The sequence below is a fragment of the Echeneis naucrates genome, chromosome 19 (assembly GCF_900963305.1).
Source record: "Echeneis naucrates chromosome 19, fEcheNa1.1, whole genome shotgun sequence".
In the NCBI taxonomy this organism is placed as follows: Eukaryota; Metazoa; Chordata; class Actinopteri; order Carangiformes; family Echeneidae; genus Echeneis; species Echeneis naucrates.
The window spans coordinates 6,764,280-6,908,458 of NC_042529.1; the positions used below are offsets into that span (position 1 = coordinate 6,764,280).

The 144,179-nt window shown below is 42.4% G+C and overlaps 2 protein-coding genes across 25 annotated transcripts in view; both read left to right on the forward strand.

Moving 5' to 3' along the window:
* Window positions 1–2,101, forward strand: part of vti1a (vesicle transport through interaction with t-SNAREs 1A) — a 105,080-nt gene extending 102,979 nt beyond the window's left edge. For all 3 annotated transcript variants that reach the window (XM_029527409.1, XM_029527410.1, XM_029527408.1), the window contains one exon: window positions 595–2,101. In XM_029527409.1, the coding sequence (XP_029383269.1) occupies window positions 595–688 (94 nt within the window). In that variant the 3' untranslated portion in view covers window positions 689–2,101. The remainder of the gene's footprint in view (window positions 1–594) is intronic.
* A 25,683-nt stretch (window positions 2,102–27,784) lies between these two features.
* On the forward strand, window positions 27,785–114,147 carry tcf7l2 (transcription factor 7 like 2). Of its 22 annotated transcripts, XM_029527429.1 has the most exons (16): window positions 27,785–28,446; window positions 28,690–28,756; window positions 28,980–29,104; window positions 38,777–38,802; window positions 50,994–51,020; window positions 58,063–58,174; window positions 98,274–98,406; window positions 100,944–101,046; window positions 102,017–102,103; window positions 106,271–106,396; window positions 106,505–106,667; window positions 106,952–107,059; window positions 107,731–107,779; window positions 108,591–108,641; window positions 109,802–109,874; window positions 113,025–114,147. In XM_029527429.1, exons 1-16 carry the CDS (start codon window positions 28,258–28,260, stop codon window positions 113,479–113,481), a joined length of 1,896 nt encoding a protein of 631 aa, XP_029383289.1. In that variant the 5' UTR covers window positions 27,785–28,257; the 3' UTR covers window positions 113,482–114,147. The 22 variants fall into 22 exon arrangements, with proteins under 22 accessions (XP_029383289.1, XP_029383282.1, XP_029383295.1 ...); XM_029527422.1 differs by lacking the exons at window positions 38,777–38,802; window positions 50,994–51,020; window positions 109,802–109,874 and adding exons at window positions 65,090–65,149; window positions 110,489–110,561 and having other exon boundaries at window positions 58,073–58,174; window positions 106,256–106,396; window positions 107,716–107,779; XM_029527423.1 differs by lacking the exons at window positions 38,777–38,802; window positions 50,994–51,020; window positions 109,802–109,874 and adding exons at window positions 65,090–65,149; window positions 110,489–110,561 and having other exon boundaries at window positions 27,786–28,446; window positions 58,073–58,174; window positions 106,256–106,396.
* The last annotated feature ends 30,032 nt before the right edge of the window (window positions 114,148–144,179 follow it).

Genomic DNA, 144,179 nt, shown 5'->3' on the forward strand with positions numbered 1-144,179 from the left:
GCCCCCTCTTGTCAAGTTTACTTAGGTCACAGTGGGAAAATTTAAATGTGCAAAAGAGTGAGTCGTTTTATGGTAAATTCCATCAGTAATTCAGAGATTTTATTACCTCCAGGAAACTACTGAGCCACTTTTTCCACTTTATTGTGCAAATAAAGTTTCAGAGCCTGTCTGCAGTGTGTGTCTATGTTTGCGTGTTATGCATGTTGTGTTTTGCTCCATTTTGTATGTTCATGTTTGCGCGTCGGTATGAAATTTTTTACAGATGCTACAATTGTCTGTGCAAGTCTGAAATCATTTGTGAAGCGCTTTAGACAAGAGCATTGTGGTGCTCTGCAATTTTGAAAATATTATGTGTGTATGTGTGTGTGTGTGTGTGTGTGTGTCTCATTCCCATGCCAGTGATTGTGTACTAGTAAATACCACGTATTCAGACCTCATGGTAGCTATTAAACATGATAAACCTCCAGTTGATGGCCGGTCATTTAGTTTGCACATAAACATGTGACTGTTTTATGTGTTTTACTTTTCACAATATGACGTCTGTGAACCCTGCCTGATCTCTCTCTCTTTCTCTTCCCCCTCTCCTCTCCGCAGGATCATCCAGAATCGTATCCTGGTCTTCATCCTTGGAGCCATCATCCTTCTCACCATCATCCTGGTCATCTATTTTAATCTGCGAGGCCACTGATCTCCCCTCGACACACACATACACACATACACTTGCCCCACCCACCCCACCCTGACACAAATACAAACACACACATGCAGACACACACACACACACGTGCGTGATTAATAGCGACAAAAGCGTTGTTCTGCTGTAATTAGGACAAATGGTCCTCATGAATCACTCTTTCCAAAGCCTGACAGGGAGCTTTTTTCCATCTCTTTCTCCTTTCCTGTTCAGTCTCCTCTCTTTCTTTTCCTTCTCTTACTTATTTTTCTTCACTTTGTGTTTCCCTTTCACTTTATTTCCTTTTCTTTTCTCCTCTCCACCTTTGTTCTCTCCCTTGTCAGGCTCACTCTAACATCTAGATGGGCAAAAATGGTGAGGCGACGTTTTTATGAAAACTAATATTTTTCATGGTGTCATCCCCAGTTCTGCTTTTGCAACTCATGCTGTCCCCAGTTGAAAAAGACCTGGGGATTTTTTTTGTAACTTAAAACTTCATTCATGTTCATTTCCTGTGACAAAGGTGGTTGAGGTGTTATTCAGGGTGCATGTATGTGTGAGAGATGGAGGGCCCTGAGTAAGAGCCATGGATTAGGGGACCCACACTGTATCTGTTACTAACACCAACAGCGAACACACATACTGTAGTTTGTATGAGCTTCTGTAAGTAAATGATTCAGCTGTTCTTCATGTAGCCCCAACGCAGCACAGAGGACAGTGCCTTCAGATAAGATACTGCTGTTCACACTCCGTCTTCAAAAAGCCCAGCAGAGCCCAAAATAGACAAGCTGAGAAGAGGATGCACATAAAAAGGTTGAGGTCAGTTCAGTCAATCAAAACAGAAATACTTTTCATTTTTAGCTATTAAATTCAGGTACCAAACTATGAAAGCTTGTTTGGCGTTTGAAAATTAAAGAACTAAATAAATAAAATTGACTTTTAACATGTTTTTAAAACAAAAGGGAACTGACCCCAATCTTCACACATACAATACAGAAAATGATTTCCTCATACATTAACAAGCTATATCCACATTTGGTACAATCGCCATGTGCTCCCCAAACACAGATCTCCAGAGTTCATCCCCACTGACCTCCCGCATTACTGTCATTGTGGAAAATTGCAGGAATGATACTTTATGTACTAATCTGCATCATGTATAGTGTTTGCTCTCAGTATAAGTGATTATTTATTTATAAATGCACAAATGAGTTTTCAATTAAAGTTTCTGTGCTAGAACTGTATATTTTATGAAGTCTGTAGGTAGAAAGTATGAACATTAACACAACAACTTTTCTTTATTTGGGTGTTCAGTGATTAGACAACTGCACACAAGGACCAACTGAAATGTTTGGATTTCTAGTTTGGCGTCTTAAAGGTTTTGTATTTCTTTTCCTGCTCTTATAAATGGATCTAACTTGTTTTAGAGCTGGTACTTTTTGTTCTATATTTTCCTTGTGAAGTTCTGAAGGCTGTGATGCGGCCCTGGTTTGTGTTCGTCTGAACGCTGAGTGATGATGTGATACATTTGCAGGTGTTTGAAAAACGTGTCTGCTGTTTAAGTGTTCAGGAGAAAGCCATTCTTTTGGAGGAGAGGAGGGGGTTGGGAAATCTAAATTTAAAAAGCATAGTAGGGGAATTTCTGTAGACATGAAGGAGTAATGCAGTCCACGCTGTATACACACACAGACACACACACACACACACACACGCGCGCGCACACACACACGGGACTGGAGTGTTTGAGCATGCATGTTTCTCCTGCGGTCGGTGTGGCTGTTCCCGACGAGGACATTTGCTATTCTCTTTTAGGGGCACGGTCATCATTTTCGAAGATTCTACCCCCCCCACACACACACACACGCACACACACACACGCACACGCACACGCACACACACACAAACCCTCCTACCAACCACCATTTCACAGGCCCTCACCAGCCACAGTGACACAGTCTGCTTCAAAGCCTCAAATTAATGGCCAACAAAATAGTGTGCCTCTGACCGTCCCACGCGGGGCCGACCCACCAAGAGTTATCATTAAAGTCGCGGAATAATGAAAAGAGGGAGAAGGAAGAGAACAAGGAATCATGGAGGTGGGGGTTGTAGGGGGTCAGATCCCTGGCAGTTTGACAAACCTCATCTGGTAATGACCCTCAGTGATTGTTTCTACACCCAGTGCTCAGTATGTGTGACCGTGCATGCGTGCAGCCTACCTATGTGCCGACGCGCTCTCCTCTCTCCCTCTCTCCGTCTTTCTCCTCCCCCTTGTCTCTTCCTCTTTTGCCACCTTTTCCTCCTCCTCCCTGTCCTCCCCTCCCTCCTCCCAGCCTGTCAGATGAGCGGAGCGGTAGGTAGCAGTGAGTGGTGGAAAGCAGCGTGGCGGCGGCTTCTATTTGAAGTTGTAATGGTGTCAAAAAGTCAGGGCTGACTGACAGACGTCAGTCCCACAGGGCCTCATTAAAAACAGACCCACTTGACAAGGAAATAATTGAGTGCCGGCGACAACTCGGGGGGCCCTCTGCGTTTTTAGATGTTTTTATTTTCTTTTCATTATTAGCGCTGAGCTATTATGTTCATTAAGAAATGGCATTAAAACAAGTTTTTAAAAGCGGGGAAAGGGGGGGAGGGGCCGAGGGAAGGCAGGATGCATGGAGGTGGAGAGATAACGATTTGTTTAGAGCCCCCATCCTGTTTCATTATTTAAACAGGAGCACTGTCATGTGATACCTTGGCAGACACCGGCTATCATCTGCCTCTCTTCCCTTTTTTCCTCTTTAACTTCTTTTTTCTCTTTCACACACCCCCCCCCCCTCCACCTACCTGCTTTTATCTTCCCATCTCTGTCCATCCCTTTCTTTCTCCAGCTCCCCTCTTTCTCCCTCACTTCATCCCTTTCTTTCTCTCCCCCTGAGCGGCAGGTGTCGTTGGAATATGAACTAGATTATTCATCAATGCCCCCATAATACACCCACCCACCCTTCTCCTCCCTCCCTCCTTCCCCTCACCCCCCCACCCCCCATTGGCTGATTTGGTTTTCGACAAGCGTCTCACCGCAGAAGGCTGAGGATGAAAACTTGTCAAAAATAGGTTATATCTTATTCCAAGGGGCAACAATAGCAGCAGGTACAGACACCTTTTAATATTTAATTTAGACGGGTGTTAACCCTCCTTAAGTGACTGGAGCTGTGTCTTCCATACAGACACCAGGAGAGGAACACTTGGGAGGGGGAAAGCAAAAGAGGAGAGCAATTAATTATTTGATGTCTGAAAAGTGATTTTGAAGCACTCCCTGCCTTCTCCTGTTTGCCAGAGAATGGATGGAGTCGTCGGGTGTCCCTATTCATTTTCTAAACCAGCCACGTTCTCAGCCTGCCTGTCCTGTGAGGACCGAAACATTTCCACTCCAATCACTTTTCGATGTTTCACGCCACTGCGCCTTACTTGATACAGTAATGATAAGGTGAGTCAGCGTATGGCGATGGGTTCGGTCTTATTTCATCAGAAATTATTTTCCACAGGAATTATCTTTTACACAGCCGACTTGCGTCAGTCTCCTCTTGCTAACATTCCCTGTGCCCGGTTCAGCAGCTATCTGTGTTCTCCCTGGTCCTTTGTCGAAAGGTTTGCATAAAAGTAAAATAAACAAAAGCAAACAAAACAAACAAGGTTCTTGAACAAGGAACCTCTGCGATGCACCACCATTACAAAGCCTGATGTTTGTCAGCCATTTAGGATGACAAGGGATTGTGACAAGCGTCGTTTGAGCTGTCTGTCCCCTGGTGGAGGACGGGCCTTTAACGGGATAAACAGCTCCAGTGGTGGGATCACTACAGGAGGGTGGGCACTTCATCTCCAGGAGTGTCCATGACACCCCCCCTACACACCCACCCGTTGTGCGCGCACACATGCACATGCACATCTGAAATGAGGCCCTGCAACGGCAGCTATGAGGAAAACCCACAATGGCACCGTTTGAAAAAAAAAGTACAATGAATCTTCTTCTGTTTGGTTCAGTGCACATGGGCGCTGTTGCACGTATGGCGGACAGCCCGCCGCCCCACCCCCTGAGAAAAGCACATACACATGCTGTAGTGTAAGGCCGTCAAAAGAGGAGCCATCTTCTCCCTTTGTACACGCAAGCAGTCTTTGCAGAATGATTTTCTTTCTCTCCTCTTTATCTGTCTTTTTTTCGCACCCATCAGTGCTGTCGGCCATTTTAATAGTTTGTGCTCACAAAGTAATGACAATGCCCCCCATTATTTCAGGAAGTCACAGGGTCTGCAGCTATACATACATGGTGGCTGTGTGCTTGTGTGCAGGATGTGTCCCCCTATCGCTGAGATGGAGCCAGGCTGCTCTGTGGAAGGTTTTGTTGGATTGTCTGTATGAGCTCATCTCTTTCTGTCTGTCTATAATGACCGCTATGACTAATTTTCCCTGTAGACCAGGATCTGTTATACTAATTGGACTCTGAGCTGCTTCTAAAAATATAAAAATGACTTTTGTGATCTCTTGTCGGTGTTGTTGAAACTCTGTCATTAAAGCAGTTCTGAGTCGCAGCATCCAAGACACTGTGTTACCTTCCTCTGGCCACCGTGTGCTGTCATTGAGCCCACACACACACACAAACAAACAATAAGAATAAAAAAAAAGGAACACACATTCAGGGGAGGTACCTGACTGCCTCATCTGGAACATGCAAAGAGATAAAACCGTGAGCTGACAGTTTCCGGATCTGTGGTAGTGTTGTCTGCTTCTTTTTCATTTATGTCTGGTCTTTTGCAGAAGAAATCCTGATATCACCACGAAAACAACAAAAACAGAAAATCTGGTTGAGAGCTAACTGACTTGAATCAGGGTAAGCCCCCCCCTCCCCCTTCTTCTCCTCCCTCTAGAGTCCTGCCACAGCCTTTGAACTGAAATTAACACCTCTACACTACAAAACATACAGTTATGCCCAACAGTATCATTTGCAGGATAATGGGGAGTTTTAGTGGCAGATGCTTATTTTCATTTATTTATTTTTCAATTCTTGTGTGACCTTTGCCCTTTCAATTACATCCCTCATTTTGTTATATAACTTAATGTAGACCTAAGATTTTTTCCTCCTTTGTTATAATCTGAATGGATGGACAAAAAGAGTGAGCAAATGTCATTGTGGATAAAGAATAGAAAGAGACAAACGGCGAGAAAAGAAAGAATGTGTGCAAAAGAGGTGAGGTTGCCTGCGAGGTACTCAGCGGCCTGGACGTTCAGAGGGAGGAGGGTTTAGTCGGGCTCGCCCCTGTACAGTGTTTTACTTTGCATATGGTGTCTTAGCAGACACGATTCTAAATTTCCAACTGGGAGGCATCAGTGGAGGAATCACTGTCTTCAAAAGACGGCCTGCCAGTCACGCTCCTCTCGTAGCCGGAGATCTGAGCGTGCGGTGATAACCCGCGACATCTTTCTGGAAAAATGGGGAGTCGATCAGCTTTGATGGAGCACATCCGCCATGACAGGCTACTGAAGAGCTCGTTAATGAACTTGCAGGGTTGGGGGGTGGGGAGTTTGGAGAGAGGGGTGGGGGTGGGGGGTTGGTGTAACAGTACAGACAGGTGAGGTGGTGCAGGATGGATGGACAGATAGATGGACGGATGGAAATGGGAAGCAACCTCGCTTTGATGAGAGGTGGATGGGTGGGGTTTGGGCTGGGGGGGTGGAGACAAGAATATGTATTCGCATTGTCTGGGACAAAGGGTGCCTGATCGAATACCCCACCAACCCTTTTTACTTTTTTTAACAAAACCTCTTCATCAGATGGTTGGTAGGAATTCATGCAGAGGTGTCCCCTCCTGGAACTCACCAGCCAGATTTCTCCGTGTGGCCAGGAAGTGGAATTACATCTTTATTAGAGGGGCCTAGAAGGTTGGAGCGTGTTGGGGCCAACGAGTCCGGAGTCCAAAAGTTATGAACCCTGAAGATGACATCCTACGCTGTAAGTCATAACTTCTCTGCTTTTTGAAGTTGGAATGAACTCGATATATTTAAGTCCCGTTTCCTCGTATGATTCACTCAACCGCCAAATTATGACCAACTTTACACCGGCATCTTGTACAGGCACTGCACATCTTGTAATCTCTTCACTGCAACCACAAAGCTGCATCTGCTAAAACAGCCAGGCCTACTGCACACACACACACACTAACTTATACTTACACAAAACACACACACCTCTCTATTGAGACATATGGATGTGGCAACAAAATACACAAGTTTTTGTTCGTCTCAAGGACTTGTGAGGGCCCCAGTGAACTGAGAGGCCATATTGATTTTCCCTCTTTTCATGCTGTGACTCTGGGATTACCCATTTTCTCATTCATTTTTAAAGACAACTCGTGAGAGTCATCCTTCCCCTTTTCTCTCTGTTTTTTCCTTTTTCTATCAACCCCCCATCAAACACACATACGCAGACGCACACAAACATACACACACCCCCACCAGCACAGCGGTTGTACCTACCCCTTTTACACTGCCAAGTCCCTCCTTGACCCTGAAAATTGTAATTCAGCCATAGATTACAGCTGCTGAATATTAGGCCTTACAAAAGCAGTTAAATAAAATATGTTGAAATGGTCCAGTCCCAGAAGCCACGTCAGAAATTCTAATCAGGTGAGAGAAAGGGGAAGGAGTCAGCAGGGGGATTATGGATCTACCAGGCAGGAATGGAAAGCTGACATAGAGGTGGGAATGAACCAAATTAACAGCAATCATAGCACAGTGTCATGAGAGAAGATGTAAGGTTTCGAGCTATTTCAGCTGTATCGTGATTTACTTAGAGAAAAAAAAGTTACAGCTCAACACAAACAAACAACAAAAATCTGACCCATAAATGTGTACACAACATGAATTCTATTTGTGACTGCTTTAATATGCACTTTGAATAAAACACATAATTTAAAGTTATTCATGCCATAGCGTTATCCATAATTAGTGCCAAAACCAGTCGTGTCTCCAGCCAAAGGTCAAAGGTCTGCAGTGGCAACAAAACCTTTTTGCTAAATAATTGAGTCTCTGGGTTTTAGTGTACTCCTTTTATGCTAAACAGGCCAACAATAGTTTTGGCCTATAGGCGATCCTTTGACCAGCGTGGTAGGGGGTCAAAATGTAATAATTATTCTGCTGGCATGCTTGTTAAAATGAAACAACTGAAGAAGAAGAAACATGGGACAGTTTATCTTCAGTTTATCAGAAAGATTTCAAACTTAAACTGCCGGTGAGGGCCGTGAGCTTCCAAAAGAAATGGAAGATGTATGCAGGTTTTCTTTTGTTGATGGAAGGCTTGCACTGAAATAAATATCTCTTTAAGTGGAGGCACAACGATGTGATCAGAAAATCATCAAGTAGCCCAGAACGTGAGCGTGTCATGAACGTTCTGAAAACTTTTCACACCCTCTTTCTTCGTCGTTCCCACCAGCGAGCAGCTCAGGCCCAGCCACATGTAAAAACGGCCGGACAGTCCGGAGAGGGGTGATTGATCGTGCTTCAATCCCTCAGTGCTTCACCAGACAAGGAGACGCTCGATTACACTCTGGGATCAAAATGCTGAATTCACACACTCCCCTCCAGAGAGAGAGAGAGAGTAGAAAAAAAAAATGTCCAGGGACATTCATCAGGCCAATTCTGCACACCACCCAGCAGTTTTGGTTCTCAGGACTTTGCATTTTCTGTCTGAGCTGAAACAAACGAACAACAAATCATGTTGGTCATGTTTATTGTAGCAAAAGTGGAAATTGGCTAAATTAACGTTTACCGCTCTCATAGTTGGGTGTGTTCACAGAGATCGAGAAAGAAAGCGAAGACTTCCTCACAAAACCAAACCTTTTCATCACAGAGAGCAGGACTTTCACTGTCAGTCTCTACCAGCTGCACGTTAACACGTAACATGAAGAAATAAAACAGAATAACTATGCTAACTGTTCTTATTATGGCCACAACGGAGTCCCAAATTGAATTTCTTCACCAATCCTCGTCACACTCTGCCCTTTCACTGCTTAACAAAACTGCGTCAGCCCCTACGGGTTAAAAGCTAACAAACAGCATAAATGATATGTATTCTAATCATAGACTTTGGTGCACAACAGTCTGGCTGAATCTTTCTGGAGTTTCTTCTGCCAGCCATCTGGATATGTTCTGCTTTTTCAATGGACAACACGGTGCAGGCAGCAGCGATGGGCAAGGCCTATTATTTTGGAGAATCGTGTTGAATTCTTACATAGTTTGAAACGTGATTGGGAAGGAAATTTAAGGTTGTTTTTCTGGATGCGTGATGGTAGAAAAGTCTGACAGCTCTCTTTAGTTACACCTACACATGGTGGTGTGAGTGTAATTAATCTTCATGTGATATGAACACTTAAATGCAAATACAAATACTCTGTGCTCAACACTGGAATAATTAATTAACTTCATCATTTTGTTTTGCTATTAGGAAGACAAGGCGGTAATAATGGGGTATACCTTATACCACGCTTCAGTGTCAGAACAGCCTCAGTTTTGTTTTTTGGATTTTCTGTGTCATGGATTCCTCAAGATGTTGGACACAGTCCTTTAAATATGTGATGGAATTACATCACAGGATTTCTGCTGATTTGTCAACTGCTCTGCAAATGGTGCTAATCCCTGACCTCAGCTCTGATGACCACGGGGGCCGTGGAAGCATACTTCGCTCATTTTCTCTGTCCGTCCAGAGAAGCGCCTTAGCTCCCTCTGAGTAAAAAATCCCACATTTGAACAAGAATGCTGTTGCTAACTCAGCTGATTAGTTATGGAAAATACTATGAGGGAGCCGATGAGGCAGAACTAACATGCAGTAACTTCTGTATAAAGACCTGAACAAGTCATCTGTCAGTGTGACTTAAAGAATGGAAGACAGACATTAGACTGTTCAGACAGATTTCAGATTTTATTGGAAAGTTTTCAAAGTTCAAACTTAGGAGGAGGTAGGAAGCCACCTGTGTTCAGCGTTTATTCTGAGTGTCGTCTTTTCATGGCAAAAAAAGTCTTCACTGACTCAAAACCTTAAACTCGTCCTCTTTTTGCTGTGTTGTGTAAAACTGCTCTGTGTTCAGTGCCAAGTTGTTTTTGTGTGAATGTGAATCAAAAACAGTTTATTATGTGAAAGAGAAAGTGGATCTACTAGAGTTCAGGGTGTGTTTTGTCTTTATTTAGAACAATTTGTTACTCAGATTTTAATGGCCAAATAACACAAACACAGTCTCCATCTCCGGTCCATATGGAAAGAAAATGTTTTCCATCTAATTGTTGTGAAGCATTTAGGTCACTGGAAGTAATAGTAATTGTTTTCATACTAGCTGATAAAATTAAAAATTTGGCTTAGTCAAAGAGTGAAGAAGGGTGTGAGGGGTTGTGAAGGGTAGCTGGAGTACTCGTGCCTGTGGGGAAATGATAGCAGCAGGGGTGCAGTGGTCAATGTAAAAGCACTCTAGTATTTTGTTGAATTGTACAGCCCATAGAAATGATGTCAATGGACAAAAGAAGTCTCTTTCACAACTGCGTATTCAACCCAGCTCCTGTTTGTGCCCATTGAAATCAAATGTAATCTTCTTGTATGCTGAGCTGATGCCAGTGGTTGAAGGACAGCCCATTTAGAAAAGGGAATGATCTTACATTTGCACACATCCAGTGCCTTTCAATGGATGCTCAGAATCATAGTGCTCATTCAGATTGAAAATGCTTTCTCAAGTGGTGGTCTTTCTTCAAAATGGGACAATTGGTTGGAAAAGTAAGTAAAAGCAAAGATGGTGTAACTAAGAACTTTTTTTCGTCAATAACTGCCATTTCATAAAGAACCCAGGGAGATCAGCAGCTGGAGCACTCATCTCTACTAGCATGTAGTGTAGTTTGATTGTACTGTGGCCTTGAGCTCCTGATACAGCAGATTGGACCTTTACACAACTGTGACCATCTTGGCCATACTGTCAGGTAGCATCTTTCAAATCAGTATTGCCCTTTGCTTTCAGTTCAGATTAAAAAAGTTAAACCTCTAACAATGTGGCTGTTGTCATTTAGGCAAGCTAAAGCATCGCCAAGCGGACCTCGTCACTTTTATTTGCACACAACAAAACGCCTGCAGTTGAGATTCAATCAGAAACCTTTTCGTTTCCTGTGAAGATGCAGTTTGCTAAAGCTGTTTTGGCGTCGTCAAAAAGTTAATTAGACTGGACTCAGACCATCTAAGACTGTGATCATGCTTTTAGCGTACAATACACATATTAACAGGTTGTAGATGTTTTTTTTATGCTGTAATATGAAACATTTTAACATTGGTGTTTATGGGCCACAGCCCCAAGTGGTTATTCAAAGAAGGTTTCCGGTCATTAGTGTTGGCCTCATTAATAAAAATATTACTGTAAATTTAAAATAAGTTAACATACATATTAAACTGTGTCGGAGGGTCTTTAATGTCCCTTGAAGCATCTCAGTCAGCACAGTTTTATGAGGAGGCAGAAACGAAAGGTCAAGGACCTGGGTTTATTTCAGCTGCCGGGAGTCTCAGTAGGTGTCTGTCAGAGGTTCTACTCTACAGGTTAAGATATACAGACTGATGGATGAAGGCTATCCACCAGAGGAGACACCATCTCAGCAAGGCCAGACGCACGAGCAAAGACAAGCTAGAGGCCACTGGTCCAAAAGATTTGCTTCAAGAGGCAAGTCAACATCGAAGGAGGAAATAAGCTGAACTTGGATGAGAGACAAGGTAAAGAAACGGATCATTTTTTATTTATTCTCTGGAGTGTAGTTGTATACACATTTTAAAAGATCTGCAGAACATCCAGTTACATTTTGCTATGAAGCCTGTGATTTTCTGCTTTATTTTGCTTTTCACTAAATGCATTCTACTCATCACTGTGTTGCTTGAAAATGAAATGCAACTGAAATATTTAAATTGTGACCTTGACATCATCTTCAGAAACACAATAATTAGCAAAATAAAGTTTTTTTTGTTTTTTTTATGAAATTAAAAAACTGAATGTGAAGAAGGAGGTTGTGAAATTTGACGTGATGCAAACTGACACGTACAAGGTTGATTCAGGAATTGGTTTTCTTTTCACACCATTCGATAATAGAGTGATAAACGTTTGGCTGTTTAGTGGTTTAGACTCTTTATATTTTAATATACCCCTGTTGTCAACCAATGCATGCTGGGAAATGTAACCCCATTTGATACTGGGTCATTTCAGCACCATGGACAGGTTCAGCATCATTCAGGGGCACAACTATTTATTTTCAGTTGATATGAACTTGTACGTTGTGTGATTTGGAAAAGAAACCTGTCACAACACATATTGAGGCCAGTGACGTCACTATCAAGTAAGCTATAAAAAGTAAAACCAGACCTACATGATCTCCATTATTGTTTGAAAACCAAAGAAAAGCAATATCTGCTGGCCAGAGATGAAATAGTTGTTTTACATGTGATGCACACTGATACGGAGCCAGACAAGGTGGTGATGAAGCAGAAGCCCTCCTGGTTGCACTACATCTCCTTAAAAACAAAATAAATAAATAAATAAATAAAAAATCCTCCAGCGCAGCTCCAGCTTGGAGCTGATGTGCAATAGGGAGCCGAGGTCACCGGTTCATCCGTCAGAGAGGCTCCTCGCTGATGGATGGCACTCAGAGCAACGTGCGCCCAATCCGCTGTAGTCCTAACCGCCGAGAAAGGGCCTTTGCAGGCAGAGAAATAAATAAATAAACAGCAACATCAAAGGGATGTTCAAAAGAAAAACAAAGCCTGCACACGTTCGTTTGCAAACACGCACACACAAGCAGGCATTGGCTCTCTTGCACACATCCGGCGAGAGAAAAAAGAGGCGGGGGGAAAAATACAAAGGACTGAAAGCATACACATAGTTTACTCTCCAATGACACTCAGCTTGAAGAAAATCTAGACAAAACAAGGCAGAGTGGTGAAAATTGGAGCTTTTGATGGCTCGATATTCGCACCGAACAGGCTTGAAAACAAAGATCAGGCCAAAACTGGGTGCAGTTTCAGGTTTTTCCTGAAATCCACAAACCCCACAATGATCTCTGTCCTCAGTCTTGAGTGTCTCATTGATGGGATAAACTGTGGCTGCAAATTACATTCATCTCGTGGACGTGCAGCTGTGTGTTCGTGGTCATCTGGTGATAGTCTATTTTCACACTATTGACAAAAGAGATGATGAAATGTGTTTCATGATCTTTCAGTGAATTAGCCTTTTAAATCTTCTTCACCTGTTTTTAAAGATCAGCATGAGAACCAATGGGCAGGAGAGGAGGCCAGACAAGAAGCATTGAGGACAATCAAACGCATTATATTGCAAAATTATATTGACAGCTTACCCTGCAATCAAACCGCTGATATTTTGCTATTTGGGGAGTCCAGTTGGCCAAATTCAGTCAAAGTCAGTTCCATCTTCTACCCAACAGCTCATCCAGGTTCAAACAGATGGAAAAGCAGCTTTTGTGTGAACATTTTAGAGATTTTTAATTCCTGCTGTAATTGTAGTCGAGCATCAGCAGGCCAAAATTAAGAAAAATAAAACTTAACTTCTTCAACTTTTTGAAAGTTTGCCTTGCATGAGGTAACTTCATGCAACCATCTGAAATGAAGTTTGAGCTCAGGAACTTTGGCCCCAGTGAGACCCAAAGGATGCTATAGTGTAATTGTGTGCAGGTTCAGTCTTCCAAATTGTGCAGAATTGTTTGGCATTTTATTGCAACTCACAAAGAATATGTTGTGATGCCAGTCAACACCTTGACCTGCTTCTGGAGTCATAGTCAAAAGGAAAATCTAAAATAATTTACATTCAAGGAAGTGATCTGAGATTAACTGTGTTCTTTGTCTCATTTATGTGATTCAGGGGAACTTCAGCTAAATGTTATTGTTGTCATGATCTTGGATGTTGGCAACCAGGATCCTCAGTAGACTGCTCGAGCTTTGGTTGGTTAGGGAGCCTTGCTTGCATGGCCTTGAGTTAGTCAGCACGGGCTCATCCCATGAAATATTGAGGAAGCTGGAAGGGCTTGGCTGGGGCCTCATGCAAGAGTGTGTGTGTGTGTGTGTGTGCATGATGGGGATTGCCTGATGGTGGAAGCAGTGAATGTTGTGTCAGCTCCCCCCCAAAGCAAAACAAACTCCTTAGCCCCCCAGTGTACCCCTAAAATCTGAAAAGTGGATTGCAATATACTTTCCATTGAAAATACACCCCCCCCCATGCGCACACACACACACACACACACCCCACACCCCGCCCCACCCCGCTTCCTCTGGTTTACACACAGACACGCACACTAGCTGGGCTCTCTTGATTTAATCTCATCCTTATTCCTGAACCCTTAATCTTTTTGTTACTTTACATCTCCATTTCCGCATGCAAATCAGCTCTTCTCATCTTTCTGCTTACTCTCCTTCACTTTCTGCTCTTTCTCCCTCTCTCTGTTTTCCAAGCAGGCGACAGAACTGCTGCGGTCTGTGTGAGTGTGGATAGTCAGTTAGCGAGTTGAGCTACAGTACAGACAGTTTAGTACAGTTGAAAGAGCACATCAGACTTCTGCCCTGCTCTCTCTGAGGGCTGATAATATGGCCCTTCTTACCTGTTAGGAGCTATTGAGCCGCTCTCCTCCCTTTAAATGAACTTCAGAGGGGGAGTCAGATTGACAGGAACATAGAGAGGGCCGCGCCGTTTGACTGGCGGTCCTGTCAAGGTGAACCCAAGGTGCTCTCTCAGGCCCGCACTGCTTTCCACAAGGCTGCCCTGCTGAGCTGATTGGTTCTTAATGGTACAGTAATGACCAAAACAAGCCGCTGCACACATGCGTGCACACACAGCTTGCTATTGTCTCAGCCAAGGGCACATTATCTCAAAGGATTCTAGAAACTTAAAAGTCTAAGCCAGCTAATTTAGCAAGTTAACATCAGTTGAGCCTTCCTATTAATCTCTGTTTCAAAGTGTGTGAGAGAAATATAAGGTTGCGTGTAGTAGCTGTTTGAGAAACCATTAAGAGTGCGTGGTCTCGTTTTCCTCCCCTGACAGATTCTGCATAGTAATAAAGGCGAGGGAAGACTCTCTTTAAGCCTCAGCACCTTAATAGCCTGTATGATGACACTTTATCTATAGTTTGTGCATATAATCACTAAACTAAAGGGGGTGACCCCAGGGCTTGGGTTCATCCACTGACATTTGACATCTTTATAATTAACTGGGAAGGTCTAATCTCTGCCTTCAAATGACGAATGGCCACATACCATTTAATATGCTTATAAGCACTATGTATTATTCAAATATGCAGATGAGGCTCCGTTAGAAAACAGACTTTTTGACACAGGTTTTTCCTTCCCGCCGTGGCGGGGTATGAGGCCACTAATGGACCTGCAGGGATCGGAGAGCAACAGCTCCTGTGAAATTTTCATTGCCTGAGAGGGATGATAAAGTTTTCTTCCATATCTTCTTTGTCTTAAAGCCACTGTTTGGGTTTAAGCTGCTCAGGAAAGGTGTGCTCTCCATGGCTTTGTTTTAAGTGCAAAGGCACATAAAAGTCTGTTAAAACCTGATTCTGTCTGCACTCATCAAACCCTCATTACTCTATATAAAACATTTTGAAGACAGGGACTGCTTGTGTGGATTTATCTGAACGACTTTTAATAGTTTTGGTCGGAGATGTTTGGAGAAGTCAGCCATCTTTAGACTGAATGAATCAGCAGAGCTTTTTATGGATGCCGGCTCTAACAGGGCTGGAAGAAAGAGCCTCTTATGTTCACTTTTGGCTTGAGTTACTTTTGAGAGGCTGGTGGTCGCTGGGTCAGAGGCTTCAGTGAGCCGGTAACCACTACACGAAGCCCTCAGTCCTCACCGGAGCCTTTCAGCTTCTGCAGCAGCACCGCGCCACATACACACCGTTATATCCTCTCATTTTAGGAAAAAGGTTGAAGTCAGACTCCAGTCTGGTCTAGAAAATCTTTTCATTTTATTACTCCTTTTCTTTCAATCCATATTCATGAACCACTTCTGGTTTACACAGTCAATATCACACTACAGTTACACTGCGGTGAGGTCATAAGGTCTTGATATTTTGAAATCATACATGCAACTACACATGTTCGCACTGAAAACAAACAAACCATTGTAAAATTTGAAATGAATGCATTAAGCTACAATGTCATAATAAACAGGAATATTCATCACATCTTCTCTGAATCCTTTGAAACTACAGTTGCGTATAATGTCGCTTTCGTATTAGGCACTGAATGAACTTTATTACGAGCTGCTTTATGAATATGATGTTTAAATTGACATGTTAACCATCTATAGTCTCTTCAAATGAAAGTAAACCCCACAGGATTGAACCTGCTACCCTGTTTTCAAACCCAACTTTGAAGGGTTTTTTTTCTCCAAAGAAAATCAAACTTTATATGTAAATAATTTGGATTGGTAACTGTATCTTGGTTTTATAATTTATTATCGAAAGCTAAAATTTGCAAATATCTTCAAGCAGCCGTTTAAAAGCAGCTGCTATATTTCTATAACTGGTAATATTTTTTTTGCTTACAGTTCTGGTTGTATGAAAGGCGTATTATTTAAAAATAAGCATGAGCGCTCACTTTGAAAGCTGAACTGAGCTTTTCTCTGTTGATTGATCTCATTTTCTCTAGCTGACATTTGAGAAAGGTGGAAAAAAAAAATTCATAATAACGACCCAAAAATAAACAGATATTTGCTGTATTTGCCCTCTGCTTCAGGTTTATCCCCAGTTTGCCGTTTGGCTGTTACGGGGGTGATATTGAGCTGCTTCAAATCACCTTTTTTTGTTCCTTAAAGGTTGAAAACATTTGTAAATGAGTGCTTGCATGTGTTGAAGGCATATTAGGTTTTCTCCCCATTGTCTGTGGGGGTTTATTGAGTGTGCTGTTGTTGATCCTGGACCGTGAATCCTTCCCTGCCCTCTCCTCTGCCTGGAGCCTGCCCCCAGCCACTCTGCAGCCTCCCACTGAGCTCCCTCTGTCTCTGGCTTCATCTGCAGCTCATTCTATCCAGCTCTCCATCGCAGCTCCCGCCTCCTGTCTCATGTCCCTTTTAACTAAACTGTGGGCTTCTTTTTAATATCAGCGCCGTATTCAAGCCTTTGTTATTCAACCATCTCTTTTTTCTCTCTCTTTTTTTGTGGTGCTTATTTGTTTCTTCTTTATCTTGATGGGCTTCGGTTTGTTCTTTCTTTGCATTCTCCAGTTTTAATCGCACACACACATATATATATACATATATGTAGTTCAGGCAGTTTCTACTGTTAACTTCACCTGTTGATCACATGCAGAACTAATCCCCTTCATGTTTTCCTCCGCCTCACTGCCCACATGTACACTTTACTGGCCAGGGTCTGTATCAAAGATGTAAATCTCAAGTCAAAGAAGCAAAATGCAGCTTTTGTTCATGGTATACATTACCAATAGATGTCATAGCAACTGGAGATAGGCACTGATGCAATTCAAGGATTTCAGACACTAGTGGATGATATGTCCTCTCTGCTGCTTTTTGAAATCTAGCCATCATTCATGAGGCTAAAAATAGTACAAATGAAGCTCTGAGGAATTGTTTGTCATTTTGGGAAATACACAAATTCTGCCATGAGAAGACCCATAACACTCTCATTTTGTGCAGTTAAAAGGGCTAATTGTGAGTTTTTTCTCTCCCTGGAGGATGATGAGACGATGAGACAGGACAGAGCTGGCTGGTTTACAGCTTTGATGCAGAAATCATTAATACTTTTCTAGACTGGTAAGAAAATGCTAATGTAAGCTATGTAGTAAAAGCCAAACTTACAAATAACTTTGTGTAATAATTTTGAATCAGCGGCTGGCTAACCTAACTTAGCATAAAGACTGGAAGCCGGGAGAAACAAGACGTTTGGCTTAGACAAAAAACAAAAAGCCTATCAGCACCTGTTAAGGTCACTTATTAAGTACATCCTGATTTTCAATGGTGCAAAAGTAACTGAACCAGGCCAAGCAGCAGCCAAACTAAATTTACAGACTGACTGAATTGCCATCACAGATTGAACAAATCAGATGTTGTGTTAATGAGTGAGCAGGTCAGCTTTATACAGAAGCAGACGGACTGTTTCCCTGTTTCCAGTTGTTGATGACAAACTAAACAAAACTAAAAATAAACTAAACCAAGCCGAGCTAAAATAAGCTGAACAATTTATGGCTCCAGCTACATATTTACAAGAATGCAAGTCAGAGTGTATTTCAAAAACGTCCTGTCGTTCTTTTAATGTGGATTGAACAACTTTTAAATGTAAGCGTATCCAACATTTTCTCCTCCTTGAAAGGTCAAATTTCATTTTATATTTATTTTATTTTTGGAGGAAGTCACGTAGTCATGTATCCCACCACATTTGAGCACAGGATTAGTTTTCTCATGCCAGGAGTCTGTGAACTTAGACACAAACAGCATCGTTGAGAATCTGATGACAACATACCAGACAGACAGATTATGTGCTGCACAAATATGAGTGGGACGTGAACAGCTTCTTGTGCATCTGCTCGGAGTGCCAACAATTGCTCTGTGGAAACAGGAAAAAAACAAAACAAAGCAAACAAGGCAGGCAAAAGGCCTTTTGGCAGCCATATTGGTCTAATGATTTATTGCTTTTCTCACATCCACCTGTTGTTTTTCATAGGGCCTAATTAGAAGCTTATTGTGTGTGTCATAGCATAACGTCACTCGCACGGAGGCGAGTGGTTAAAATCTGACTCTCCGAAGACAGACAAGGTAAGAAATGTTATCGCTTTGCAATATTTTGGTGTCTTGTGCCACACCGTACTTGCTGTGTTTTGGAGAGTGATGTTAAAGCCTTATCTTACTTTTTAAAACCCTAAATTTAACAAGCGCAATATATTTATCCTTTTCCTGCCCTCCCTTCCACTTGCCAACCCCTCTTTATCGCTTCAACACATCTCTCTTCCTCTCACCATCTCTAGGCCCTGCAGATTGTCACTGTTATTTACCAAATATAGTCTGACAAAGAAGAAGTGGGATTTTTTACTGATTGAAGATCAAAGTAGCAAAGTCTCCTCCTCGAAGCCCGCCCCTTCTATTAGCCGCCCTTAAGAACAGAGGAAAACATCAATTTCTCGCACATCAATGGCGGCTTCATAATCAATTGAAAAAGACACTTGTATGGGGATGCAAATCTTATCTTTGTCTTATTAGAGCTTTTAGAAGATGCATGTCGGGATTTAATGTTATGAAATAAAAGGGGGTCGCTTTTTTTAATCTAAAGATGCAGAGGCGTTAGTAATGGTCGAAATCAAAGCCCAGAGACTGAGGTAATTACTGGAGGAGTTTGCCTATCCTTATTAATATTGATCAAATATTACTGTGATCTGATCTCTGGGCTTATGATGAATTTGGAAGGTGGTTAACGAGCACAAAGAAGAACATGGCACTCGTTTCCCCCGCAACAACCATGAGCAAATGTCCGTTTTCTCCATGTTGAGAGTTTGACCATAAAAAATAAAAAGAATGCAGTTATGTATGAGGTGAAACCATTAAAATGCTTCAAGATTTTAGTGGTATGCCTTCCTCTTAGGGCCATTTTTCTCTGGTTTGCTTTTTCTTTTTTTTTCTTTTTTTTTTGCCTTAAGTCGAAAGACGGCGCAGAACACTCATGCTGTTTCATTGCTGGAAAACAACAGTGGCGTCAAAGGGAATTCAAGGTTGCTTTTTCATTGACCTGATGATGATGTGCCGAGCTTTAAAATGGCCCTAAATAAGCTGATGTCCTCTAGGCAAGAGGGATACTCAAAACACGCCAATTCATCCGCCAACAATGCCACGGATGATCACAGAATGCTAAAAGATCCTCATTTTGAAGTGTAAATAAGGCAGGCTCCAAAGTGTTGCCAGTAAGGGAACAATTTCTACACAGTGTATATGCTTAGAAAGCTTTTTTTTATTTTTTTTTGGCATCAAGTGTTGCTTAAGTGGTGACCAAAGACACCATTTCACGCCCTGAAATATACATTTGGCATCACGAGGGGGGGTCGAAAAAATGTGGAAAACTCATTAGTGTTTTTTTCATTGAAATTCATATATCGAAATCCTCCAGCTATGGACTCATAAACAAAAGAGTGAGGGGGCTCTGGAGCCACCCATGTGGAAAGCATTGATTGCTGCTTGCTTGAAGCCTTCAGGAGTCTATTGGACACAAAACTTGAGGCCAATTGATTTTTCTGCATTAATTTCTCAATTAGGATCCGCAAAGAAGACCACGAGGGCTGCAACTAAAAAAACTCCAGTTGAGGCTGAAGCATGAAGCTTTGGGGCCTCATTGCTGTCTGTGTGTGTGTTTGTGTGTGTGTGTACATTATGTATCCATGCATCTGATCTACCTAAAACAGAACCATCTGTAAGATTATGAATGATTTTGGGATCAATTTTCAGGAAAAAGGAATACCTGAGAGGTAATCAATATCTGAACCAAGTGTGCCCTTAAACTTCACACACTGACATCCCTCCATCACAGTGAACATTAAAACAAAAAGCTGACCGACCAGTTGAGAGCAGCTGTGAGCGTACAGTGTGTGTCATACTGACAACAAAGAGCATTTCAACAAAGAGAGGAATTACAACACTAAATGTGTAGTCGGGTGTATTTTGTCGTTCTCTGTCTCTGCTTCTACAAAATAACAAGTGTTGATTTATAATGTCTAGTGCTGCCTCCATTTACTTGACAGTGTACAAAAGTACATTCCTGACAAAGGTAGCATTACTGAGGTGAACACTGGTTGTTGACAGGTTTTAACTTTTGTGAAAAGTTTAATAGTATTTTTAGATCCTGGTATTTATGCTTTTACTCAAGCAAAGAATCTGAAATACTTCTGTTATCATCTGCGTTAAATTGAATGAACTCTATCCTCCATTTATTACTTTCTCTGCTGTGACTGACCTGCTGACCTACTCCTATGACTGCTAAAGCATGTATAAAATAATTATGTAAAATTTATAAGGACAAGGTGTGTAAACAGATCTGTGATTATATACTAATGAATCAAACAAATTATACCATTGAATACACATCATTTCCAGACTGCACTATATCTTATTATATAAGTGTCAAATACATGTGCTGATGTTGAATGAATGCATTTTCACTGCATGTTGATGCTGATGGAATATAAACAGCAGCCTATGGAGACTCCCAAATGTTTCCAGTCAGTTTCCAATAAAATTTAATCTGATTAGTTATCAAAGTGCAAATCTCTTGGACAATTAGAAAAAGTTTATATACATGTAGCAGCTTGATCAATAGATTTTAGTTTAGAGCTACAGTACTTGCCGTATGCCTCTTGTCTTTGTTAGGAGATAATGGGAGCAATATGTAAGTGCAGAGATATGAGCTTTTGCATCAACTATAACTTGCTCACAGCTTAACCTTGGAAGATGTTTAGCTTTCTTTTGACTCATTTTGTACAAAGAAGACACACTGATGTCTCATTAATAGGCTCGTCTTCCATTCTGTTAATGAAAACATAGCCAAATGAACACAACTTTGCTCGGATTTATACTGACAGGCGTCTCATTTGACTCAAGGTCATGTCTCCATTGTGCCGCTCGTTAAGTGTGTGTGCATGTGGAGCGTTAAAGATGAAATTGTTTCTCTGTACTAAAGCTTTTCGAAGATTTACGGCATTGAAAGAAAAACAGCCGCCACTTTAAAACTCAGCAAATGAGCAGAAGTGTCAAGTTCAAACTGAAAAAAAAGCAGAGCTCACTCTTTTGCTGCTACTTATTAGATTTCTCTCTGTGTTATGATTTAATTTTCACTTATGGTGATGAGAAAATGTGTGTTGAATGCAACCTAAACTTGACTGAAGTAGTCTCTTGAATATCATGAAAACAACCATTGAAACCAATGGATCACATTCAGTTGCAAGAACAAGGCAATATATGTGTCTTTTATCAAAACAGTATGATTTAATCTATCATAGAGAGCTGCATGAATGGCAATGAATAGGAAAAGTCTCAGGTAAAGCTCAAAATGCAGACACATGCCAAGTTAGACACAAAGCAGCCAAAGAATGTGCATAGAAAAAGTCACACAAATTCACACAAAGGCAGCCTGCCTCCATCGTGCACATAATGACTCTTCCTTCATGCCCCAAAAGGTCAACTTGCCCTTACTGTGCGTTTAATTAAGGCCTCATTGTAAGCGACACGAAGAAGACAGTGTCCGTTCCCACAGTAAGGCCTTCTGCTTCCTGTTTGAGGAAGCACCCTCTATGAGGTGCTCCCAGTCTCTTAACAAACAATCAGAAAGGGCTCTTTTCCATTAAAAGACTGAAGATGTGGAGGGTCCTGCATGGAAGACCGTCTGAGAAAGGACGAGTTTCAATGTGCTCCTCTGACACAAAGCAGGGGTCAACAGGAAGCCACTTTGTCTTTGCCCAGTTCATCTGCTTTGTCTTGGCATAGCTGATGGTACAAACACGCAGAGGTCAGACCCTAAATTTGCTGTCTGACTTTAGCTTCATTGGATCACTGGTTGAACACCAACTGAAAAAATGTGTAAGGAACTTGCAGTCATAACTGAAGCACTGAGATAAGCACTTGAGTTCATCTCTTCACCAGAAGCCGTGCTCTTATGAAGAACACCCGTGGGGTTTATCAGTCCTCAAATCCTTTTTTGGTGTAATTACGCAGTCTGTCAGTGATAACATCAACCCTGTGCTCAGTTGCCTGCCCATGCATCACGATAACTGGACTTTGCATTGCATTGCATACAAACAGCAGGCCCAGTGACAAGCAGACACTATCTTCTCTTCCAATCAGGACATGAATCAGTGTATAAATATCTCTTTTGGCTACCTGACACCTGATGCATTCACTGTAAAGCCAGTGTGAAAAATGACTCAAACCACCAACCCGCTGGCGTGTATACCATTGACCTTTAAGTAACATTTACCAGCCAGCAGCGGCTTGGCTCGCCTCTCCCTGTGAGATGCTGCCGTGACCGACAGGTGAACAGTGTTTGTGCCTGTCTGCAGATCAGCAGCAGTCGAGTACATAGGTTACCTTGTCTCTCAGGTGGATTCCATGTTTTCAGAGTTCAGAACCTGCCTCGGACCTTGATTAATGACTATCGCATCCATTTCTGAAAAACGCTTTGCTGTTTGCTCTGGAGGCGACGGGAGACAGCGCACGTAGCCGGCCTATTATGGTTCCCACGATGCTGTGTGGATGAGTTCTGGAGAAACTGCACTCCTGCCTAAGCCCAACACCTACAGTGATATGCAAAGCAGGATGCCTACATTAATCAAGAGTGTCCAAGCTGCTCACAAGAAAACTCCTGATCACACTCACATTTTTTCTGAGGAGAAAAATATGAAGTTGTACATTCAGATATGTGATATATTTTGATAACTTATTGATAAAGTTTTAACCCAGTGAAATACTTTGTGAGCTGTTTTTATTAGTTGGAACGTATCAACAAGGGGCCATATTGATTTTAATGATTTTTTATTTTTTTTTGCTATACTATATTTCCCCCACTATCTCTTTTATAATTTTGTAGTGGAATATAAATGCACACATGAAATATATTTGTTTGCCATATTTTCAGTGAGGTGTTTTTCAATAATGTGCTCTGTCAAAACGAGTCACCTAGACTTTATTGATTTTCAGTAAGCAGATATATTCAGTTTCTGTGCAGAGACTTCACTGATTCTGGTTTCTGTTTGTGAAAAATATATTACCCTCAACACTCTAGTCAACATAACACTCATTTTTTTTTTTTTTTTTTGCTTAAAAATAATTTCTAAAGGACTGCGAATGCAATTCCTCCACACAAAGCTTGTATTTTCAAATGAATTGTCCTATTGTGTCAAATGATTAGCACCGAGGAGCAAGAGAGCAGAGAAGCTCCTCTTCTAGCACAATAAGAGGGGAATACATGCACATACAGTATATTCAGTGATTCCATTTTTAAGAAAGAAACTCTTTCCTCAACAATTTCTAGGGTTTGATGTGTGATGAATGGAACACCCAAACAGGAGGTATGAGTAATTAAAATATATCCAAACAGAAATGTTGTGCATAAAGAACAGTTACATGCTGGATTTAACAAGCACAGTAATAAGTACACTATGCAAGAAAACATGTTAAAAAAAAAACAACAAAACTGACACACAAGTGCAAGCACAGCCTAGATATTTGTTTTCTGATTTGCTTTTATGCTAATGAATAATATAAAGCATGAAACAGTCTTTTCATAATCGGGTAAATCAGACATCTATTTCTCCATCCTGTCCATTCCAGAAAGTGATGAGGACCATTAATATACATGTAATTATGGCTAACCACGGTATTATCCTGGTGATAGAATTTGTATGAGCTGCACTGACAATAAATGCCAAAATGCTTAACAGCATCTCTCCCAACAATAGAGGAAATTGGCACTCATGTAAATGCAACTTAAGTCAAATGTTAAGTTTCTCATATTATCAGGTGAACAAACTTCATTACTGGAATAAATCAGCTAACAGGTACAATAAAACAAGTATATTTTTGTAAGGAAAAAAAAAGAGAAAATGCCAAGTAGCAATATGTTAATCAGCAATGAAAGACCTTTTAGCTGGTATGGTTGGCAACATGGATGCATGATGGGTAATTAATCGTTTTGGATGTGCACTGTGTGCTGCTGCTACTTTCTCAACTCAAGATGAAACAATGAAGGGTGTTCACAGAAAAGTAGGTTATTTCTTAAAGTAACATGGTAGTTTGCGTGAGATTTTTTTGTGTGTGTGTGTGTGTGTGTCTTTTTTCTTTTTGTACCGACAGGGGATATTTGGTCGAATCAAGAGATGTTAAATCTGAATTGGAAAACACTCAGTGACAAAAACGAAATTTATAGATAAAAAAAAAAAGAACTAATTATCGTAAAAACAATAGGCTAAAGATCTACTCATATTTTTTTCTGTGTAGCCTAGTGAAAAACTTTGTGGAGTAGATGATGCATATGTTCATATGATTGTACGGCCTGCATTTTTTTTTTTTTTTCACTTGCAACCCAAAACATATGTGCGCTGGGATTCAGAAGAATTATGAGATTACTGATATTAAACACTATCCCTTCTTCCTAAAAGCCGTACTCATTCTCCATATTCAAACTGTGTCTACTGACTATGGATCAACTGTTTATTTAATCAACTTATGTGCCCAGAATCCTTTTTAACTAAAAAAGGAATTCATCTTCAATATGTAAAAATCTTCCAAGACATCTACTAGAGTGTCATTCTAAATATTTACAGGACAGAAACAATTGGTACCTACTGTGAACATATTGTGTATATTTCTACAGTATAGGTGTTTGAAGAGAAAAATAAATCATTTTGGGCGGGCTGATACGTTAGCAACATGTACAGTGCAACAGCACAGATGCATATAATATCCAGGAGCCGCAAATGTGCTGAGCACCAGTAATTTGTTTTTAAAGTTGTGAGATGCATACAAAGCACAAGAATCACAGGAAATCAATCATCCAGGTGACACTATCATAAAATATGAACACAACCTTTGAATAATTTAAAGTATTTGTCTTTTGCCTTTTCTATAGCTTATGGAGACAGAATTGTGGTTCGATCTGGCCCACTTTGCGGTGGTACATGATTCAGATATGCCGAGGCCGGCGTGTGGACTAAGTGGATGGATCATCTACGTCCGTGACAGATATGGTGGTGAGCTGAGGTCTTGTGATCACACAGTGGTGACTTCCGCTGACTTCCTCCATACTCTCTGGCACGGGACCACATTGAGGAGACAATCCCCAGTTGACACAACTAAACCACAACTGCACATGGAGTGGTGTTGAACGTGCAAAACGCACAAGAAAACAAATAAGACCAACAGAAGCCCTTGAATGATCCTACTCCCTCATTCAGAGCAGCAGCAGCAGCACAGCCTATCATCATCTTATTAAAAGGTGCTGTAGATTAGAATCACCAGGGTGGCATCAGAGGCAGGTGTCCCCACGGCAGGCATGATAACGCGCTGCCAGCCCCCTCTAAACTCTCAGGTACCTGCTGTGGCAATCCGGGGAGAAGCCAGCTTGGAGCTTCTCTGCTTTGGTCTGGTCTGTATGGGCTCAGGTTTGGAGGGCCCCAAGCGGCGGGGTGCCTCTTCGCCCACCGGCTGCCTTCACACAGACACACTGGATGAGAACCAGAGACGGCGATCCCTCTCCCTTCCTCCCTGCTCCCTAACACTGCTGGCTGCAGCCCAGCCAGCTAACACAAACACTGCTTTCACTTCTCCCAGATAAAGCACATCAGTGATCATTGAGCGGAATAGTCTGCTTTCATGGTGTTGCCTGGTTTAGGTGCGTTGGTAGGCAGATTCACAACTCTTTGGTGCTGCACTGTGCACATATTTCTTCATCACTGCTGTTTGACAACACTGCTGAGAGCTGATACAGAGGAATTAGTGTCATAATGTTTGTTTTCATGCGTCTAACAGCATGATGACATGAAACAATATTTTTTAATCAGCAATTCTATGCCTTGTTTTTGATCTTCCAGTTATTTATTTAGCTTGAAAGGAGCCAGCCATGTTGCAACAGAGTGTAAGTGTCACCTGGATGTATGTTTCAACTCTGCTTCTCACCGCGACATTTCAAATTCATCGTTGATTTTGTTGTTGCTCCATCAAATATAGTAGAAACTGGATTTCCTGAGCAGATAAGGTTACTGAATCACTGGAAACACACAGACACACATAAAAATAAATAAATAAATAAATGAATAAATAAACATTTTTAAAACGCATGTGCAACCCCCTTGTCCAGCCGGAGTAGGTTACAGCCCCGTCCCCATTGCTTTTATATACATTCCACGTCGACAATAACAATTACTTTCATTTTTGATTATTTATTTCCAGTTTTTTTTTTGTTATTTTGTGAACATCCCCAATTAACCTATTTCTATATAGAAGATATTGTTAATTATTTTATACTTTGCTATTCTCCTTAATTTTTATTATTTTTTTTTACAATCAAATGACAGTTATTGTAAGAGGGTAAATCTAATATGTAAAAATATATTTGGTAGACAAGCATTGTAGGCAATACATTAATTTAATTTTTATTAAAAATGTTTTTTTATAACCTGCAATCGAATACAAACAGTGTGCCTGTGTTCTGTCTTTTAAAGGTTGAATAATAATGAAAATAATAATAATAAAAAAAGACAGAAGTGGAGCATCCAAATCTGCATCAGTTATTTGTGTCCAGTCTGTCTGATGCTGCTGCTGAGGGAGAGGAGGAAAAATAAAAACAGCCCAGTCTGTTCTGCCAGTGAGGAATTCAGGTTAGTCCCAGAGGACATCACACCTGTCAAGAAAGCAGGATGCAATAACGCCCTCCATCCCAAAAAATAGATCTGAGGAAACATTATCTAATAAAATGAAAAATAGATCTAAGGAACTGACAAAGAAGATAAAATAGGAAAACAAGCTTGGAGTAATGGCTTTTTATTCTTCTCTGATAGGCCTCTGGTATTTAGTAAGCAAAAAAAAAAAAAAAAGCAGACAAAAGCAGGTTATATAATGCATTGAGGATTGGTTATTAAATAAAAAATTATATATATAAAACTTAAATTGTCTCTAGTGTGACAGTGTGGAGTCAAACTGGTAGGAAACAGCCTGAGGAAGTACCCTCTTTCCTTTTTTTTTTTTTTTTTAACCCCCCCTCCTTTTTCACCAGGAGACCGCCCATATATGCGTTTAATCCACATTTGCAAGCAACTCCTATCTTCTTCCTATTTTACCATCACTGTCCTGCTCCCAAACTGCCTTTTTCCTCCTCACATGCTTTTCACTGCAGTCGTCCGCCGGCTTCCTCCTCCTGCCTCCCCTCCCTCCTCCCCCTCTCTCTCTCTCTCTCTCTCTACCTCCCTCTCTCTCTCTCCCCTTCCTCCTCCTCCTCCTCCTCCTCCTCTCTGGTCTCTCTCTCTCTCTCTCTCTCTTTTTTTTTACCTCCTATTTATGAAAACGTCACTTGAAGTCCCTCCCTGTTTGAATCTCATTAGTTTCTTGTGTGTTTCTCCCTGTCAATAATCCTGAATCCAGACTCTCTCTATTTCCATCCCTCTCTATCTGTCAATCAGCGCCGCCTTTGAACTGAAAACCACTCCGACCAACTTCAACTCACTCAATCCGAGCGGCTCGGCTCCTTCTCCGGCTTCCTTTTTCTGCCAAGATTCCCTTCTTTTTTAGTTTTTCTACCAACCCGCCAGAGCTTTTTTGGAAAACGCCAGTGCAAAGAGACCCCCCTCCCTTAAAAAAAAAAAAAAAAAAAAAAAAAAACCAAACAACAACAAAAAAAAAACCCTCCCAAAAAACAAAAACAAAACTTAAACTCGGACTTTCTAGATCACACGAGATCAAGGGGGTTTAAAACTTTGAATTTTTTTTTTTGGCCCCCCCACCCCCTCCCTCCTTTAGAGAGAGAGAAAAAAAAATTAAAACAATTTTTGCTCGGGAAAAATGCCGCAGCTCAACGGCGGTGGAGGGGACGATCTGGGCGCAAACGATGAAATGATCGCCTTCAAAGACGAAGGGGAGCAGGAAGAGAAAATTTCGGAGAACTCCTCGGCAGAAAGGGATTTAGCAGATGTCAAATCTTCTCTCGTAAACGAGTCGGAAACGAATCAAAACAGCTCGTCGGATTCAGAGGTAAGTTGCAAGACTGAGAGAGACAAAAAAAAAAAAAAAAAAACAACAACAACCCGACAACAACAACTAAAAAGAAAAGAGCAGCACGGATCGATCGGTGCCCGGTTTGTTTTAAGTAGTTTTAGAGGCCTAGGTGTGTTTCTCTGTAACGCTGATAGACTTTTAAAGAAAGTTAACTATCACCCCTATCGCCCCCGTTTGTGTTAACTTTAACGCAATCCCTGTGTTTCATTGCATTTCAAGGCGGAAAGACGGCCTCCGCCTAGATCTGAAACTTTCAGAGACAAAACAAGAGAAAGTTTAGAGGAGGGTGAGTTTCTGCTTTATTCTTCCACTCTTGCTTTTATTTATTTATTTATTTATTTATTTTGCACCATGACATTGTAAGTGCCTTACGGAGGGGATATCCCCCCCCTCCCCCCAGCTTTATTCCTCAAATGCATTTATATTTTTTTAAACTGGAGTTAAAAAGTCTCCGAGGCCACTTTATAAAAAAAGTTTTCTCCCTGTTTCCCCCCCCCCCGCCATGTTAGCTGCGAAAAGGCAAGATGGAGGGCTGTTCAAGAGCCCACCGTACCCGGGCTATCCATTTATAATGATCCCCGATCTCACAAGCCCCTACCTTCCCAATGGATCACTTTCTCCAACAGCACGCACAGTAAGTTCATTTATTTACAACCGTATGTACACACACACACACACACACACACACACACACACTGACGGACACGGGCAGCGTTGTCACCCAGAGGTGCAGCCGGTAAAGACGTGGAGCCAAGTTTTGCAACTCCTCATGAAGTGTACAGTACAATGGCATGCATGTCCGCCTGCAGCTCCCAGCCTGTGTGTGTGTGTGTCGGTGTGTTGTGTGTGTGTGTGTGTGTGTGTGTGTGTGTGTGTGTGTGTGTCATGGGCAGCTGCTAGCATGCTAACAGTGCTAAGCGCTAGGTCTAGTAGAAATGAAAAGGGTCATAATGTTTTTTATGGCAGGTTGTGTGCACATGACATTTCTACTGGTGTGCTCTTTGGATTCCTGCAATAGACACTTGAAATGAAATGCATGATCGAGGTGAAGTGTATTGTTGTTGTTATAATCAGAATAATAATAATAGTATTTATAATAAATAATAATAATAATAATGATTAGAATATTATTATTATTATTATTATTATTATGCAGGGCCTGCTGAATTCCTGGCTACAAGTGCTTTCTTTTAATCCACTGAATAATGCAGTGGGCTGGTGTTAGCACAGCCTCATCAAAAATGCCCTTTTTTCTAACACAAACTGCATGAGCACTCAGACCTTTCCACTGGCTCTCTGACACACTGTAAGCAGTGTAAAGCAATGTAAAACCACACAAATAAAATCAATATGCAAATGTGCGCCTCAAAGTGTTTTGCATGTGTCAAATCCTGTGAAGACATTGTGTGAAAGGTGCATGCATTAAAATTTGACGCCCCCCCCCCTTTCATCCCTTAAAAACATTAGACAATGTTTTATTTTTCTTTGATTGATATATATTTAGATATGTTAAAATTTGTTAAATAGAAACACTGTGTTCTGCTTTGCATTTGCACCACCCTTTCTTCTAATTTGGAATCTATTGCCTGGAAAAAAAAAAAAAGACAGAAAAGCAAAAAGAAAAAGCTTGTCCCATGCAAACCCATATTTATAAATAAATTCATGTTATTTATTTAGACACAATCAGCCATGCTATAATTATGCACACTTACTCATTTGCTCAGCACCTCACTAGTCCCACTGGGCAATGCAGTCCTTAAGCGGCATAATTTTTTCAACCATGGGTGTTTTTTTGCCCCCCTATTTTAAACGGTTGCAATTACAAGTCTGCGCTTTAGGACCTGTCATCTCATTTTACAAGGTTAAGGCAAAGACCAGGCATTAGGAAATATGACCTCCTCCACCCCCCCTGCCACACCACCTCAGCTCTTCATAACGAAACTGATATTTGTTTTCTCAATTTCTGTGTGCTCTGTGCACACCTTGAAAATAAATGCACATCTGACACATAATGCCTTCTTTTGTGTTTGTGCTCAAATTCAACATGATCACCCACAGTTTCACATGAAAAATATTTTTTTGCTGCTTGCACAGTTCCATGTATCTGTGTGTGTGTGTGTGTGTGTGTGTGTATGCGCGCGTGCGTGCAGGTGTGTGTTTTATAGTTAAAAAGATTTTATCGGTCTCGGCATATGCACATCTGAGAACATTCTGCCATTCTTTCCCCATTTACTCTGCCAGCTTCGTTAACGCTTCCAGCTGGTATGTGTGGAATTAGTCACTCATTATTCTCATCATTACTGACACAAGCAGACATTCACAACACAACAACACATGATTTGAACTGAAGCAAACCGTTGTTTCAGTGGTAGCTTTGTGGCTATCACAGCGCTCTATCCTGTATGAATCTGTGGAGCGCTCAGTTTACTGTGCTTATGCAGCAGTTAGGATAGCAGTAAATTGCGTAGTATGAACTGGAGGATGCTGCGGCTGGACAGCATTGACCTTTGCTCTCTTAATTCCAACCCTGAAATATTATTGTCAAATATATTTCAAGAATGGAAGGATCTCTTTTTGTTCTTTAAATGCATGTTTGTTACCTGTTGTTATGCTTGCTCTCGATGCCACTTCTGTCTGTTCGAGCATTGCCAATGTAATATATGTCAAAGCGACTGCTGGCTATTGAAAAGGTACTTCATTAGCAGTAAAGTAGGAAAGATTTGTTAGAGGTGAATCCACAGAACACCTGAACAGTGAGTAGGTTGTGTTGGGTTTGCAGCGGTCTTCTCACTGTACAGCCTCGGCCCCCACTGTCTGGAGCGCCCTGTGTGTCCAGCCATTAGAGCTTTGAAGTCAGCGGTTGCTGTAATATAAATGTATTAGACTTAAAGCTGGTATAAATAATTCACCTGGACATTGATTAGCTGTCTTGCTCCCTAACATGTCATGAGAGGCACTGAATATGACTGCGAGTATTATTGGAATGAGACTTTCTCTGTCTTGTCAAGAAAGGCTTTGATTTTCGCTTCATTTTTCTCCTCCTGCTCCTCTTGGTCTGGACGATGCTGTGATATTATTTTCATGATGTGGACTTCAATATCTGGACATTTTACAAGGATTTTTTTTTTTGTATTTAAAATAAATGATTTATTATTTTTATTTCTCTATTGCAAAATTATCATGCATTTTTCAGAGAAAATTTCTGAACAATTTTGATTTTATTTTAGTCCTTTGGTACTGATCCTGGTCTATTTGGACATATTACCTTGCTTCAGGGATTTCTGGTTTTGCATTACTTGAGGGGGAAAAGAATCCTGCGTGTGGCAGTTACCATAATTTGTCTAACCTCTGGGAGCCATAACCTGTGAGAATTTGTTTTTCCTACCACCTCAGTCCAAGGAGGCTCACAATTTAGTAGCATTTAACAATTTGACATGACACTGTGCCCGGGCTTTAAAAGCCCTCTTGCCCTTGTCTCCTCCTCTCCTCTCCCTGCTGTCTCCCTCCTCCCTAAACCTCTCACAAAGGCCTGCTGGATCACTGGGTGCAGGTTGAATTGGGGAAGTGGCCTGGCCAGTTCACCCTGGTTTTCTGTCTGCTTTTACTCACCCCCCCCCCCCAATCGTTCCCTTTGCTCTCTCTCTACTTGTCTTCCTCTCTCTGCCTACCTTTTGTTTCCTGCCGATGCTAACATGAGGCTTGTGGAAAAAAGGCGGCGGGTTAACTCCGGTGCTGTGGGCTAACATCACACCTCAACAGGTCTGGAGACGCAGAGGCTGAGGGAGGGAGTACGGGATCTGGGCGGCCAGCTCTCCTGCATCGGGGCTGCAGGGCCGTAAATCCACTGGCTTTATTTACTGCCTCTCGGACTTATGAATGTTAAGATATTTGACGCCACCCCTGGCCCCATAATTCTCCAGGCCTGGAGACTTTTGGCGAAGGTTTTGAGTTTCGATGTATAATTACAAGTAGTTTAAAAAAGAATAAGAAAGTGTGTGTGTGTGTGTGTGTATGGGTTGGGGGGGTGGGTAAAAAGGAGGGGAAGGCAGTGGTGGGGTGAAAATGCAACACCAAGCATCCACTGCTGTGTTTAGAGTAAATTAAGACTCTCTCAGAACCTGTGGCAATTCTACTACAAGACGGTGTAAAGGCTTTGTGCGGTTGAAACAATAGCTTTTCTTCCTTTTTTCCCTCTTTGTCTTTGTCGTGTTGTCATGCTTGGATTGCTCACGTTGCTTCAGAGTCACCTTTAAAAAAAAAAAAAAAAAATCCACTTTCACACCGACTGACTCCTTCCTTTATCATTTTTTTTAAGGAGGAAAATAATGGGGGGATTTTCTGGTCAGATTATTGTAATAAACATGCAAAAATGAATGCAACACTACTTCCTTTGTGCTCACGTGCACACATTGCTGGGGCCTTATCTGTTACAACTGACACAGATAAAGACAGTATCTTTGCAAACATGGCAGCAACATAAGCATGACAATGGTATATCATATGGATTATGTGTGTTTGGCTGGTGTAAATGGATTTCTGGCTGTGACAAGAGGAAAGATAGTTTAATACGGATTTAAGGGATCGGGCCTACACCTTATCAAATTGGCTTTACATGTTAATAGGGCCTAATTGGTGTCCGTGGGGGGTTTGGTGGCACGACGCGGCTGCATTTTGTGCCTCCAGCCGAAAAATGCACTCTGAATTTAGTTGGAAGGTTGTGCTCCTTTTGTCTTGCAAATCACTTTTGTTTACAAAGTATGGCGGAAGCGGCTCCTACTCTCTCTCTCCCTCTCCCTCCCACCACTACTTTTTGTGCTCCCTCTCTTCCTCTCTCCGCTGTTTCTCTCATCCCATGCTAGGAGAGGGGAAAGAAAAGGTCCTTATTTTTCTTCAACTCAATAAACAGTCATAAAAAGAACAATCTGCTTTGGATTTGAGGAGTTAAGTTTGAGAGGGAGGTGGGGTTGCGGGGCTGGGAAGCAAAGTTTGGCACCATTAAACTAAAATTGAGGCCTGCTAGACATTAGCGGTGCACAGCACATTCTCGGAGCTTAATTAGTCCGAACTGTAATTGTTCATGGTCTGCCAATAGGAGTAATGCTCAGGAAAAGTGGAGTTGCACTAAATCGGCCCAGGGTTTTTAAAACAATAAATCACTCGCATATTTGTGCCGTGATTCAGATGGAGGCTCGACCTCTCCCATCTCGACATGTGGTAAATTGTAAAGTCAATGAATCGCAGATGTAGGGGTGTGTGTCTGTGTGTGTGTGTGTATGGGGTGGTGATGAGGGGGGACTCAGAAAGAGAGGGGAGAGGGGTGAGTACAGTAAGGTTTTGTTGGTGCTTGGTGAATGAATGGAAAAGATTTGTGCAGTAAATATTTACCGAGGAGATAAATATATCCCTTTTTTCCTCTCTTAGCTATCAGGGATTAATTGTCAGATGCTGATGATGCTGATTTGGCAGGCCCAGCTTTGTGAGGCAATCATCGATCTGCCTCTCTGCTTGAACCAGGCAACCCAACCAAAAAATAACAACAACAACAAAAAAGCAAGAAAAACAAACAAACAAAAAAAAAAGAACAGTTTTGTGGATGGGTTTCTAATCAGATTTTTAACTAGTGCAAAGGGAGCAGTGGTTCCCTGGTGGCAGTGTGAGCAGGGTTTGGGTATAGCTAACATTCAGCTGCAGTCAAGTCTGGTTTGGGGCTGAACCTTTTTTTATTATTAAATCATTGACTTCATTGTTTTTAATGTAATAACAGCTAATCTGATGCCTAATTTTGACTTCAATGTAACAGATTATGCCTGTTACTCATTAAGTCACAGCACAGCCTGAATCACCCCCCCAATTCCCATTTTTGTAAAACAAATTATTCTCAGAATGGATTCGCCCATTTCTACCTCCTGCATCTTTCCCTGTTTCTGTCAGTGAGCCACCACACTCTGCTTTTCTGTGTCTGAGCAAAGAAAAAAAAAAAAAGGGGGCATTAGTTTAGCAGCTGTGTACTGGTGCCCCCCCCCCTCCAGCCCTCAGTGTAACCCCCATCCTCTCCCAGCCGTAGACCCTCCCCACCCCATCCTCACCAACCACCCACCCCACCTCGCTCCCTCTTTCTCACATGCATGTCTATAGAGCTCAACACAAAGATAGTACTGTACATCTGGAATGCAACTTTTGTCATCTGTTAAATATAGGCTAGCTATGCTCCTGGCCCACAGGGGTTGGGGCTCCCTGCAAACATGGAAATTAAATTATTCTACATGTGTGTGTGCGCATGCATGTAGCGACCAGTTAAATTTGTATCTCTGCGTACCGTCTTGCTTTATCTTTATTTACAGTTTTTTTCCTCTGTAGACTGTACATCTTGAACTCCCTAGAATCGTTGGCAAGTTTATATTTAATCTCAAAAGCAGTAAAAAAGAAATGAATATAAAATAAAATAAAAAAAAAGCGCAGAACCAGATATTTATTGTCATGGTTTTTGTTGACAGTGGGTTTGTAGAATATCGAGCTTCCCTTCACTTTGCAACTGATAGACTGAATGTACATTTTCATTTCAAGAGTTGGTGAACATGGCGATAATTGGAATTTCTGGAGATTTGAGATTTTCATGGCTGTGTGACTTTGCTGTGTCCACATTAAAAGTTATGGTTGTAATGACTATTGATTGTATTTTCTAGATAAGAAGATGATGGTTAGGGTTCAGATTAGATATCTGTATTTTTTGTTGTGTCAAAAAAACAGAACTAATGGGATTTTTACTAAAACAGGTAAAGTTTTGAAGAATAATAAAAAATGCTGTGTTGTTGTAAATATGATTCTCACCCAATTTTTGCTTGAGGTGGAAAAATCCACAATCTGTTATCTAAAGAATAGTTTCAGCTCAGATGTCACTCCAGGTATGTTTGGGTTTTTTTTTTCTTCTTCTTCCTCTTCTCCTTCTCTGAATGTGCATATTTCTGTAAGTTCATTCATAATACTAGCAGAGTGGTTCCAGTAGCCAAACAAGTTCACCAGTAGCCGATTGGGAGGGAAAGCACAGGGAGCGAGGGGGCAGAGAAAAGCGGGAAATGTGTGTTAGGACTCTGTGTATGTGAGTGAGTGAGTGGAGGGGGGACGGAGAGGCGACAGTGGGTGAAGTGGGGGGGGGGGGACGCACAAAAGCCTTCTGAATAGAGCGCATAATTGCTGTTAATACCAGGGCAATGAGAGCAGCGACAGTTCCTGGTTATATGTCCAAACAATAGTGCCCCTAGGCTTCACATTTATCTTCCCATAAAAAAAAAACACCCCCCCCCAAAAAAAAAAAAAAAAAAACTGCATGAGCAGAAATGAATACAGATTGGAGCAGGAAAGTTTCCGTTTTTAGCCACATATGTTCATATGTGTGGTTTTTACTGCTGAGACAACCCCCCCCCCCCCCCCCCCCCCCGACCCCCATCCCTTTCCTTCCTACCCACCCCTTCGCGTTGCTCTCCATGCTTCCCACCCTTGTCGTCATCAAGAAAATTTGCCTTAAAAGCTCTGGGTGAGAGGCCTGCTGGAGGAATTCTAGTGGTGCCGGCCTTCTGTTTGGATTGTGGAGTGTGTTTGGGAAGGGTCAAAGTGCACCAGTGCTGACATGCTTTTCGTTGAGAAAGGAGCTTTCCCTCTCACTCTTTTTTTTTTTTTGTTTTTTTTTTTTACAAGAACTGATAGGGAGTGCTTGAATCATTGGAGTTTTTTTTCTCCAGCTTATGTGTGTGTGTGTGTGCAGAGAGAGGAGGTGCCACACTGCCATCACAGCTCTTAATGATCATGTCGGGCTAGATAATGACTAGCCATGCCAGTGTGCAGTGAACACCTGTGGTACACCAGCCTTTTATGGATGTGGTAGAATGCTCTGGAACGCAACCCCTTTTACCTCCGGTACCTGAATATTGCCCTAGTAGCGGTAAAAAAAAAAAAATACAGGGATATCCTTCATCAGCTAATTTAATTTCAAACCTAAAATGAAAACCAGATGCGTCTTATTACCTGAATATTGTGAGCTGCAGCATTTTGATCTGTACTACAATGTAAATAATGTGAAACTCATTGCAGGATCCAACTTTGCTCAGCTACATCCAGTGAATTATGCAGATGGTGTTTTTCAGCAAGTCTTGTTTTGTTACTTGGTTTCTATCTCCAGTTTTAATGTAGTCAAGAGAAAATCTGTATGCAGATAATCTGTTCAAAATGGCTCAGATGGGAGGAGGCACTTTGTGTGTGCTAAACACATAATGGAGGAGTTTAAGGTGATAAAACTGCAGTCGATGTATTTTTAATCTTCTAATTAAACTTTTAATTGTAGGAGTATAATCTCTAAGGAGTGTGTTGTGATTATGTGTGTGTTTGGGAAGCGGAGCGTGTCCACTAATGAGGTGATCGTCTGCTTGTTTGTCGTTCAAGGTGCTGGATTCATAGTTGCCTGCAAAAGGTGAGGGAGTTTTTAGAGTGCAAGCAGAAATACATTCATCTGCTAATCTGCGGATTACGGCAGGATTTGGATGGGAGAAAAAAAAAATGCTGGCGAGTTTACTCAGAAATGCACAAGGCTAATAAAATGTAACCTCTTTATCCTGACTTGCAGTGTGGAACAGCGTCAGATTCTTTTTCTTTTTTTTTTTCCCCTTTTCTTTTTTTTTTCCAAGTTGATGAACCAATTCCAGTGGAAGACAGATTAAGACTAAATTCCCGTGTTAGCTCTTTAACCAGCTGTTAGAAACCTATTTACACACAATAATAATACGCCTCTTGTAAGGAGGCAGCTGTCAACTTGTGTACAGCACTAGATAACATTTCATGTGAACAGCTTGTCACATCCACACATGGCCTCCGCCTAACATGTGAGCACTGAATGGCATACTATTGTGCAGGTAATGCTGTATGGAGTGTTTATTTTGCTCCAAAATGCTGCATTAAGCAATACATTTTGTAGTGGAAATTCAAATAGATTTCAGTGTAATTTTTTTTTTTCCCAGTCTCCCATTCTTTCATTCAAACTTTTTGGACGACACACTTTATATTTTAGACGCATTATATTCGAGGTTGCCTTTCAAAACTTATTTGTTTTTCACCTCCCAACTCCATTATTAACTACACTCACAATGCACAGCAATGACAGCTCAGTAGGAATATATGAACATAGATTTTGCATGTTTTCTGATTATAAGAGCAGCCCCAGAATTACATATTCATTCCACTCCAGTGAGAGGCCAGTGTGTCAGCAGTGTTCGGGGTCAATTCCAAAAGTGAACAAATTGACTCGGGGCACTGAGTGAATTGTCAATTGCCTTCCTCCCTGGAGAGGTCAGAGTGAATGAAGTGTCTTGTTTAAACAACTGTCCCGACGTGAGATGAGTGGCCTTCCCTATTAAGCCAGAAGAAACGGGGTGATGGACAGGCAGACAGGTCGACAGAGGAACCAAATGAACTGGCTGACCAACAGATATGCCAGAGGGAACGTGGCACTGGCGAGGCGGAAAACAATGCAATCTAGCCACCCTGAAATTACTGTTTGATTGGCATAATGGCCTGCAGTTCACTATCATTGGCAGTTGCATCCATGCTGAAGCATTGACACCAGGAGAAAGTCATTATTGTTGTAGTCATCTTATAGTCAAAAACAAAACCCTGACTGAAGGCTGATGCAGTGGAGCCCTCGACAAAATATTAAATGTAGATTAGTACTGCCAGTGTTCCTGCTCTTGAGTTTATTTGCTTGGGTGTGGGAATGCTCTTAGGATGATCATACCACATCCTGGTTTTTCTAATGATGGGTCTTGACCCAGAACGGTTACCCTGTGGCAGTCTCTTCCTAAAACTATGTCTGAGCTAGAGATTGAATTTCTTTATTTAGTTTGGAGGCTGCTAAAGTGGAGCAAACTGTCAAAGTCCAAAATTAACACTCAAAAAGTTTGCCTCTAGTGGATAAAACAACAGTGAGCGAAAATAATATTTAAATGTGTTGTTTATTTATATATATATATATATATATCAGGAATTCTTTGACTATATACGCTGACATCTGACATTGCCATTCTGTTTACTAACCTGTGGCATGAAAGCCAAAGGTTTCAGTTATTACCTAAGAATCTGAAACCTGTTCAGTCATAATGAAAGTTCAGATAACAGACTGGCATCTCTAAGCAAGGGGTGGCCTTTGTGTCATGGGATGCATGTCACTGTGCCCTTTAGAACCAGGAGGCTTCTTATCTCCTCTTTACGGCCTTTTGTAGCTTTATGGGCTGCCACACTTTGCATATTTCAAATATCAATAAAGATAAATTTCCAGGCTCGTCATTACAGGTGGCGTCAAGTGGTTGAGACTTCATGTTGTATCATGCAGTAATGTGATGATTCAAGCTAATCTCTATTTTGTGGAAGTTAAGCATGGATTCTGAGAGTCAGCATTTATGTAACTAGACTAGGGCTCTGGGCTCTGGAGCATTTCTAGTAGATTAGTCCAGTTTTGCATGTCTATAAAAGCCCTTTGTCTGGTGTGGATGACCCTTGCTGTTGTGGCCTGTATCTGTCTCTGCTCAGGCAGCCAGGCAGGCCTGCAGTGAGGATGCAGCAGCTGGCTGGGGCCCAGGCACAGGAATGCTGTGTGTGCTGTTTAAACAGTGGCTCGTCTCAGTGCAAGCCTGGAGGAGCAGAGGGAAGGAAGTTGCTGCCTGTTTACATAGCTGAATTGTCCTCTGGGCCCCCCCAGTGTCTAATGCACTTCTGTTCAAACATTCACAAGTGTGGAGATGACCCCCACTGATGCCCGTGTTCACAGCTCTGCCTTCGCCCGGCCTCTGCTCTCTGTCTCAATGTGTGTGTGAACAATGAAGACTCGTAGCCACTACTTTCTTCCCTACTGTGGGTGTTTGCTGCTTTAAACTGCAGGCTTGGATGATAGATAAAAAGTATTACAAAGCTCAATTTATCACACTGAGGGAAGGGCGTGAGATATGGAGACAGATGAAGAGATAGAGCGCACCTCATTGCTCTAACCAAGGTCCAGTCCCACAAGGAGCCAGACATTGACGTACGGTGGAGTCGTCAAACTAATTGTTGTTTGAATTACCTGTTATGATTCAATGACAAATCTCTCACACTCTTGCCACCAGAGCGGAAAACGTATCCGGGGATTGGCATGATCTTTGTAAGTGTGTAAACCTGGCTTCAACAAGATGGATAAATGCAATTATTGGGCAGACCTGGAGAGGAGAAAATCCATTTAAAGCCCGTAAAGCTAAGCAGGGGCCGTGGTTAATTCATTTGGCCAATTTACGGGTGATGTACGAGTGTCAGGGCACATTAGTCAGGCGTGGGGGAGGTGAGTGTGTGTTGGCTCAGTGTGCTGGGTGTATGTTTATTTTGGAGCAGTCATGGGGAGGGGGGCCTACATGTGAAGATGCTCTTTGGTTATGAGCAGTCTCCTCGAGTCCTGATGCCTACCTTCTCTTTGCTCACCGCGCTGCTCCCCATCCTGTCTCTGTGGACAAAACAAACGGAGCCTGAACGTGGAAATGACAAAAAGATGCCCCGAATGCACTGAGGGACAGAGAAGCGGGATTGCTTTGCACATGAGGTGGGGAAAGCATTGCTGTGGTCCACTGGGCAGCAGAGCAAGCACCATCATTGTGTTCCATACTGAGAGCTCAACCTGGTCCTGTTGGTGGCCCGACATCCTGCCAGTTAAATGACTGCCCTTTTTTTAAGCAGCAGTTGTGGCCATGCTGTGACCAGTCAATTCCATGAAAGAGCAGACCTAATATCTGGTTCTTGTGTCAATCTGTCAAGAGGCGTCTTTACAAACATTTTCATTTTTTATATTATAAGTAAGTGAAAGATAATAAGAGTAAGCTGAATAAAAATTATCTGAATTAGATTCTTATAATTAATCTCCGTAGGATTTAATGTTAATGGATTTAGAATTCACTGTGACCCAGATTGACTTTGATAGTCTTTGTAACCACAGGGGATTTCAAATTGACTTATAATTACTGTAGTTTACTGTGGGTAAATGTGGCTGTCAGCACAATGCACAGCTCACTGGAGGAAGGTTTCCTTTTGGCCTGAGCAGCGTTTGCCTTGTAACTTTTCACTTTGCTAGCGTTAAAGCACTTCAGTTTCTCAATGCTTTGAATGACTTTTGTCTGCTTCTTTTTATTTTGTGTGGAACTTTTCATATTTGTCAAATCTTGAAAGGCACTGACATTAAATGGCTTCGCTCTGCTTAGTCTGTTACACAGCCATTGTCTCACTGGGGCAAAACGGTTACACAATCTGAGCGGTATGCAAAAACAGTGGTTAGAGCATAGCCGGGCTGGTGAGAGGCGTTGAGGGAAGCTTTGGTTTACAGCTAGAAGCCACAGCCTGAATCAGGGCAGGGCTTGCTATCAGACGGAGAGACATGAGAGGCTAAGACCTCTCTCACTATGATGCCGGAGCTTTTTAAGTGGTTGGATCATACTTAAGTGCCTCTTGGTTCAGTAGATTTGGATTGCTGGTGTGCATGCCTGTTTGCAGCCCGTGTCAGAGACAGTGTGTGTTAGCATTTGTCACCTGACTGTGAGGATGCCGGCCTCAAGAAACCAGAGTCAGTGTGAATGCCGAGGCTTGTCTAAGACAGGTGCCAGCCCTGCCGCCCATGCCTGCCATACAGCAGCTGGGGGAGAGAGTGCAAGACCACGGTCAAGTGTGGGCCATTGGGAGAAAGCATCAGCTAGTTCCTTGCTGGTGGGGGTTCAAATGATCAGGCCTCTGTGGCACAGGACTGAAACACACTATATGGGCCTGTCTATGCACGTCTGCAGCCATTGGGTATAACACACATACTGTCTGTGCCTTTGTGTTTGCACTTCTATAAGGAGAGCTGATGATGCGCTCTGAAATAAACTTTAATGTGACGTTCCTCAAGCACCGCTGCACATTTTTTCAGTGCGATTAAAGATAGCAAACACGAACACAGACTCTGTTTCAACCCCAAATTTAAATAAATAGACAGCTTAAAAGATTTTGTTAAAATCAATCAGCGTGTTGTGGGTGTGTTGTGTTTTGTGGCTGCACGGGGAAGAAAATGGAATCATACAGAGTCAAATCGCTAAAAGTAATGTTTTGAAATCTGAAGAGACAGGTGACAGATTTGGACACGTACTAGGGTTACATCAATGCAGACATGACATGGAACATGTGCTAGTGTACACCAGCAACCACAAGTGGCATGTAATAGCTTTAAGTGTTGCCTCGTTATGAAAAGGAAAATCAATGAAATTCTTTGTAAAGGTTTGATTTACTTTTGGTTTGCCCTTGGCACGGATATCAAACTCAGTTGTGTCTAGTAGAGTTTCATTTTAATTAAAAAGTAAATAGAAAAAAAAAAAAAACCCAGGCAAACTGGAAACATGTGAAAATCCCACTTCAGACCTTCTCTGTTAGTGTTTTTATGTCGCTGACTTCCTACATCACTGTGAACATTGTGGTTTTAAACAGCAGTGCAGACTTTCGAGCAGTGCAATGGCAAAACTGGAAAGTTTAACAGGAAACCTCCCCCGTCCTCTCAGGATAGTGGAGTTGAAGATGTGCCTGGGAGCGATTACTAAAAGTCCTCTGAGCCTTCTGGGGGAAGTTCCATGGAGCCTTTCTTCTCATTTTCTACACTTGCCTTTGGAATCACTTTGGAGTCCTGCAATCTGAAAATCCTGCACTGTAAATTTGTAGATCTATTCGTCATCATCGTCTGATTCCGCCTGCTCACTTCTTCCCAGATGCTTGCCCACCCTCATGGGAGAACAACTGCTGGCTGCCGTCTATAGGCCACTGGAATTCCTCACCCTGACTCTGGGAAAAAAAAAAAAAAAGGATGGAAGTTTTCTATATGCGCCCACATATCATTTTACACCAGTAGACAAGCCTCTCAACACAACTGTTCGCAGTTAGTGGCGAGCTGCCAGTCTTATTATGGTCACTAGTGGGAGAAATGTGTCTCACTGCTATGGCGGCTAGTTTCACACTGCATAGCTTGGCTCCCAAAGCCATTGAACTAACCAGTTAATCTTCTTCTTCTTATGCTTAGGTAAATGTAGAAGCAAACATTGGCTTAAGCTGTACATTAGGTAGTCAAATTCTGTTTTACATGGCAGTCTGACAAGTTGTGGTTTGATATTACACCTACTGGTGCAAGAAGAAATTATGGAAGAGAGATGCCAAGATGCCTCAGCAGGCAGACAATATCCTGCAGACTTTATAGTCATGCAGGCCAAAGCATAACTTTTTTTGGGGGAAGGCGGTTTGGTAGTTTAGTTAACATGAGTGGTAGAGCTCACGTCTTCAGAAGTGATCTCACTCAAATCATTGCATGCCTGACATTAATGAGGCCAGTCAGCACAGTTAATTTGCTGTTATTTAGCTCTGTGGTTGTGTTAAATCATAAACAGCCTTCGCAAACAAGTTAGTGATGAGTAAATAGCAAAACTCAGCCCTGAGCTCGAAGAGAATCTTGTTCCTTGGCTGATGAGCTGGACTGTTGGCGCTCCCTTGGCTACAGACCGAGATGCTGTGGTTGGAGACGCTGGGAAAGTCAACCTCTAATTGTTCACAGAAGCCATTGGCAGGAGGAGCTGAGAAATGATGAGTGAGGCATCAACAGGGGTCGATGCCGAGATGAGACCGCTCACACTTGCTGTTTGGGGTTTTTCAGTAGAGAAGTTGAGCCCACTGGGATGCTCCCAAATGATAAACTGTTTGTCCTAAAAAGCAAAAAAAAGAAAAAAAAAACCCTCAATAAAATCCAACTCTTTTTCCTTGGCTTACTTTTAAGAGACAGACACTTTCTTCACGTTTTAAATTGGCCTTGTCATGCGGTTTCCTCAACTGGGCTGCCGGGAGCCGACTGTTTCCACACAGGCCAATGTTCTGTACCAGTTTTTGGTTTTGAGAAAAATAAGGGTCTGTTTTTTCTGGCAGTGATCGCCACGCTATTAAACTTCGAATTTTTCCCAAAAGCTAACAGAGTCATGTGCTTGTATTCTTCACGCCTTTTTGATCTCTGTCACAGTTGCTTGGCGTGAGGCACATCTGCCCCTGTGTCCTAACGCTGCCATGACCCAGTAATTCCCCCCTGCCCTCCACCCCAACCATAACCCTTATACACACACACACACACTTGTAGCACAAATCCAGTTTTTGTGGTGTTTTTCTGTGTACCACAATTTAGCAAATAACATCAGTAATGATTCAATTGGGCATAAAGTAATTGAGAGGCGGCCTGCCTGCCATCTGTCTGGTGAGATTACTACTTTCTGTGTAATTAAACGTGTGACCTTGTGGCCGCGGAGGGAGGTGCCAGTGGGTAGCCGCCACCAAAGAACCAGGCCGTCTTATTTGAAGTCAGTGGAGGCTGGCTGGGAAGGGGGGAGAGTTGTTGTGTGGTTTTAACAGTTTAGCCCAGCTGCTAAAGATAGCACAGGCTGATGTGAGTTGAGCTTAAGTGGCAGTCTCCTTTAGATGGAGATGTGTGTGTGTGTGTGTGTGTGTGTGTGTGTGTGCGTGTGTTTATACTCACACAGACCAACGAGCCTGTGTCAAAGCCTAAGTCACCTAGTCTCAGTCAATTTGGCAATACCATGAGGAGCCCTGCCGAAATCTGAGTGATCCCTGTGTGTATACAGTGTAACCAGGAGAGGATAGAGACGCAAGGGCCTAAGAGTGTGTGCGTGTGTGTGTGTACTGGTGGGGTCACGATGGGCTGAATAGACGCTGCTGTTTTAACTCTGATTTTATGTTTGGTTTTGTTTGGACTCCTGAGGTTTGGTTTCCCTTGGACAGTGTCCAGAGACTACAAGGCCTGCTTCTCCTCAGCTCTCCTGAGAGGCCGACGTGAAGGGCACTGCAAAGCTCTGTGATTGGATTTCAGTCCTGATCTGGCTGTTTTGCGTTGTTAACAGGACATTAAAGACAGGGGAGATGGTGAGCTAATGAGTCTTTGTGTCAGTGTGCAAGGAAAGGGGGGCAGGGGGAAGTTTCAGGCTTTATCTTCTGCATCCTCCATTGCGGTCGCCACACACCCATTTAAAGAAGGGGAACCAAAACCTCTGTAATACTCGGATGACGAAGAGTATTCAACTGAAAAAGACATCAGCACAGTTTACTCAGTGTGGGCTGGATGGTGTCTTACAATACTTCCGCCCAGGGCTTGGGGAAAAAAAATCTCTTGTTTCCCTCCAAAACAAAAATAACCATTTTAATTACTATGGTTGTGCTATGTTGCAGCCACAGCGCGGCTGGCAGGACCTGGCTGAGGTGGCACCGGCCACTGGGGATGGGGACGAAGTCTGGGCTGGCCTCCAGGGAAATTACAGGGTGGTGTGGATAGGGTAGGAGAGGAGGGGGCGGGCGGTTAGCTGAAGCCGGCCTCCACTCCCTGCTGTCAGCTCAGAGAGCCACTGTTTGCAGCAAGCAGCTCCTCTGTTTCATCTTTGCCCTCTGGAAATAATTGGAGATGTACTCTGCGCAAACATGTTTTTGTTTCAACGCTAAGTTTCATTGTTTCAGTCAGAAGGCCCGTGTATCTGCCCAGCATGCAGAAAGAAATCAATTTTATTCTTCTCTTTCTTAAAACAACATTTTTAAAGTGGACTCAACTTTCATATGTAGTTGCTTTTTTACATCCATATGCCTCTGTTCTCTCTAACCTCTTCAGCCATCTCTTGTCTCCCTTTTCCTCCCTTTTTCCACCTCCCTCTCTCCTCCCAGCAATCCCTCCCCTTTCTCCCCCTCTCCTCTCTCAGTATGTGCTCTGATTACCTCTCCAAACTGGCAATAAGTTGATTGCTTTACAGAGATGATGTAAGCCGCTGCCCTAGGGTACATCAGGTTGGATTTCTCCCGCTTTATCTTGTAAAGCCTAAATTAACAGCTGGTTTGGTTGGAGTTCTCCTGGATCTGACTAAAGGATTAGGCTTGGTTCTCATGCGAGTCAATCCAGTTTGATTTATTGCAGGTCTATCAAAAAAGATCAATGGAAGTCCTTTTGAAAGTAAATCCTTAATCGCTCTTTGCACTTACGTGTCATCATTGTGAATTTATTTTCTTCCACTCTATCTCTTGCTCTCTCCTTTCTTCATTTCTCACTCCCTAATTCTTATTCTTTCCTTATACCACTGCCTTGTCTGTTGTTTTTTTTTTTCTTTCTTTTTTCCACTTCTACACCCCACCCCAGCCAATCTGTGGTAGCGATCTGCCCCTGTCGATGGTGTCATGGTGAATTGCTGGATAGATTTTTGTCTGCTCTCATTAGTTATCCATCAGGGCAAGACAGTCCCAAGCCTGGCTTTAGTATCCTCTGGTTGGGATCACAACCAAAATAAGACCTTGGTGCTACCATTCTTGCTCTATCTTCACCCAAACTTCACCTAAATCACAGTCTCCTCTTTTCTTCGCAGAAGGCCCGCCACTCACCTCTGACACTCAGCAACAAGGAATTTTGAGAATCCGCCATGTTTGATGTCAGTGTGTTGATTTCCTGGTCAATACTAGGGAACAGTGACTCACTCAAACATTGAGGCTGAAATGGCCATGCTGATGAAATTGAATACGACAGTACCTGATGGGATTTATCATGTGATGAGGATAATTTATTTCTTATTTGTTTATTTTTGGCTCTGAAATTATAACACTTTTTCGGTAAGAAGCTCATTTACATTTTGTGGCTCCTTTAAATCAACAGAGCCGCTTCACATTTCACCTTTTGATGACATTAGCTTTTTAAATCTCACTTCTCTCCTCCTCGGTTTCAAGAGAGTGACTTGTTTATGGAACTGATACATGGGCACGGCTGACATTGTTGTGGCAGATTTTAGCTTATCACATAGATAAAGGCCTTTTAAACAGGAGTAAATTGAACCGCAATGGCAAAAACATGTGTAATTTTCAAATACTGTGTTCAGTATCATCCTCAGAACTTATCTTACAGATTGGAATAATGAATGCTTATGTTCTTCAGCATTCAAGTGCACATACTTCCTTCTTGACAAAATGATATAACACTCAAACAACACCCCGCTGCATATTTTCTTCCAGACATTCGTAAAGTGACCTGCCAGCTGTTGAGCAGTGGGGGAGTGGGGGTAAAGATTTCAGTAAGGTTCATATTCTTCCGCCTACTCTTGTTCTCTCTTTTACTGTCTCTTATTTCTCCTCCATCAACTGGGTACTGTATGTGTTATCTTCTGCACCCTCCTCCACTCCACATTTCCCTCTTCTCTTCCTCCATCTCCGAAGGCCATGGCTTTAAAGGAATCAGTATCTTGAACTTGAGCACCACCACTGACTGAGTCCACCATGATGAGCGAACCAACTTGCTTTGATGGTGCCAATGACATTAAGCTGGTGTTTCGGAGCTGTGGTGGTGACATCCACATTTCTCTGGAGAATTACTTGTTTCATTAAATACTCTGGAGTCTGTGTGAGTGTTGGGTGATGGTAGATACAATGAACTTGGGGCCGATCGATGTCAAATTCAGGTGTATCCTCCTGGCATGCTTGGTGAGCTGGATGGCTGGCAGACCTGGGCTTGGAGGTGTGGGAGGGGCTCTGGGAGGGTGGGGGTGGGGGCAGTTGTGTGTGTGTGTGTGTGGGGGGGGTGAGATTGACGGGATACGTGGGAAGGAAGGGCTTGCTGTCAGCCAGCTGGACCTCTTAATCCTACAGCCTTGGGGAAAGGGTGTGTAAGCACGTTTGTGTGTCTCTGTGTGTATGTGTGTGTGTGTGTGTGGATTGTGTTTTTCTCGTAGAGATTTGTGAATTTTAGCACACCTCTGCCCCACTCTTTGGCCCAGCTGAGCCCACGGTGTGTATGTGTGTGTGTGTGTCAGTTGTGTGAGTGTTTGTGCTCCAGACAACCAGGATTTCATGTGCGCTGTGTTTACTGTAGTCCTCGCTTTAACGGCACACTGTATATTTATGTCAAGACGACACAGCCTCTCACCCCCTTGATGTTGGAGAGGCACTGGGGGTTGGTAGAAGTCTAAGGGGGGTGGGTGGGGGGAGTGTGTCGGGGAGGGGGTGTCCTGGGTTGCTAGTTTTGGATGGGGAGGGATGAAGGGGAAGTTGTGAGGGCAACAAACACTGCCAGTACCCCCCCCCCCCCCCACCCCCCACCCCATCCCACCCCATCCCGCCCCATCCCCTGCCTCCTTTGCAGAGCCCTCTCAGAGTATCAAACGCCCGCTCTCTACAACTCGTGTGTGCACTTGGTCCTGCTCTACGTCACACAGTAACTAAGTGGCTGATTACGTCATCCTCTTGTCATTCATTAGACACAAAACATACTGTTTAGCCACATTCCATGCAAGCCTCTATTTTTCACTTTGCTCTCAAGCACCCTCTCTCTCTCACTCTCTTCCTGTTTCTCTCTCTCCCTCTCTCTGCCCCGCTCTCTCTCTTTTGGCGTAGACTTTTGCATATATCACAGGCTGGCAGGCTAAGAGCTTGGGACTTCCCCACGCCACACTCCAAGTCTTTGATCCTTTGCTTTGGAGGTAACATCAAAAGGAGAGGCATAGAAAGGCAGCTACTACTGTGAAGTTCAATGTTCAACTTGATGGCTTGGCTGAGGGCTTTTTTTTCCCTCTCTCCTCCTCCCCCCCCTTCTTCCCTCACCTCCCTCTCTCTCTCCCTCCTCCCGCTGCTCCCTCGATCCCTTCGCTGCATCCCTCAGCTGACAAAAACACACAGTTTGTAGCCAAAGGTTTTTTTTTTTTATGCCTCTGACCTCACCTCCATAGAACATATCTAGCATAAAACAAGACCTCCTCCCCATAAAAACCCAGATATACAGATGGTATACACAAAGATTCAGTCGTTTCTTTTTGACGGTGTGGTAAAAGGTGCAGTTTCAGGGCCCGGCCCTTCCCTTCCCTTTCTCTCTGTGTGTAACCTGCAGGATTCTAGTTTGCAGCTGGTTGCATCAATGCCAATCTAGGCCCATTGCTGCAACTGTGATAGATAAGTTACTTGGAAGGAAAAAAGTGTATCAGACCTTATTTCTTTATGGATCCATCCTCATGCTCAACGGGCTCCTGTGAAGAAAAAGAGTGTGTCAGGAAACGTGCAGTGACGAGAGAAAGACCGTCACTCTGCACTTTTTCCCCAGCTGCTTAGGCTGCTGTGTTCACACGGGGCACATGCAGCTTGTTCATAGGGAAACAAATGATTTTCATAATGAAAGCTCCAACCGAGTTTCATATGCAAACTCTCTAAATTAAGGAGGTATCAGATGAAGCTATGCCTTCCAGGTCAAAGCTAGGTTTTTCTCTGGTGTATCCAACTGTATTTAAATGACACAGACTTCATAGGGTGATCCAGAAAGATGAAGTGCTCCACTAAATGCTTTTTCGTTTTTTATGAGCTTCCTTGTCTGACTGTGCCAATTAGCAAAGGCGTGTGGCCTGCTTTTTCTTCTCCTCTTTTTCTCCTTTTTTCCTCCCTGCTCCAGCTCTCTTTCTAGATAGACGCTCTTTCCATCATGTTCCCACACACACCGCTGTACTCACACCAAGCACACGTTTCACGTTTGGTGTATCATTAGCTTAGTGTGCGGGGAGGCGTGCGAGCCCTGGCTCTCTCCTGCCTTATCTCCATGTCAATCACAGCGTGTGTGTGAACATCAGTTGTAATGATCTCCATCCAGCCTGTCGGTGCGTGTTAGCGCCTGGCTTCCCTCGCCCCCGGAGCAAGCCGTTCCCTAGCTAATAGATGCAAAATTAAGCTGATCAATAGATGGCCTCAGCTCATTATTGACATGTTATTGCGGTGTGGGATTTTTGTCTGGGGGTTTTATACAGTGCTAGCTAGATGCAAGGCAAAAGGAGCAAACAAAAAAAAGTTAGCAAAATGGCTCAGTCCACTTTAAATCCTCCCTGCAATGATATATCATTAGATTAAGATACTTTAAGTTTACTCAGTCTCAATAATATAAAAATATAAAGCAGGTTCTATTTATATTTCTTGTCCTATTGGAGAAGTAATCAGCTGCTCAGTGGTAGGAAATGAGATGGAGACTTTGTAAAACGCCATATTAAAGATTCATCAATAATTGGCATGTGTGCGGCTGTTTGTGTTGTGAGGGGGGTGACAGGGTGGGGGAGTTGGGTTGGGTTATTGCTGTGTGATTGAGCTAAGTAGTAATTAACCATGAGACAGGTGTGTGTGTGCGCGTGTGTGTGTGTGGGGTAGGTGTGTGTTTGTGTGTTTCTTTTGGAGCGTGTGAGTGCTTGTCGCTGTAAGTGTACATGCGTGAAGAGCGTGTCAGGGAAGGTGGGAAGGGTAAGATGGAGGGTGCGTCACAGACAGAAATGATTTAGAGGTGAGCTCTGGGGCGATGTGGTCAGGTTAGAGAGGGACAGGAGGGTTGGGGGTGGGAATAGGAGGGGGAGCCACCCACTCTGGCCTGAGCCACAAAGCTTTCTCCCCTGACCTTCCTCAGGTCTTATTGTCATGGAAGCATCTCCCATTTTAATGAGCTCCAATAACCAAGCCCTTATTACTTATTTATTCATTAAGATACCATGGCAAAGCAGCAGCACCCCGCTGTGTGTGTTTGCATGTAATTGCTTGTGTGGGATTTTTTTTTTTTTTTACTTCCTCTGTGCATGATATCATATTCAATGCCATGTTGAGTAACATCAATTATAAGATAATATATAAGATAAGGTTAAAGCTAATGGAACCTAAAATGCAGAGCTGAAAGCTGATGTATTAGCCTTGGTTGTTGGGTTACAAATCAAGACCATGTTTGAGATTTGGGCAGAAACCTTTAAAATTCTGGGCTTTAGGTATGCTGAAGGAATAGACCTCATGAATATGGAGGCTGTACTGCTTCAAGGTGTATGTGCAAATGTGAAAGAGACACAAAACAGACTGAATGTTTGTTGGTTTCGTATGATGCTTCTGTGAAGATTAATTGCCTGTTGGTATGTGTGTGTGTGTGATGCCTTCGACATAATGCTTTCTGATTGATGAATATGCGTAGGTGGAACTGTGTGATAGCGTGTAGTGTTTTCAGAATATACAAAGTCTTTGTGAAGCCTAAGAGTGTACACATTCTCTCCCTCTGAGGCATGTTTCATAGCTTCCTTATATCCAGTCTACCGTTTAACTAATTCATAGTGAACTCTCGCAGAACAAAACCAGACACCCAACATCAAGGGCAGCGTTCAGCTCTCCTCCAGCACAATACCAAATACAGCATTCTCCAGCAGAACGTGGGCGCTGCAATCAGCTTACTTTTCTCCCTCAGCAGAGCTCAGCTGCTGTTCACCTTTTTAACTCTACCCTCTATGCCCCTAACCCTGCTTCCTGCAAGCAAAGGTACGTATGTTCTGAGCGTATGAGTTGCCCAACCTCTTCACCTCAAAGCCTATGGCCTGGCCTTGCATAAGGGGCTCAGACACACCTAGGTCTGCAGACGTGCCTGTTCACTTCCATGTTGCCTCTAAGTAGGTCAGTGTGTACAAAACTCCAACCAGGGAAGTCCAGGATCTGATCTTTGCCCTGCCAGTCCAGCAGCCTGCCTCTGCTGAGAGTGGCCCCTCCACTGATTACCATAATGATGCTATTTTAAACTGTTGTACAGAATATCAGAAAACACACAAATAACAATCACTGTCAACATCCAGACTAAGGTAATAGCTGACGTTTATATTTTTTATTTCAGTTTTCAATTTTTGCGGGCTTGTGTTGGAGCCTTCAAACTTTCATTGAAAAGCACACAAACTGGAAAACGAAAAATCTGGAAAGACACACCAAAGGCGAGTGGATGCGCAGTTTTTAACCTTGAAGTGGTTTCACCCCTCATCCAGGATACATATTCACTCTCCAGCTCTGATAAGTAGCAAAACATTCTCATGACAGAACCGGTCAGTCCAGCTGGCTTTGACTGAACACATCTAGATATCCTGTTACCTGGATGACTGGAAATATTTATAGGGAGGAAAGTAGATGGACTCGTTGCTCACATTGAAGCTGAAATAAAACATTATTAGCTCCATCTTTGCTGCTCTTGCTTTAAAAATAAGCCCACATTTTTCTTCCAAATATTTCTAGCCTTTATGGACAGAACAGAAAAAAAAGTATGTAGAATAACTAGACTGGGGAGTATTGACAAGTAATCCCACTATGCTCATTAATTAAGTCAAAAGTAATTATAGCACTAATAGGAGTAAGTACATGCATTGATTGCAGTGCATATATTGTCCTAGGAGCAGTCCTAGCTTCTGGCTTCATAGCATTTAATTGTAGAAGCCAACTAAGGCACAGAAATTATATTTTTAAGAGCAAAGGAAAAGAAAAGAGTCACACAGATAGAAGAGTAGCGAGTGCAGCTCTGTGAAGCAGGAGAAACACCTGAAAGAGGCATTCTGCAGCAGAGCCTGATGCTAAAGGTGCCAGAGCGCCTGTTCATTAGCGGGGCTGATGGAAGACTAGCCAGCTCCTGCTGGCCTTCACCCTCCCTGCCACTATTTATAGAGCAGCCAAGATATACTCCTAATGGCACAGGGAGAGGGACAGTGGGAAAGTGGAGGAGGGTGCAAAAGTCAGAAAACGAATGCTGTTTACTTTCTGAAGCCTGCTGAGAAGTTGGTGTGGTTTGGACTGCAATCATGTCACCCCTCCGCTTCCTTTGAGAACACCACACTGCATCCAGGTGTAATCCTAGCTATAGTCTGTCATCATCCAATCAATTTAATTATAGGCAGTGACCTGTGCTTTTACTAAACTTTTGACTAGCGTACAATTTCGTCTCTGTGACTGTTGTAGAAAAATAGTGTCAGCTGCAAGTTGTGCAATCCTTTGAAACTCTCTCGGTCAATCAGCTGGTGTTTGAACAGAACATTTGTCCACACCTGCTAAGTAAATGTTGTCAGAGAAAAGCCACACTCATGAATCAGTGTTTAAGAGAAAGAGGCTGACTTCCAGAATAGGCTGGATAATTTTCTAATGCCAATGTATATATGTATTTATATATATTTATATACAGTCAATAAAAGTCAATAAAACTATTTCTGATTCAGATTTTCTGATAAAAGTCAAATGTTTATGTGAATAAGCCTAAAAACAAGCATTAATATTTTTTCTTAATCAAATCGCTTCGATTCCCAACCGATTTTGAACAATAGTAGTCTCATTTTAAGGCGTGAGTTGGGAGGAGTCGAGCACATTCCTTGTGTGGAAAAAAGGTTTTTATGAGAGTGCCAGGTTGAGTTTTTCTGCAAGAATGAGAGAAAAGGGAAGCTTGAGGTGGAGGTGGAGATTGTCGGCAAACTGGGAAGGTGAAGAGGGGAGGTTTTGGATCAGGTTGGCTGCCCTAGTGCTGTCAGGGCCAGTGGAACCCCCAAGGTGTTCTGGCTTTAGAGTAAATATGGGCCCAACGGACCCCTTCCTGCCCCAGGGCACGAAAACCCCAGGCTTTCCCACATTCCACTTTTATTTTCCTGGTTGCAAAATGCCTCTGGCTATCAGAGCAGGTGGGTTATTTTATTTTATTTTTATTTTTTTTTATATTTACTCATAAAATGTGCATTAGTAGAACCAAAGCAACTATGATGGACCCTCTTGTGTCAGCTAACTTTCTCCCAGTTTTATCAAGAAATTCTTGTGCTACTTCCATTCACATTCCAGTAAACCAATTCGCAAAGATTCAAACCTAACAGTGTATCCTATGGCTGAGTGGGCTGGTGTTTTTTTTTTTTTTTTTTTTTAAACTAAGGGGATTTCAAATGATCTGTGTTGAATTAAACTTCTCCCTCCCTCAATTACAGAAAATTACTGTCCCCTCTGTAACAAATTACATATTTGTATAACCACGTCTTTGCTTCTTTTCTTTCACCTGCGAGTAAGGACAATGACTGCCGGCAAAATCCACAACAGATCAAGACAATATGCTCAGCTCTCATTTTAAAAGGAATAAAATTGTAGTCAAACTGGATGTACTAATCTTTTAAGCTCCATGCAGTTTACTTGCAGAGCTTTGAATGTGCCCTTCTTACTAGCCTTGATCATTTCAGACTTAAATAAAGCTCTTTATAGTAGCAGTCTGATTGGTTTAATCTGCAAGCTGCCAATCCCAATCTCAGTGCTCTCCCAGAGGAGCTGCTGGGCCTGTCGACCAGAGGATGTTCAAATGTGGGTGTGCGTTGTCGTTCAGGTGTGCGTATGTGAGTGCATGTACACCATGTCGGGGAGGGTTCACGGTGAACGCACGTGTTATCTTGACACACTGACTGTGTGAAAGTAGAGCTATGTTATGCCTGCGATATGAGGAGGCCACAGATGGGCTGAAGATCTGCTGGACTCTAGATCAACTCCCAGCATCCATATGCAGACTCTAAACCCAAGCTGCTATCTGTATCTGTCTGTCTGTGTCTGTCCCTCCTCCTCGCTCACATTGCTCACATGGCTGGAATGCTGGATGGATCCCCAGCGGTCCTCATCATCTGTCCCATGTTCCCCTGCTTGAAAGTGGACCAGTGTTTGGGAGCCATATTGGCACATAAGGAGCTCTGTTGGTTTGATTGGTCTGAAGCCCTCTGCTCTTAATCCAAAACAAAACGAACAAGCCATGCAATGGCTGCTTTCTCCAGCCGCCTTCCCGCATGTGATAAACACATCAGATGGGAGCTTGATGGAAAAAGAGCTGCTTGTTGACCAGAAACGAACAGAACAATCCTGTGCTTGCGTCTCTGTCGTCGTCAATAACATATTAAGTTAGACTTCTCCCTGTTTATTTATTTGTTAATGGCATGTATTGACGTTTGGTAAATGTTTGATAGTATCTGGAAAAATTGTTTATTTCTAAAATCAGTCTAGTGCTGGTACTGGGCCAAAATTGTCTCTGTGGCAGGTTATTGAATTAGCAACAACAGTGGGGGGAGTGTTAGTGGGCAGACGTGTGAGGATGATGTTTGAGTGCTCGGGATGCCCCCCCATTTGTCTTCAACCTGCTTCCCCTCTGCCAAGAGCTGTGACAGTGGGACCAGGGCCCCAGCTTGTTTTCACTGCGATGACAGTGGGTGTGGATCTGGGTTAACAGTGCAGCTCATAACATGCCAAACCTTGGTGCAGCAGGAGTCAGTCAGTGAGTGAGTGGTCTAGGATGGAAGGAGTCTCAAGTTTAAAAATAGTATAGCAACAAAATGTAGTGAAACAAGTGCAATGGATTCAGTCTGTTGGTTTATAGTCTAACTGGCAAATTAAAAATAAACAGTGTGTGAAAAAATTTTTATTTGTTGTAACCCCCCAACCCCACACACATGGGAAAGCAGTAGTGGACAGGAAAATAGGGACAGTGAGAGTGAGTTCATCCCCCTGTAAGGATTTAGAGGAGTCTCTTGTCTTTCACTTCATCAGAGACAATTGAGTCATTCAGCTCCTTTTGTGGGGCAGGACTGGTGAGGAGGGGTGCAGGGTAGGGAGAGAGGGAGGGAGGGTGGGTGGTGAGGAGAAGGAGAAGGAGAAACCGTCTGCTGCATGACCCAGAGCTGGAGCACAACCACTGGGTGGCTTTTACATGGTGGGGGTCTGACAAGGGGGGCTGATTAGTGTGTGTGTGTGTGTGTTTGTATGTGTGGTGGTGTGGTGGGGGCCAGAGGATAAGAGAGAGTTATCCTGGAACTCCAGAGCAATTTGTCACATTGGAATGGCTCTTGAGTTACCCGGGGGGCCCCCTCATAGCAGGAGAGTTTTTAGGTCGCAGAGTGGGGAACTGGGAGGGGCTTGGAGCAGTAGAGAAGGGTCAGAGGTCACAGGCCTACTCAAGCCCAGGCGATGTGTCCGTTAGCACGGCAGACAGGCGGGTGGAGAAAGAGAGACAGAGAGAGAGAGAGCGGAAGGAGGCCAAGAAGGGGGTGGTCGGAAAGCCCAGTGCTTGCCAGGGCTCCGTTTTCCTTGGCATGCTTGTAAAACCTGCAGGAGAGATTAGTGTGTGAGAACATTTGCAATAGCAGTGCTGAAGAGGAGCCACTTGTCAGGGCATGCGCTCCGGTGCCCTCCCTCTCTCTGTAGTCTTTCAGAGTTTCTCTACCTTATTGCCACACTCAGGGGTGTCACCTTCATGCTCGTTACCCGTCTCCTCAGAATGTCCTCTCGACCCCTCTGCCAGCTGCAGCTGTGTTTGAATATTTGCATGAGTGAGCATGTGCGTACACGCGATGGAAGGACTTTCCCATGGATAAGCCCCCGCCCCCCCGTTTTCTTCAACTTCTTCACCACCACCCTGTCTTCAAGCCCCTCTGGCACCAATGGACACTGTCTTGAATTACCTCATAGATGACAGCAGCCCTGTCACTTCTTCCCCCCCGCCCTCCTCCTTTCTACCCTTCATGGCAATTAATACCCAGTGTGTTGGGTCAGTAAAAATCCACAAGAACTCAACTTCAACTTTCCACTCTCAGGACATACAAACGAGCATAAACAAACCCAGTTTTTGAGCAGTAAAAGCCATCTTGGGGTCATAAATGAGTGGTCGTAGTGGAGACAGAACAGGCAGCAAACTTTTTTTTTTTATTCGCAGGGGCTGTAACCAAGGACATGGAGTCAATAACTCCCTCCAGCGTCTACCACTGGCAGGCACCCCACAGTGAACTCTTCGCTAATTACCACTGATATAGACACAGTCTCAGGAAGGGTCGCGACACACTCACTCTCTGACCAGCGCGGACACACATGCACACACACTCGCTCAGACATGCATACAAACTAGCGGTCACCCTTGCTGAATGGCAACACAAATTGAATTAATGTACATACCTGTCCATACAGGAGCCGAGTTGCCATTAGAGAGCCATGGCTGACTTGCACTTCACAGACTGTGTTAAGGACTAGGTGGACTGATTGGGTCTAATTTATAACACAATAAATCTTTCTGTCACCATATGCTAAAATGTGATCCTGGGTTTTAGGTTTGTTCTTTAAAAGATTTCTTTAAAATTGTTGCCCAAATGGCATTATAGGCCCAGATCCAAGCACATTAATATTAGCACGTTTGTTTTTAATGACACTGGCCTTTGAAATATCTGTGGCACCAAGGTCACACCAAGCTTCAATTATATTAATTAGCCTGCACCAGAGGTCGTTCCTGTGTCTGTTCTTGTGTTTTTGAAATTCTTGACAAAACCGTTTAATAGCAAAAAATATTACTTCATTAGGATTCATTAGTGTTACAATATACTTTGTCAATAAAAGCGCATTTCATTGTGTGCAAATTCAGGAAAATGGCAATCACACTGGCATTTAAATGTAATATTGCGACAAGTGGTTTTTCAAAGGTCTTTTGTTTTCCACTGTTTACAGCTGTCAGCCTTGATATTGAGTTTCACACTATTTTCCAATATTTGCAGTTTTCAGACATTTCACCAATCAGTACTGTAACCGTTCCACAGGCCTCAGAGCTGAAACAGAAGCTGTGACCTCTCTCCATCAAATTTGGTGGCTGTGGCATTGATAAGCAGAGTTTGGACCACATACTGGAGCAAAACAACAACAGGCAGTCAGTGGCTAAAATCCACAGGACATGACAGCAGATTTGGTTTGTTTGTCATGTTTTATTATGATTGAATAAAAGACAATGAGGAAAAGAGTCCCTCCGTGTAATTTTAAGAAGACGGACAAAGCAGACCATTTTAGGTAGAACAGTCAACATAACACGTCATCAAATTGAAAGGACTACACCCAGTTTACAACACAGGCAGATGTCTCTCATGACCCTTGTTTCTGCTTATCTTGTTTTCCGTACTTATGCGTATGACCAATGGAGAGAGAGAGAGAGAGAGACAGAGAGAGAGAGAGAGGAGGGGGGGTGGGTGGGTGGATGTGTGGGAGCGAGAAAAAGAAAGAGAGACTCCTGATAGAGGCTAAGTCAATCATTTATGGGGGCAGTCAGGAGGTTTAGCCTCAGAGGAGTATGGTGAGACGCCACGCTTTAACCTCTTTATGGGTTCCAATAAAACTCTGACAACAGTCACATTTATGACATAAGGTCATCTTAAAGCCGTAAGTTGTGTACGATACTACCCGTAACCTCTGCCCTCTCCCAACTCAAAATTAGTGACCCAGTCAAATCCAAAGCCACTACTCGGCTACTTAAGAAACAAGTTGTTAGTTTTTTTTTTATTTTTTTTTATTTTTTTTTATTCTTCTGAGATGGAGCTTGGTTATTAAAGCAGTTTCCTGCTTTATATATATATATATATATATATATATATATATATATATATATATATATATATGTATATAAAAACAACTTTTAATGATAATAACAAAATGTCTCTTGGTTAAGTCACCATTGTATTCACTTGTGCTGGACTTGCAGATGCATGCATGAGGCTATCTTCACCCCATCCACCATCTGCCTCAAGATCTTTGTTTGCTTTTCCATGTTTTTGAGTTTCCACACCCATACACCTGTCAAGAAATGTCGTCTCCCCTTTTGTTTTGGTCTTATTTTAATTTGTTCTTTTGGTTTTTGCTTTCTGCATTGTTAACATGTTTTGTTTCTTTCTTTCCATTCTGTTTCCTTTCTGCCATTCAGTACCTACAGATGAAATGGCCCCTGCTAGATGTTCAACCAGGAGGTCTTCAAAGTAGACAAGCACTTAAAGATGCCAGGTCCCCATCACCGGCACACATCGTTGTAAGTAACACTCCACTCGGTATTTTTCCTCTTTCACCAGCTCTTCTTCCCTTATTCATGACAGAAAGACAAACAGACCCTGCTTCCCTTCTCTCATCCATCCTGCAAACATTTTCCCAATGAATGGATGCTTTAACTTGATAAAAATGCATATTTGTTTGCATTTGCCCTTAAATCACAGTCACTGAGAAGCTCAGTCAGTTTTATGTAAACTTGTTCTTCTATACATGCAAATTTTGACAATGAAAGTTTTGTGGGCCGCAGAAAGTAGAGCTTTTGTCTGCTTGTGAGTGATTGGGAGGCGGATGGCACTGGGTGCTGCCACTGTGGCAGGTGCAGCAGTTGTTCTTTGGACAGCCACGCTGCCTGTAATCCCAAAGAAAATGATAACTCCCAGCTCAGCTTTACGCTGAGCCGGCTGATAATACAAAACTGGTCTCATGTTGACAACTTTTTTTCATGAGAGTGAGCCAGTGCTGGGCTGCTAACGTGCTTTCTTTGAAGGAAGTGTGGGCGCTCCTTCAACATTGATTACCCTATCCATGGAGTTGGAGGAGTGCTCTGGCAGGAGAGTTGGCTTGACCGCCATAGGGGCCTATGCAGCACATACACATAACAGAGCACCCACCCCAGGCATGTCGATATCTAAGAGGGTAGCAGCTCTAGAATGAACAGTTGAATGCAAACTTAGCATTTAGCCAAAGGCATAAAGTTTTCAGGAGGTCAGCGAAAAGGTTGAACATAGGGAGGTGTACGTATGTGGTCATAGGGTTAGTAAGCCAGGAAAATCAATGAGAGTGGGGACTGAGCAGAATTAATGAGGTGACCATGAATGCCCTCGGCCATTATTGGCACAGTTTTTACTTTTTGTTTTGGAGTCTTGTATCTTTTACATATTGTTACAAACAAAAAAAAAATGTTCATAAAAAAAGATGGAGCAGCCTTCCTAGTTGGTATGTGCATGAATGCAGTATCTCCTCTGGTAAAAGTTCAGCACTGAAGCTAATAACGCAGTTGACCCTTTTTGGTCCATGTACTCTGTGCCTGAACACAGAGCTCACATGGTAAGCAGTGACAATTTTTATCACCCAGATTACACTCTGAAGAGACAGTGTCCCTCTGAGTCATACTTGATCAGTTCAGTTACTTTTACGGTCTGCAATAAAACCCATCTTGAGCAGTTACCCAGAAGTTGGCGAGCCAAGGCCTCCTTAGTATATTGCCAATTTAAATTAAGCATGCCTTAAAATAGCAGGAGTTGACAAGGTTGTATATTTGAAAAAGAAACCTTGTCAAAAGTTGTGTTTAGGACAAAGAGCTGGAGATGACAGTGTTGTTCCGAACAAAACAAGCCCGGCTAAGGCCCTCCTTATCTTCCCCCTGTGATGCTGCAGTTATTTTTATACCAAAGAGTTCAGCTGCCTCTTCTTACTATGTTATTTTAGGAGACGCTGAAAGACTCCCAGTTCCTATGAAGTCATTAAACTGTTTGTAGGAAGCAAAGGCTGCAGGTAAATACTTGAGGTTTTATCCTGCTATGAGTCACGTGGCTGTAAATACTCACCCCCGCATATATTCACCTCACCTCCTGTATGACTCAGGAAGTTTGAGAACAGAACTAAAGTGTAAAGGTTGCAGCTACAAGCTCTTAGAGAGTGTTTGTGACGTCATACTACTTTCTATACAAATCTGTTATGTATACATTTAATTACATTGATTAATGACAACCTGGCTACTATAAGGATAGATCCAAATATTTTTGGATGGAAATTTTTTCTGGCACGCTAAATTTAAGGATATATTTTTTCCTATGTACACAGACAGTTGTCTGTGTACAAATACAAGCAGTTGAGTGTGCAACACTTAACAGGCTTGGAACAAACAGACAACACCACAAAACAAAAGCTGGCTGTGGGGCAAAAACAGACTTGAAACAACAAAGATGGACAACCAGACAAATGGAATAAAATGAGCTTGCACATTTGTGAAGTTGTGTACCAATTAACAACAACAAAATGTTGTGAGGTACGCGATGAGGTGCATGAGAAGAGAACACAAAAAGTGGTATATTCTAGATTATTTCCATTTTAAAAAAATGTGGTAGTGACCTTCACATCAGTCAAATGGTTAATGACAATTTTTTTCCTTGATAGGGAAAAAGGTCATAGTTTGCGATATCATTTAAACAAAGGCTGAAGTGTATACAATGGTTTAACATTAACAAAAAATGACCAATGCTTCTTTGTCTTTGTGTTATACCCACAATACATTTATGATTTTGAGTTGAATTTTGAGTGCAGATACGGCAGGGTAACAATAAGTGTGATCTTAGAAAAGCCTACATGGAGTTCAGAGACTCTTTCAAATTCCAAAGGTGTCTTTGCAAGGTAAAAAATAATGGTTGGAGTTGATGAGAAATATCACTGTTTATGAAACTGATGTGAAACTGCTCACCTTCGTTTTGGGGCTTTATCTCTGAGCAGAAAGCAAAAGAAAAAGCAGAGTGGAGCTGTGGGAACGCTGTTAAATGCATCTTATAATTAGTTCTGACACTGATCAATAAGAGAGAATATATTGTAATATTTGTGGTCATATTGCCCAGCCCTGGTGTGATGTTTGATAGAGTACACAGGCTGATAAGATCAGAGGCATTGCAGCATCACTGCATAGGCACACAAGTCGTTGTTGGCACAAGTGATGAAATTGAATGTGAAATGCAGCTTGTATTGTTGGCGCCCCTTCCATCCTGCTCCAGCATCCACCTCTGACTGAGAAGGAAGTGTGATTGAATGTTTCGTTGGTTTGCATCATACTGCCTGTCGTACATATAGAAAAGACAGATTACTGTGGACAGCATCGTGAATGCCAATGATAACCCCACACGGATTCCCTCTGGTGTCACTCAATCAGACAAGCTTTTTTTATTTTTCCCCCCACTTCCTTTTTTACTACAAGATGCAGGCCTGCTTGTTCCTGTGTGTGATCCTCTTATCAATAAATTGGGCTATAAACGGTAGTTTCTTTTTGTTTACAAATGCGAAGAAACACTCGGGCACCTTGACCTCTCCCTGCCTGGAGCGATTGCACAGTCCATTGGCAGTGATAAGAAGCCGTTGATTAGGCTGCTAGATAACAGCGATCTGACGTTGGAGTGACCCTGACACAGTTTAAGCAACAATGCGTAGACAGTGAGAGATAGAAGGAGAGATACAGATGACTGTAGATAGAGCCGGGTAGAAAGTTTCGGTGAAGGAGAGGGATGCACAGGGGCGGAGAGGCAGACAGACGGTCTGGCTGGAAGGCTGAGGCGAAGTGCAGTACTTTTGAGGGTCACCTGAGAATAGAGGAAGTGACCTCACGCAGGCTGGTCTTTCTGAGGGCATGCTATATGCCCCTGTTTACCATGCTCTCAAAGGGGGCCAAGCAGGACGTTTTTGAAGTACCTGACCACCCCGCAGGCAGCTTCAAAACCTGCCGCTGCTGAACTTTTATGCCATTGGCTGAACGCTATTCAATATTTATCCACCTATTGATGTGTATTTTTGAGGGAGAGACTCCCAGAAAAATTCTTATGCCTCACACAGCTCCTGGGGGAAAGAGCATAAAACAGTCCTTGCTTTGTCAACTCGCTTTTCATTGTAATGTTTTAATTTGACATTGTGGACTTACAGAGTCTTAGCATGCCATAGATTAAGGCTGGTTCAAGAATATAGGAAGTGATGTGTGTATTTTAACTTTCACACTTCTGTTGTTTCCATTGTGATTGTAGAATTTACCCAATATCCCATCATAGCATCCACCACCAGACTGTTTAGTAAATCTTTTAGTTACAGTGTGATAGCATCAACAATGGTGCAGTAAGGGCCACAGCAGAGTCTAGCCTCATGTTGGTAATGTTGTGACATCATTTGGCTGAAAAGTATCAAACCATCTCATCTTATTTCTTCACTTTATCAGTGTCACTTCAAGACCAGTAACTTAAGGCCCAAGTCACTGTATTGAAACACATTTATTAATTTGCCTTCCAGGGAATTAGGACAGAAATATGCACATGGTAACACACACACACACACACACACACACACACACACACAGCCTTAGAGTCTAGAGCCGAGCCCTGGCTGAACAATGTCTCCATTGTTTTGTGGGCTTTCACTGGCAGCAGGGGACGGCTGGAGTGTTAACCATTTCCCAACTGCACCTCACCGTGTTGTTACTGTGTATGTTTTTGTCCCTCTGTGTGTGTGTGTGCGTGTGTGCGTGTGTGTGTGTATGTGTATGTCAGAGGTAGTGAGGCACAGAGATGAAGAGAGGGAGGGCACTTGTTCCAAGTGTATGGTAATTAGTGTGGAGGAAGTGATGGAATCTGGCCATTTTTACAGCCTCAAAGACCTCCCACCTGAGCCTTTACAACATGCTTACTTAATTCCCATTCAGTCTCTCTCGTTTCTCTGATGAATGTGCAGAGGAAAAGGAATGTGTGAAAAGACAGATGTGTTTTTGATATTATATCCATAAAAAAAACTGAGCATTTAGCCCAGCATTCAGAAAAGACGTGCCACAATAACTCTCTGGATTCCTGCAATGGGCCAAAGGGCTGGATGGGCCTGTGACAGCTACTCAAGTTTAGTGTTAGAAGAGACGGGGCCTGGATCACATTCATCCTCCTTGACTGCTTGTCTGTCCATTTTGGAGGAACAGGGATGAAAGGGACTTCCTGTGGTCTGAATGGGCCATGCACCTGGGCTGGTCAAACAATTGCTCAAGTCTCTGGGAGGCCAGGCCTTCTCAGCTGTTAATGAGCGACCCCGCGGTCAACAGGCACCACCCACACACTGTCCGCAGGCTTTACGTAGTTGGCTTTTTCTATCCTGACTTATGTCGACCTTTAGCTGCTCTTTCCCTCTGCATTGCATGCACTTTTCCAAATAGCCTCTCTCCTTTCCCTTTATCTTCTTTCTGTGCATGCATTGCTCCATCCATCCTTAACCTTTGCTGCAAGAGAGGGCTCATATTTCACGCATTTATTTATTGTTGCCGGCACTTTTGGATCCAGAGCTGCAAAATGCTCTTTCCAAAACTGGATGATGTAACAGATATTAGCATATAATCTTAATTTCTATGAATTGACTTGCAAAGCATGTAGTGTGTCATGGTATTTACTGATATTTAGGAATTTATTTAGATTTACCATGATTAAATATTTTATCCATATCACCCAGTTAATAGCATGTGATCCGGAGCTCAGATAGAGACCATTGTGCCAGTCAGCTGTCTCTCCCTGTCTCCTCCAGACAAGATGCTTGTTCATGGGGTCACGCTTACATCATCAGCTCGGGCCAAAATCTGAGGCCGTCGAGACGTGGCGTCAGGCCTGGGAACTGTGACAATGAAAATGAGAGCACCTCAGTCATTGTATCTGTCCAGCAGTCTGGACGGCTGCTTGTTCCCACAGACAATCCACTCACTGTTGCCTTAGTCAGCAACAATACCACAACAGTGACTGCGGAGCCTTTACACTCCTTAAAGGGCTTCACAGAATACCTCAATATTTAAAAGGTACCCCTTGAATAACCAAGAGAACCATTCAGGTTTAATGACAATGCAATAATCAAGGGCCAGCTAGCTGATGAGAGTTCAAAACGTCAAACTTTACTTTTAAATGTGTGTATTGTTAAGAGCGCTAATAAGTATCTCCTCATTATAACATCTGATTGTGGGCAATGTGAAATGAATTTTCTTATTTTGTATCTGTCTGCTTCTATGTTTGTGTGTGTGAGTATCTCTATGGCCATCTCATCTTTGTTTTGTTTTTGTTTTTGTTTTTTTTTGCCGTTGTATTTGAAACCAGGGAATGTGTGACACTATGTTTGACGCACACTTTTAAAGGGAGAATGCATATTTGTATCTGTGAGACAGAGTGTGCGTGTTTATCTTTCGTCTATAACCACAGTGTTCACCATCTAGCTGGCTCTTACAAGAAGTGATCAAACTTGCCCCAGGTTCAAACACAAGAACAAATAAAACATAGTGATCTTTGTGCAAATAAAGCAAGTTACACAGTAGGTTTGGTGCACACAGAAAGTCCTGTTGCTTTTCTCTGCGTGTTCTTAGATGTCTATTAGTGTATCCTTTCTTCTGTAGGAAATCTACATCTCCCTTTTCCTATATTCCTCCCTTCTCTTGTCTGTCCTCTCCAGAGTGATATGGGATCAGATTTTTTAAAATTTTATCTTTCCTATTAGGGTCAGACAAATCAGTTGGGATAACCTCTGAATGACACCTTCTTTAAAGAAACAGCTATTAAACCAAACCAGTTCGATTTTAGTGCACACAGAGACAGATAAAATTACAGAAACAGCTGCGGGGACCCGTCATCAGCGCACCTTCTTGTTGTCATTTGAAACTCATTTTGTACTTGCACTTTTAGCATATCTGAGACTGACTTACTTCTCAAAGAAGGATCTTACTACCTTGGTGGTGACAGTGGATCCCCAGACCAACTGATTGCTCCTGAGTGTCTATGAAGGTGTGGATACTAAGGAGGCTCAATGTTCCACTGAAGTGAAATACTGTGTCAACAGCTAGTCAGCTAGTAGCAAAAGCAATTTAACCAGTGCAGAGCCAGTGTTCTCCCATTCTCTCTGTGTAAAATTAGCAATAATGGTGCCAAACATGCACCCAGGAGAAAGCTGAGCCAGCAGAGGTGAGGTAGTTTAAATAACTAAAAAGCCAGGGGATGCATTATTGCCAGGGAGAACACGCTGCTTTTGCATAAAACCTGGTTGGCTGTGCAGATGTGGGCATTGGTCTGTGTGTGTGTGTGCGAGTGAGAGAGAGAGTCAGAGAAAGCGAAAAAAAGATGGAGAGCTGATATAATTGTGTGACTTGGGAACGTCCATCTTTGCCTTTCAGGGGCCCTTCTGCTGGGAATTCCCCGGACAGTCAGATCTGAGCCTTCACCAATTTCATTTGGTGAGAGACTTTTGAATTCCAAAAATATTTTGTTGGATTTAATTTTTTTTGGTTGATTCCACACACAAATTAACAACTGATAATTGATGATTTCAAAGAAAAATAATGAATGAAAAATCTAAATCCTTGGTGTTGATGAATGATAATCATGCTGTGTTGCGCTTTGCTAATTCAGTGCTGCTGCTTTGATGCTAATGTGCTTTTTAATGTCTAAAATGCCAGCAATGGGATGTTTGTCTTGGAGCCTCATGCATTTGACCAATGTGCTTACTTACATTTTTTTAACACTAAATAAGTACTGCCCAGCTTCACAAGGGAGTCAAGTTCAGATTTGCTTTTGGATTTTTTTTCTGTTGGGAAACTCTCTATTGGTCTTTTGCCTAAAGGGACTGTGTTTCTGGATCGCTCTGGTTAAATGACACCATTCTTTTTAGCTTTGGGAATCAATGTCCAAAAAATGTTTGTGACTTATTTGGTTTGAATAAGCTGAGAGCCCAGCATCAGGCGAGGGGAGTCTTTCTGTTTTGTTTGTATCTCTTTTTTGCACAGCTGTTTTGAAGCCCCTCTTTATTAACAACATCTGGATATGCAAACACAGAGACGTAGATGGAGCAGTAAAACACGCAGTTTATAAAGATTTGGATGAAATACCTCATGTCCCTTCTCTAATTCAACGGCAGAGATCTGAATCCTCTGTCACCGTGCTGTGGTTTTTAAACAGATCATTCCAATATTATATGTAATTTAAAGAAACCGGAGCCAACCGTAAGATTTGTCTTTATTTTACTAGCTAACATGCTGAGGACATCAGTGAGCTTTGTTTTGGTTTGCCTCAGTTAGGTTCTGTGAAGCTGCTAAGAAGCTGGCATCACAAAGCCCAAAAGGGGAACTTATTAATCTCCTCTGAGGCCACCGTGGCTCTGTGGATTGCCCACTTGAATTGTTTGACTAATCAATTGCTTGTTGATTTTGCACACTCTGCAGGGCCTTTGTTGTCACTAAATAACATCTTTTAAAAAAAAGAGAAAAAGGGGGAAGAGAAAGAATGAAGGTAAACCACATTTGATTCTGCAAACAGTTATTAATATGATGGCAGAGTGTGCTTGGATTTATAATGAGAAAAGAAGGAGCAACAACAAAAAAAACAAACAAACAAACAAATAAAAAAAAAACATTCCTCTCTTCATGTCAACTTGCTGCCTCCCTTCCCTCCCTCTCTTATACAAGCACATTTGCCAGAACTTGTTTGACAGGGTCTGGCAGGATCACTGTTGGGTGTGCCTGTCTGTCTGTGTGTGTGTGTGTGTCTGTGTCTGTGTCATACAAACACACCTTTGTCTGCACCAATGCATATGTTGGTATCCTTGCATCTAAGGTGTGACTTGAGTTTTAGATGACAGGTTAGTCAGAGCCAGGTCACTTCAGGAGATGACTCGTGTGTTTGCATACAACATTGTGAACTCGTTTAACCTTGGAATCTGACTCTCGGGCCTTCATGAAGGGAATGACGCTCTAGAGAGGTGTAATCCTGATTTGGTCATAGTTCATATGCATGAAGAGCTGTGATAAAAAGTGCAATAATGATGTTGATAAATAATGTAATTCATGATGGCAGTCATGTTTGCTAATTTCTGACAAATTTCCTCATAAAGCGCGATCCGTCCGCTGTCCTGCGGCCAGTCGCAGGAGCGATAATGCACTCGGCAGCTCCCTGTGCTACTGTATTAACAGTTGAGGCCGTTTCACAGAAGAACTTGTTTTGACAGAACTCCAGGTGTCTTATTGTTGGGCTTGGCATGGTTCAACAGATTTACCAATTAGCAATGGGCCGAGAACATGGGAAGGGTGGGGGTGGAGAAAAGGGGAGGGGAGAGGAGAGGAAGGGGGGTGGGGGGGTAAGACACGAAACGGTGGGAGGGGTGTGAGAGAGGAGGGAGGGTGGATGAGGCGGATTTGGCCACAGTGATGGAATGAGGTTTTGAGTGAGAGGGGAAGGTGAGGAGGGAGGTGGGGAGGGGGCTGTGACCATACGGAGGAAGGCTAGAGTAAGGCGATCCGTGACCTCGTTTTTTTTTTTTTTTTTTTTTCCCCTTTTTCTTTTCTTTTTCCCAGCAGCAGCATGGAAGAGTTTGAGGTTTGAGCTGAGCCACAAAGAGGAGTGGATCTACGTAGAAAAAGGAGAAGGGGGGCAGGAGGGGAGCAGAAGGAAAGGGGAAGGCAGTGTTAATTCTTAAGAACTTTTTTTTTTTAATTCAACCTTAGCTCAGCTGAATTTGTTTGTGTTGCTGTTTTTCAACCTGGATGAAGCATAATCTTGGTAAACTGTGGTGTTTTTCTTACAGATAAACTCCTGACACTTGATTCTGTTGCTGTGTGTTGCAAACACACATCCGTTTGCCGGAGCACTGATTTGTTTTTGCTCCAAGTCCCACTCGGTTTGCAGTTCTCACTCTGGTACGAGGCAGAATTGTGTGGGATTAAACACAATGTTATTACACTCACTAACCCTCTTTGTTATTCCTCAGAAATTTCTGCTCCTTATTCCAGGAAGTTTGGAAGTGAACTTTTGAGAGCAGGGTGAAGTGATTTAGTAAGTATCCCAGGGGTGGCCTGCAGAATACACGGCAGTTTTTTTTTTTTTTTTTTTTTTCCTCTTGAGTGTTATGACACCAGTGCATGTACTCACACATGTGTTGTAGCATGCATGTGCTGTGGGTACACAAAACCATGAAATCACCGCCCTTTTTAAAGGAAAAATAAGAATGAACATATGTAACTAGTGTGAGTTTGTTTGCACTGTTGCACTTCCCTCAAAGCCTTTTTGAAGAAGAAGAAGAGATTTGACTTTTTTGTACATATTTCAGCCAAACAATCACAACGAAAAATCAGTCTCTCCCTGTATGTAGAAAGCTGTCAGTTTATGTTAACAACCAGTCAAGAAAGTGGAACGTGGCAGAGGAGAGACTGAGGGGAAGGTGCTTGTCTATTGTTTTTAGTGCGTAAGTAGTGGATGTGATGGGGAGGAGCAAACTTGGTTTAAATATTTCTTTTTAAATGTTCAATCATTGCTATCCAGCTCATTGCCAGCAGTTAAACACATATCCCGACCTAATGATGAGATCTAATTCTCCATATAAGCAGAACAAAACTACCATTTGTCCAAACGAGGCAAAGTGGTGGAAAGATACAGATCACAACCTCTGGTTAGCGTAAAATCAAAGCATGAAGAAGAAGATTTGAAGTTTAACTAACTGAGTAATGTCATGATCATCTGATCTAAATCTGTGAGGACAAAATCAGTTCCAATCATCACACAACCTTTTGCTGAGACGTCCCACCCCTACTGTTTTTAGGAAATTTAGTGGCCTGGGTTCTCAGAAAAGTAGCTGCTTAATTCACCTCACTAAAGCAAGACTAATGAGGATGTTTCCTCCTGCCTGACATTTAAATCAGAAGTTAAAGAAAAGTTTGGGGTCTCCAGGAGAGCCTTAGTACGCTGACATGTCATAATAAGGCCTTTAGGAGTGCTCAGTGTTCGTGTGAGCTGGAAAGTCTCTGTCAGTTTCGGTAAATAGTTTTGTTTTTTTTTTTTTGTTATCACTGAGCAGAATTCAATTAAGTAGCACTTGGGAAGGTTTGACGCTGAGGTGCTTTGACACTTGAAGTCTTTCAGGAATCCAGTTTAACAATCTTTAAATCCTGGACTAGCCCTGACAGTCACACCCTGTCGGATACTGGGAAGTACTGAGCTAAATTAAGAGCTCAGTATTTAATAAGAAAAGGTGACGACCTAAACAAGCTATTGTTGTGTTTCATCATCACAGTGTGGCCTCATGGATCTGTCTGGTGGAGTGAGTGATCCCACTCTGTCTGTTGTATACATAAAGTACGTACAAGCAGTTCGTAATGGGGAGTGATAGAGGCAGTTTTTTGGAAGGAAGGACTGTAGCGAGTAAAAAAGATTGGACAGACGGGTGTTGGTGTGTGTGTTGGGAGAGGAGGGGGGCGGCGGCATATGAAGCCCCACCAAATTCCCCAAAGAACAATTTACAGTTATGGATGAATACACTGTCACAGTCAGATTTGAACTCTGTGGATGTGTGTGTGTTGAGGACAGGGGAACGTTGAGTGAATCCAGAAAGCACTTAAGCTGCCTTGAATTCATTTTTCTGTTCCCACCCACTTTATAACAGGAGAGGGGTTTCTCTTTGCGGGAGTAAATCTGGGGTATCTGTTTTCTTAGTCATTTAACATCGTCCTCTCTCACCTTCCTCATATATTCTTAACAGCGTTTCTGAGATTTGTCGGACCATCTTGAACGATACAAACAATGAAGACCTATCTGAACTTTTCTCAGATTTGTTTGGCTCTAGTTTTGATGTGTATGTTTTTTTGTTTGTTTTTTTTTTTCTCCTCTGTCTTCTCAGTCTGTGTAGTCGACGGTGTCTGAATGCCAGGCCCTGCTTTTGTCTCGGCCTGGGGAAGGAAAAATGATGTGAGACTTACTTTCCTACCCAGCCAGTTTCTTTGAGCTTCTTTTCCCGGCTCCCTTTTTTGTTTTGTTTTGTTTTTTTTTTTTCCCCCCCCTAATAGTCCTGGAAGTTTGGGACACTTCTTTGAGGCAGGTGATGCTGTGAGATGACTGCTCCTGCATACCTGTGCAGGTGTGCACATGTTTTGTATTTATTTATCCAGCATTTAAAGACAAAAAAAAAAAAAAACAAAACAAAGTGTACCATTACAGTATCACTGAAATCTGTCATGTCATTGGAGTAGGGAAGCGTGATGGGGTGAAAATGAGACCTGGATTCAATGAGATTAAGGAAGATCATCATACTAGACATTTTGGATGAAGTGAGGAATGGCTCAATATCGATGGGATAGAGGCCGCTTTTTTCATGGGAGAGTCTAAAGTAAAGTGTCAGAGCACTTCTTCCTCATCAGCAAGATGTACTATAGATGCTCAGCATTGGCCAGACATCGCCTCTGAAAGATGCAGAGAAATGCATGCTGGGAAAAGAATAAACAAGCCTGTCACCAAAGTGGGGAAGAATCCTTAGTGCAGCGATACTGTCAAAAAGCAGCTTCTATTTCATTCATTATTAACATTACCTAAACGCATTATTTGTGTATTTATTCATTCATTTGTCTTGTTAACATCCTCCTGGAGTAAGATAAACAGCGCGGCCAGACTGGCTGTGTGACAGTTGGGTGTGAGATTTGAATAAAGAGCCCGGCAGCATGATTGGAGTGAGACAGGAGCAGATTCGATGGACACCAGACTTCCTCTCCAGGCTCATTAAGGGACAGTAAGGCAATGATGTCGAATCGGCGCGCACTTTACTGGCCTGCCTTTTTCTTTGAACAGCATCGCCCTCTTATCTGCAACATGCTCTGTTCCTCCATAACAAGACGGTCCCACTCCTGTGCATGCACGCGCTCTGTCTGTCTCTCTTCCTCGTGCACAGACATTCCACCTACATACACATTCGTCATACTTATTTACTTTGTGCAGACAGAAAACTCTTAAGTATGTGACTCGTCCACAGAATTTTGGCAGCTTTTGTTGTATTTTCTCCTACGCTATCGAAAAAGCCTGGTACTTGTTTTCTTTTCTTTTTTTGGGGGGTCTTTTTCTTTTGAGGGGGGGCCTTTTTTTCTGCACAGACATCACAAATGGATATTTTAATTGGAACTTTTGGCACTGTCTCCATCTTGTGTTGGAATGGCAGACAAGTGAGTGGCTGGCGAGGCCGGGCCGGGCTGATTGGTGTGTAGCGAGGCATGCCTAAATCAACTGGCAGCATGAATAGCTTGCTTGATTCTTGCTGGCATTCACTGGAATCCATGACATTTTTTTAAAACAAGATTCTTTCTTTGGGAAAAGTCTGAGATAACAAACAGGGGAGAGAGAATACCTTCTGCTTCCTTGAAGCATGACTTCCCTTTTGTTTTGTTGGGTGCAATTTGCCTGCCTTTGTGCCAGTTCGCTTTTTTATAATGTCAGTATGAAATCACTAACCCATGTTGTAGTTGTACTCCAGCCACAGGTTCATGCACTTTACGGATTTATATATACATATGTTTATATGTTTTGAAATGTTTTTGTGTTCAAGATAATAGAAATAATCAAATTACCCAAAATAATCATTACCGATTTAAAAAAATATTACTATAGTACTAAATATTACTTTTTATTAATCTATAGCAAATGAATATCAAAATGTCTTCAGAATGTGTGGAGTTACTCAAGACAAATTTATATATCATTGTATTTTGGATATTGTTTTTGTGTACCTTTGTGGTCACTCATAAGGATTAAATCCAGGGAAACAGCATTTGTGCTTGAATTTTTATTTAATGGAGGAATGTTGAGTAAAGGCCCGACATGATACATTTTATTCCTTTTTACACTAATTAACAAAGCTCTTCATTATCTAATCATACAGACATATTTCACAAATCAGCTTTTTTTTTTTTCCTAATCCAAGTATGTCAATACTTCAACTCTTTAAATTGAGAAATGGAGCAAATGCTTGAGGCCTTACCCACAACTCCAAACTTTGTATGGGGACGCCGCTTAATGGATTATTCATACATGCATGTTTTGGAATGTCAAGGAAATATCCATTTCCAGAATTCAGGGAATTGAAAGTGAATAGATCACCAACCCCAAATGACATGTTGGACTCAATTGCTTCGGGGAAAGCTCGCTTTGGCTCCGTTGTAGAAACGAATTCAAACCACATGTTTAAGCTGTGCATCTGCATAAGTACACACCTGTTTAAACTGCGGACAGTCTTCATTTTATTTATTTATTTTTTTCCCTCTCACAGTAAATTCAGCCACACTCACGCCAGCGGCAGATCGGCTGCAGAGCTGGGTCAGGTTGGAGTCATTGTAATCCTCCTTGACATAATGGAGTCCTTGTGTTTGGCTCAGCCTGTGTGTGTGTGTGTGTGTGTGTGTGTGTGTCTGTGTGAGTCAGGAGAAAGAGGGAGAATGGAAGAACGATATGGTGTATGTCCAGGTGGGGTTGTGTGATCTGTATACTCTGTGAATGCAAATAAGTGTTTTTGTGGATATGTGTGTGGTAGTGGGGCCTTTCTCTCCGGGCTGGTAGTCGGTGCTGTGTAATTACCTGGCTGTCTGCCACTGATCCCCACTGGAGCAGAGACAGAAGTGGAGCTATGTCTTACACAACGTAACACAGCAGCCCATCTCAACCATTGGCCCAGACTTTGTTCAGCTTGGGGTCTGGATAGGACAGAGGATCCCTGGGGATGCAGGCGAGGTTGTGGAAAGATTTCCACAGACTTGGACATTAATTAATTAATTATTATTTTTACATGTATTTTTTATAAAGGAAACACATCCAGGTCAAAAATCCCATCACTAAATATGGAGCCAAAAACTCAAAGTTAACTCATAATATAACTCAATATGATTTCATATATTTATATCATACATTTGAAATGCTGCAAATTCCTACAATGGAGATAAAAAAAATAGAAAAATATAATTGAGCTAAATAAATTTTTTGACACATATGTAAATAGAGCTACAGGCCAGAAAAGGTTGTGAAATGCTGCACTAGTAGTTCAGGTGAGGCTCTTCTTAACTGACAGACTGGAAACAAACCGGGCCAATCAGAAGCTAAGAGAAGCCACAAGACAGATTTATAGCATTGCCATAAAGAACGTCTCTGGCATGTGACTTGTTATTGCTCCACCAGTTGTTGTGGAGCTGATCTTTGCTTTAATATTGTGGTGCACTCCTTACCTGTGAAGGCCAGGGTCCTAGCTCCAGCGGAGCGGTGGTGTCAGCTTGCTTCCCCTGCCATTTTAATTATTATATATCTGCAGTCTTGCAAAATGAGCAAAAAGGAGGCCTCGGCAGAAGCTGGCACATCAAAGGCTACCTCCCCTAGTCTTACAAGTTGCCTGTCTCTTTTGAGGAACCCAGGCTTCGGAGAGCCAGAGAAGGGAATCGGAGCCACGGTGTGGATTCCCGGCTGGAATGAGTTTGATGGGCTAATTGTAGCCCCCAGTGGACACAGGGACACATCACAGAGGGACAACAGAGGAGGGAACAGAAGCTATAGATGAGGAGCTGCAGCGGCTGGGAAGCACTCCTCCCACCCCCCCCACCCTCCATGTCAGGATTCTTGCACATGGCTCTCTCTCATCTTTGATTTCAATATACAATCTTGCAAATGTTGATGTCAGGGACGTGTGCGACTCTTTTCCTCAGTCACTGTGCTGCCTACCCTATTGTTCCCTTTGCTCTGTAAACCTGGCAATTCCCTTGCATCGTCTTGTGCATCTTTGCATTTTCTCCCAAGCCAATTTTTTTGTGTGTGTGTGTGTGTGTGTGTGTGTGTGTTTTTATGAGTTAATCTGCCAACTTTTGCATTCTCAGTTGGGAATGACACTTTCTTCAGGCGATCGCACACATAAATGATAGCAGGCCTTGACAAGAATGCTTGTTGTTCAAGACATTCAATAAACCTTCTGACCGCACAAAATCAAGAGGCTGCAACCATAAGAGAATGCACAAGAAAGCACTACAATGCACAGACAAGTATGTTCAATCTTTGTGCCTTACTACCAACATTAGCAACTGGCTCAACTGTGTTGGTGATCAAAAAGGCTCTCTGCAGCTTTGAACAGTTCTCTTTTTTTCCCTATCTGCATCAAAAAGATATCAATAGCTGAAACTTTGAGTGCATGTATCAGTTCTTCTTCTCGTTGCACCCCCCCCAGCACACCCCCCCTTCCACCATCCACGTTTTAACGGCCAGTTTGGCAGTTGTACACTATGCCACACGAGTATAAACTCAGTTAAAGGGAGAAAGGCACAAGGAGATAACCCCGGGAAGGAAGCGGCTCGTGTTGGGTAGGGCCCTGGCTGGGAGAAAATCAATGGGTGGGAACACTTCCATACACTGCAGTGGCACAATGGTAGGGAGCAGGGAGTTTTTTTTGTTTGTTTGTTTGTTTGTGTTGTGTTGTTGTTTTTTTTTTTTTTTTTACTGAAAAATGATGCATTTGTTTTACCCAGGGAAAGAGAAAGCAAAGACGAGGAGCGAGAGAAAAAAAGCACTCTTCTGAACATCTTTGTGGAAAAAAAAAAAAAAAAGAAGAGAGGGGAAAAAAAAAAGCTAGTTCTTTGGTGAGGTTGAGTTGTGTGGTTAAGGTTTGTTTTATCCAACTGTGCGGAAGCGTGTGTAGCTGTCTTTCAGGTCTCTTTTTAGTTGAGGTGCAGAAAGACTACTCATGGCATGTTCAAGGGCACTCGGTGGACACGGATGCCCTGCAGGAGGCGGAATTATGAATACAACATGAGTAAACAGACACCTACATATACTATTAAAATAGTAAGCTTTGTACTTGGCAAGAGACCATTCTAAGTAGTAATTTCAGCTGGTTCATAGCAGTTCAACCTCTTCCTTCTGGGGGTCATTGATAAAGACTTGTGAAAAATCAGCTCTAATTTGCCTGATAGTGGAATGATTTGTACATTGGCAGTAATCTATTCCTGTGTGCATTCCTCCAATACAACCCGTTTAGTATTCAGCTTAGTGATAAAGGATTTTTTTTTTTTTTTTTTTTTTTAACACAACAGCTGTGAACAAAGAATACAATAGCGCACAAACTTGAAACACAATTCCAAGCCTGAGCCTTGAATGGCATTCAGACTTCACTGTGACTGAGCGTACCCATTCAGTGTGAGTACGCGGCGGTTGAAGAGATAGTATCAAGTTGCCTGCAGATGGGGGTCAGTGTGACTGGCACAGTTGGCACCTTGGCACGGTGGCAGTGCGCTGCAATACTCAGCTTCGCAAAGGATGTGTCGACTGAAGCGGTTGGGTGGATTGGGGGGAGGGGGGGTAGGAGAGGACTGGGGAGCGAGGCGTTCTTCTCACTTATCCTTTTTTTTATTGTCTTTGCTTCCTGTTTTGAAAGCCATTAAGGAGCAAATTTCCTCGCAGCGAGAGGGGAGATGAAAAGGCTGGGTCTTTTGAAACATGTCCAAACGCAAATGTGAAAAAGAGGGGGAACGATAGCTATCTGTAAACATCTCTGTCGAGGGGTCGACGGAAAAGGAATTGTGAGGGGAAAAATGATACATTCATTTGCGTTCTTTCTTTCTTTTTTTTTTTTTTGATTTGCCGATGAAAGAGATGCTGCAGTTTTTGTTCCAAGCCAGCTGTATTGCTCTATTCAAAACCACACTAATATATCAGAGCTGGCTCACATAACTGCAGAGCCACCACCCCTGAAAACCCCTTCCGAAAATGCTTTGTGACATCTGCATCCACACATGTCTGCATTCACTGTAGCCAGTAAGTATTTATAGACAAGTTGGTTTTGTCATCCATTGATCTCTTCAGGTTCTCTGATCACAAAAGTGTACTTTTAAGCAGCTTTAAAATTTAATCTCTGTGTACTTGAACTGAAAGCACCAAAGGTTGCCAGCTGAACCATATCTGGTTATGAAGACCTTGGCGATCCTTTGTTTTGAAGTCCAACACTAGTTAGCCATTTTGTCTGCCACAGCTGTTGTTTCAATGTAAAATATTTAGTTGGCATACAGTCCATTTATACCAGTTTTCATTTCTGTAGTGCTTGCCTACTTTCTCAAGAGTACCAGTAGCTCGGTGCTGCAGCATCTCCTCCCCCCTCTCCTCCTCCCTCTCCCTCCTCTACCCCTCACTGCCCCCAAGCCTGGCCAGTCTGTGGCTCTTAATAAAACCGACAGGCTCTAATTGGGCTTAATTGCACCCTTCGGGCGTCGTCAAAAAGAGTGTTGCTAAACAAACTGCAGGGTCTGCAAGCAGGCCAGCCAGTCTATGGCAGCGTATTGGCTACTGAGCTCGTGCCTGCATGTATATGCACCAATCGCTGAAGCTGGTTTACATACGGCATGCGTAAGTGTATAATGGCGCATCAGGAATGTGCATGAGTAAGCATCAGATTTAATTATGTGGGTGTAGACGCAGTGAGGTTGGAGAGATGTTGCAAACCATTCATTCCTCACAGTGAGCCAACTGAACAAGAGCTCACAAGTCTGGGAATCTTATGCATTCAAGGAGGCAGCATCACCCGACTCTGAACCTCTTGGTGCTCTTTTCCGCTAAAATCGACACCAGCAGTAAAACAGAGTATGTCTTTGTCTTTGAGGAAGTGTCTACAACTCCATGTGTCAGAACAGCTTTTTAAATCCCAGCTATTAAAAAAAAAAAAAAAAAAAAACTCCTACTAAACATATTCTCATCTGCCTTTCAATGCTATAAGCGAAAAGAAGAAGTTATACTCTGCATCCCAGTAGCACCACCTCCTGGTTAGTGGACAGGGGCGTCCATGACACTGGCTCCCATTCGAGGTGGGGCGGGCACTTACCACACGGACCTTTGCTGGGTCATTGAACACAATCGATGGAGAGCTCCAGATGCAATTGAGTCATTCAAATGGCAAAGCCTAACCTGTCTGTGTGTGTATGAGACGGTGGTGACCCCTAAGGCTGCGACCCACGAGGAAGAAGGAGAGATAATCACATTGAGCACAGCCCTGTGCTAAAATTCTCCTGGCCATTTGTTCCTCCTTCTACCCTTTGAGTTGTTTACTCATTATGGCCTTTCACAGCTTGCTAGTCATCCCGAAAAGTTGTGGAACTCCATTTTGTATAGAGGACGTTCTACTTGATACAGAGAAATACCACAAATCGGATCACTCCTATTGTGTGCAGCATGCAGACGTGCTATACTGGGAGCGACACGGGGAATGAAGCATCCACTGTGGTTTTGTTCAGAGCTTAAAAGTCATGTAATGATGCAGTGGCTGAGCCGGAGGCCCCATAAAGACTGGAAGAGCCTTATTTCAGTGTCCTGCTGCTGCTCCAGTGCCTGACTAGCAGACTTTCAGGTCTTTCAGGAAAATAGGCAGAGCACATAATTAAGATATACAGCCCAGGGTGGATTGAATATATAGACTGAAAATATAGAGGAGCAGACCAGTTGGCCTCAATCACAGCCTGTGGTTAAGTGTTTGGCTGCAGAGGGTGCCCAGACCTGTGCAACTGTATGTATCTGTTTGTGAGTGTATGTGTTTCTGTCAGCAGTCTGAGCAGCATGCTATAAAAGGCTGGTGAGCCGAGCCATAGCCTCTCTGTGTGTCGGGGTCACAGTGAGCCAAATTGTGTGCGCGTGAGTGCGAACACATACAAATACTCAATGCGGGTATTCTTTGTGTTTATCTACGTGTGTGTGTGTGTGTGTGTGTGTGTGTGTGTGTGTGTGTGTGTGTGTGTGTGTGTGTGTGTGTGTGTGGAGGGATGCAACTCTACTCCTTGACCCAAAGTTCTTTCCCCATCCTGGCTTTTCGTATTCACCCCCGCTGTAATATATAATCCTGCTGTCTGGGGCAATAGTGTGTGTCTGAGGAGGACACATCCTCTTGCTTTTTGACTTTGCGCCCAGTGTACCCACCCACCCACACAAACACACACACACACATTGCTGCTCACACCTCAGTCGTCTCAGTGCTTTGTCACTCTCTAATGATAACTATCCATCAATAGTAGGGGTGTTGCTCGCGGAAATGAAGATAGATTGAATTAGTGTTGAATGCGCTGGCCGCTGCGTTATGGCTGCAACCCGTAATTACACTGTCAGTAACATTGAACCCCCAACCCCGTAACGAGACGCTGAACTTAACACATTTGTGCCCGTGTTGATTACAAGGTCTTTTAGTCTGGGTAGATTCACATCATGTAGTTCCTAATAGCGAGTGAAATGCCCGGTCATCTGCGGAGGATTAGCGCATCGCGGTGTGCATGTAGCACTGAATCAAGAACAGTGATGGACTGCCTGCTGCAAGCCTTATTGTTAGAGAAATGTCTGTGTTTTTATCTGAAGTTCACTGTCATTGTGCTACGGGTGCGCATTATTTTAGCTTTGTTTTATAGAAAGAAGAACAGTTTATGCTTCAGAATCTCCAGATTTATTGATGAAGGCAAGAGCTGATTAGAGAAAACTTAAATTTGGAATAAGATATGTCAAGATGCGATGGAGGACACTCATTTCTTCTTCACTGATGGACTGTGGTGATGTCTATGTCTCCAGTGTCCAGGTTCATGGTTTGGCAGATTTTGACAAACATACCTGGCTGATAATTATTGTTCAAGTACTTGCTGAAAAAGGAGGTAGAAGAAGGGGAACTGACATTACTGAGATTTGGGGGGGAGGGAACACAAACATACACAGTTGTGCAGTGAAGGCAAGTACCACGAGCACAAACAAGCAACCCAACCCTCCCTCTGTGGGAAACGAAAATTGGGCTGAAGTGTTTGTTATTAGATACATCCGAGGAAACTCCAGGAAATGGACTTAATTTCATGTAGAGGCACATGACTCGGAGGATCTTAGCAAACCAATTAACCTCACCTCAGCTCATTAAAAACTCTCCTTTCATGTCCAGGAGCAGCGACTCATCCACCAACACGGGACATGAAAGCACAAATTTGTCCATCCAAAACTCATAAAAGTAATTGGAAAGGTAGATACAAAGGTCTGGTAATCTGGTGACACAAGCTAACTTGAGTGAAGTAAAAATAGAGGTGAAGACAAGCAGAGAGAAAGGATCCATCAAACAGATGATCTCATATCAATCTGATTATATTATCGTCTTCGGAAGGGCAACCTTTAAGACTTTACCCCTCAGGGTTAAGGCAATTTCTCACCACAGAATTAAAGAAACATTTCCTTCACACATTAGATGTCACTTCACTTTGTGTTTAAATGTAAACCTGGAGAATTGGTGATAGATAACTGTAAAGAGGGTAACTAGTTGCTACAGTGATGATTTTTACTTAGATGGTGTGTTTGGTGATGTTTTCCTGGTTGTTCGGAGCTGTAAGCAGAGCTCAACATGTCCAGTTGTATCCTTGGATTTTCTGTGTCAGGTGTGTCAGTCTCATTGAAAGTCCATTTGTGTCACCCAACAAGAACATTAATATTAGTCATAACTTGAGGATTATGGTGCAGTAATTTCAGTGCTCTGTCTTTTTCTTTTTTTCTTTTTTTTGCACATAAAACCTAAATTCAGGCCTTTGTTGAAACTATCTAATGGGTTAATGGCATTAAGAGGAACCATTCAGCTCTCTCTACGGCAGCCTGTGTATGTGCACGCGTGTACTATTGTGTGTCTTGGCTCACACCGTGCACACTCATCAAGCCACATGCAAACAACCAATCTCTGTCATCTGCATCAAAATAATTACAGAGAGATAAACACACCATTTGACCATTTTCACAGTGATCTAATCTGAAGCTGGGCTGTGAAAGCGCACGGGGGAGATGATCAAATCCCTGCTTAATGGAACTGATCACTACTGTGTGTTCAACATTCAGCCGACAGCCGTATTACAGATGCATCTCCTCATATTTTTCTGCACTTAGCATGTCTGCTTTGTCTTTTCAGCCATTTACGCTTAGAGCAGAAATTGCAGTAAATATTACATTTAGATTTTGACCGTGTGACCTATTTTTACAGGGCTGTATAAACCACGTAGATCAGATGTGAGGGAAAAAAGTCCAGGCCTTTTGTCTCGAGATCAGGATGGCGATGAGCAAGGAGTGTATTGCTTACAGCCCTATAGCTCCCCGTGTTTCCATCTCCTTTTAGCTAGAAGGCAAACGGCCTCCGAAATCTGATTAGCCTCCATTATAAAGAGTGATATTTTCATCTCGCCGATTCTCGGCACTCGTCAGAGCATTTGGTCGCTTTAATGCCGGGAAAAGCATGCTCTTTTGACAGATAGTAGATATTTCCAACATCTCTTGTTTGGACATTTCTGTCTTTTGTGACATGGAATAAAAGACGAGCAAGAAAATAAAAAGCAACTAAATAATGTCAAAAGATCAGAAATCAATGGGCCGGAGGAATGTGATCCGCACGGCTCCGTATGCGACCGCTCTGCCCCCCTCGCATTACGAGTGTCTTTCCACAGCCACTAAAGTTGCTTTTGTTCACCCCCTCGGAGATGTAACTCAAGCATGAGGAAGCCGTCTGACAATGTTTGGATATCGGCAAAGAAAAAGCCTTTTACTTAAAGGTTACTGGCCAAGGTTTATTGAGTTACATGTTCGTCAGTGATGGGAGGCAGAAGAGTTGAGCCATGAGAGAGCTTCATTAATGTGTAGGTTTGTATTTCACGTTTTGATGTAACTGCGATGTGGAGTAGCAGGAAATGATCAATGAGGCTGTGGATAGTTGCATTTTTGGCAGGTATATATATATTTTTTTCTCCTCTAATGTAAAAAAGCAACATTTAATCTATGCTACACAAAATGAATGTAGCACTATGTTAAAATAGGTTGGAAAATATATCATAAATAACTCTATTATTATACATATTATTTTGACATGCTTTCTTTTTCTTTTTTTTTTTTTAAGATGAGAAAAATTTGCCTCAATAGTCTTTTGACAATATTGGCGAACATAAAGAAAATATAATAAACTCCAAACACTTCACAATAAACACTTATCAAATTTGAAGAAATATGTAAAAAGAAAAAGATTTCTTATGAAACATTTTATTGTTATTTCTTTTTTTTTATCTGATAGAGCTCCCCTTGTTGGGTAAAAATAGATACTGCATTTATTATCATCTAGTAATTTTCATTAAAACTGTAGGTCATTGGCAGGGTACTTTATCGTATCCTTTTCTTCCTAAAGAAACATTGGGCTGCTTTTAAAATAATTTCCATGGGTTACACTAGAGGTTACAGTATAAGGTTTCAACTTCTGTGGGAGTTGTGATCTGTTCTAATGAGAAAAAGAAAATGCAGCACCACAATGCTTTGTGTCACCCACTGAGGCTGAGAGATAGACACAGGATTAAAAAAAAAAAAAAGAAAGACGCGGAAAAACAATTTCTGAACATTTCTAGGAGATAAATTTAATTTCTTTGCTATTTGGAGGTCTTCTTTGAAAATGCAATTGTAATGAACACATTCAAAACTGGAGAATAGATTTACCCTCAGCTTCAAATAAGTTGGCGTTATCGGACTCTGTCATTCGCTCCTTCCCATTTTCGAGCTGCTAATTGATGTTTTTGATGTCGGCAAGAAAATTGAAGAAAATGTCATGTGTGAACCGGCGCGGAAGTTAATAAGATTGACTTCGTTGACTGAATTCACAATGAGCGAAGGAGAGGCGTGTAATGGGGACCGCTGCGAATTCGCCCGTCCATCTGCCAACGGATGAAATCGACACCTAGCACGAATGGTCGATACGAAGGGATGGAGAATTTGGGATGGCCCCTCAACCTCAAAAAAAAAAAAAAAAAATCCTCCTTTCTTAGCAGTTGGGTTTTGATTTTGTTTTCCCACTGATTGGAGTGCATAAGCAGCTGTTTTTCCAGAGGGCTCCTGCCCCGGCCCCGGCACATCTTTTCTGTGGAGTCGTCTCCCAGGGCTGCCTCCCTCCTCGCTCCAAACAATACTCGTTGTTAATGCTGTTTTGAGTCTGAAAAGCCATGGAGCTTTATAAAGGTTAGATTAAGATGTGGCTAAAAGATGCACCAATATCAGTTAGGGTCATTGCATATGCTTGGCCAATGTGTAACAGAGCTTGAACTTAAATCCCCTTAAATAAAAGGATAGAAGCACCACCGGGGTCGCTCCATCTTGAGCCATTTATCGAGCGCTGGCTGAAAGCCAATCGTAGTCGCTTTGCTTGTGAAGCACTTTCTCTTTAAAGTTAATTTAATCTAACATTTAAAATTATCACAAAATTTGCAGATTTTAAAAAAATATATCATCGATTTAAATGTATTTATTTGTTGATTCGCTTGGGTGTAGCGGGTTTGGCGTTTTTAATTGGGGCACGGATTAGTCGAGTTTGGTTCAGTGCGTCTGATTATTTTTCGTCGGCCTAAAGGGGACCTTGCTAAACCCCTAATACGGCCAGTACCCCCAAGCGCTCTGCTTTTTGAAGACACCAAACAAAAAAAAAAAACAAAAAAAAAAAAAGTGGCCTCAGCTAGCGTTCGGCCCTCCGAGGATCGTGGATAAGGGACATTATTCTCAGAATAGGCAATTAATTCCGCTGGCAACGATCGGTTAGAGCTTCTTCCCCCACCGCCCCTCCAAATGCCCTCCTCTCCACCCTCCACTCGCCATTTGAAATGCTAACACAATGAAATATTTTTCTATTGGTCCGTGTCCCTCGGCTAAGCCACCGCCGCGGGCAAAGAATTTCATCGACTGATGAGACCACAGGCATGCTCGATAAAAAGGTTAACTGTACGTGACACGCACTCCAAGTAGCCCACGCTACCTTGAACTCTCAAGCTCTGTAACTTTTATTTGACTTTTTATTGTTAGCGAAGCCGGGCATGTTTGGCTGCCACGGCTAGGAATGAGGCCGATTTTCATTTAAATTTTTTTTCTTTTCGTCGCATGTTACTGAAAAATGAGGATAACGTGACCCTTTTCTCTTTTTTTCTTTTACATAAAGCAATTTCCTTGTTTTCGATTGCGCTTTTCTTTCGATGGCATTTTGCAAACACGTCTCCATCGTCGTTGATTACTTGACTGCTTTTTTTTTTTTTTTCTATCAAAAGAAAACGGGTGGTAATCGAATGCAATTCCTTTCAAATGCTAACTCGGGATAGTTTTTCCTGTCTAATGTCCTTTTTCATATAGTCCGACAGAAGAATTAATTTGTTGAGTAATGGAAATATTCATCATAAAAACGGTGGAATTGATTAAAAAAAGAATAAATAAAGACACGATTTGGATTCACGGTGAATTATTGTTATTCTAAACCTTCCCAAAGCTTTTGTTTATGTTTTCCCTCTACGCCACACTGTATACATTTGTATCCATTGTGTTGGATTTTACAATAGCTTGGCTCTGCTGTGTAAGAATAAAGAACAATCCAGGATGGCAGATTTCTTCCACCTTCAGGGATCGGTAAGGTAGACTGCCAGAGAGTGGGAGGAGGATTCCAGGCTGTTTTCAAATTGTTAGTAAAAGATATATGGGCACAGAATAGGTATGGCTGTTGCAGTACCCCAACCCCATCTTTCATACACACAAACATACACTGACGCTCATGCACGCACGCGCACACACACACACACACAGAGTGCTGTGCTAGGACTGAGGCAGGTGGCTCCCCATGGCTGCAGCTTCATGACAACATGCCATTAGAAATAGCAGGCCTGTTGATCAATCCTGCCGACATGACAGCTTCGCCGCGAGGCCTGGCTCTTTGAGTGCCGACGCCACGGCAGCTCCCTCTCCCGTTTCTCCCCACTAATTGGTGAAGGTTTCTCTTATATATGCTCGTGGCACAGGGCTTTTTTTTTCTCCTCCACCTCCTCCTCCTTTTCTTCTTTTTCTCCCTCTCCCTCTTTTTACTTTTTTAGTCTCAGCTCCTCTTTCCCCCATCCACACCCCCACCCATGCCACCCATTTTTATATCTCTCTCTGTTCATACATCTATATATTTAGATTTCTATTTATGTATATAATATATATATATATATATATATATATATATATATATATATATATTATATCTATTTGGGCTTCTCCATTTAACATTGTCACATTGGAAGTGATAACTTTGGGTGAAATATTGTAAGTGGGTAGAGTAAAGGGATGTGTGTGCCGCGGGCGCTGTTCGTTCTGTATTTTTTGTGGGACTATTGGAGTTGGGATTTGACATTGACTCTCGGCAATGTGCCTCAGCACCACATACACAATGGAGATCATCCGGGGGGTGAATGTAATCTTTGTCAAGTGAAATTAAGGAGAACCCAGGCCCTTTGATACAGTTCCATTTTTAATTGCACACTTTATTTTTGACAGTTTAGGCAAAGCTGCTAAATATACTATATCCATAATGAAGTGACACTGCCATTTATGTTGAAAATCATTTATATATTATTTTCCTGTTCTTCACGACCAGCCGTATAGAATCTGTATTTATGTTTATTTGATTTATCACGTAATCCCGTTCTTTCTCATCAAACAGAATGAAGTTGCAAAACGTCAAAACAATTGTCAGAAATGGCTGTGTGTTGCGTGCTGACTTGTCACGGCACACAGGGCTGCTTTCTAATTCTACCAGTGTTTCGCTGGAGCATCACTCTTTAACGCCACCCACTCTGAATCTCTCCCAACTAAATAAATGAGGGGGGAGATAAGCACATATTAAATGTTTAACTGTCTCGCATTTGTCATCTGTTTTACCCCTCTTAATTAAACAGACACAGCTTAGCGCCGCCACCCCAAGTGCAGACACACTTGCGCACAAACACACACGCACACACTCTGCCTGTGAGCAATGGACCCTGAGAGCAAACCCTGTCCTGCCGATGATTAATTTAGCCGTTAATATTTATTTTACTCCATCCTGCAAAGTTAGCAGCTCAGTGGAGGATGAAACTTAGATTTTGTTTCTCAGTCTTACAGCTGAGAAAACTGTCTTGTTGCAAAATGAGGAGGAAAAGATAGATTTTTTTTGTTGTTATTTTTACTTTTTCTTTTTTTTTCTTCATCTTCTTTCTATTATTGTTTTTGTTTGGAGTGAGAAGAAGTATTCTGTGGGCCAGTGGTGATTTGTGTCTGCGCCAGTATATTATAGTGATGTGGTGCATGTTGAAAACATTAACTACTACCTCCACCCAGTGGCACAAAATAAAAAAAATAATAAAAAAAGGCAGGTGTGATTGGCAGCACACAGTATTTAATGTAGTGGGAAGACTTGCCTAAAGCAAAGAGGGGGATGTATTCACCACACAATAGTACTGCTATCTCCCTCTCTGCATTGTCTCTCTCATCGCCGACCTTATTACATGCCATATTTGGCATGAAGAATCCCCTTCTTATCGACACTGAATTTTAATACCAATACGTGTAGATGGCCGCCTTATTCTAGTAGTTATTTTGACATCACATTACATTTTCTGTGTGTGTGTGTGTGTGTGTGTGTTTTGGTTTATTTTTTTCCCTGTGAATCAGAAAGGAGGTCTGTCTGCACCACTGTACACTACTGTGCTCTCAACTTGCTGCCTGTTGTGTAAAATATAGTGCGATTGAACATTGTGTGCCACCGGTGCTTTGCCCGTCTTGGGGCATCAGCAGACGTGGAAAAGCGAAAGAGAGAGACGGTGCCCGGGCCCGGGGTGAGTGGGAAAAGAGACGAGAGTAGAATTGGGGGTTCCTCTGAAGCCCCCTCTCCAGATCCGAGAAGCGGAGCGGGGATCAAAGTGGCTTGTTTTATGTGGCTGGTGCGAGACTTTGAAGTCCCAGAGTCACCTACAGCACTCACTTCATCAAGTTCACTAGTGTCTTAATAGCAGATCAATAAGTTTCAAAGTCGCAGAGTTAATTTGATACTAGCACTGATGTGATCATGCTGGGCCACAGAGCTGCCTGCTCTGCTCCCTCTCGTCTCCCTCTTCCCTTCTCTCCTCCTCACCTAGATTGGACCTGTTTTAGGCTCTCAACTTGAATTAAGCCGTGGCAGGATTCTGTGTTCAGTGCCTGTTCTCATAGGAAGCTTTGCGTGAACACTTAATCAGTGTCTGTGCTGGTGTCACAACAATTAAAAGATCATTTGTTTAATTAGAATTTAATTTACAACATTGTTTCGCTGACATTTGAATTCTAAGATTTATATTTCAAAATCACATATTTTATGTTTGTATTTTGAAGGAATTCTTCATTAATGTGAATTAATGCTGGGCAATACAGATGTTTGATTATTTCTCCTTTATAGCTCAAGCTCTAATTATTATTGCGATATTGAAATTAATGTAAAAAAAATTGATACATTTATTTTTTATTAAATCTGGTTTTTCTCCCCAATATTTTGTTCTTTCCTCAAGTATTATTTATTAGATGTCTCATTTTGAGATTCTTTAAGTATAAGTTCTATATTTAAATACCACAAATTAAGTGTATGATGATGGAAATCCAACTGACATTTTAATATGAGTAACTAAATTAATGGAAAATGTTTTAAATGTGAATGTAAGTTTAATTTCATTTTTTATTTTTTTCCCGCAATGCCGACGGCTTTTGGGTTGGAAGGATCAGGAAAACAGAGCGCTTTCTTATGTGTGCTATTCCTTTCACAGACAAGCAGCACCATCTGTATTTGGTGCTGTGATACCAGTGAGGTGGTGAGGCTGGATCAGCACCTGGAGAACAAAAGGGCAATTTAGTATGTTCATCTAAGGGTTGCTAATGGTATTAGGGAGCCGGCAGGGTGGTCAGCGGGGGCCCGGCGCTCCAAGGTGAGCCCGCAGCTTGACCTCCGCACTCACACCAATTCACTTGGCTGCTGGCATTAGTGCCACACATCTGCCATTTATTTATTTTTTTTATTTTTTTGCAAAGCCTTCCGACGCTTTTCGCTTTATATGAGCGCATGTAGAAAATAAGTTTTCATTTGACCTAAATAAGATCCCACATTTGACCGTCCCTTTGACCGAAATAATGGAGCTGAGAAAACTAATCAGATAATTGTCAAGAAAAAAAAAAAGAGAGAGCGATGGATGCTGCTCCTTTCAGAGATCGACTGTTGAATTGTTTGGAATTTGCAGTATGTGAGAAATGAAAAAAGTCTTTTCTTTCGATATGATGAAGGTTTTGGGTACAGAGAAGTGAAGAAGGTGACATGTCATCTGCTTATTTTTTTCAAGACAGCAGCAGGTAGGAATGTTTCTGGCTCTCGCAAATATTCAAGATGAGAGAAAGCTTCATTATTCATTAAACCATTCAGAGAGATTGTCACCATCATGGAGAAAATATCTGAGATATTTGATGAAGGCTAGAAAATTGTGCAGAGAGCCGTTTGTGTATGTGTGTGCGTTTGTGCGACACAGCCGTGGATCCCCGTGTGAAGTTGTTTCCGTGGGAAGCGGGTGGCAGAGTGAGGAGAGAGCAGCTCCTGGATGGAGCAGAAACGGTGCAGCGGGTGGTGCTGATGGAGGCTGCCTGTGTGGTCCTCAGCGGTCGGTGCTCCGCCAGGCTCTGCCGAGAGCGCTGGAGGTCTCGCTTTTAATGAATGTTTCATGTTAAATTTAGCACCGGCATTGTTCACAGTGCAGCACTCTAAAACATTTTATTTCTTTTAATGTTCCAACTAAGGTTAAAAAAAATGAGAGAAAAAGAAAATCCAGGTTTTCTTGTAAAGAAAAAGAAAGAAAGGAAGAAAGGAATGGAAAGAATAAATCCGTGGCACGTAATTAAAAGAGAAAAATGTTGGATGTTCTTTGAACATAAATTTTGCCAGCCGTCATCAAAATTATCTCTTAATTTATGATTTCAATCCTTAAAAAATTAGTTACATTTATAACTGATAATATTTCTATATTCCTCTCCTTTTTTTTCTCGAGGTTCCTGCTGTTCATGCACCATGAAATCTTGCTTCATTAAAAGTCTATTAATCTTGTCTCGTCTCATGGGAGGTACCTTAAGATGATGTTGTGTCTTTTTCTTTAAATTGTTGGAGGGGAAAAAAAAAATCTTCCAGATTTGGTCCCTGTCAGTCAGAAATAATTGTGTGCTTAATCTTGTCCCTGATGGATGACTTGGAGTTCAGCAATGGGCCAGCTCCAATGACAAATACAATATTAATATTCATTAACTGCTTTGACAATGCTAATTTTGATGCAGTAGTAAAGGGCCTTCCAAAGTTAGCGGCCAAAGCATCAGAGCTGAGCAAGGTGGCAAGATAATTTGTGCTGCTTTACTGAGCTGAAGGCTTTTAAAGTCTTAAGCAGGGGAAAAAAAGGCTAGGTACCACAAACAAAATAAAAGAGAAAGGGAAAAAGTTCAGACGCATTGGAAACCAGGACTGTGGAAGTAATACGATCAAGAGACGGCTACAAAAATTTGACACCTCCAATGCTGCATCTTTGAGCAAATTTTTTTTTTTTTTTTATTTAAACAAAAACTTACAGCTAAAAAGGATCATAACATGGTAAGTCAGCACATTCTTGATTTATTATTTTTTTTTGTTTAATCTTTTTGATCTTTTCAATTATCGCCATTTGAAGATCAATAGTAATTTTTTTCTGCTGTGGTTAAAAGGCTCACAGCGGTGGTTTAGTGGATGGTCGGATCACGGCTTTAAGAGTGGGCTTCCTCTCTTCAAGCCACCAGTTGGCCGGGTTGAATTTTGTATTGCCAGCTCTCCTGAAAACCGCACAGGGCTTGTATCCATTTATTGGTATTTTTGGTATTGTTTTAACTGCTGTTGTTTGCTTGTTGTGGCAGGTATGACTTTGGAGTTGGGGTTTCTTTTCCCCCCTCTCAGTAGTCTGAAGAGAGTTCAGGCAGGAGAGTTGGGGGTGCAAAAGCTGCACTACAATGAGAAGCTCTTTTGGTGATAAATGTCTATTTTTTATGTTTTTTTTTTTTTTTTTGCCTTTTGTGTGGCTGTTTTTTCTGGGGCTTCCTCCATCAAAAATTGGGGCTACCGACGGGCAGGACCGCGGTGCAACGTGGCTGCAGCACCACACACCCTTTGCCCTGGATCGGAACGCTTTCTCTAGCTGTTATTTTTTTTTTTTTTTTTTGTTCCTGACACTTTTTCTGCCAAGCGTTTGTGTTTTTGATTTTGTATTTAATTTAGTGTGACTAGTGGTGAATGGAGCGTGGCTAGTTTTGGGGATTAATGACACGACGAGAGACACCCCGCTGCTTGAGTTTAGCCAAGTTAGGGCAACTCCTATAGACGGCACTCCACTACCTTTATGTCTGCCAAGCCGCTGAATGAAAGCCTCTCTCTTTCTCCCCTCTTTTGGTTGTTCTTTCAACTTATCAAAGAAAGAGAGATGGACACAAAAGGGCTTATTAGGGGGGATATGAAGATGGGCGCGGGGGAAAGAGGGAGTCCCGGTCAGCTGCGAAGAAGAGCAGCACAGCCTGAGTATGCGCATGAATGCATGAGGGGGCTGAGAGTGAACAGCCAGCTCTGGCCGTCCGCTCGAGGTCCTCTCCGCTCTGGGACCTAAAGGGCTGCCGTCCTAAGTCGCTCCAACATACCTTGGCTATCGCCCGGTCCTCCGGTCGCTCTCTTATCGGCTTAACCCATCGGGTGTTAGTGAGGGGCTGCCGTAGATGAGGTGCTGCCCCCCAGTGGATTAGTGGCTGACATGGTGGTGGGAGTCTGCTTGGAGTCTGTGCACTACCACGAGTGCCAGCATGCTTGTTTTAACCAGGAACCGAGCAGCATCCCAAATACAGCTCTTTTAAATGGTAAGACTTTTCAACATTTTAATTACAGCTGTGCTCTATTTTCTGGTGCTTGTTTGGCTTAAAATATTATGTTTTGATTGAATTTATTCATGGATATTTTTCTGGGCTCCATTTGGCAATTTATAACACTTATCCTGCTAAGTGACAGATTGACAATTTGGATAATGAAAGGCAGTGTTTGATTGCTTTGTCTTGACAGCCTGACAGAGGTGCATTATTCTAAGACATCAAACTCAATATAATTTTTGTTTATTGTCTGGTAAAACGCAATTCTGTTAAATCAAACGAAGAAATGCCATTATTTATACAAGAGAACTTTAAAAATGTATATGTTGTTTTAACATTTGAATTTAAGAAATCTTGGTCATGGCCACATATATTATCCCTCTGTTTCTGTTACAATTAATAAAAAAGGGTTCATATTTTTAAAATTAATGTTTTAAATCTAGAATTGGCTGTCATTTTTAATACAATGTAATTTTTGTAAATACCAAAATTATTGTGTAATTATTACAGTAAATACAAAAAGAAGAGACTTTGGAATTAGAGTTGTGTGTTCATAGTATTTTCTATTTACTGTTTATCTCAGAAAAGAACTGTTGTGTAAAGGTCATAGGTTGTTCTGTTTCCTTCTTCTGTAAAACTTTTTGTTCCTCGTATTTTTTTTTCTTTGCACACGTTGGGTCTCGTGCAAACATCTTAGATTGGAATAGAGGGTTTTTTTTGTTTTGTTGTTTTTTTTTTTTTTCTCTCCCCCCTCTGCTCTCTTGTGTTGTGGCGTTGATGCCATTGTGGTTTGGTGATTGGGAGCTGTCCATCACTTGCTGGCGAACTGGCAGTTTACTTAAGAAAGTGCACGTGGGACAAAAGGAGATGGCAGGAGTGTGGCAGGTCGGCTGAATGGAGGGAGGGCAGGCAATTAGCCACCGCCTTGTCGGGGCTCTTTTACTTGTCAAGCTGGAGCCCCGGCACTATTGTCCAAAGCTGTGTAAAGGACATTCCCAGGACTTTGTTTTGGCTTTAAGGGCCTCAGGACTGCCTGCTGCAGGCCAGAGGAAGAGCAAGGTCCTAACAGTGACAGAGGCCGAGCGAGAACAGAAGGAAAAGAAAGGAACAGCGTATTAAGAGAAAAGTCTGTGTAAGTTTGAAGCTTCTGTTGCCAACTTTTAAAATGCCTTAATACAACTGAGAAACATTAAACTCCCTCATTTACTGGCCTCACATTTAAAGATATTTGCATTTGATTTATTTCCAACATTTCTGAATTCCCTCACTTTAGTTCATTTTTCTGAATTATTTTCTTCCTCAATAACCTTCACCAGGTTATATTATAAATATATTAAATATTACTGGTCTTGGATTGAAATAATTTATCCTATAAATATTTAATTTGTCATGGTCGTTAGTCAGGTTCAGGTTGTTAGAGGGTGTAAAACGTAATTGAAAGATGACAAGGCTGCTTAATTATAGAAGGTAAAAATGAAATTTATCCTTATATTTGGAGGTGTTTGTTCTGTTTCCAGAATTTTAATTACAATGGAAAACAAAAAAATACTAGAAGTGATTTAATATTTTTCTTTTAAAATAATTTACTCCTTTAGTTAACATTTAGATAATATTCCCCTGAAAAATATTTTTTGTGGAAAGCAAATATTTTATTTCAGGAAAAGCTCCAGTTTTTACATTTTCTTTCAGACACAATTTAACAATTACTTTCTAGTATATTATTTTGTAATTGGCTTATTGGAACGATTAATTATTAGAAATAACAAGCTAAAAGTGGAGGACCAGGCAATTTCTCTATAATAATCCATGTTTGTCACAGTGATGGTCAACAGATCTATCGAATTTCTCTGTATTTGGTGAGGAAAAAAAACAAAACAAAAACATCTGGACCACGTGAAGATGATCATTTGACTTTAGCTTTGAGAAAAAGAAAAGATTTGAAGGTGAAATAGTCACGAAGAAAAGAGACTGGGGAGAAGAGCGTGGTGCAGAGGAGCTTGAGGCCTCGTTCACATGAACCCTGAATGGAGACAAAGTTGAAGGGGGAGTTAAGAGAAGAATTGTTCTCCACTCTAAGGTATTGCTTAGAAATAGGGTAAGGGGGGGGGGGGATTGCGACGAAAGGTGCCACATCCATGTCAGAGTGAAGACTTTCTCTCCCTCTCCTCGGTTTCCCCCCGGAAAGTGGGTATGAAGAGGGGACTGTCAGCATCACACAGATAAAGTGACTGTTGGCCACACTTTGCTGAGCCTGCCCTCCCTTTGTGGATGTTGTTGTGTCTTGTTCCTTTTTTTCCTTTTCTATCTCTCTCCCTCTCGTGCTCACTCCTCTTTGTCTCCATCTCTCGCCTTGCTCACTTTACCTTGTAGCCAAAGCTTTTCAAGCTGCCAGTTCGTCTCTGGGCATCCTGGAGGCACAGCAGAGCCCACACACATACACATATTCTAAGAAACACATACACAGACCCAACGTACAGCAGGGATTTGGGTAATAACGCATTTTTTTTTTGTGTGTGTGTGTGTGTGTGTGTGTTTGTGAGTATATATTTTTTTCTGGAGTATTGCTAGTGGGAAGACTGCTGCAGTTCTGAAAAGCTGCTCACAGTCATTTTTCTTTCTCTGTCCACATTCTGGCTCTCACTTCTTGTACTTCTTGTCACCGGCATCAAAACTTTCACTGAGCAAGAAGAGGAGACTGCTACCCGCTAAGAGCAAGGGCTTCTGTGGTTAGAGCGAAAGATTTTTTTTTTTTTTTTTTGCTTCTTTTTTTTTTTTTCTAAGGATGGATGTGGGTGGGTCGAGAGGGTTGTGGTGACTGTGTGTGCAATTGTGCGTGTGCGTGTGTGTGTGTTTATGGGGAAACTAGGCCTCAGACCCTGAGCCTCAAGAGATAGACCTACTCTAATGTCAACACCTCGGGGAACAATGGTCAGTTGGCCGCAGCACCAAGTACAAAGAGAGTGAGGACGATAAACACAAATGCACACACACACATGCCCAGCAACACACTTGTGCATATCGGAGCAAGGAGCCAAGGCAAAAACAGACAAAGAAGGAGGAGAAGTGGAGGAGAGACGCGGCCAGGAGAGGCAAGACAGCTTCTCCCCGGTGTTGAGAGAGAAGGAGGAGCTGGGGGGGCCAGGTGGGGCGAGGAGGAGGAGGAGGAGACGAGGGCGGGGGTGGGACAGAGGGGGTCATGTACCCGCGGGATGGAGCTCCAGCCGGGCCGGAGGAGACGGGAGCCAAGGCAGGAGTCTTGGGCCCCGGGCTCTCTCTCCTCCAGCAGGTGGGCTGCTGGCACCTCAATCTGAGCAGCTGGGTGAGTAACGCAGCACAGCTCCCCTGCCTTTTCACTGTCTCTGCTTTTTCTTACCTCTGAAGGCTTTTACTCTGACAGGTTGTTGTTGTGATGCAGGTTTGTAGTAGGTGGGGTGGGGTGGGGTGGCGGTGGGGGGGAAGGGGGCGGGGGTGCTGGTATTTGGACAGTGGTCATCAGTGGTGGTCATATGATTTTTCAAGTGTCTTTTTAATAATCTGCCATATTGCAAACTTCAGTGTGTGTGTTCATGCTTATTATATTACACATGCAATCTAATTACTCAAACTTGCATCTATACAGACTGCTGTAATTGTCACACACTTAAAAATTGTTCATGTTTTTTAAGTCTTCAATGGAAACTATAAATACATCTAAATCCATTTTAAAAGTGCACTTTCAGGGACATGCTTCTCTCAAGAGGAGTATTATTTACTTGACAAAACATTATTTGATCAAGCTCATGTCTTAACCATGAAATGTAAAATAAGATTTCAATAACCTCACAGATTAACATATTCCTTTGTTAATGTTGCCGTCCAATTCAAATTCTTAATTGCCTGGCTTTCAACTGAAATTCTGAGGGGCTGATTGCATTTCAAAAGGCAGAATTCAGTCTGGCTCTTAACACCGTGATATAATATCACCTCTTAGAGAAGCCCCTTTAACTCAGGTATGAGAGCTCAAGAGGCTGTTTACATTGAAAAGAGAAAGCTTTAACGCACGTGTGTCTAAGAGGCGATTTGTCTTCGCAGAATACAACAGTTCTACCAAATACCACTTCATATTTAAGCTATTTGTGCGGAGTTTTATTTATCTGTGACATATCAGAACATGTCTTTTCTGCGATTCTTTTTGATGTGCCGACTATCAAAGATGAGAAGCAAAAATAAATGGTGACGAACGACTTGAGTGCTAGCGAAGAGAGCAGGAGGAAGGGGAGCAAAGGCTCTGGCCCACATAATATTTTTGTTCAGCGCTCTGATCAAGCAGTCGGCATGTCACTGCAGCAAAGTGAATAGATTAACTTTTAAATATACTGTGGTCTCGGGAGCCCTTTGCCCTTAGAGACGCATATTCCTTGCAAGAGAAAACTGATCAACACCTCCATATCTGCTTTTTAACCCCCACTACAATTCCCAGGTCTTTAACATTGTGTGGAGGGTTTTTTCCCCCTCCAAAGATTAATGAAGAAATATTATTTCTGAAACGTGGCAGTTTTTTAAATCAGCGTGTTATGCTGCAGGATTGTGGCTCTGATAAGCCTTTAATTTGTCAGAACATTTCACATTTCATTGCAGTTAATCTCTAAGTATTCCTTTAGATTGTCTGCTTGAATCTGAGGATTGATTTGACTGCGTGCTATCAAGGCTTGTGCGTTTGTGGTTGTCTGTATGTGTGTGAACATTATGATAAGGTGGATTGCTTCGAGATGAAGATCTTAAGCCTGGAGGGGGGCACTCTGTACTCCCTCCCCTACAAAAAAAAAAAAAAAAGGAAAGGAAAGGAAAACAGCAATCAGTGTTTGTGTTTGTACGGGATTTCAACAGCGACTCTGGCAGATGATTCATTAGATTGGTGGCTGCACAGTTTGTACTTTTTTGTTTTTGCTCAAATCAAATGCACACATACTCTCTCTCTCACACACACACACACACACAAATGACTCTTCTCTGACACTTTTCCCAGATCCTCAGTTTTGTTGTTGTGTGTGTGTGTGTGTGTGTGTGTTTTCTGAGTAGTGTCACTCCATGTACCTTGGACTTGGGCCACTTGCACGTTCTGGGAGAGGCTCGGGGTGCTCTGGCAGCTTTTTCTGCTTGCTTTGGAATTTGGAGGCCTGAGAGGACCCCAATCCATCACGGCGCTGTCATCCCCACATCCCTCTCCTCTCCTCCTGGCCCCCCCCCCCCGCTCCGGCCTCACTACAGCTCATTAGCGTCCCACAAGCTGTTGTGACAACTCATCATATCATGACACAAAGCAGAGAGACAGAGGTTTTCTGTCCCCCCTCACTGCCCATGCACCCCCTGGGCCCACAAGGTCGCCACATTCACATTTAGGCCTCAATTTGGCCCTGCGAGGTGCCACCAGGCAGAAATGCAAGGCCAACAGCTTTTTCCTGTCCAGCCTGCACCTCTCTGTCTGTCTCTCTTTGTCTCACTTGGTCCTGCTGTCACTTTCTCACCCTCGCTGCTTTCTCATGCACACACCCTCCCCACACCACCACACACACACACACACACACACACACACACACACACACACACACACACACACACACTCCCCAGAGGTCTGACCCGTAGCAGCTCATTCATTTGTCCACTTCTAAAAGGATCTTTTCATACAATGGCAGAGCAGCAGTAGTCAGCAGCTAGTATAAGAAATATTTTACACTACAGATCAGCTTATGACAGGACTTAAATACTTTGCGCAGTTAAATTGTTGCTAGTTTTGAGGAGAAATACTATTGGCAGTTGTTGTAATGTCAATAACATAACCAGAGACGTGCTGCTGTATCAAGTGTGCTGCCTGCACTTCACAGCATTGGCCTTCCTCAGCAGTAAGCGCCGTATGTGTCCTGGACGTGGAAAGAGTCAATGTGTTCATTGATGCTGGTATAAGAGTATGCTCTTAAATTTTTCTTCAGGGTCTTTTGAAAGCGAAACCTCTTTTTGAGGATTGAAAATCTGGTGATCATGACTACAGAACGGCGTGTCTGTTTGTCTCCTGTTATATTTGTTTGTTGTAATGATGGAGGTGGTGGAAAGGATGCAAGTCAGCGGGGGTGGTGGAGCAGGAAATGTTCTTTCTTTTCCCCTGGCTTTTGTGGAGCCGAGAGAGTAAAGCCTCCCACGTTGCCTGCTTTTGTCTCTTGGAGCTCTGTGTGTTCGGTGTGGCTGAAGCACCCAGCAGCCTGCCAGACTCCTGAGCCCTGTGTTTGTATTGTCCCACAGTGGCCACAGGGCAGGTGCTGGGCCTCCTTTCTGCAGAGACCACCGGGGGCTGCCTTGACGTCAGTGGGAGGCAAAGTTGATGGTCGTGCATGTGCGATGATCACACGGTGTGTGTAGAGCGAGCATGTGGACTGAAGGCACTGGACCACAGCAAGTCCACATCAGCTTACTGATCATATACAACAAAGTGATCAGCACTGTGGGTGTACGTTTGACTGATGGCTCTTTGGTTTTCTTGTGGTCCCACCCATACCATCCAGGAACATAAGTATTTAAACAGTCTCTCTTTCCTTGGAAAACAGAAAATTCATGTATATATTTTCCAAAGACTTGAGTTTGTGTTATTCTCACATCCAGCCATAGACTATAGTGGGCTGAGCTGACGATGGGGGCAGCAGTCAACCCAGCCTGTTGCTATTTGCCTCACTTTGGGGGCTTTTCGTGAAGACCACAAGTGACTATGATGTAAATCGGTTGGCTTCTAGCGCTCTCTGTCTCTTGCTCTCTCTCTCCTCCAGTCCCATACACACCCTCTCTAACACCCTCTGTCTAAATGTGGACTCAGTAGATGGGCATTTTGAACTGTCTTCTGAATGGCCAGGGCCCCTGGACAAAAGAACTCATTTAAATGGCCACTAAAGCTTTTCAGCGCAAAGAGATGAAGAATTGACAACATTCTTTCACATCATTACCCAAGGGAGGAGTGGGGAGTCGTGAAGGAGGAGGTTAGGAGGTGATAGATAGAGGAGTGGGGGGGGTAGAGCAAGGACGACAGGGGCCATCTTCCAGCATTCAGCTGCCTGACTTATCAGGCTGCATATGGCTGTCATAACCACGATCCTGATTGTTTTTCTACCAGTTATTTCTTTTTCATCCTTCGATTCTAGATATGCAACAAGAAGTGTCTTGGCCTGTGTTTCTTTTTTAATGAACCCCCCTCCTCCTTCGTCCACACAAACACATATACACACCCCCAGCCCCTCTCTCCTCCTCCCCTCCCAGCCTTTTCAGCTCAGGGCTGTGAATGAGTCCCAGGAGTCTCTCTGCCTCCCTGGAGTTCTGCTGGGGTTCATTAATCTTTCATTGGGACCATGGCAAAAGGGAATGCCCCCCCCCCTCCGCAAGCGCACACACACACACCCTTCCCCATCCTCATCCTCATCCCCATCCCCCACATTGTAGAATAGAAGTCTAGATGCCCAGGTTTGTGCAGACCATACAGACAGACAGCCTGAACGACCCAGTGAAAGTTTAGCGCGGGCCCCCTGAATGGACTGACGATGGACTGGGCTCTCACACGGGCCTGATATTAACTTTGGCCTCAAACAGCTTGGGCAGATGATTAGTTTGCGGCATTGAGCTTTGCTCACATTTGTCTCGCCCTGGGCCTGCAGCTTTGCATTTTTATTGTCAATGAGCAACGGGCAACTGAGCATCTTATGCATGTATGCCCCCCTGCCAACATCTAGTCCCATTAATGTTTTTCAAAGTCTGTTGGAAATGTGCCACAGTGGAGCTTTTTTTTTTTCTTGCATGGGTTAAAGTCGTTAATGAGGGTGTGTGGCCTGTGAGAGAGCAGAGTGAACACAGAGAGACACAAACACACACACACACACACACACACACAAGCAGCTTGGTGTCTCACTCCTCTCCCCCTGAATGTATCATCCATGTTATGATAAGCCTGATTAGTGCTGCTTCTTTGACTGCTGAGGGCAGGATAAGGGTGTGTGGGTAAAGAGGCGAGAGCAGTCTCTGCTTCCAGCCTAATCTACAGCAGAGCTCTAATCTGGTTATCTTGTGGTTGGGGACTGTATGTGTATTAGAGTCTGTCCCAGCCTGATGAGAGGGGCTGAGCTCCGGTTAACACAGGGGCCCACGGCAGCACACCCCTAAAGCTCCACTGTAATCTTTGAGTAATTGAAAAAAGAGGGCCTGCACCACTTAGGAGCACAAAGAGAAGATTACATAGCTAAAACTAATTTGGCAAAAATGCAGAAATGGATTTTCAGCCCCACCTCCTCTCTCTTAACGCTTTTATTACAATACACCCCTACCCTCTATGAAGCAGGCCCTTGGGGAATAGATGAGGGAAGGGGAGCAAGGAAGAGAGGAGGACCAGGAGGAGGAGAGTGAGTACAGTCCCGACTGGGGCTGCTAATGACTTTGGATTTACACGTGCTGCCTTGATTTCGTGGTTTACAGATGATCGATTGCTTCACTGCAACTGTGGTCAAAAATGCCTCATCACACATCAGGCCCAAATGCGAACTGGCAATCCCCCAAGCCTCTTAGATTTTGTTACTGAATTCCAGGGTGACACCGCAAAACAGTTTTTAATTACAAACCACACTATTTTCGCTGTGGCTTGGTGGTTTGGCGCCTCGAATGGACCCAGAATATGATAGCTCTTCTTTTGAGAGCTTTCAGACCAAATTGTGATTCTGTGGCAGGCGCCTGAAATCCTTATCCCTTTACCCAAATATTAACACTTTGGCTTCATTTTTTTTCTCCCCCCTTCTCTCTCTCTGTATCCTCCTCCTTCTTTCTCAGTCTAATAAGGTTCCAGTGGTACAGCACCCTCACCATGTGCACCCTCTCACACCTCTGATCACCTACAGCAATGAGCACTTCACACCGGGGAACCCCCCACCTCACCTACAGACAGACGTGGATCCCAAAACAGGTACAACCCAAAGTATTTTTTAGTTTTACCACTCCATGTGATTTCTATTTTAATAGCAACATGTTTGCAGTGATTTTAAAGGTGTAACAGGGTGAAACTTCTATACTATATATATATATATATATATTGAAAATCACAGAAGCGCGCCTCCAAACAGAAAAAGCTGTTTGCGCTGATGTGTGCTTGAATGTTTTATGGTGCCCTGCTGTCATGCTACTCATACAGGACCTCATGTTTGCCCCCATGGCGTCTGTCTACAGGCACAGACATATTGCAAACATAACTCTGACGTCATATTTACAATGCATGCGTTTTATGAATTGTATAGTTTAAACTACAATTTGGTTTCATGCTAACATGAGCCACATGTCATGTGAAGTATTATGAAATAGAAAAGTTTCATTTTCCAATTTACACATTTGACTCACACTGGGACAAGCACTCCTTGTTGACAACTGTTGTTGACCGATTTAGTGATCATGGTCATTAACATGGTTTGGCTGAGGTGCAAAGTGGTCTCAACGTTTCAGAACAGGAACCTGAACGGTGGCTCATAAACCTCTCGTAAAACACACAATTCAGCAAACAACCACCTCCTCTCATGACCGCAACTCCCTACTGCCAAGACCCAAAACAAGAGAGCCACTGTAGTCGGAGGACCTCACATCTCGCCAATAAACACACAGAGTCCACAAGACTGTCTCCTTTGAAAGGATGTCTACAGCTAAGTACACAAATGTCTTTAAAATGAAATGGAAGATGTGACCCTGGTGACCTGAGCACTTGGATATACAGTCTTCAGGGTTTTGATCATCAGTGGAAATTGTTAGATCTGCGGTTACATCTTTATACCCCGTTGATCCTGCAGATTCACCGTGTCCAGGTTTAGCCATCACTCAGTCCACGTATAGCACTCTTGCAGTCACTCAGCACATCTGTTTTGAGGCGATTTCATTCATTTCTGTGAACATCTTGACCCAACACTTCATTTTGCACAGTCACTCAGCTTGTCCTTTTAGGTTAATGCATTTCCAGTGCTGTGAATAATTTCAGGCTTTTCAGTCAGGCCTCAGGTGGATTCAGTCAGTGTTTTAGGTAATAATGTTCCCTTATTATGATGGTCCTTACAAAGGGGAAATAATGCGCCAGCTGCTGTTTAATGTAGTGCTTAATGGGGCTGCGTAATTGGGCTCAGTGTTTAATTAATTAATTAATGAGCTATATTAGGTCTTGAGAGCTGGGTGGCAATGGGATAATGTTCATGAGGCTTTCCCTTTTAATTGAATTTTCTTTTGTTACATCAGTGTTGCCAGAAAAGTAAAGTTTTGACACAAGCTGCTGCACATTGTGCACCAGTAACAGAATCTCCCTCAAGAATCAGTTCCTGCATGACCTGGAGCAGCTTTGGACTCTGGGCGTAACCACTAAAACCGGCCAAGTTCTGATCTGTGAAGACTTGACTGGCTCTCCTTCTAAAATCTGCAACAACAGTTGTACGGGCGAGCCAGCTGTGTGGAAGAAACATACACCAGCCAAAATAAAAAGTCCCTCAGTTCCTGTTCGGCAGAGCGCACACACACACACCTCCCTGCCACACTTTTACACATGTCTAGTGTTCCCCCGTTTCAAGTTTGTCATGAGAGAGAAAGTTATTTTTACACCAGGCTGTGTGCGAGACCTTTTCAAGGCAGTCATTGAGGGCAGCTTGTCGATGCAGCTTCTTCGCCTGTCAGCTGTCACAGAAAGTAAAGGCAGCGGCGTGGACGCTGTGATTGCTTGGCGATGCCTCGACGAGAGCTGTCCTTATATTGGATATCTTTGTCACTGTTCCTCAGTGGGGGGATAACAAACAAAATCTGCTGCTGTTTTTGTGAAATCTGAGGATCACTTCTGCAAATGGAGGCCATCCTCTGTGTTTCCTATTGTCATGAACTGTACCAAAACTAAAGTATAGCTAGCGAACCAAATTCAGAGACAGAAGTACTGACTTGAATTGAAACAGTGTCATTGGTCAACTGATTTGTAACTACTGCATATCTGTAATATTAGCTTATTGATATAAAATACACATCCATCCAGCCTGTGTGGCAGGCTGTAAATTAACAGGCAGACAGAACCTGTAGCTCCCTGTTCTCTGATCACAGAGACGGCTTTAATTACGTTGTTGTGTTCTGTTAACTTCTAAACCTCAGTCATTTTATATCATTAATCTTCTGATTCAGTAGACAAATGTAACAAGAATCGTGTTGGTGTTTTCTCCTCACCTCTCTCCCCCTCTGCCTCTTCCAACACATTGTGCTGCCGCTACCGCTGCCATCGCCTCAAAGGCCTTTGATCAGGGAGTGTGATTTAGCTCCGAATACATGCGAGCAACAAGCCCTCTTCCTCCCATCTGCACTCCTGTGATGTCTGCCCTGTTCAGATGTGAAACTCTCAACAAAGAATGAATTCAGCGCTGACAAAGATTTGGTTCTCTCGCTGTCATCATCTCGTCTGACCACCTCCTTTCTGCTCCTATCATCCTCTTTCTTCCACAGGAATTCCAAGGCCTCCACATCCTCCGGATATATCTCCTTATTACCCACTGTCACCTGGCACTGTCGGCCAGATCCCCCATCCGCTAGGATGGTTAGTACCACAGTAAGCAAATCCTTTTTTTATTACTATTTTTACTGTATCGAGTTGCTGGCAACACATACTGCAATGATTAAGCCTGGATTTCACACAATCAAGCCAAGTCATTAAAGAGTGAAACAGTGAAAAATAAAGCATGCATTACTGTACTTGTGTGTAGCAGCAGGATATTGGCCTTTATGTAGACAAGGTCAGTTATGGAAGCTGTCTCTCTCTTCTCTTGGTCCCGAGGATGGGTCCTCTCAGAAACTTAAACTTGATCCCATAACGCACTCGCCCCATCACAGTGGCCCACTACAGCCTGCTCAGAGCCTCACCAACCTTAACTTACTACTTTGTGACAAATACTATTTTGCATGTGTCTGTATGGTCAAATTAGAGTAATGAACTGTGATTGCCTGTATTTTACCCACAATTCCACATGGGGGCTCTCCCCTGGTAACTCTTGTCAACACTTGTTAATATGACAAAAGGCTACAAATTAAGCTCTGTTAATTTAATGTTTTCTCACCGCGATCTAAATACCGAGAGAGGCCCTGAGCGCAGCCATGGCGCCCTTTGATTTGCTGCACTTTATTTTGGTATAAATTTACATTCATTATTGTTTGCCTTTGGATGTGTAGACCTCAATTAGCGTGATGGCTCCATTAAAGAGACCCGCGCTTCGTCTTTAATTATCACAACAAAACACCTAGTTCCAGCTTGGGGAGGAACAAGGCCCCACTCTGTCGACACAGAGCGAAGGGTTATGAAATTTAATTAGCCATTGCTATCAAGATTTGTGGCATTCAAATTGTTCAGAGTTTTCCTCCCTTTGATCTGCACTCTGCAATCCCCCAGATTTTTGTCCTGATCAAATGAGAATAAAGAGGCCCACAGTGGGGAGAGAAGAGAGACAGATGGCTTTACCTTCTCCTCCTCCGTCAACCCTGCTCCTTTACCTTTTCGCCTTTCTTCTTTTCTTCCCCCTTCCCAGGCAAGGTCAACCTGTTTATCCAATCACAACAGGGGGTTTTAGACACCCCTACCCAACTGCGCTCACTGTCAACGCATCCATGTCAAGGTGAGTTGAGCCCTAGGAGTTAAATGCGTGCACACACACACACACACACACTCTCTTTCTAGCTTACTCGTACATTGAGTTGTACAGGTTTGTGTTGGCTGTGAGGGGCAATACACAAGCAGTACACACTCGCACTTGCATGCAGAGACAGTGAGGAGCAACTTCTCCCTTAAGGAGAGCTCACACTCCTCATCTCTGTGTTCAAAAGGCCAATTCTCCAGTGTGGGCCTCCAGCTAGCATGCTCAAATATTAATTATATTTATCATTTTCTAATGAGGCCCCTGAAGAACATTTACCCCCACTGCATGTCAGGCAGATCTGAAATGAGCTAGGGCATGCCCTTGCTGTGAGATTCAGCAGCCAGACAGATAAACAAACACAGCAACACTTTGAAGGGGACTAGATGATATAAGTCAAGGCCTGGCACTTGGCTTGTGCTTTTGGTCCAGCCCATTAGGGTCCAACTCAAGTGCTGCTGTGGATATTAGGGCACCCATGGGGCATATGTGTTTTTGTTGCCATCTTGTATACATGTCTGTGTGTTTGTCAGTTGGTGTTAAACTGCTTACTATTCCCTTGAGGGACGTGTGTCCTCTATATTGTGTGGGAAGCGAAAAGAGTTCATTTTAGTGGCTAAAAGCCAGTTATTTGTGGATCTGGAAGTGCCAGAAAAGCAACAACACAAAAAACAAACAGCTTCTCAGTCTCTCCACTCCTCCTCTCTCCTCCCTCCCTCCCCCCCACCCCCCTTCCATGCATTTGCAGCAGTGGGACTATTGGATGGGGCTGGTTTCGAGGCTAGGGATGAGGCCAAGCTTTAGTTTAATTACAGCCTGATTGGAAAAGCAGCTCCTGAGGGCGGTGTGTTTAGACCTCTACGACATTGATGGATCATGTAGAAGGCAGGGAGGAGTAGCAATGGGGAGGACATTTTTTAAAGCCTAGCTCTGAGAACTCAGTCTGACGCTTCACTGCAGGTTTCTGCAGCTGCTTCTTTTATATTTAACCATATACACCTTTTCCATCTTATAACAAATGTTACCCTGACATTATTCTGGAGGATGGTATCTGGATGAGGGATCGGCCCCTCTCTGCCCATCCTGACACAGTCTCAGGTGCAAAGGGTCAGACAGAGGGTCTGTCCAGACATCGGCATCTGGCAGCATTACCCAGCCAACCTGGACTTCAAGTGACTGCTAATTTGGTCCCTTAATAACAGCCTCTACATTGTGATCATCTTATTTCCAGTGCAGCTAATTGAATATACTGGCGGGGGTGTGGGGGGGACTGGCCATGGGGAAGAGCTAATGCCCTGTGATGAGGCCCCTAATTGAATTAGTATAACTGAATAGATGGAGGGCTCTGGGAGCTCTCTGGAGAATGGGAGGGTTTAACACATCTCCAAAAAAAATCCCCCAACTCCCTCCTCCCATGTTGGAAGAAAAAAAACCAGACCAGCCAAATTGTAGTAATGATTTATTTAATTGCGTCAGAAAAACACAAGATTTCTTTCATACATGGCTGTTTTTTTGTTGTTATTTTTTTTTAAACTAAAGGACCAGACTGAAGTGATGGCTGAAACGATTTGTAGGGAACAGGCTGACTGGAGGAAAAAGGAGCGAAAACACATCAGTGCCTTGTACTCTTGGTGGGACCTAAACCTTTGCAGGAGAGCACCTTGGCGCCACAGCCCGAACTGAATTAGGATGCAGGGAGTGAACGTGGTACCTTGTGGTCCCGCAATGAGCACCTTACACCTAGGTCCTGTTTAAAATACATCTCTTTTCGGATGGGAGTAAAAAGAGTCAAGGCGAGGAGAGACAGTCAGCAGAGCAAATGAAAGACATTATTTTTGATAATGGGGTTGGAGACAGTGCAGGTTGCCTACATTGTGTGTGTGCGTATGAGTGTATGTGTGACAGGTGGGAGGATGTGAAGGCCCCTTTGCCCCTTATGCTTAAGCCTGCCCTTTGATATGTTCCCCCCATCATCCTGCTCCCTCTCTTTTCCCCGGGAACAGGAGAAGTGCACCGGCCGGATCATTATACATTAAACAGGCACGGGGGCTACTGCTTCGCATTGGCAATTAAATGGCACTGGCTGACACTGGGCTTGCTGCAGCAGTGACCCCCCCCTCCCAACACCACACCTCACTACCCCAACACTGCCAGCCATTCTTACCTTTCAGATTGAGACATAGGAGCCCCAGGGTTGGGGGGTTCTCCGCTGCGTCTTCCTCTCTGCGTTGGTTAAATTGGTCCAAGGCGCTACTTGCTGCTGATGAGCCCGGATGATGATGATGATGCCCCCACGCTTCAAAGGGATGGCCGTCATGTTTAAACCATAACCTGGGCCGTGCAGTGGCAGCAGGAGAAGGAAAGGGAGGGAGACGGGAAGCGAAGGAGCGTGGAGGTGGTGAGGGGACATGGAGGAGTAAAGAAGAAGAAAAAGAAGAGGAGAAAAAATAGATCTTGGAACAGAGGAAATTTTAACAAGTGCAGAGAGAGAAGGAGGGAGGGTGAACAGGGAGAGAGGAAACGGAGTGAGCGAAGAAAATGCAGCAGCCCTAATGATGGGCGATATGCAGCCACTGCTGCTGAGCTCCCCATCAACGAATGACATGGCACAAACACCAGTGTGTCAGTGATGAAGGGAGAAAAGGGGAAAGGAGAAAAAGAGGGAAAGAGTTTGAGGGGGGAGCGCACTGGCAGTCCCCTGAGATGGCCTCCAACAGAAACTAGTTGTTCCTGGCAAGTTTATCCTCATCATTATATTCTGGCTCGGAGCCATGCAGCCAGACACAGCTGGATAATGAGCTGCTTTAAAAAAGAGAGAGAGAGAGAGGAAAAAAGAAGAATTATTTCTTCTTTTTTCTTCTCCTTCATCCTCCTCTCTTTTCTTAGATTTGTGTGTGGTCACGTGGAGCTGCGATGCTGTGCTGAAAACATACACATGCAGATAGACATGTACTCCTTCAAATGATCTCACAAACATTTTAGTGTCATACATCCACTGGCACATACAGAGCAGCAGTGTGCTATGGCTGTTCTGGCCAGCGAAGCGATTTCATAAATATGGGTTTCTGGCTTCGATATGTGGAGTTGCTGTAGATGATGAAATGATGATAGGAGCACAGAGGGATGAAGATAAAAATGTCAGCGCTGCTGACAGTGCTGAATTGGCAGAAAGAAATGGGTTGAAGCAATTCGAGACACAGTACCTGATGTGACACAGGAATCAGTAGAACATTTTATCCTAGTTTTAATACTCCTTGATAAGAGATAACACTCAAGCCTCTAAAATCTGGCCGCCTTATTTTTTAATAATTATCGGTGCCTCAAATATTACTGAGGAAGCTTCTGAGGTTATGTTGTTGGCAGTCATTACTTACACTTGAAAGACATTAAATGAAATTGCAGCTAAAACATATTTGGAAAATATTTGCTCAGCTTTTGCAGGTGGCAGTTATTAAGGCCGGTATGACCTAATAGAAGATAGCTTCATTTAGACCTGCCTCAGTAGTGATTAAAGCTATTAATATATCAGTCTGCACAGGCTAATACAGTAATAAATAGCTTTAGTTTAAGGTTTGTGGCAAATCCACTTCACTAAAAAAAAAAAACATACTGGGCTCAACTTTAGGGTTTTTTTGGGATGAAGATTATGCGTTTATGAAGGATAAAGGATAAGAGCTTTATCCTTGTGCAATTGTGCTTACCTATTGCCACACAATATAGATTTCTATAATATTTTCAGAGTTTGTGATGTGCCATATTTCAATGTTTAACTTTTGTGTGAAGTGTATCGATGCCCAAGGTTGATTCTGCCCTTAAACGAAATTGTTGGACATTTAACCCACTGATTTTGAGTAAAATGCTAAAATTTATCTTCACTGGTTGTAAATAACATTAAATAAATAAATAAAAATAATGGAATCAGCCGTGGACATTTTGATGTAGTGTGTAAATGTGCATTTATGTCTTGTGGCTAAAGGCCAATTCCATTTCTATGAAGAAAATTTTCAAAAGCTCTCTGTGCTTTGATACATCATTGAAGGATGGTAATGGAATTTGGCCTCAGCTGCAAAGTCTTGTGTATAAATGTGTTCCATCTTCCCATTTCACCCGTGTCCATTCTGACGATTTACACAGTCTTCTGTCCTCTAGGTTCCCTCCACACATGGTGCCCCCTCACCACAGTTTGCACACCACGGGCATCCCACACCCAGCCATCGTCACACCCAACGTCAAGCAGGAATCCTCCCACAGTGACATCAGCTCTCTCAACAGCTCGTGAGTAGATTCTCTCTGACTTAAAATTATCCTGTGAAGTCTTATGTGACCTAGAACCAGCTGGAGGTCAACTGTGCTCACCTTCCTGCCCCTTTTGCTCCTCCACAGGAAACAGACAGATGCTAAAAAGGAAGAGGAGAAAAAGAAACAGGTCCACATAAAGAAGCCTCTGAATGCCTTCATGCTCTACATGAAGGAGATGCGCGCTAAGGTGGTGGCTGAGTGTACACTGAAGGAAAGTGCTGCCATCAACCAGATCTTAGGGCGGAGGGTAAGTCCTTGATACTCAACACTAATGGTGAGGCTGAAGGGATTATCGTAGTGAATAGAGGCTTTGTTTTACGCCTGGATTCAAAGTAAAAGCAGTTAACAGTCTGTTAAAGTTGTGGTTCTGAGGGACCATGATTGGGATTCACTGAAATTTTAGAAGATATAAACATTTTTTGGTGACTTGATCCTCTACTATTGTAGATGAAAGTCCAGTTAACAGCTTTTCCATCCATGGTGAAAATGTTTCATTGCGTTCTTCCTGCGCTCTTGTTTTCCGATGCACAGTGGCACGCCCTATCGCGGGAGGAGCAGGCCAAGTACTATGAGCTGGCCAGGAAAGAACGACAGCTCCACATGCAGCTGTACCCAGGCTGGTCAGCACGAGACAACTATGTAAGTTTTTAAGTTTACAAGTCGTAACGGACTTGTCTTTTCCCCTTTTCTTAGGTCACATGAACAGCACAAGTTCTTTTGCTTTGTTTCTTACGTAGCCTGAGGGATCCCTCCTTTCCTCTAATGTTCTTTTGATATGTATATCTGAGGCTACACAAATTGCCTTGACCTAAGCCCATCTTTTTTTATGACATGAAGGAACATTTATAACAAAGCCCTGGACATGATGTTGTGAACACTCTGCAGCCCGGACAGTTCTGACACATAGGCCTACACATTCTTATCAATTTTGTCCAGTTTTGGGATGAAGTTGACCAGTGGAGTCCATGAGCAGCCTTAGAGAAATCAGTCCAAACCAGAAAGAAACCTGTCAAGATGTCTAGATATTCACATAGAAGAGGAAAATAAGACAAAAGATTACAGAAAGAGAAGGAAAAAAACAGAAGGCAGAGCGAGGAGGGAGAGTTCGGTTCTGGCCTGCAGTGGCTGTTTCAAACCAGAGGGCAGAGACAGAAAAAAAAAAGGCAGAGAAAGAATGAATGAATAAATAAGTAAACACAAAGATGAGTCCTATTCTCTGTTTCATGTTTTGGGCATTCTGCAATATAATAACTAAGGTTCCTGTCTGTGTCTATTTTTTTCTTTCTATTTTTTTGGCGGCTAACCAACAGGGGAAAAGGAAGAAGAGAAAAAGGGAAAAGCAGCAAGCAGAGAGCAATGGTAAGTGAGCTGCAATTATCTCTCATATTAGAAGAGCCCCATCATGTGTCAGGCAGATGTGACATCTTGCAAGTTAAAAGTCAATGTAGTTTTTTTTTTGTGTTTTGTTTTTTGTGTGTATGTTATTGTGCCTGGCTTTTTTTTTTTTTTCTTTTTTTGTGGTATAGTTATGCTACCCAATGCAATATTTAAATAGTAGAGTTGCTTGTAATATCCCCCTTTCCCATTTTCCCTAGCTAATAACAACTGAATATGCATGACCCCCCCACACTCCTCCTCACCTCCCCTCTTGATACCCTCCCCTTCCACCCTTCCTCTCCCCTTCCCTTCCCTCTTTGCCCCTTAGCGTTCTGGTATTGTGATATGTGTGTTTTGAGAATGTGAAGCTGAAGCATTGTGAGAGCCATTAACTTTGCTAGTGTTGTGTACGCGGCCGTATTTTTATTTTTTTTTATATCTAAATATATATATAATGCCTGTGGCCTGCAGATAGACTGCACTGCTGTATTATCTGTGTGTGTGTGTGTGTGTGTGTGTAGGTCTGTGTGACTGTGCATGTGTGCGCGTGCCTGTTGGGCTGCCCCTTGCTTGCTTTCATGCATGCTTTTATACCAACCAAGAAAAAAAAAATCACTTACATCTTAAAAATTAAGGAGGTTTGCTAACTGTTTGATTTATCCATTTTTATTCTTATGATTCATATTCTTCTGATCGTATTGTGAGGAGCAATGCCGACTTGTTATGTATTTTGCGCTCGTTTGGTGACGGATTTCTTCTTGAAGGCCTCTCTATCTGTTCTTTTTTTTTTCAGAACACAGAGAATATTTTCCAAACCCTTGCCTTTCACTCCCTCCGATTACAGGTGCTAATGTCATTTTGAGTATTAAATTACTAACTTGTTTTTTTTTTTTCTTCTTCTTTTCTTAATTAATGTTTATTTATTCATGAATGTGTAATATTAGGCAGGTTTAAAATTAAATCCAATGTTTTGCTTTGTTTACTGCTTCCTTTTCTTGAAATGTTATTGTTCTTATTTCACTTCAAGTTTAGATTATACTCTATTTACTTTACCTCCATTAACTCATGTTGCTACTTAGTTTGGAGCATTGTCCGTATTTTGGTGAAGCCACCATGCAGTTTGCTTGAGGAATTGATAATATGAAGGTAGATTATCATTGTGGAGTAGGACCTGAAGGGTGATGTCAGGGTAAACCTCCTTAATCTATACGCTTCTGTAGCTGCGCTTGTGCCTCTCCTATAGGCCAGCATGAGTTTGGCCTTCTGCCCCTCTTTAAATCTGTCTCTGCTCGGACGAGGCCTGGATTCAAACACTGCACCACAGTCACACTTGCTCTACTTGTGATAATCACGCAGTTACTGTGTAGAGCTAGCTTTTCTGCGACCGAAAACAGTGAGCTGTTTGATGCCAGGTCTGAGGAGTAGATTCCCTTTTCAGGTTTCAGCCCTTTTAATTACTCCCCTGGCCAGGGCTAACTCACAACCATGCTATTTTAGCAAACTGCTAACCTGCTGCCTAGTCCTGCCACCTTGACCTTGCCTTTTTGATATCACAGTGCACTGATAACATCTAGCCGTAAATTAATCCAATCTGCATTTGCTCCATTTACACCCCCTAAACCAAATAAACACTCTTATCTTCCAGCTTTGACTCGAGTCAGGATTTAGATTACGTGTCTGAACATAGTTGTCTCGATATTAATATCATGATTTGAACATTTGCATGCATTTTGATTTTTACTAATATCTGAAACACACTAATTGTGTTCAGTCCTATCTTGAAAGGCACACTTAAGAATGGCTTTATGGCTTTATGGGTTTTTTGGGGAAATTTCTTGCACAATGAGCAACTGCCAAGCTTCATAGATTCACTGTTATCTGTTTTTTCTCCTTATTTCTCTCCTCCTTTGATTTCCTTGTTTTTTTGTTTTTTTGTTTTGCGGTGGGGGGGGTTTGGTTCTATTCATCCTCTCTGCTGGCTTCCCTTCCCTGTTGCGGCATCAGACCTGAGCGCTCCTAAGAAGTGTCGAGCGCGCTTTGGGCTCGATCAACAGAATAACTGGTGTGGCCCGTGCAGGTGTGTATGGTGTGTGCTTGCACTGACCAGGGCCAGGTGAAGGCCGGGTAACTCTACGCTGGGATTTCCTCCCTCTGATCTATGCTGCTGCTGCCTCTTCTCCCCTCCCCCCCACCCCACCCACCTCCCTCTGTCTGTCCCACCCAAGCTATCGTGACCTCTCAGCTCCCTCCAGCCACGCCCTGCCGGTCTATCTGTAGGGTCCCACTATTTCATTTTTTTACCTAATATTTGGGAAGAAGGGCTTAACATTATATACCAGATTGTTTTTTGTATGAATGATGACTGTGCGTATGTGTTGATTAAGAAACACCTCCGGGGTCACAGGGGTTTCATTGCAGGATGTACAGTACAAAAAGCCTCACTGAGATTGGTCAGAAATCCTAAACTGGCAGGTCTGGGCTTGGAGGATTTGGAGCCTGATGGCTTGGTCAATAAGGAGGACATCCCAGTGTTGCCAGCCTGAACCTAAGCCCTGGTTAAATGTTTTTGTCCGTGCAATGACGTGTCCATTTTCTTTTTTCTTTCTTTTTTGTTGTTTTTTTTTTTGTTTGTGTTTTTTTTTTTTTTTTTGTCTCTGTGTGTATGTTTGTGTCTACCTCTTTGGCTAACAGATGCAAATACCCCAAAGAAGTGTCGTGCCTTGTTCGGGCTTGACCAGCTGAGTTTATGGTGCAAACCATGCAGGTATAACTGCTGTAGTACCAATGGGAGGCAGACATCCACAATGAGCAGCTTCTTCTCCTTGATTACTTGCTCAGATATCTCTCTAAAACATGTTTCCATCAGTGCGTTAACAGATGGCAAACTCCTCTGCTCCTCTTCCTTACCGAGGAGCTTCCTGCTATAAATTTCCTCAGCAATTTTTCTGCATTGAACTTGGTTCAAGCCCAGTGGCAGAAAATGGATTTCTAAATAGGATTACTGAATATTTTATCACAACAAAATATCTATAAGCAGTAACATCATGGTTTCCTAATGTAATTTGGAATAACCTTTCTTCCAATCGGAGTTGTTGTGGTTGAAATCCATTTTCTCTCCAGGCAGTGGATAATTCCCTCCCATCGTAACTGTCATGTATGTTCTAATTGGCACCCTTTGAATAACAATGTTATGCTTACAAATTTAGCCCTGCTTTCTCTGAGGGCCTGCTCAGTGACATTCTTTTCTGTGCCCTCTTCCTCCTCCTCCTTCTCCACCTCTTCTTCCTCCAAACTCCTCTTCAATAACCCTTACTTAGTCCCTACCTGTTGTCTTTCTGTTCTGACACAAGCAGTCTTTGAATTGGGAATATTTTCATGGTAGGTATTTGTTTCTGCTAAGTAATACCCTTCTCTGTTTCTGGCTTGTACCACACCCTGCCCCACTCTTTCTCTACACAACAACTCTTCAACACCAACCATTGCAACACATTGTTCATTAGTGACACCATAAATTCCATTTGTGTTTCGTTGTACATGAACAGGTGGGACGAAAAAAGTTTAGAATCATATCCACTGATTATCCCACGAGAATTGAAGAGCACACCTGTATTTTTATATAGTCACGTTCACTCATCTCCGCACAGTCCACCATTATTGGTGTTCCTATTTGGCTTTCCTTATTCTCTCCGAGCTGACACACCGATTATCAAAAATATTGCATTATTATTTAAACAATAAAAGCACTTCATGCGATCAGGGATCTGGAAAGAGCGATGATTCACTCTTTGTTTTAGGAGCCAAGAGGTTAAAAGTCCTCCCTTGGTTTCCATTTCCCAAAAGATGCATCTGGTGTAATATCCCCCAGGACGGAGAAATCAATAACATGCACAGGCACATACTATGAATCGATATGTCTGTTAAAAAATGGATATTAGCTCATTTGTTGCGGTTTGACAGCTAGAGAGCAAGATGTGTGTATAGCAGCGAGATGATACCTTTCTACACCTGGTCGATACGCCGCACCACCCAGCGCTACAGCATCAGTGGAAAAAAGCCATAGCCCCCCGCTCTTTCCTAGACCCTTCTAGAGTTGTAATGTCTGGTGTTGTGTGTTTGCATTGCCGAGCCTATTGGAAATGCATGCCTGTCTTCAAGCCCAGCATGCGATCAAGGTTTTCGTGAGCCCTTCCATGTGATTTTGCGACCGTCTCTCTTCTTTTTCATTCTCAATAATCTCTCTCTGTTTGTGTTTACATAGATTCTTTCCCCCTTCACAGTTACAGGAAATGGTTTGAATTGACAACTTATATTAAACAGCAGATCAGCCTCAGTACTCCCTGTCCCTACGAGTTTTAAATACTAATACTCTATGGCCTTTAGGCATCCTTGTGATAGCATGGAAAGCTGAGAGAGGGGTCACTGCCGGGGTCAGGGTAAAGATGAGGTGGGCAGAAATTCCCCCTTAACCAAATCTGAACACATTCCTCACAGAAGAGTCACCACAGATAGATGCAAAAATCTGTTGCACACCCAACTCCCCCTTTCCCTCCCTTCCCATGCTCATTCATTGGGTTCCGCTCAGCACAACGGGCCTGGCCCCAGGACTCAGTAAGCAGGGGGAGGGTCCCGACCCCAGGCAGGAATGAAAACATGATGCCTTGACCCCTCATATACACACACTCACTCACTCATGTCTGTGGGGCAGATGCAGGGTAGTGTGGATCTTGTTGACTTTTTTGCCTTGCATCCAAACTCTGTCCCCTCAGGAGAAGAGAGAGTAGAGCCAGATAGAAGTTGAGAAGTGAGACAGGTCCAGTAACCTTGTCTGGCTGGAGAGAACAGGCTGATCCCCAGCTGCAGCTCTGCCTGTAACAAAGAAAAAAGCTCAAGTTTACATCCAGAGAGCGTCCACTGCCACATTTACTCCTCTTCATTTTGTCCGCTCATCGTCATCTCTGCGTGCTTTTCACTTCCCTGCTGCTTCACCTGTGATCTGTCCTTCAAGTCTGTCCTGTCCAATGGTTTAGTATTTGGATGCTGTCATCTTGACCCCCTTTCTTCTTAGCACAAGCTGCTTAAAAGCACCTCCAAAATACTATCTGCCATGTCCAACCAGCCTTAATTTAAAAGGCAGAGGTGCAGTTAAGTCAGCAATCGTGCTAAGAGGTGATGCAGTTTGAAGATGTGATGGTTAAAGACATTTTCTTTCTCTCACCTTGCCCCTCAGGAGAAAAAAAAAGTGCATTCGCTACATCCAAGGTGAAGGCAGCTGTGCCAGTCCTCCCTCTACGGACGGAAGCTTACTAGACTCCCCCCCATCCTCCCCCTCCTCAGTGGTTCCCTCCCCCTCCTCAAAAGAGTCCAAACCTCAGACTGAACAAATGCAACCTCTCTCACTGACTATGAAACCGGCCCACCAGCCTCTCCACCACCCGCACCTCCTGGCTGGGCCTCCACCGCCATCTTTGGTTCAGCTGGAAAACTCTGCTGCAGCTAGCAAAACGTCAGGCGCCCCCTCCCACAACGGAGCCCTGGAGCACGGTGACGTCTCGTCCTCGCGGCAGCCGGGCTCCTCTGTGGCGTCCTCAATGGCCAGGCCCTCGGCATCGCTGTGTCATTCCCACTTGCTCCTCCCCTCCACAGCCCCTCAGCCTCTGTCGCTAGTGACCAAGTCTATAGAATAGTCTACCCTATTCTTCTTCTCCTCTTTTCTAGCTCTGCAGACACAAACAGACACACACAAACACACAAGCAGCCACACACCTTTCTAGGCCCTCTATCTGTTATGTTTCACTTGCCGTAAGTTCTTTTCTCTTTATGTTCCTGTGCCATAAGGCTTTGAAATTTTAGTTTTTGTTTTATTAAGGTTCATTGGTCAATATTTGACCCATCATTATCAAAAAAAATCTAATTATTATAAAGAAATGATACAATGAGCTGTAGTATAGCTTTGTGAATCTGCCAAAATTTTTATGAATTTTGTTTTGTCTTTTTTGTAGTGTTGAACAGTGCAAACAGAAAAATTATCTAGTTCAACTTCAAAATGTTTAAAAGACGGATATAAAAAGGTAGGTTAGATTATTCAATGAGCCCTTTTCTTGAAAGAGTTGGTTCTCCTTCTTTATTTGTATTAAATACGAGCTTGCGAACCAATCATTTGACATCAGTTCAAACTCTAGGAGGGCATGAGGCTAGCGGTGACACCTCTCTGAGGAACAACTTTAATTGTGATGTTACTTGTTCTTGTTTAAATGTACAGAATAATGGGGAGGGGGGATTACTGTGTTAAATATGCATTCTTCCACTGCGTTGTCTTTTTTTCTTTGTTGTTTACCTTTGGGGTGGAGTCAGGCAAGTTGGGTGGGCTTGAGGGGAGGTCGGGGTGGGAGGGTTGAGGGTTATTAAATTCAAAATGTCACAACGCTAGGACCAGTAGTATTTATTGCTTTAGAGATTGCTTGTTGTATCTTGTATGTGTCTCTTTTTGACTTTTTTTTTTTTTTTTTCTTAAAACATTGTACAAATATTTTTTCTTAAGGTAAGCGACTTATATATGAATGATCCATTTTTACAAGGAGGTTTTAAAAAGGCAAATCTTTTGTTATTGATTTTTTTTCCTCGCTGAAAACCTGGATTCCACTCAGTGTAATGTGTAGATCTCATGAACAGAAGTATGCACAACTACATTTCAAGAAATGCGTCTATAAGCCATTTTACAAAAAGAAGAAAAGAAAACTTGAAACGAGGCAGTGGGTACCGTGTCTTCAGTAGTTGGAAGTGTCTAAAGCCCTTCTTTTTTATTGCACAGTCACATCTCTCAGACTGTAGATTCGTGTACAGATTTTCCGTGCCAAATTTTGTGATAATTTTCTCTGCCCCTCTCACCATACTGTAGGGATCTCTTTTTTTTTTTTTTTTTTTTTTTTTTGTTTGGGTTTCGTTTTGTTGTTTGTTTTGTTTTTGTTTTTTGTTGTTTTTTGTTGTTTTTGTTTTTTTGTTTTTTTGTTTTTTCTGTTTGTTTTTATTTCGATACCATTCTTTGCTGTGACGTTACATAGATTGCTATGTATGTAGTATAAATGTTGCTATAACAAATGTGTTTGGTAGCAAATTGTCAAATATTAAAATTTAAACTTAATAAAAAGACGGACATCATACTGTATAAACCCACAAGGGCCAAATTATGTATATTAGGAGGTTCATAAAAAAACTATTAAATACAAAAAAATACACAAACTGCCACTTTTAAGTACACTACTACATATAGGTAGATAGAAAAAATAGGCATGTTGATGTTGCAAGAGGCTGTAAAAAAAAGCTACAAGAGAATCATCCACTCGGTGCCATTGTAGTTGACATGACGCGACTGTAATCTGTCGATTTCTTCTCTGGTTTATTAAGATGCTAATGATAAATAGTTTGAATGTTTCCTTAACGGCTGTGATGTTCCTGTTCTATTTTATGCTCTTATCTTTTTGTTCGTTTGTTTTTTCCTGTTATTTTAAATGGTTCCAAAACCATGTTTTTTTGTAATGAATAAATGTTTATGCTGTACAGTCTCTGTAGCATGCAGTTCTGTATTAATAAAAGCAACTTAGTATGTGCACACCCGTGTCCTCCTTTTATTCTGAAATTCACAGGCAGGTGCAGAGACCTAGGGCTACGTTTCACCGCCATCATCATCTGCCTCAGCTTTTCCTCTGCAGTTCACAACAAACAGACACAATGAAGTAAACTTAATAAAGCTGTTTTTGATAACAATGGCCTTTTCGTAATAATACCAGTGACACAGTAACCGACAGCAGGAGCACTACCAGAAAGAATTCAGCTCCGATGTGTAATCTAGGACAAAGCCAACTAACAGAAAGCAAATATTTTGTTTTCATTTGATCACAATGAAGGAAGAACATCTTGTAGTTCCAGAAACTTTGCAACTTTCACAGTTTTCACTTCTGTCAGCACAAGACAAGTATGTAAGTTCATCTACAGCTTTCAGCCTTTAAAACATCATTTCACAATCATTCATTGAAAATAATGAAGAAACTTAAAGTAATTAGGTCCAAACGGCAGAGTGGGGCGAACGTTACTCAGTTCACATTTGGAAATTACTGGGTTTTGAATGGTTTCAGATACTATACTTCTAAAAACCGATTAACATTAAAATAAAGTGTTCCGCTAAAACAAGCAGACATGCAACAGCATTTACAAAAGCCAGAAAACATAAAATATATTAAAAAAAAAACTGGATAAACTGGTCACCCCAAATGTTTTATCAAGATGAGCCATAGTTTGTTTGTTTTTTTTTTTTTACTCCACTCGTTTTCAGCTTTTTTCTCTAATCTGTGTTGGACAAGTTCACTTTATGCAGGTTGGACTCACAGCAGTAGTTCCTTCATGTATCACATTTTTCTCTACATGGTATCAAAATGCATCTCAGGAGCAACATCAGCAACCACTTGTGATTCAATTCTCTGCTCAGTTTGGATTTCATCTGAGATGAAACAACAATTACTGCATAACAGACACAAACACATGACCATGCATGCAGACAAAGAAGAGGACCGCGGTTACGGATTACACCTACTGTAAGGGATTATGTACAGGCAAATCAACCGTGCCTGGGGGCTTTGTTGTGCTATTTATATGTGAACTGGGATTGATTTCTGTTCCCACTGCAGTACAAGCAGTATACAGACACATCACTGGGCCACAACTACATCACATCCTAATGTATTTTGAGTTGCCTGAATCACCACAAATTTACTTTTGTGGACAAAAAGATCTCAAAGGAGGCTAAAATATGCATTCATTTGAATTCACAGCAGAGTAAAAATCTATATAAAACACATAGAAAAGATTAAAGAGCCAACTACTCTTCAACTACTGGAAATAAACATTTGATTGATGCTCAGATCTCCAACACCTCATCGGAAAAATCTCCTTTCTCTCACATTGTCTGACCAGTCAGTCAAACCTGTGTGTCATGGAAATGGATTCCTCGTGCTAAATTAATAATAGGGTGAAACTTTGCTAATTCCCATAGGGAAATTCTCCATTCCCCTGCCTCCATCTACGTGAAGGTCAGAGTTCAGGATGAGCACAATGCACAGCACGTCTGGAAGCTGGCAGAAACTCAGAAACTTGCCTCAGTCACTTAAACAAGGCTGATTCTTACTGGCATGAAGGTGCTTGCACATCACCGTGTGCATTGCGGTTGCCTGTTTCAAAGAATTCAAACTTTTCTGACATTAACACACAATGGCCCACGACACATCGACCACTTCAAAACTGTTGCCAGATTCTCTATCGTAGCCATGATTTAATTTTATGTTGGGTTCCCCTCCCTTTTATCTGTGAATTATCAATGAAGCGGTTCAGCTCCTCCAGCAGAGCTCCATCAGTAGTTATGTCAGGAATTCTGTATACAAATTTTCTGTGTTTGGAACAGCACACAGGCATTACATTGCAGTCAAAGCAGGCTGTGTTGTCTGGGTTGGTCTCTGCTTACGTGATGCTCTCAATGGATCAACAACAGCTTTGCAAGAAAACAGTCTCTGTGCACACGCTCGCAAGTAAGTGCAACATTTTATGGATTCACTGCGTACACCAAGGAGAACGGCATTGATTTCTTATTTATTTGAAGTTTGCTTAAATCTACAAAGTACCCAAGCAAACAACAAAAAATGTATTGAGGTGTAGCTGAAATACAAGCGTGTGCGTTGTACTTGAACATGGTCATAATGTACAGATCGTCCTCCAGCGAATACCAAGCAAAGACAAACTGAAAGCAGGGGAATGGATTCAGTTGTGATCAAGCAAATGCCGCACTACTTCTTTGTTCTCTTTGAATGTGTACAGTGTGCACACTTAATGCATTTGTGTGGGCTATACCCTTGAACCGTCGGACTAGCGACATATAACATGGAAACGTCCGTGACGGTTTGATTACATTTCAAGACGAAGGAAAGTCTTTGTATACCTGAGTAAGGAAATAACGTTCTTTGATCTCATTGTGGCATGGAGGAAGAATGTTGAAGGCCATTGCTCCAGGCTAGCATACAAATATGAAAACAATGCAAAAACATTAAATATGTCCCCTTGGTTGCAACAAACCAAACACAAAAAGATATTCTTTTGAATGTTATTGAAGAAGAAAAATTTATACTCCAGATCCTGATCACAGTGGTGGGATAAAACCGGAAGGTTGGCAAAATCACTGCAGCATCACATAAACATATTCAGTCTCCTCTGCTGAAGATGAACATGCCACACATTTTCATACAGCCTCCTGTTAACAGATTTATTTTGTCCTCCAAAATGGTATTCCTCTTTTCACCCCAATTAGGTTTAATATGAAGCTAAAAGAAAGGAGGAAAGGTGGTCTGTGTTCGTTTTCGCTGCCTAGAACATGTTTCTTGAAGGGGCTCTCTGGTCTGAAAATGCTTGTGAAAGATTTTATCATAATGCTTTTAAAGGGGGAAAAAAAAATTAGAAACCTAAATTGCATTGGTAGTTCAAAAGAAAATGTTGAAACCAGCTCCAATGCACCTCGGCCCTGCTGTGACCTGCACGAAGAAGGAGCAAAAGTCCATTCATTACTCATACACTTTGCTAGACTGCTCCTTGAGGAAGACCACTGAGTGCCCACCAAAATTCAAAGGTTCAAAAAAGGGGACTTAAGTAATTGTTTGCAAATTGGAATACTGATCCAGCGTCCTGTTTGCACTGATGTTGACTGTGTGTCATGGACTAAAATTTAAGTCATGGGTCTAAAGATGAACTGGAGTCTATTGATTTTTCTGCAGGGCACAGGAGGTAAATGATCCAGAGGTCGCATCAATACTTATTACAAGTTGCCGGTCAACTGTGTAGCTGAAGAGGGAAAGAAGAGGGCAGCAAAGGAAGTGATGGCTAAAAAAAAAAAAGTAGTACAGCAAGAGCTGATCTTTCGAGTGCTGCTGTTATATTCTCAAACATCAACAGGCCTCTTGGAGGTCTTTTTGCTAAACGTGGCTAGCCGGCATCATCAGAACAGCATCACAACAGGAATCTGAAAAACACCAAGTGCCAAATTCTGCCTTGAGCTAAAGGACTTTGGCGTCACTTTCTGGCTCTCACCGGTTCAGTGGAAATTTGCTAAAATATACCAAAATGTAACATCAAAAATCATTTTACAGGTTTATTTTTTTTTTTTATAATATATTCTTATTTGTCATATTGGATTACTCCTTTATCCGCATCTCTTTTGTCTTTATTAGGGAAATCACATTTATCATATCTTACTTTATGCTTTCTGTATGTTGCTATACACTATTTGTTTTGGAAATACACAACCGAATTGCAGCACGTTTAAACTAAATATAAAAAACTCTGGGGGGGAAAAAAAAAAACAAGAAAAACATGATGACAGTAAAGAAACACAAGCCAGGAAATCAAACCGCTACCTCTGCATCTTTAGCCTTTGATGCTATTAAACCTTCATCTACACAGGTTTTTATGCATTTCAATAGTGAGTAACATGTAACCAAGTATCCTCTTCTTTCCCAAAACTAATTGCAAAGGAATCGTCTCACTCTCTGTTCAGTAAAAATTGTCTTCTAACCTTGAAGAACAATATGATGCACATAAAAGCTGGGTATTTTGAGAGATTTTCTCTTTGTAACAATATGAAAGAACCTCTTTTATCAAGTGAATAAATAGGGGCGAGCACACGGGGGAAAATTTGGTGCAATTTAATACACAATGCTTTCCCTAAAGAGCTGTCCTGCCGTGTGCCGGTGAAAAAGGCCATCTTTAATCGGAGAAATTTTAAGGCATTGAGGCCATATTGTATCTCCTGTATTGCACAACAAGCAATTCTAAGAGGGACATTGAAAGTATAAATAGAAAAAATTGAGCGGAGGAATGAGCAACAGGGATTTCAGGGATGTTCCTTCAGACAGAAATTTAAGCAAATCAGGCCATAACACAGATAGTCTTTTCCTCTTTTTCCACCTTAAGTCCCACAGAAACCCTGGGTCAACTAAAAAGAACGCCTCAATGGCCTAATGGAAGAAAAGGTTACACAAAGGAAACAGTTTGGCAACAACGCCTTCCAATCTGTTGCTGTCATGGCGAATAAAGTCACAGGTTTGCTTCATGGGTGATCAATAACAATAATATCAAAGTGAGTTTCTTGTTTGATTGGCACACAGAAAATTATTGTCAGAATCTATTTCTTACTTACTTTCCAAGCAAAAATGGGGACGTCTTAGCTCACTGACAAGGAAATTCCATGAAAAACATTTCTATAGATTAATGAAATAAATTGATGACCAATATTAAGTTGCAAATCTAAACAAAACCAAAGTTTTTGGTTTTTTGTCTTTAAACGGCACCTTTTTACACAACCAATATCACCAGATTAGCCTGCAAAAAGTAAGAGACAGAAAATGTGCTTTAACATCTAAAAAGCCCAAAAAGTCACCTTTAGGATTTCTGGTATTGATTAATTCACCACAGACAAATAATACTCATTATTCTGTACTAGAGCGTTCTTCTAAAGTTTACTTACAGCCTGAAAAGTTCAGCACTTTATCCAAATGGACCCAGACTCTGGTCTCAGTGATTATAAAGCGAATCTGCCTTGAGACCGAGTGTGGGGTCAAGACGAACGGAGAGAGAGTTGCAGAGAAGTGCAGCATATATACAGGTGTTGTGTGTATGTGCTGCTCCCAGGATGTGGGCTTGTGTGTCACCTTCCCAGCACAAGTGCCCTAGTCCCTAATGATGGCGGTGTGCAGTGAGCTAACTACCCTCACAGTGGAGCGAGCCCCCAGGCTAGTGCCACATCTCTCCATCAAGGCCTGCCTTCATCCTGCTTTACACTGGGCCCTTTCCAAAGACACACACACATACACACACATTCACACACACAGAGCCAATGACAAATAATTCATATTATGGCCTGCCTGAAAGTTTGCCACACTACCTCATTAAGCAGCCTATTGTAACTGGCTGACATTCTCTCAGCATAATAACATTCCTTGGTCGGGTTGTTTTTGAAGTGACATCTCACTAGAGGGAAACAGAAATAAATAAATAAAAAAAAAAAAAAACCCACCCAGTTGTGCTATGTTGCTTTTCACCTTCGGAACTCTCAAGGTGATGCAACTTTAGCTGCCAGATATCAATAATGGATCCCTGTTGTTTCTTGATATGGTACAAGGTCCAGCAATGACATATCAAATGAACACAGAAATGTGGTTACTTGTGTCATTCGCATGGAAAGAGCTGCTTTTCTATTTCAGCTAACTGGGATGAAATGTGACAAGAACAGATATGAAGTTGCACATTGACAGTGTTGTACACCTTCACATTAATTTTAATCACTAAGTTTTAAAGGCAAGGACTTAGTAGGCCGTCAATTTAGCAGATGATCAAGATTGAGGTTTGCTGTCATAACAGCCATGATGTGTGTGTGTGTGTGTGTGTGTGTGTGTGTGAAGAGGCATTAGCAACACATCAGCAAGCCTTCGCCTCGAAGGCAAGTTGACCAAAGTCAGCACAAATAAAAAACTGGAGAAAGGATATTTCATTTCATACACATCTCAAACTAATACGAACAAATAAAATCTACACAATCTTGCACTCTAATGGACTTCTTTCACACACACACACACACACACAACAGAAAGAAAGGTTTATTTGGTGTAATAAAAACAGCATGGCTCAATCCAAACCTACATATTGAGTTTGATCTCCTACTTAGAGCTGCATTGATTTTTCCTTTTAGCCACATGGTCTGCTTCACCGCTTCTGACACACAAATGAAAATTAGTCTGTTTGATTTCATCAGCAAAACATTTACGATGGGCAGAAAGAGAGGGGGAGGCGGGCTGGATAGGAAGACAGGAGGAGGGGTGTCTGCAGCAGGGCACTGACGAGGGTGTGGAGAGGGGGTAAGTGAATATGCCCCTTTGATGTGCTCCATGTTTCCTCGCACGGTAGCTAATGGCACAATGGCAACAGTGTGGGAGTTTTTCTTTTTTTCTCTGAGTGGCAATCAGTCAGTTCAGAGACGCTGAGCTCCTGGCGAGCCTACGAGGCATGTGGCTAGGTGCTCTCTGTCCTGGGGGCGAGACAGGGAACGCTCTGACTTAGCTCTGACTTTTCCAGGGCATGAACGAGGCATGGGAGAGGAAGAAGAAACTTTCTCAGCAAAGTGAAGTGTATGTGTGTGTGTGAGGGGGGGGGGCGGCAATCATCCGAGTAAGGCAGACACAAAGTTAAAGCACTGACGAGCACTTCAATCTTCTCTTCAGTCTCGACAAGTATGCCAAACATGGATTTTGCATAAACATACAGCACTTCAGAGGCAGACATAGAGATAAAGATGAAGTTATTCGAATAACAAAAGGGAAAATGAGAGGAGGATGGAAGGCGAACCCCCCGAACATGAGGAAAGATGGAAGACAACCCCTGCTAAGTTGGATTCTGCGGCTGTCTTCCATCTCCCTCAGCAGATAGAAGGAATGATAGTGAAGCATGTTCCAGCCTCCTATAATAAAGTCCAGATGTATCAAGTCAGCTCTGCTCCTCATCATCACAGGCTGTGACCTTGGGAAAACTACCTCAGCTGTGGGCTTCTCCTCACATTTGTAGGAACACAGCAATCGCTCTCACTGCTTGGGGATTAGCAACAAGAAACTCCAGAGAAAATAATAAATGCTAAGCAACCTCATCTCTGTCTTCTGTTAATCTTGATTTAATAGAGTGCCGTGTAACGCTCCTTTTTTATTAAACCGTCCTCACCCTTCATGAGAGGCGAGGCTATTGCACTAACCCTGGCCCATCCTTTGTCCCAACACATCACCGGGAATGTTGAAATGTGTAACAATAAGATCCACTTTGCGTACTCAACTGCTTGAACAATCTACTGTTAGTCGTGAAAGGCTGATACTGAGAGGGCAAGAATCTGATTCATGCACAAAACCAAGCAGCTCCACTGAGACGGAGCACCTTCGGCCAGGAAAGCAAAATTGCAGTTTAATAATCTGCATTAAATGGGAAAAATGTGAGGAGAATCTGATTATTTTGTAAGCACAGTATCAAAACATACGGCACAGGTAGTCCATCCTCAAAGCTGAGTTACAAGTAAACAGACCCACAATAAATACTGCAGGCTTCCAGATAAGGAGTTTCCATTGAGTTGAAGAAAGAGGCCACAGTGGATACAACTCTGCGTGACAACTTCACACTGATACATGGAGAGTGATGTAGTAGAGCTAGATTTAAAAATACATCACTTTAATCAGTTTTATTTTTTTTAGGGGCCAAAGAAAAACTTGACTTCCCCCTAAAATCAAACCTGAAATGCTGCTCCAATTTTCCAACCCAGGGCTGAATAAGAAGGAGAAGCATTCGATGAGTATTCCTGAGCTTCTGTGAAATTCAGTCTCAATCACTTTGCCTGAGTATATACTGAACAAGTTGGTTTCAACCCTAGGCTGACAATGAGAGAAGAATGTGTTTTTGTACTGCATATTACTTCTTATTACTTCTTTTAGTGATGGGAGATTAGAAAGCACAAGACACACTGATGTGGCTGAGAATAGCAGGTAAAAACATTTCAAAGATTTTCAACTTCTCAGTCAAGTGCAATGCATCATAACTTCAGTGGTGCAAACTCACTGTATGAAACAAGAGTGTTGTAAAAGTGGGACGGCAAGTCTCATCGAGTAGACACAATTACAGTGCTGAGGATATGCTGTGAGCATCGGATGTAAGACAAGAGAGCCATTTTAAAGGAGATTAGTGCTGACACCTCCCTGTGTCTCAGCGTGCAGTGATCACACTGTGCCAGCTACTGTGTGTGGGAGGCCTTTTGTCACTTGTACCACTCAAAGTGGGAGCGGGAAAACAAGCGATGGGATGACACCCAGCCGCCTGCAATAGATCAAACCCAAACTAATAAGCCAGGATGCTCAAATTAACAATGAGGCCTTTTGTTTAACTCGGCTGCTTGACTTCCTCAGCTGAAGCACATCAACTACACAGGCACATTTAAATCCATATGAGGACGAGACTTTGGAAATAACGACTGCACTCAGCGTCAACGGCAAAAAGACTTTGGCAAGAAAGGAGATAACAAAAGCTCTTCTCTGTCAACATACCTCCATGGTAAAGCCTAAAGTGGATGTGCACGGAACAATAAAGTGTAACAGAGGCAGCATACTGCAGTTCAGCTAAGGTGGAGGAATATTAAGGTCAGACATCCACTCAGTGAACTTGGAAGTAAAGCACATGAGGCGCTGTCTTTGCAACAATAATCCATCTCCATTCTTCCCCGAAGAGGCTTGTTGAAAATTAATTTGAGCTGGTCAACAGTCAATAGCATGCTCCCGAGAGACCTACACTTTAACCCCCACACGGCTCATTGTGCGAGACCAGGCACCCCACACTCAAATTCACATTCAACTCAGCTGCCTCTCAATGGTGAGAGGAAATTATTATTGACCAATTTCTGAGCCTAATGTACCTACGATTTACCCTGCAGGCAACGCACTCACACCTCCTCCACCTCCTGTTATTGTGTTGTCACGTTGTCTTTTATTCATGGTAACACACATTATGCTCACATCATCATGATACAGCTCCACTCCGTTGAGAGAAATGATTCTGGTAAATTTTGTCCCTGCTTATTCAAAACGTCACCACGCCGAAATTCAAGGGCAACACTGACTTCTTAAACCTAGTCAGAGTGAAATATTCAAACTGGGCTATGTTTCTCAGTTTTAACGATGATCTGCATCATTCCATTTCTATCATCTGCTAAATGTCGTGTGATTGCTGGTAGTTTTTCTGAAGACGTCATTACAGAAATGAAAGAACCTGACCTGCAGCTTTCAGGACCACTTGTCATACGCCTGTGTGTTCACTGCAGATCACACAAAGTACCTGACAATGCCACTGTCGGCTTTCTGTTAGGACACTCACTGTAGACAGTGTTTGACATTGCAGAATTTCTCCCGTCTTTCGGTTTGAAAGTGCACCAGCTATGTTTCAGAGTGGTCAGCTATTTCCAGTGCTCAGCGTTTGCAGACACAGATATGAGGCAATTCTGCAAAGGAAAAATACAAGAGCTTCTACTGTCCAGTGTGTGTATTTACTCCTCTGTAGACATTGTGATTTATTCCTGATGGTCACCCTAAAAAAAAAACAAAAAAACAAACAAAAAACAAAAAAAACACACAACCCTGTCTTGTGACAGACTGAGGCAACAGCCAGCAAAAGTGTTGCAATTCCCTTGAACAAATTTGAGACACTCAAATGAGGACATTTTCTTCAGCTATTATTTCTTTTCTAAAGCTGAAAATGGTCGCCAGTCACCTTCTTTTTGAATATTGAAAGAAGATTACACTTTGAATTTATATAGAGTGTGAAATATTTAAGAGTTAACTGAACCTGATAAAGCTTTGGCTGAAAATGAGAGGTGAAGGGATGAGATGGTCTTTGTGGATATAAAGTTAGGCAGTATACAGTTGGACACTGACACTTTGTTAGTATTATAAGAAATCAAAAAGATGACATGTAACCAACACACAGAGATCCCACCTTTTGGAAAAAGTTCAAACTAAAATGAAACATATATTGGTAAATATCTTTTCAAAGTGTTTTTCACCTGAGCTTCTTGGCACCGTGGAAGAAAATAAAAGCTTTTCTCTAACTCTTTTTGTGCCAGCTACTCATAACCAACCCAGCACCCTGGATCTATTGATAACAAGACTGTGCCCCTCCAACTCACCTCCTCAGAGAGGAAAACTACAAGCCCCTGAATGTTTGGCGCTGCTGAGATGTGTATAGAGGAGCAGACATGAGCCATTTTGTCAGAGCAAGTGGTGAGGGTTTTGGTGGTGAGTGGAGACACTCAAGGAGAAGCGCCTGTATTGAGGTTGAGAAAGAGTGAGAGAGAAAAGAGAGAATGGGGCTCAACCCCCCCACATCAAAGCTCTCCCCTCCAGCAGTGTCTTGTGATATTTATTTATTGAGATGATTTTGCCAGAAACCCAGTGGCCTGGCTGTGCCCCCCCACTCTTTGATATGTTGCTTGGTTCTTAGCTGGCTGTCCTCAGAGAAAGAGGGGTCGCGGGGTCAGCCAAAGAGACCCCCAGAGGAAAAAGCATGGCTCACATCGTACACCTAGAAACACCACACACCATACCATATACACATACACACACGAACAGCACACCAGATGATGCACGGGGAAAGCAGGAGGGGGGTGGAGGTGGTTAGGGAGGGAGGGGGCTCAGGCATTGATTATTATTAAAGGGCCAATGATTTATTTCCTCCACATTTGGAGCAAGACGGCTCACATCTAAATGAATATCAGAATAATACAGTGCATTCTTGATTGTCATGTTCAGCTCAAGCACCTCAAGAAGCTGAGCAGTTAAAGAGATAACTAATACACCGCAAGATGAGGCCAGAGGGGAGATGATTTTTTTTTTTCTTCATGTGTGTCTAGTGGACAAAGAACAAATAGCCCAGGGCTTCATTTCTCTCAATAAAATCTTCAAATGCTAAACAGGTTGACACCTTGAAGTGAGATAACTACACACACGTACACACAACCACAGCAGTCAGAGATCAGTTATATTCCAGCAGGGAAGCCAGGCCTCCTGAAGCTGCCCTTATGGTCAAAAACTCGTCACGTTACTCAGAAAGCTAAGATTAGCTGCAGCAGAGGAGCCAAAGAGGACAGGGCTGATCCAGCACGGCTCAGGTGGAAGCCATTTGTTAGCACCATGTCGCTCGCGGTGTAAAATAGCCTGGTGATGAACTTGGGGCAAGAATAGTAAACCACAGTCAGGAAGAGAAGCAGGAAAGTCGTCAGCTGCAGTATACAGGCCAGCAAGACTGAAGAGTCAAATTTAGATTGGGCAAGAACTTCTCTATAGCCACTCTGGGTTTAATCATAGGAACTTAGGGTGTGCATTTTATTTTTTGCCTCTAAGTGTAGGCCTACAGGCCGGCAACGCTTGCTCAAGTTCAAAAGTCATGTTTATGGCGGAAAGAAATGCATGCAAATTTAAGGCTATGGTCAGCAATACTGTGCAAATCTGAGGCCTAAAATGACAGTGGAATTCATGCATACTGATGTTTTATATGATTTACTTTGGCAGTCACTAACTCTGACTAACTAAAGAGGACTCCCCCCTCGCCCCCCTGTCAAAGGGGCCCGATGTCACATTCGTCCACAGAGAATTCACAAAGTGGGAGCCACTCCTCATGGCACCGCAGGTTGTAATTTCAGCCACGGGGGAGGGCATGCTCATCCTTTTTACGTGACAGATCTCCAACACAACGCATTGTCAAATAATTCTTAATATGGTGAGTGTGACACAATGGCCGCATTCTCAATATTCAGATTTGCTCTGGCTCATAAACTCGGCCACCACTGCGTGCCATTGGCCCATCAATCAAGACATCCGCACCATCCCCATCTCCTTCGACTCTTCTTCACCTGTCAGCCCATTTGAATATGAGGTGGTGCTTGGATGGCTTCCACAAAATAAGCCTCTGGGAGAACAAGGCCTGGCAAAGCTGTTCACACGTGTAGGGATTTTGATTGAGGAATATGCAGAGCTCTCCTGCGCCAACAGAGGGGACAGGTCCTCCAGTCTGATGGGCCCCTCCATACTTGTTTACACATTTTAGGTACATTGCGTCATATTGTAGAAAGAGCATAAGCTTCTATAAATCAATCTGAATATTTGTCTCTATTGTTGACACTCACTAATTGAACAGGCATTTACAAAATTCCTTGGCAAACACGGTGGATAGAAATGAAAGCCTCAACAATGTTTGCTCTGTTTTGATGACAAGAACAAACACTGACAGAAAATATCAAGGCCTGATAATCTCTGCCCATCTTTCTTAGTCTCCCCCTTCAATAACTCATTTAGACAGCACCCCTCCATAATTGAAGTTGTGTAAATAATCCATCTGAGAGCAGAAGGGCCATTTAACACAGAGTGATTGTCTGTGTGTAAGGGTAAACAAACACAGTGTCACTAGATCTGTCATGGCTTGGACCCCTCTAGATAAAGATGGATGGGGGAGAGGGATGGAGGGAGGGGGCCGAGGGACTGGCGAAGGCAATAAAAACGCCGTGTCAACTGCTCTCCTTCCTCATGCATTAAATTCAAACAAGGCTGGTGTACAAAACTCTCACTGATCAATTGTAAGCAAAAAGGGAGCAGTGGGAAGAAGGGAGGGCTGTGAGGGGAAACACGGGGGGGTATCTGATCAGCACATTGGGCCAAATGATGTCATCCATCAGGATGGACACTGCAATTTGCCATCCATTTCCTCATCAATCAAATTTGAGCACTCGTACAAGAGGGTGAGACATGTTTATGTATGTGTGTCTTCTAGAGACAGAAAGGTAGTGGCAATCTCCAGACCTTACCTGGAGGGCATTAAAGAGCATCAATCCGCTCCACTGCTCCTTCATCCATGATTGAGATTTTCAATCTGTTTCATTTGAATCAAAAATTATGGATATAATTCACAGCATTTTTATTTTTCTGCAAAAGTTTTATTCCAAATCTATTGTGAAACGTACACTTAAAAACATGTAGTTCAGTTAGATTCCCTCTGAGTCACGGTGAACTATAATTCAAACCTTCCTGGAAGAGACTTCGGGGATATTTCTTCTTTTTTTTTTTTAAACAGCCTCTATGCTGCCTTTTCTCTTTCCCCCGCCGCACCGCTATCAGTTACTTCAGAGCATTCAGATGTTGAGCTGTTTTCAACTCAATGTGCCTTTAGCCCTCAAAATACTTACATCTCATATAACATCCTATAACTGACCACTAAATGTTATCCCAAAGCAAAAGTCCTTAAAGAGTTCCTTAAATACATCTCACCCTGGCCCTTTTTTAACCTAACCTTATCAACAGCTATTAAGCCACCATACATTTCCATACATACGGTAGTTTGACTGCTTTGGAAAAAAGTCGCCACAATCCTGTTAGTCTCAGTAACTATTCAAAGTATCTGAAAGTATTTAAGATTTTAGAGGAATTTGCTATCATGAAATTCACTTCAGTACCTTCAGTGGAAAAGCTCTCTACATATCCAGGTGATAAGTAATCTCTTCATGAGCTGGATTAACAACACTGGGTGACTCTCCCTGGACTGCTCTGATTACTAAACTTGCTGATTAACAGAATTTCTCCTCACATATGATCAGTTTACACTCTGCGCATTTTCAGCCTTATCTTAGGAAGCAGATATTCCATGAACTGAGCATACAGTCCAAATAGAAATCAGTATTCAATATTTCATGTAATAAACTAAATGTGTGGTTTGCATTAAAGAATATAATATTTGTTCTGAGACATGCTGGGTGACTCCTTATTTGAGGTGAAGCCCTCAGCGTGAGACCATTTTGGTCATTCCAAAGTCTAGACTGTAAGGTCAAGGGTGTTAAAAGTCTTTTCTGTCAGGACCATTAAGCTTTGGAGCAATGTGCCCGAGGAGACCAGGGCCTCCTTTCCCAAAAGCAACTCAGCTCCAGGATCACCTCTGCCCACTGGCTAATGATTGAACCATGCCTATCATGGCAGAGAGATGCCTCTGGGAATCCCAGCAGAAAACAGAAAGATTGACAGGTAGCATGAAATCGCAGCAGACAATGCTTATAGATTTCAGTGAAATACATCTGAATCTTCATTTGTAGAGATGGATCCAGAGTTTCATCAGTGAAGTAGGTTTATGTTGAAGTACTGATAGACGACCTATTCAATATTTCTGTGTAGTGCAGCCAAGGGAGGTGATATGAAGACATGAAGAATATAATGCTCTTACACTCCTTGATTGCACCATTCTTCCCCAGTGGACACTGTTATATGACAGCTGTTCGGGTCAGTATGATTTTTTTTGTGTGCATTGTCCTCTTTTGAGTTCCAGTCTGATTATTTTCAGCACAACTGATGCTTTTTCTTCTGTTCTTATTAGCAACTGGCACGACTAATAGTCCATTTATCTCCAATGTCATGACCATTATCAGTCCAGAACAAGCACCACTCTCCCCCTCACCACTTTCGTCTTCCTACATTGCTGAGATAATGGTCCCCTCCCCTCTGGGGGGGTGTCTGGTCTTCTCACGGACTGGAGAAGATCAAGTTCACCTCATTATTAACCTACACACCCCCTCTGACCTCTCCCGCACCCACCCACCAGGCAGCAACATGTGCATCTCATTGTGGGAGGACTCATTGGCCTCCTCTTACCCCTGGCTCGTGTGGCGATCCAGAGCTGATTTATGGGCCTAACAGATTGGTCCCCAGTGACCGAGATGCATGACTAAGGATTGGCACAACTGCTTATTGCACAATTACTGAGCAGGCACAGGGTGATTTCTGTCATCACAATTTTAGAAAACAGGAGAAAATATTTTGTGTTGCGTTACAGCAGCTGCTGTAATTCCTACAGTAAGTCCTAACTCCATATTCGCCCGGCTATCTAATTACTAAATTAAAAATGTATGTATAAAAAAGTTGAATAATTCTTGCCGTTTTCAGGAATGGAGACAGGAATTTAAGCAAAAACTGGCGTGGTGAAAGTTTAAGCTTTCTCAAATGTGTAATGGCCTGCCTGTGTCCCTTATCTGACAGATTTTTTTCTTGTTGGTCTGTATGGAAAGGTTTTGATTTCATATTAATTGTGAAAAGTGATGAGACAGATGGTGAATTCCAACAAGGTCCCAGAGTGATGTTCATTTCAATGTATGAATAATGGAAACTATTGGAAAAGCTTTTTTTTTTTTTTTTTTTTTTAAATCGATAATTTCATGGCATTAAATTATTTTTAACGTAACACAGTCTCTTATAAAGACTTCAGATACGTCGGTTAGTTTTGGGCATTTGGCCAAAATCAGAAATTACTTTGTTTAAATTCTCAATAAACAAAAATTTGTGTCTATTCTTAAAATCTCAATTCGAAAAGATTTTATACGAACATCCAGACTCATTTTATGTGAACCGACCATGTTTCTTAAACTCAAACATGGTTGGTGCTGGAACACAAAAGAAGAGATGTAAAACAGGACAGAGGGCCAACAGTTTCACAAAAGATAAATATGCGAAAAGAACAAAAAGTAGAGGTACTGTACAAAACACACACAAACACACACACACAGACACACACACACACACAACACAGATTCTCTTTTTCTCACTCTCTTTGTCATCCAGTCTCTGAGCTAGCAAGAGTGCTGGCATTCACTCGGGCTGGGAGATGTTCTAAGACCTTTTCTTACTTTGTGCCAGCTCTGCTATACCCCAGTGGATGTGCGTTTAAGTTTCCCCATCTGCTTCTGTTCACATTATCTAGCTCCAGGGCAGGCACCTTGCCTAAAATACACACATGCACTGATGCACAGACACACACACACACACTCAAAGATTCATCTTTGTGCTGATGACGCAGTTTTACAGTTATGTGAAGCCCACACACACAGCATAGCAGGATTTTTTTTTTTTTTTTTAATCTTTACCTTCCTTTTCTTTCTCGACAGAGCAGGCGAAATCAAGAGGAAGTGCTGGCCTCCGGAGAGAGGAGGCCGCTAACTTCCTCTGAGCGTTGTGATCACTCACTGCGTATCCCTGGAGGTTAAATCAGTGGTGGAGCTCAGAGGACGTAGTGGAGCAAACATCACTAGCTGCGAACGAGGTGCCAAATTTGCATCAGAGTTCCTCTTGCTTTTTTTTTTTATTAAATACATCTTCAATCGAATCATATTCTTCAGCTCTGGGTTACAACTTTTGATGTATGAACAGACAAAATAAAAGCTGCAAAAGCTTCAGATTATTAAAGTACGCTGATTACGAATCAGGAAAATAAAGGAAGTGAGTAATAGATGAGGACAGTGTAAATGCCCAAAGTGATTTGCCATGTCAGACTATCAAATTAAGCCCAACAGCAGATATGTCACTGAGGAGGGGTTACAATGAGAGAGAGAACTCGAAAGGAGCTGACATCTCTCTGTTTCCAATGACTGCTGCCATAAAAAGCTGATTGAGCTGTCTGCTCGAGAGGTCAGAGTTCAAGCTCATCCTGTCAGAAGCAGCCTGGTGGTGAGCCACAGGGAGGGGTGAGGGGGCTGTGACCTGTTGATTGTCCAAAGTATGATGGACTGGGTGGGGGCAGGGGCCGGCTGCAGCATGCGGCCTCTGCGGAAAAGAACAGAAATCAGTAGTGACAAGAGGTGATGCGGGGTGGCTGGGTAATTTTGTCACTACCTGACAAATCTTTTCTGAAACTGGGGAAGGAAAAACAGAAGAATGAAAAGGTGGAGCGAGAAAATGTGTCCAGCAGGGAGCCATTCCTCCAAGAATATTTTAGTTCAGAGAGTTAGGCATCATTCGGAGTTATTTGAAAACACATCAGTAGAAGTTAAAAATAAAAGCACAATGGGGTGCCTGGCACAATCACGTAGCTGTTATGTAACAAACTAAGAAGGGAAAAAAACAAAGAAAAAAGAAACGTATGTCTCGCATCGTTTCTGGATCATCATCAACCTAATTCATGCATATACGCTATTTCCACCTGAGCTAAGAAACGGTCAGGGGCAAGGTCCAAGAAGCCTCAGAGCACAGCAGAGCGTCAGCAGCAGCACCTTTTTTACTGTACTTGTGTGAAAACCCTATGAGACCCTGACCGATATGCAGCAACATCAAGCAAACAATTATTTCCCATTTAAAAAGAAACAGCCTCACATGATCAGTTTTCATGTTTCTTTCAGTTCTTTGGAAAGCCTCGTCTAGGCCTCCATGTTTCATGGCCAACGAGATGTTGTGTATATTCTTGCCCTCCTTTCCTCTCCCTTATTGCTTTATGTTTGCTTATCTGTTTGCTTTCTCTTATTCATATCTGCGTTTTGGGTGCTCCTTTCTTGCCTCTTGATATTTGTAAATATGGACTTGACCTCAGCAGGCCGAGTCTCTCCACTGAAGTTGGAGCCTGCGATAGCCTTGAAAACAGACCTTTAAATTAAACGAGGGAGAACACAGATTGTTGTATAATTCATCTGGACCCCCCGCCGAGGATCCTCTGTGCAGTCGTGTTACTGTCTAGATTAGAATTTCCTTTTGTTGCCGCCTGTTTGTGTAATACACAATGTGGATCCTGCCAGGGCCCAGTAAATTACCTCTTTAAACATTCATTTGCCTTAACCAAGAGGAAGGGGGAAAGGGAGCAGAGGGGAGAAAAGAAAAATCCTCTTGATTTCACATACAATGAATAAGTTAATAAAAAGATTTTTTTCCCTCTCTTGTGCACGCATTTTTTTTTTTCTCCTCCACACTTGAAATCATCCTTACCAAATCAAAAAGTAAGAGAGAGAACGGAAGGGAGGGAGGAAGAAAGAAAGAGAGAGAACTAGAGTGACACAGAGAATGTCTGCGTATGCAGAAGTACAACAACAAGAAGAAAAAGAAGAGGAGTGAAGCCGATTGGAGAGGAGAGAGGAAGCAAGAGAGAGAGAGAGAGAGAGAGAGAGAGAGAGAGAGAGAGAGAGAAAGAGCCAGATGAGCTCTTGGAATGATGTGCCTCATAGTCCCCGCTCGCGTATCCCAAAATACCTGGTGCTGGAAATGTGAAAGCCAGGCGCACGACGGACGCCATTCCCCAGAGAGGCTCCGCTGGTATCATTAGTGAGGGAAACGGCGGGCTCAAGTGGCGTACAAACTTCAGCAAAACGTCAAGCGAGAGAAATGTGCACGCATTGCGCCTCTTTTTTTCCTCCCCTCTTCCCCCCTTTTTCTCTCTCTCCCTCTCTCTTTTTTCTTCCTTTGTGTTGTGTTTCAGATACGACACCACTCTTCTACCAAATTAATATTTCTCAAAATAAAAGCCAGGACAACTTTAAACTAGCGGGTGAAGAAAGGGGAGGGGAAGAAAGGAGAGATGGGTAGGGAGAGGGGAGAGAGAGAGGGAGAATTCGGTTCAGTTTTCATGCTTCCTGTGAAGTGGCGTCTCTGTCTTCCTGCTCCTCTCATTTTGAGGTCTGTGGTTTTGTCGTCTCCGTCTTGGAGTCAGCTCCATCTAACTGATGAGGTCGTCACAACTGCTTATGAATGCCAAATGAGGAGACACAGCAAGCATCCGTGCAAGCAAAAGGGGCCATTTACATACAGTTTGTATCATAAGCAAAAATCCACCTCGACCTGGACAAACTATTGTCACATTCTTGTACTGATGTGCTACTTTCAGAGCAAATTTAAGCACAGACAGCCGAATGTGCCGACCTAACCTGCCAAACACGCTTACTGCTGTTTGCCTCTGCTGTGCAGTGTACTTTCTGAGACACAAACTTAGTAGACTTAGCATTTAATGGTGAGAAATAAAAGTGTTCTTCTGTCGTGTGAAATATTTTCTTATGCCAACACACTCAGAACAGTCAAGTCACTTACAATTGTCCTGTAAGTGAGATCCTGGTGGCTCACTTCACGGGGATGGCACGGCTACAGTGCACAGCTGTAATCAACAGGGACAGCGAGCGCCCCTTTGACGATTTGGCGAGTGGAGCCAAATATGTCTTTTCGACTTTCGACGTAATTACAAGTTAGGTCTAAATAAACAAACAGCTGCTGCCTGACCGCCCCTTCAGGAGCTGTTTGGCGGTTGGTGCTGGAGATGTGCGCCTGCTTCGCTGCAGCGTTCGAGCACATTCACAGAAGAGCGCGCACTGGTATGATCTATATGGAGTGCGCTACACACACAGCACAACAACTAACCCTGTTATCATGCAAGACCTCACATGCACTGCATACTTCCTAATGACAACTCCGGTGAGTGGGTAAACATACCGAGCACATACATTCAGACATGCAGCATGTAATTTTAGCAGCAACGGCTGTAAGAGGTGAACGCGAGGGTTTTTTCTGTCTGACGGAAAAGACGAAGGCACAAATGTGGAGAAATTGCTGGGCAACTAACAATTAGCCCTTTATTTTAATTGGAGCATTTCAAAGTAAATCAGCGAGCCACTGAGGCTAACCAAAAGTACCGAGTGGTGCTAAACTTGGAGTGTGGAGGGCCTTTTGTTCACCACTCCTATTTTAGGAAAGAGGGACGGAGAAGGAAATGGAGAATTGAGGAGAGGTAGAGAGAGAACTGCGCTCTGTGATATATGTGTGGAGAATCCAACAGAAAGCCACCCTGCCACCTCCACAAAACATATTTGTGGTTCACCACACTACAAAACCAGACAAGGTACGAAACATGCGTCTACTACCTCCAAGAAAATTACAGGTGTGCCGGGTACTTCTATGCACAGCAGATGACATGGAGTCGGACGGTCATTAACAGCTTCCACTGTTTGAATTGGCCCAATAATTAAAACGCTGGAATCTGCAGTAACAAGTCAACATGCTGCTGGATAATGTCATCTCCAAATGTATGATGTAAAGCATATATTTATGTATGAAATAGTGAAGTATCTGAGAGCCTTGTTCTTTTTTTTTCCCCTTCCCCCAACCACTAGCCAGGAACCTTATTATAAATTGATCTGACTTTTATCTTTGGAGGAAATAGATTTACTCATTCTCCGACAGATGTTTTAGCACAAATAAATAACCCATGATGTTCTTGTGAATGGAGGTCCTTAAACAAATATTTCAATACCATAAATTTCTGTTGCTTTCATTTCACATAAATTGAGAGAAAACAGGTTTTAGTAAGTTTTTGAATGGCAAAGACACTTTCCTCATAATCATGATGTTAATTTGAATTAGCAAGATAAAGAAATAAATTTGTATGCTGTATTGAATTTTATTTTATTTTGTAACAAAACCTGAATGACACAAACGAAGCTAGCTAACAGCCAGATAATCACATCAGGGAATTAGTGTGAATCAAGTCTTCCGTGTTATGTACGCCAACATATCTCAAAAGCAAAACAAACAACTGAGTAACCCAAATTACTTACAAACTATTGTGAAACCATGCATTGAGGGTAACACCCAAGTTTACAAGTCCATCTAACCAATAAAAACTGTTGGAACAGAGGAGGCACGGCTGTCCATAAACGAAGCTACTGCTGCTCAAATAATCCAGATGCTTTCTGCTCAAAGTTGTTGGAAACTCTCTTTGGGGAAATAGATCTCGCAGATGTGAATTCTTAATGCTGCTGTCATCCAAAATGTGCTGTCGAAATGTTTTTTTCAGACATCGGAGTTTATCAGTGTTTCAATAATTAGCTAATAGGCAGGATGTAGCAAAGAGAGCATTTGGTATGATTATGCTAATGTAGCTGTGTTTGATTTCACGCTGCAGCTTTAGAGTGGCTTCTAGCAACTAATATTGCATTCTTGTTGTTTCCAACTGCATGACCAACTATGTGAGAATCTGCAGAGAGCAGCCAGCAACAACATCTGAAAGCTGTAACATGTAAGATTTGTGCTTATTAGTCAGACCGCTGTTTAGAGAGCTCATTTATCTTCTAAGATTTTGCGCCATTTGGTCTGTTGGACCAGAGTGTGCGTTAAGGTGATAAGTATCCTGCAGCTAGAGTCACAGTTTCACGACGGCTGAGCAAAATGTTTGCAAAAAGAACACACAGAGGAAGGAGGAGAACAATGAGACAGAAATACAAGTTAAAAAAAAAAAAAATACTCATGTTTTATGTTTCCAGTCAATTGTATGAAGTATTATGCAATTCTTTCCAGCACTAAACAAGTCAGACATACAGCCAACAGTGAGAATCTGGTGAGCAGAGTTCAAAGGTCGCTCCCCTTTTTCAAACTGTGCTACATTGTCCCCTGCAGAAACATTAGCCATTGATAGTGGCTCTAAAGCAGCTAATGTGCTGATAACACATTACATTTGAAGGTTTCAGTGCTTTGAAACACCCGAGGGATGAGGTGTGGGAATCCAATCCATTAGATAAAGCCAACAGTAATAGGTATCCCATATCAAAGGGATATAGTTTAAACTGCAGGGGCTTTGGATGCGCTCATTGCTATTTATTGTTTTAAGTGGAGCTTTACGCACAGGAGGTGATATCAACACACTAACAAAACCCTTTCAACACCATTGGGCTTTGCGTGACATCAAATGTGTCTATTAACCAACCTCTTGACAAGCCAAGGTGATTCATCTCTACTGTGCAGCGTCTGTGTGTGTATGCATGTCTGCTGTGTGCGGGTGTGCGTGCATGTTTCTGTTCCAGATAGTGATTTAAATGTAGCTTAACAACAAACCAAACTGAATAGTAACTATTTTAACCACTCCTTAGAAGTGATTTTCAAAGAGTCTTTTTCTCTTTCTTTCAAAATGGTCCCAAAATTTTTACTTTTCTTCTCATCCAGAGCAGCACTAGAATCACCACACTGCAGTTGCATGTTTCCACCAAATTTTCAAGTTTCTGTTGACACCCATGTCTGTCCAAAGTAATACAATATAAGGAGTGAGCTCTTTAAAGGAATACAACAAAAGGTATTAAATAACGAATAATGTTCCGAAAAGTCTTTTTAGGATTTTGTGATGTCAAAGTGAGATTGATCTTTTGGATACAAAATGTGAACATTTCATCACTTTATCCACTTCGGCATTTGTGTAAATCTTTGACACAACTAAGCTGCAGCCAAATGATCTTTAAGTTCAAATGGACATTAGTGCCAGATGTTATGAAAAGTCAGGCAAGGAGTTACCAAGAGAACAAACAACCAGAAAACAAATCCGTGCTCGTTGCCACGGATGTTTCTGATCCAGGGAGAAAAATATAATCAAACTAAATAATAATAATAATAATAATAGCAATGACAATAAAAAGTTTAAATATTTTTCAACACAAAATCACCAAAGAAACTTCTTTCCCTCACAAGATTGGACAAGACTGTGAAAATAAAATTAAAATAAAAAAGTGAACCATCATGTTGACAGCTCACCAGATTCCTGAAGCCTGGCAGCTAAACTCAATGCCATTCTGACAAACAACGAGAGGACCCAAAAATCAAAGTCCCCTTCAGCTCAATCACTCTGGCTGCCTCTCCCAAACACTAATAATCACTTTCCTCCCTTCCTTTTTTCTCCCTTGTGTGAAACATCACATTGCCTTTGATTGGGCTGTTTAAATGATTAGCACACCACCTCGGCAGAGACGGCTGGCAGTGGTGCCGGGGAGACGGGGAGCGCGAGCCTCCTGCTGAGTACGCCAAGATGCACGGTGTAGAAACGAGGCTTGGACCCCCCTGTCACATCACAAGAAGATGGCGTCCAATAAACACTCACAATGTCCACATCTCTCCTGTGCAGTTTGTCTCGCTTACCTACATGCTTTCACTTAGTATTTGTTCCCTTGAGGGTTGTTTTATGAAAGGGAGTTGGGATGGGGGTGGCAGAGGGGGGTTGTTCTGATTCTGAAAATATCACCTGAGCACAGTTTTGTTTTGTTGTGTGGCTAGTGGAATGATGTAAATATGGGTGTAAGGTATGACGCTACAACTCTAAATTAGAATTCAATAATCACAGTTTAATATCTGGCCGCAAAAAAAAGACAGAAGAGATTAAAAAAAGGGAGTTATTTTGCAGCTATTATCTGAAGAAAAGGTCTTCCCTGTACATGATCCGACAGTAGACTGGATAAAACACGAGGAAATCTTTCAAGGAGCTGATTCTATGCAAAATCCCTGTTTCATACGCTAACATATCAGCTGGTCATACCTTCATACAGAAAGCATTTGTATTAAAAAATGAAAAGCCTTGATCTCTGGCTACTTGGGAGAGGACGTCTCAAAGGGGTGACTCATGTTGTCCGGTGGTATTCATTGGCCCCATTTCTTCTGGGCAAACTGGAAAAATACAAGTGGGCAGGCAATTGAAACAAGCACAACATGGAGTCAATGCCAAACCTTTTCCTTTTTTTTTTTTTTTTTTTTTTTTACTTTGAGGACACACAACTTTGGTCCCAGTGCCCAGCCTTAAATTAATTGCATGGTGAGACGGACTTTGATGTCACAATCATTCCCAAGTTAATTTGTCTTCAGTCACAAGTGCTCAGGGCATGTAGTGTGCAATCAGTAGAAGGACAAAGAAATACTACAGAAAAAAAAATAAAAAAACATATTTTCTGAATAATGTTCACACTTTGATACGTCAGTTGATCGGTGCCCACCAAAAGTCTAGACTGCAAGTTAAGATCGATAAGACAATGCTTCAGCCACTGCGTGTTATTACGCAATATCTGCACATTCAATCAATTACTGCTCTTACTCCTGGACGGACACACACACACACACACACACACACACACACACACATATTGCCACTGAAATAAATGACTGCTGAATAAAGTTGTATCTGTACTATCTGAAAGGCAGCAGACAACATTTTATCAGAGCACAAGTTGCCAAAAGAAAAAGTAATATCTAAGACGCAACTGATGTCACTGTCTTCTTAGTTGTTTTTTTTTTTTTTTTATGGAGATAACTAACTTGAGTTAAAACATTTACATTAATTAGTAAATACACTTAAAAGTAAAATATTTGAATATGTCCAGATTTATTTCTCAATCTCAATAAATGTTAGAGCAGAACAAATCACAGCTTGAAACATTTCACTGTATTTTAAGCAGCTTTGTAAGGTTTTGTGTTTATCAAAATGTGAAATAAAATTATTGGTGAGGTATTTATTCAAGCAATTACCAAAACCCAAAAATGAATGTTGACTAGAAGTTCTGCTAAAAATTTGAAGACGGAAACAGTTTGTTCTCTTGAAAGCTATTTGATATCGTTTTTTTTTTAAATCAGCTTTTATCCTTCGGTCCCCCTGAAAGGATTTGATGCACTGGACTACTAAACACTATATATACTAGACTAAATGTATGAATGAGATTGTTGTGATTGCTTTCCATTTTTCCTTCATTAACTAAGTCCCGAACAATTCTGATTGAATCTGCTGGCACTCCAGTTCAATCCTGCAGCTCTACAACTATCATTTTCACTCAAAGTTCTTTTAAGCCAAATAAAAGGCTCGCATATCATTGTTAATACATGAGCGCATGCTTATATGTGCAACAGATACAGTTGTGTTATCATGACCCATATCTGCACAAGTGACTGTAAGCTTAACAACAATTTCCATAGCTATTGGGGTAGTTTTTAGTACTTGGTTTGTATGTGTGCAGAAAAACCCCTCTGCTGTCTGTGGTAAAATAAGGTGAGCGGTTTCAAAGAGAGTCCTGTTCCTTGTGCTCTTCTGCCACCCGGTGGCCACTGGGGAGAACAGAGGAAAATCTCCAAAGAGATTCTGCCTGGAGAGGCTGATCAGTCCTCATGCAGCATCAAAATATCATCATTGCATCTGAGGAGATTCTTTGCCATCAGCCTGGAAGGCAAAAAATAAACCTCTCTCAACTCTCTATTCTTCACATCCCTCTGCCTTTCCTTCTCTTTATGTCTTTGTCAGTGGCATGACAGCTGATACCTCTTTAATGACTAAGACAATTAACTTTCTTCTGGGTGCAAAATAAAAAATAAGGTGGGGGGTGGGGGGTTTGCAGCATGGGCTGGGGGTGGGGTGGGACTTTTAAAGACAGAGAAAGAAGCCGTGGTCTGTTTACCCACGTCATCATTAAAGTGACGGCCAGCACTAGCCCAATGGGCTCATCTGCATAATTGAATAGAGTTAAGAGTTGCACCAAAGACTCTGGTTTCTGGCTGCGTGTGGACTCTAGAGACTCAGTTTCTTCCTCTTGGTACAAACGTCATCATTAGACCTCCTTAGCCCAGTGCATAACAAAGAGTTAGCTCATTACTGACAAAAATATCTTTGCTAATGTCCCTCTCGCTTTCTCGATTCTCCTCTAATCTCTCTTGGCACAAATGACTTCAATTTCATGATGATAACATACTTGGGGGGAAAAGAAACACGCACAGAGAAACTGGAAGAGAGAGAAAGAGAGAGAAAACTGCTTCGATGACATGGCCACACTGTGTACAGAGATAGGCATGCCAAAATACAGAGAGAATAAAAAGAAATGAAAGAGCTTTATTCCTGGCAATATCCCTGCCAACATCTGTCACAGGCAATGCTTGGTGTGGAAGGTGTGTCTGTGTGCTATACAGTATGTGCCATCCGTGTGTACGGCTGTGCGCCGAAGGAATACATATTCATGCATTGTGAGAACGTGTACATCTGTGCGCAAATCCAGCAAATGTGTGTGTTTACGTGGTTCCGTCTCAATGTCTACGGGAGTATGCATTCACATGCATGAGTACTTATGATTTCTATGTACATCCAAAGACTATTCTCCTCATTTCCTGAACATTTTGTGTATGTGTGTGTTTGTGCGCAGTTTTTATATGCATGTACGTGTGTGCAAGGCCAAGCCAAGTGTTTTCATGCATACATTCAAAGCTTCTTCATTTACCCCATATTTGTAGGTGAGTGCATGCTGGCTTTGTGCGTGTGTGTTTATGTGCATGTGTTTGTGTGTGTGTGTGTGTAATCCAGCGTGCCATTAAGATGAGCAATGACAGCTGTACCCTCTTCACCCTGCAGCCTTCCTTTCTGCCTCTAGAAATGTGCCTCCCGCTTGTCATAGAGGAGGCCTGGCCCTCTCACCACTAACATATATCAAGCTGCTGAATAGAGGTGGAAAGAGTGCAGAAATATTTTACTCAAGTACAATCAGTGCAACTGCAGTAAGTGCCCCTTTCTGACAGCGTGGCAGAGCTGACTTCATTGAAAGACACGGTAGAAAAGTGCTTTTAAAAGGAATCATAGGGAAGTGAAGGCTCTCAGAAAAGAGGTTGTGTTACTCTCAAAATATCCCCTCAACTGCCATAACAAGATGAAATAACTAGTTAATTTATACCTCTGCTCTTAAGTGTATCTCATAGACACTGGATAAGAGAGGAAGTGAGGTACATTAGCCGGGTGCTTCATCCAGGCTACGTCCCCCAAAGGTAAGTTAAAGCAACTACCGTACGTGGAGACAGGGACACATTTCCTGACTTTGCCTTGGCAAACCTTCATGAGGAATACAAGCATCAGAAAAGTAGAAATATGACCAGTAGGAAAAAATAGAAAAAGAAAAAAAAAAACGTGAATGACAGAAAAGGTCCAACGAGAGAAAATAAAACAGAAACAAACAAACATAAAAAAAAAAAAAACATGAGATGTTTTCTCTCGGCCTGCTAAAAATGACATATCTCGTGAGTCCCAGCTCTGTTATGATAGTGGTTGCCTAAAGAAGGAAAGAGATTCAAGGCAAATTAAAAGACAGTGGGACATCCGAAAAAGCCATTACACAGAAATGAAAAAACACACACAAAAAATACCATCCAGCAGCGAGAAGTTGGAAAATAACAATTACAGCAAGGACGGTGGAATAACATCATAAATTTGAGAGCAGTAAATTTCATGTGTCAAAAAGTGTGTTTTCCATATTCCATCAAAAATACAAATGGAACAAAGTCCGTCTTGAAAAGTATTATAGCAGAGGCCTGCAGCAGGTAAATGTGAGTCTGCGGAACTGATAACTGATTTCATTAAACACCAGCAGTAAGAAAGGTTGTGTTGATGGTCAAGGTCAGGACACTCCCATACTTAATAATACATCTAATCATTTAACTTTAATTGCATTTGAGCTTTTCCCCCATGTCACAAGGGACATCCATTCACATGAAAAGATTTTAAAAATACTAAGAATCAATAGCAAATCTTACTGATGTGCAATTATTATTGATCAGAGGGTCAAAGTCCATAATTTTTCAATAAAACATACCGGGAAAATTGAGCATTCAGCAAATGAACGCGCTAGCTGGAAAAAAAACAACGGGATGACTTCACCCTTCCTGCCTGAAAGGGGAACCCCCTCAGCTCCAACCTGACCCTAAACACCAGGGCCTCTTTACTGTCAGCTCTAGTAGATGGTTGAGATCCTGCTCCTCCACCTGAAAAGAGGAGCAGAGCCTGGCGATGCTCTGGTCTCCTCTCTCCACACATCTCCCCTGTTCGAAAAAGCCTCAGTGCTTCTGCTGGGCTGATTGGCTGGCCCCTGTGCAAGGACCAGATAGGATCTTTCTATTTGCCCAGCGGCAGGACTGCCTCTCTATCAGCACTACCTCTGGAGGGGGTTTATCTGGCCTGCTGATAACAATGTTTTCCCCTGCACCCCCTCGCTCCCCCTCGACAGTTTGTTACACTAGTAAATGGGAGTCAAGGCTGGAGCTGAGCAGCCGCTGCGGTCAGCTGGTCCAACAATACTCCTTGTAAACAAGATTGGCTCATTTTGCTTTTACGACTCCCTCAGTGGAGCGTGTAACAGACAGAGGCAACAAGAGTGGAGAACGTAACTTTCTTTCAAATCAGGAAGGAAAAGACAAGTTAACAGAATTAGGATTTAATGCTATTCAATTCTCAGGCTCATTTTCCTGGATTTATACAAGTTTTGTCAGATGGAACCTCGTCCAGTGCAGGAAGTTTTGAAAAGCCGCGTGCATGAGATGTGGATCACTTTCCAAGCTTGGCTGGGGTGAAACATCCAACATGCTTTTTCATTCATGCAGTAGTGGGAAAAGCTGTGTGCTCTCTACATGGCCGAAACAGCTGTAAGCCCAAAGGAAAACATTTGCCTAACAGAATACTAATTCTTTGGGGCCCTAGAGTCAGCACTTTCTAAATAAACTCACACATATGGGATTGTTTCTCAAGGTGGGTCTGGGAGAACCATTCTGGTTATGGTCATCTGCCATGTCCACCCATGAGGTTTTTTTAATGCTGCTATTACGGTCCTTGATTTGACTGCTTTTGCTTCAGATCTGTCCACACTCATGTTTTTGTCTCACTGTTAACACCCGCCTATCCACATCTATACTTCTACCTCTAAATTAAACTTGATTTGATTTCTTCTACATCTATACGCACAGTGCGTCTGTTCGCCACAAATTTATCTTGCAGACACATGTATAAGTCCTGACCCTGGATTTAAAGCAAATAGTAGAACTGCAACAAAATATAAGAAAGGAGATCCATGAAGTCCCTTTTTCTTGGCACTATGAATCTGTCCAGAATAAATATGTTTGGCTCTTATATTAAAAAAAGGCTTTTAGTATAAAAAACTGGTGCAACATTTTTCAAACATGGGGTGCTGGAGATGTCTTCACAGGCTATGAGAACAGCATCCAGCTAATGGCCTACCATCTCCATCTCCCTTGTAGCACAGTTAAAACTCTGCTTTCATGTCCCTGCAATGAGTATGTGCATTCCTCTTTGGGATGACTGTCCTAGATTTAAAGGCTTGTCAGACACCACTAGCCCTTTATATTTCCATAAACTTCTGGGTTTTGTTTTTTTTTTTTTGTTTGTTTGTTTGTTTTTAATC

What these genes read in the sequence shown, in the direction of transcription:
- tcf7l2 (XM_029527422.1), top strand. Translation starts at nt 28,258, where the DNA reads ATGCCGCAGCTCAACGGCGGTGGAGGGGACGATCTGGGCGCAAACGAT. An exon ending in GGTCAGCACGAGACAACTAT is followed by an intron (nt 107,060 to 107,715) that starts GTAAGTTTTTAA and finishes TCTATTTTTTTG; the next exon opens with GCGGCTAACCAACAGGGGAA. An exon ending in TTATGGTGCAAACCATGCAG is followed by an intron (nt 110,562 to 113,024) that starts GTATAACTGCTG and finishes CTTGCCCCTCAG; the next exon opens with GAGAAAAAAAAAGTGCATTC.